Source organism: Musa acuminata, chromosome BXJ2-11, assembly GCF_036884655.1.
Source record: "Musa acuminata AAA Group cultivar baxijiao chromosome BXJ2-11, Cavendish_Baxijiao_AAA, whole genome shotgun sequence".
NCBI lineage: Eukaryota > Viridiplantae > Streptophyta > Magnoliopsida > Zingiberales > Musaceae > Musa > Musa acuminata.
In genome coordinates this window covers 6,079,257-6,191,575 of record NC_088348.1, presented here as the reverse complement: position 1 = coordinate 6,191,575, position 112,319 = coordinate 6,079,257, and the positions used below count along the sequence as shown (strand labels likewise).

Below are 112,319 nucleotides of genomic sequence, written 5' to 3'. Positions count from 1 at the left end.
CCCCCCTAAACCATTAATAATAGTGGTACTGTAAAAAGATAGGAAGAGAGGAGGAGTATCTAGTTCTCTTTGCAAATCATCGTCATTGTGATATTCGGATATGGAGGACAGTACATTTGCATATCAGACAGAGATCTTTTTTCAAATGACATCGAACGATATGCATCATAAATCTGATCTAATATTATTTAATTTCAATCCTAGCATAAATTTTTTTTCGCATTATATGTAGCATATCATAGATTTTATACTTACAATTGGCATTAGAGCCTAGGTTCTTGAGATCAAATACATTAGATTTGTTTACGATGCTTCAATGATATATATATTTTGTCGATCTAAATTCCTATCTACTTTGTCTTGTCGTCTGCTTACAGTGATGTTAGATTCTTTGTAATGCGGTCTTCGATGATAGCGAGGTAGTGACGGTGGCTGTGCAGCACCGTTGTCGTTGGCAATTGCACTGACTGCAACAACATCATTGCATGCGGTCGCTATGACAGACTTGCTGCAGTAGGCAACTGCGTCGAGCAACACGAGGATCACAACTGTAATAATTGTCGTAGGCGAGACTGCCAACTGCGAGTCGCAATTGATCGCACATTGCGGTAGCCGTGTATAAGCGCGTAGGCAATCGTGCACAAGCGACAACGCGCACACATGACGACCACGTAGCAGCGACCGCGCGTGAGCAGAGGCCATGTCCAGGGGGTGATGGTGCGTGGGCAGTAGCCGCGTCTAAGCGACAACCTCGTATGGGTAGATGTCGCCCCCAAGTGGTGGTCAGACAAGCGATAACTGCCCGTCGGCAATGGTCGCACTAGCGACACTGCCCACGTGTAGAGGCGGTGGCCGCATGCAGGGCGACGAACCTTCGCGGGCAGACGCCCCTTAGGGTTATGATAAAATTACATATTGACCCCTATAATTTTTATTAATTCTGTTTTAATCCTTTTTTACAGTTCTACCCTTTATAAATCTCATAATTCTAGTTTCTGTCTATCAACAAATTTACTATTATACCCTTATGATATTAAGAATTTCTAATTTGTATCTTTAATTATAAAATTGATTAATATAATTTAATTAAATTTGATCATGATTATATTTTGACTAGATATTGATTGAATTTAGTTTCGATCAAATTTAAAAATGATTAAATTTTGATCAATTTTTAATTTTTATCGACCTCTTTAATTGGGTTGATATTTAGCTCAATTTTGGGCTTGCCCAAATTAAATAAAATAGATTAGATTAATTTAACATTTTATGTGGAAATAAAAAATGTAAATTACTATTTCTTTTATAGTTTTCTCATATGATTTATTGATTGCATGTGGTAAATAAAATCTAATTATTATTTTTAGATATTTATTTGGTTATTCACACACACACATATATATATATATATATATATATATATATGTTTGAAATTATAAAATAATATTTATCTTTCAGGCCCTTTATGATTTTATTTCATCATGATTACAGTTATCATATGAGTTTTTTCTTTTGCTAATTAATGTTCAATAATTATTACAGTTGTTATTTTATTATTAAACTATTTCAATATAAATTTGATTAAAAAATTTGATTAATATTATTTGTAACTCATCTCTCTAAGTTTTCTCTAGTAGCTACCAAAGTGGCATGAGATGATAAACTTATGGGATGTTATTATAATAAAAGTTTTATCATTTATAGGATATTTTAAACTATATATTACATTATTGTATTGGTCGTATAGTCACCAAATTAGCCTAGATCAATAGTTTATAAAATTACATTAACGAACTAGTCCTAAATGATATTAAGAAAATAATATTCACAATGACACACATAATTAGGGGATTTAGATAATCCCAATGGAGAATCTACTTCAAATAATTATGTGATAAGGTAGGATGATACTGTTTTGGATAGCCTTGTAGGTTAGGGTTGTATACCCCAAGGTAGCAGTATTATTCTACAATGATGGTATCAGTCCTCCGTATGTGATCTTAAGTGAACATTAGATATGTCAATATTTTATTTAAAGATGAAATATGGATGATATCAATAATTCATCATATTTTAAAAACTCAAAATATTAATGTTATTTTATATTTTGCAGTGGTACTTCCGTCTATATATTCTCATGCTTTCAATGTTCTTATACTATCTGGATTAAATTATTCAAAATGGTTAGAGCATATGCAATTCACACTAGGTATATTAGATCCTGACTTAGCATTACAAACTTGACTGATGAAAGTACTATGGAATAAGTTAATGAAATGAAGACTTGGGAAAGATATGATAGACTTAGTTTAATGTATATAAGAATGACGATCGTAAAAACATAAAGATTTTATTACTGATTGCAACTAGTACATGGGAATATTTAAATGTTGTTGAAGACAAATTTAAATCTATTGATATGTCATTAGTTGACACACTAATGAAAGAACAGACTACGATTCAGTATGATAGCACTCGAGGAATTCAGGATCACATCATCGATATGGTTGATAAAGTTACAAAATTTAAAACATTAGACATGAATGTTGATGAGTCTTTCCTCATGTAGTTTATTTTTAATTATTTTCCTTCTCAATTTGACTTATTCAAGATTCACTATAATATAAATAAAGATAAATGCGACTTTGAATGAGTTAACTAGTATGTATATTTAGAAAGAATTGAGATTAAGGCAGAAAAATTTATATAATATTATGACTACTACTCAAGGAGTTGGTAACAAGAAAAGAAAATTGAAGCATCATCCATCAAAGAAATTTATCGGGTCTAGAAATGTTAAACAAACTAATGAAAAGAAAACTATTATAGTAAAGTATTTATTTTATGGCAAGAAAGGATATGTGAAGGAGGATTGCATTAAACGTAAAACTTGGTTCAAAAAGAAATGTATAAACTCGATCTTTGTATATTTTGAATCAAACATTCTAGAAGTTCTTTCTAATATTTGGTGGATTGATTTTGGTGCTTTAACTCATGTTACCAATAATATAAAGAGATTTATTTCAATTCAAAAATCAAAAGAACATAAAGAATTCATCATTATAGAAAATCATCTCAAAGCGAAAATGATGTTAGTGGGGACTTATCGCCTATGCCTAGATACGGGCCATCTAATGGATCTTGTTGATATATGTTATGTTCCTACTATTTCTAAAAAATTAGTTTCTCTATTTAGAATTGATAAGTTAGGATATTGTCTTTCTTTTGGTAATAGTAAACTTAGTATATTTTATGATTCAATAAAAGTTGGTTCTAGAATTCTGTATGATAGTTTATATAGAATTAATTTAAATCTTAAGTTTGCAAAGACATTATTGACCTTGTAATCAAGTGTTGGATTGAAACGTAGTTTCAATAATGAAATATCTTCTATAGCATAGACTTAGACTTCACTGATTTTAATGTTTATATGAATTACATTAAAGGAAAGCAAACTAAACATACAAAGAAAAATGCCATAAGAAATAAAGAAGTCTAGATTATTCATATTGATATCTGCGAAACACTCAATATTCTCTATTTTAGTAGAGAAACATATTTCATTACATTTATATATGATCTGTCTAGATATGACTATGTTTATCTAGTATATGAAAAGTCTCAAGTCGTTGACACTCTTGAAATATACATAAATGAGGTCGAGAAATAATTAGATAGAAATGTTAAAATTATCAGATTTGATAGGGGTCAGAATATTGGTCATTTTATTATATTCCTAGAACAATGAGATATTTGTGCTCAATATGCCTTACCAAGTATGCTATAATAGAATGGTGTTGTTGAAAGGTGAAATCATATCTTTATAGATATAATTAGGAGTATGATGAGCTATTCCTCTGTACCTTAGTTAATGTGGGGTGAAGCTCCAAGGACAACCATGTATATTTTGAATAGGGTTCATGGTAAGTCAATTTCATCAACTCCGTTTGAGTTGTGGACTAGTAGAAAATCCAGTCTGAGATATTTATATATTTAGGAAGTGTCTTATAGAGATAAGAGTATTCAATCTGTATAAAAAAAAAATTGAATTCAAGAACTATTTTTAGATATTTTATTGATTATTTAGATAAATCAAAGGGATATAAATTTTATTGCCCTATTCATAGTATAGAGATAGTAGAATATGGTAATATAATATTCTTAAAAAATGACAAAATCAATAGGAGTGAAAAATCTCAAATGATCAATTTTGATATTGAGGAGATTTAGGTTAATTCTCTCGTATCATCTCCTATTCGAGAAATTATTGTTTCTCAAATTAATGAGAGAATTGATGAGCGTGAACAACAAAATAATATCGATGAACCCTCATATGATGTTGATGTCGTCGTTGATGATATTATAAAAAAATCACAATTGATAGCTTTGAGAAAATCACAAAGAAAAATGAAATATATCATTTCTAATGATTATGTGGTATATCTACAATAGTCAGATTATGATATAGGAATAAAAAGACTTCTTATCGTTTTCACAAGTTAACAATTCTGAAAAAGAAAAAAAGGTATGATGCAATAAAAGAATAGTTAAAATCAATAGACTAAAATAGTATTTAGAAACTTATTGAGTTGTCCAATAATTATAAGAGTAGTTGTAAATGAGTTTTTAAGACAAAATGTGACACAACAAGTAATATCGAACGATATAAAGTCAAACTTGTGACCAAAGGTTTTTCTCAGAAATAAAGCATCGATTACAACAAAACTTTTTTTCCAGTTTATAAAAAGGACTTGTTGAGAATCATCATGGCATTAATAGCTCATTATGATCTTGAGTTATACCAGATAGATGTAAAAATAATATTTCTAAACAAGAATCTGTATGAGAAAATCTATATGGAATAATTTAAAGGATTCATAGAAAGGGGAAAAGAAAGTTGGACTTGTAAACTTAAGAAATCTATTTATGACCTTAAATAAGCTTATAAACAATGGTATATAAAAGTTTCATGATACTATTATTTTCTTCGGATTTAAGGAAAACACTATTGATCAGTGCATATATATATGAAGGTAAATGGGAGAAAGTTTATTATATTGGTTTTATATATGGATGATATTTTGTTTATTAGTAGTGATATTGGTTTATTATATAAAACCAAGATATTTCTCGACAAAAAATTTAAGATGATTGATATAAACGAGTCAGTATAGGTTATTGGCATTGAGATATTTATGGATAGATCTTAAAGGTTATTAGGACTGTCTCAGAAATGATATATTAATTATATCTCGGAGAGATTTAATATGCAGCTTTGCTTAGCCAATAATACACTTATTAGTATAGGTGAAAAATTCAACCAAATTTCGAGCTCGAAAAATGACTTAGAAAGAAATCAAATGAAGAATATTCTTTATGGATGCACAGTTAAAAGTCTATTATATGCTCAAATATGTACAAGAGCATATATTAGTTTTGTAGTTGCAATGCTAGGTAGATACCAAAGCAGCCTATAAATGAAATATTGAAAATTTGTAAAGAAAGCAAGGAGATATCTGCAGGGGATGAAAGATTATATGCTCATATATAGGAGATCAGATCAGCTTTAAGTGATGGGATATTCATATTCTAATTTTGTAAATTGCATTGATAGTAGAAAGTCCACTTCAGAATTTGTATTCATGTTAGTTGGTGGGATAATTTCTTGGAAAAATGTAAAATAATCACCTATTGCATCATCAACAATAAAAGCTGAATTTGTGACATGCTTTAAGGCCACAAATCAAGTTTTATGGCTACGAAATTTTATCTCAGGATTTGGTGTGCTCGACTCAATTGCTATGCTGCTGAAGATATTTTATAATAATATCATAGTAGTTTTCTTCTCTAAGAATAATAAGTATTCTAGTGGTTCCAAGCACATCGAGATAAAATACTTGATAGTTAGAAAAAGAGTTCAGAAATAAAAAGTGTCAATTGAGAACCTAAGCACCACTATGATAATTGTTGATGAAAGTTTTATAATATAAATTATTTAAAGAATATATTCTTAGAATGGGGCTTGTGAGTAATATATAAAAGATATAGTGATGTATGTTTACGTGGATGCTGTTATTGATATTTCTTTTGCATAATTAAAGTTATTTATTTTTGTTATCCTGTTTATATATATGTTTATGTATATTATAGTTGAATGTAATAATAGGATTATCTTGACCAAATAAATTATATGGTTAATATGGACTATATAATGAAAGACTAATAATATTATAGTATATAGAAGAAAGTGTGGAATTGATGACATACAATCGTTTTGACTCGTATTGATAGTTGAACTGAATATAGTATTATTATATTTATTGATCATATTAGTTTATTTTTAAAAATTTATGAGTATGTATAAAATACTTTTCAAAATTTTTTCATGATCCAATTAGGTAAAATTATTTTCAAACAAATTTTATTTTATCTGTTTTGATTTTGAATACTTTTTAATATGTGGACCAAGTGGTTGCATGGTGCAGAAAAATGGCTGAGAGAGAAAGGTGCTACAGTGACAGTTCATGTACATCCCTATGTGCCCAATCCATTCTGGTGGTGATGATGCTGCATGCTAGCATTCATGTGTCACCTTTGGATGTTGATGTTGGAGGTATTCTAGTTCCAGGTTTTGGTTGGGATGTGGCCATGAACAGGGTTGGCAGCGTGCACTCGCATGGCCTTATCTCACACAAGGGCTTGAGAGAGAGAGAGAGAGAGAGAGAGAGAGAGAGGGATAGCCAAATTGCCCTAAACGCTATCTTCCTTTGACACGAAAAGGTTAGGGATCCATGCACATGCCTCTCCACTCTCAAACGAGTTGAGAGTGGGGCTCAATCATCACTCCCTTTCATCTTCCGAAGCAAATGAGGGATCATCGAGTAGTTTGTGTTGTGGATCTTTAGTCCATCTTCGCATTCACAAAGAAAGAAGAGGTCAAGTAGAAGAAGCTTGAAAATTAATGTAGTGTGAGCATGCATGCCTCCCTCCCACATGAAATCTCATATAAAGTTAATTAACGATGAAGTGTAAACGTAGTTCCAAGAATTTTCTTCAATTGATTAATTCGCTCATGCATCATTAAACTATGTGATGAGGAAAAGAAAGAGTACTAAGCAATCCTATGACCCCCAACATTGTTCTTGATCCAAATTTGGCTCCATTATAGGCCATGGGGGAGAGGCAACCACAATGGCACCTCCTGGGTCCAACGTGGAAGCATGGCAGCCATCTGATGTGGCACGAACCACATTTACCTATATTTGATGTGGGCCCATGACAAAAATAATAATTAATCTAAATTTTTTTTAATATGTTTATCTCTTCTAAGAGTATTCAATATTTTACTAACGATACAAAAACGAGTCAATTTTTGACGATCGTTCTATTATCCGCACTCGAAATATAAATAAACTAAGATGACTAACGACTATATATAAACATGTAAAGCTAGAGATTTGATTTTGTAGAAAACTTGTATATGAATCCCCTATTACAAATGTATTCTATATATAATCCTTTAAATGTGATATTAACTTCAGACAAAAAAAAAAAAAGTTTAATTCCCAATCTTTTTTGGTTCAAGTTTAGATGTCAACTTCTTATGTCGACTATAGAAGAAAAGAAGAAGGGATGAGATAAAGGATTTTGTAATAAACATGTCATTCATCTCATTAGATGATATGACAAACGATGCAAAGGAAAGACTTTGTTTTACATCTCTCCCTGTTTCCCTCCTCTCCTACATCTCCACCTCTCCCTTTCAGCTTCCTTTTCCCGCATTTCCTTCTCTTATTTTGCTAGCCTCATTCATCACCCTTTGTCGTGTTTCCTCAGCCCTCCACATGGTTTAGGAGATTTCCAACTAGGAAATCATCTATGAGCTTCACTTCATTATGTGGATTTTAATGAGTCTAACACTTCAAAATGGATTTAAATGTTGAATTAGAATATTATGATATGATCGAATGAGATAACTAATATGTTACTGACCAAAATGTTCAAAGCTAAAATTAATAGTAAGATGCTTATCAAACCCTTATGTAAATCGTAGTCTACTTTTGATGTGGGACTAAGTCAGAGTATTACAGATCGACTCATTTAGAATAGATTATGAGTTTTAATCATTCGATATTATTTTCTGTTTGTGCCCTATAATTGGATTCAATTTCATTATAAAAAAAAATATTCAAGTTTAATATAGGTCGGATTGTTTCGTTATATCCTAAATTTTTTATATTGGTGGTCATCCAATTCAAGATCGATATATGGATAAGGTAGGATTTAAAAAATGAATGAAGTTTCAACAAATTTGGAGGATGGACATTCTTCCATGAATAGAGAAGGTTATGCAAAATAGAAATGAAGTGTGTGCTATTGATTCCATAGATTGCTTCACTGTCTTCTTGGTAAGAGCTAGTAGTATCACAAATCACAGTAATGGTCAAAGCCACAATAAAGCTGTGAGATCAGAACCTTGTTTGATGGTGCAAAGGATTTGGACAACCTTATGAGTTTGACCACTTTATTGAAAGCTTCAATCAACCCAAATGATTTGTAATCTCTCTTGACCTTTCTGAACAGTGCCTTGAAGAGGCTTTGGCTTATCCAAGTTCTTCATGTAGGCATTGGCTTTATTTCTGACATACTCTTGTTCTACAAAGCTACCAAATGCATAATTTTCAGCATGCGTATGCATTGCTGATACAACAAGAACTGATTGGTTGATGGATCAGAATCATGCAGAAGCTCAAAGGGTTTCAGATTTGTGGTTTGAGACTGAGACGTGAATCGGAGATCAAGACATCTGACAGTGACTGATGAAACAGAGAGATGATGGAAGACGAATCAATGTCGGATGCTGATAAATTCCATCTGTTCTTCCATGCATTTATGGCAGATTTGTTTCTGCACATGAAGAACAACTTTTCTCCTCGTATTAAACCAATCAAATGGTGTTGATGGGAAGGCTTATCGTCTGCAAAGGCACTCATCACATGCAGATCCCATGGCGAGCCCAGCTATTTATACACCTCCCCGTCCTCTGCTCCTTCCCTCACTTGACTGTGACCAGCTGCATCTCTCTCCTCTGCTGCTTTCTCGTTCTACTTCTCTTCTTCGTTCATGGCTCATTTTGCTGATCGTGGCAAGAGAAGATGCAGATGGGTGAATGGCCCACTCATAGTAGGAGCAGGTCCTTCGGGGCTGGCCGTGGGCGCGTGCTTGAAGGAGCACGGCGTCCCCTCCGTCATTCTCGAGAGGTCCAACTGCATTGCCTCACTTTGGCAAAGCCGAGCCTACGACCGCTTGAAGCTCCACCTCCCCAAGCAGTTCTGCCAGCTTCCTAAGCTCCCCTTTCCTGAGGACTTCCCCGAGTACCCATCCAAGAACCAGTTCGTGGATTACTTGGAGTCCTACGCCGCGCAATTCCAGCTAAATCCACGGTTCGACGAGACGGTGGTGTCGGCGAAGCATGACAACACATGCGGCATGTGGCGGGTGAGGACTTGCGTCGGCCGCCATGGGAGCAGGGGCAGAAGAACCGAGGTGGAGTACATTTGCCAGTGGTTAGTGGTGGCCACAGGGGAGAACGCAGAGTGTGTAGTACCAGAGATGGAAGGAAGTGAGGAGTTCGGCCGGCAGGTGATGCATGCTAGCGACTACAGATCCGGCGAGGCGTACCGGGGAAGACAGGTCCTCGTCGTAGGCTGCGGGAACTCTGCCATGGAAGTCTGCCTTGATCTCTGCCACCACAATGCCTTCCCAACCATGGTGGTGCGCGATGCAGTGAGTGGTGCTTCTCTAAGGATTCATATCGATGACTTCTTCCTATCTACATTGTTTACTGATTAGCTCAATCGTGCAACAGGTTCATGTGCTGCCAAGGGAGACATTTGGGAGATCGACCTTTGAGCTGGCTGTTTCCTTGATGAAATGGCTGCCAGTGAAGGTGGTGGACAAGGTGCTCTTGATCTCATCATGGATGATACTTGGAAACATCGAGAAATATGGACTACGGCGGCCTTCTCTCGGTCCCTTGGAGCTGAAGAACACGCAGGGGAAGACCCCAGTTCTGGACATTGGTGCCTTGCAAAATATCAAGACAGGTGAGATAAGGGTGGTTCCTGGAATAAAGAGGCTGTTGCATGGTCGAGCAGAGCTCGTCGACGGGCGAATTCTCGATGTAGATTCGATCATCCTCGCGACCGGTTATCACAGCAATGTTCATTCATGGCTGCAGGTCAACACTCTGTTCTTCCTCACATGTAATCTTTATTGTTCTTCTTGAACTCACTGAGTTCTATGTTGGATTCTGCATGTTGTTGTTGTTTGCAGGGCACAGAGTTCTTCAACAAGAATGGATTTCCAAGCCAAGCATTCCCAGATGGGTGGAAGGGGGGTTCAGGGCTTTATGCTGTTGGATTCACAAGGAGAGGGCTCTCTGGTGCATCCGTGGATGCTGTGAAGATAGCAGAAGACATCGGCAGGGTGTGGAAAGAGGAGACCAGACAGGCCAAGCACATCACTGCTTGTCACAGAAGATGCACTTCACAGAACTGAGGAAGAACTTCACAGCTATTGCTAATTTACTTTCCTCTCTCTCTCTCTCTCTCTCTCTCTCTCTCTCTCTTTCTTCATGTAACAACGACTGTAGCATGCAAAATAACACAGGTGAGATAGCCCACACTCCATTTTGCATAAGAAATGGGCTTCTTTGTATGTAACATAATTGTTGGAGTTCCTTTTCAGCAAGTCAAAATGTTTCTTCTTTTCTCTCATGAGAAAGCTTTAAATTGGATCGATCTATCGGCAAGTAGAAACTTCTACATAGAGTTATCTCTGCTTAGCTTCTTTTATGTTAGTACAATATCTCTAGATTCTGAGTTCTTAATCTCCTATAGCTAAAGGAAGCTATAAATGAATCAAAAGAACTTATGGTTGCTGGAAGAAGTGCTACAAATCTTCTGGTTTTTCTGGCACATAAAGGCAGTGACCTTTTCTTGCACTTGGAAGGTGCAGTTGATTGGTAGTTCTCATGGCCTGTGAGCATCCATCACAATCAAAGATGAGATCAGTGATTGTATGCATGCAAGTTTAGTTATTTCAGGTACATGCACCTCCTAAAAGAACACTAAGATGCTGCCCTAACTCTCTCCCGGGTGGGCACAGAAAGATACTGCAGTCTGCAGGTAGTCTCAGCTTCCCTCGATGCAAAGGCGTGATGGAAGGCTAACATCCTCTTGGCGTTGGATCACTGTCATCACCATGGTTCTTTCCTTCATGGAGAGTCCATGAACAGGAAGAAGGCTCTCGAGCAGTGGCTGCACCACCATATTGTAACGGACAAACTTCTAAACAAGATGTTGGATGTAATGCTTATGTCTGTCCGTTGTCTTTTGGCATGTTCATGCCTTGTATAGCAGGTAGAGGGGCGGCCGAAGGCTTATAAGTCTCATTTTAGTTGGGTTGGTGGCCTCTTTAGGCTTGTAAATAAAGGTTGTGTCATGTGGACACGTTCGAGAGCTTTTCGGTCTGTAATGGACCATTTTACCCTTTGTTGTGCAACTATTCAGAGCTTGTAAAGTCTGTTTGTAATTTGCATTGTCTATGAAGTGTTTTTCGGACATGTTTGCTTGTGGATCCCGATTGAGGCGTTCTTTTAACCCGTTCTCTCTTTTGTTGGTCCTAAGGGACAATGGGAGGCTTCGGGGAGGCTGACCTTTGCGGACGGACGCGCGAGGGTGCCGCACGCCTTAGGCAAAACCAGCTAAGGTCGTGACATTATGGTATCAGAGCGGGACAAGCACTCATAGAAACACTTGACATGCAAACGTGGGGGACCTAGCGGGGCTGCGTTGAGGGCAGTCAGCGCACGCGCGACCGTTTGAGGGAAAACGGGCATGGAGATGTAGGGAAAAGAGTCGCTCAGAGGTGCGAGCATCTAACATTGGCATTCAGTGGAATGGCCAACCCTTCGCGCAAGAGGCACCACGAGAACAGGCAAGCTTGGAAGAATTTGGAGCGCACAAAGGTTGGGATGGTTGAGTTTGAGCTACGGCTCAACGTTGACAACTATACTTGATGGTGCTCTAGGCAGGCGAGGCGCTTGGCAAGAATGAGACCATCCAAGGTGGAATGAGTTGCTCAACGACCAAAAGAGTAATGCAAAGCTCACAGAGGTGAGGGGAATTGCTAACTCGAAGAATTTGGTACTCATGCATGGGCTTGTATGCGGACAATGGAATGTTCGTGGCCATCCCAAGGCGGCCGAGACTCGGCGCCATGGAGCATTGAAACTTTCTCTTCGGCAGGCGAAGGATACGTCCGGAGGAGGCTGATATGTGCAACGAGTTCAGCATGTTGCTAGGCCTTGAGGGGTGCAGCGGTGGTTGTATTGACGTGAAGGCGCAACCTAGCAAGTGCGTCTGCAGGAGGCAGAACAATGCACAGTTTGTTCAGCAGATCGGAGTAGTCCAAGGGGATGGTGGTCTCCGAAACGAAGAGAGATGTTGCTCCAACGGGACAGTTATCCAGGAGGGATAAGTCTCGACACTCCAGAGGGAGACTCATGTGAGACGGACTTCACATGTTGAAGAGGAGTACCTCACAAACAACAACTTCACGAAGCTCGATGGACCGAGCAAGCGGCGAGGAGTTGTCGCTTGATCTCGCTCGAGAGAATGCATTGGTGGATGCATTGCGAGATCAAGTGGGGGAGCAACCTGAAGCAACTTAAATGAAGGCACACTTAGAGTCGATATGAAGATCGGACTCAAGGGAGGGCTGACCCGTGGAATGGAGGGCGCGAGGGCCACCATCGACTCAATGCAAAAACGAGGAGCGGAGCAACTTGGGTGTAACTTGGCGAAGTACCCAAGCCGCATGAAGGGAGCCAGCAGAGAAGTTGGAACATGGAGCAGAAGCACAGTGCTTTCCTTAGACAGAGGTCAAAGACATGAACTCTTGCAGAGGCAAGGGTAGGATCATGTTGTTCCATGGGTCCTTCATTCTGACGGAGCGGACTCATCTTGCATGGTGCCAAAGACGAAGGGAGCTTCTGGGCACATGCACCTTATCTCGGAGGAGCATTTGATGGAGGAACTAAGGCGACTCAATTTGCGGAGGCGAAGTTGGGTTCAGGAGGCCTTAGCACGGGGCAAGAGGACGCAGAGACGGCTACTCTTGAAGAATATGCCACAGTGTTGCCATTCAAGTTGCCATGAAGGAAGCAGTGCACAGCGGAGATTGTGCTGGTAGGGGCAGAGGCCCAGGATCCAGACAATGGTGCACAAACTATAGTGAAGTCGGTGGACTTCGGGAGCTACTAGGCGACGGACTGTCCTAGAGCGGTGCTTCATCTAGGTGTGACCCAAGAGTGGGTGGATGAAGGTCGATTGCCAAAGGAGCGAACAAATTCGAAAAGGGAGGAGACCCTGCGATGTATTGGCAGAGGCCACACATGGAGGGTTCACAATTCGAGTTTATTCCACAAGGATCAGAATGCAATGGAGATGTCACCAGGAGGCGACATGGTGCAGCGGATCGTGGTGGAACAGTTCGTGGCAATGCGATACACACAATCTGTCCCGTGAGGGATGAGATCATATGGAGGTATGATCGGGAGCTACTGGGAGCTCCGCTTTGGTGAACAACACGACGGCAAGAAGGGCTATGGATTCAAGGAGTGAAGGCCATGGTACCGCAGAGGCGGGTCTTCCGGGCGTGCACCGAATTTTGCATCGGATGAAAACCTTGGTCATCAGCATATGGGGGCTGGGTTCCACCAAGGGAAAAGTTCGAATGCAAGTACCAGTGAGTTCCATGGGAGGGACTTGATCATGCAGAGGTATGATCGAAGCAACTGGAGAGTTGGACTGCTCCAGAGCTTATATTCGCTTAAGGGAGCCCGACAAGTCAGAGGACAAGGTCGAGGAAGCGAACGTTGCTACCAAGGAAGCTAAGGAGAACAGAATCAGTGCAAACTCTACAACGTGATGGCAGAGGCCATGCATGGGAGTTGCAGTCTGTCTTTCCATCGACCAAACAGACTGCTTGGAGAACACAGAGGTGTTGAAGCAGGGGGTCGAAAGGAGCGAGGAAGCGACGACGAGTCCAGAGGGACTTAGCTACCCAAAATCAAGCATCAGTTAGAATGGAGGTGGACTCAGAGGAGTGCCACGGAGACATCTCTACTGATTGTGAAGAAAAGGGATACAGAGGCGAGGCGACGGATAGTAGGGCCATGGGCATGCCAGCGCCATGGTACCGCAGAGGCGGGACTTCCGTGCAAGTCATTGATCCCTTGCTCTCATGGAGGGAGAGCGCTTGGTCGTAAAAGGGGCCGAGGAGGTGGAGCATGCAGAGGCAATCTCCAAGTACCGAGACAAGGCTGAAGGGCAGAGGCCAAGAAACTTCGTAAGACCGGTGTCAACAAGTTTCTCATCAAGATAGCCGTAAGTGAAGGACTTCGGGTCATGCAAGAGTGCACGACCAAGGAACGAAGCAGGCAGTACGCGGTGCTGTACCTTTGCTACTCGGTGGAGTAGGCGGCAGGGTTGATGGAGAAGACGGTACAATCCCAAAGGCGACCTCATCTATCAGAGAATTACTCCACGTTGGGGTGAAAACTTCCCGCATTCCAGAAGTTCGATGGCATTGAGAAGGTGAATCACAGTAGCCAACTCAACGCAAGGAGTGCAAACACTTCAAGTGCTTCAGAAGTGTGAGCAAAGAGCAGGCGAAGACTAGTAACCAGCTCGATGCATGAAGTACAACCTCGAGGAGGCGGGCGAAGTCAAAGTAACCTTTGCCTTCTCAACTCTTAAGAGAATGGGCGAAACCGAGTACCCCAGTTCTCTTATCTATCCAGCAGAGGAGCTCTGCACAAGTTCAAAGACCCTTCGAAGATAATGGAAGACAATAGTTGTCAAATCCTCACCAACGGTGATCAGTGCTACTGAGAGTAGATCGTCCGCTTCATTTCCCAACGAAATGCCAATCGAAAGCGGAATTGATGCGAACCTACTTGGATGTGACAACTAACTGAAAGAAGAGTCAATGAGCAAATTTTGTGGAGGAAGGACCCAAAACTTCAGAAGTTTGCGAGGTGATGCTCGTTAAAGCTCCAACAAGCATCCACCCAGTTCAAGCAGCATGTGGAAATTTTGAGAAACTGGCGCAGAAAAGATGGTCTTTTCCTTCATTTGGTGGATCCGCAAGAATCAACAAGGATCAACACAACTCAGCCAACCCCCCCAACAGAGTCAGAGTCATTGGTGAGTTGTAGCAGCATGGCGGATTAAAGGGTCGACTACTCAAAAACAGCAGCGTAGAGCAGCTGGGAGCCAGGAGGCGCATTGCAGCTGGAGCGGAAGATTGAAGACTCAGCAAAGGCGAAGAGTTGCAGTGTTCACAAAGGCTTCGACGAGGACGTCGAAGGGATAAGTGGGGGAGAATGTAACGGACAAACTTCTAAACAAGATGTTGGATGTAATGCTTATGTCTGTCCGTTGTCTTTTGGCATGTTCATGCCTTGTATAGCAGGTAGAGGGGCGGCCGAAGGCTTATAAGTCCGATTTTAGTTGGGTTGGTGGCCTCTTTAGGCTTGTAAATAAAGGTTGTGTCATGTGGACACGTTCGAGAGCTTTTCGGTCTGTAATGGACCATTTTACCCTTTGTTGTGCAACTATTCAGAGCTTGTAAAGTTTGTTTGTAATTTGCATTGTCTATGAAGTGTTTTTCGGACATGTTTGCTTGTGGATCCCGATTGAGGCGTTCTTTTAACCCGTTCTCTCTTTTGTTGGTCCTAAGGGACAATGGGAGGCTTCGGGGAGGCTGACCTTTGCGGACGGACGCGCGAGGGTGCCGCACGCCTTAGGCAAAACCAGCTAAGGTCGTGACAATATGGTGCAGAAGGCCATGAAGACATGGTGAGGCCACCACCTCTTTCCCTGTGATGCTGCCCCATGTTGCGGTGTGGTTGGTGTTTGCAGCACAACCACGGTGATGGAGTGAGGGTGGCATCTGCTTGCACCCGTACAGCCAAACACTCAAGAGAGGCATGCATGGAACGATCTTACTGGTGAAATGTTGGGAGTCCATATGACTGGAATTAATGCAGGTGAGGGTGGCTCGGATGCTTGCTGTCTTCATGACCAATGGATTTCCACAGGGATTCAAATTATTACAGGCATTGAAGAGCGGAATCCCGGAACAGTAGCTGCTGCAAGCAATTAAAGCAGTACGAAATGATCATCTTGGGACTGAAATAATAACATCAATTAAGTAATATTCATAATAAAAAAGAGACAAAAATCATACTCTATCTATCTACTCATGTGAATAAGAATGAAAGATAAATAATTATAAGTTATCGACTCTTATCGTCCGAATAGATAAGAAGTCAGAAGAGTTTAGAGACTCCGTAGAATATTTTATAAAATATTTTATGATTTTATGATCAAGTATAAAAATTTATTTTTAATACAATAAAAAGGGAAAATCATTTTTTGACTACTCGCATCCATATTCACCTATTTCAGGTTACTATCTTGGGTGTCAAAGGGATCAGGTTGAAAAATCTCTCTCAACCTTGATCTTCATGTAGGTGGTATCTTAGGAGCTTAACGCTTCCACCTCGGATGCACCTCAAACAATGCTACGCATATAGGTTTGGATCACATCGGGCTAACTAGGATGTCAACAACTTTTTCTTGTAATATTTTTAACGTCAGAAGGAGGGCTCGATGTCAGGGGAATACCCACCTACTTACCATCTTATTGAACACTCGAGCAAGGAGGCTTTGCCCCAACCTATAATACTTTTGTCTAAGGGGAGTAACAACTATCATTTATGCACATGAGTGTTGAGAAAATTGGGATGACATCATATGCAGAGCGAAAAGATAGAAAACATAAATCCCATATTTACACTTTTTTTTTTTTATCGTCGTGCGAAGATTAGTGCATAAAAACCTGCAAAATTAAAAAACCGCATGTGTTAAGGGATGTGTGTTACCTAGGAAGATCGTATATCCCTGAAATCCTATAGATTTATGGGAGAGGATGAAGAAGGTCAATTGTCCTCCTCTCTAATAATGATCCACACTACAAGGGCTGAGAAGACGCTCCTCAAATCATTGTACAAATTTTCTCTTCACGCGCACCATGGGATCGAGAAGGGGCCAGCCCTTCTTGCTGTCCACATGCCCCAAACAGGGGCTATTGGTTGAGGAGGAGAGGGTGACATCCAAAAGAGGTCTAGTCTATGGTCATTTGGTCCCCTCCTATTTATAGAGGTCCCTATAAACTTACCATAATTGATCGTGCCCTATTAGGTAATGGATCTTCATCCAACTACTCAAACCACTTAGATTAGTAGATCTCTACCCAATAATCTCTCATTAGCTCTTATTGGATCTCATCCATAGGATCTAATAATTTAGGGGTTTATTGGATATCCAATAAGAAAGGGGCTTTGACGGATATCTCATATCTAAATATCTACCCATTGTAACACCTACCAGATATGTGTGACCCTCTAGGCTTAATATCGAGATGGTCATAACATACTTATCAGAACTCTTTCTGATTCAATGAATTATTATCTTCATAATAATTCACTCGACTCATTGACTACGGACGTACTAGGCTACTATGTCTTAGTCCCCAAATGATACAGGAGAATATAATCTATTAGACATGTCTGTCCTCAATTACTGTGTATCTATAGTCCCTTATCCATCTAATATCCTAAAGACTGTATTCCGAGCATGGTATTGTCATGCCCATATGGTTTCTACTTAAGTCTTGCTCTAATCAGAATCTTCTAGACAACTCTTTCTCTCTCTCAATCTGAATGACCATGGTCAGGGATTTGCTTGAGCAAGAACACATAAGATATTCTTCTCATGACACCAAGATCGAATGATCCTCTATTGACACTCAATAGACCTCGTAAGGTTGGCTGTTACTCCCAACGATCAGTTGTGCTAGATCTAGAACTTCCAAATATATAAGTCTGATATCAAAAAGTGGAATACTCATACAGGACATCTTTAGTGTCTCGAGTATAAGGACTAGATATACTATTAAGATGACGAAATTGTTGTTTGACAATGAGGTATCATCAACTATCTAACATTTTATGAACAGATTGATCAATGAACTCATTCTCCAATGAGCACCTACACTATATCTCTAGTGTCCGAACATGAGCAACTATGAGACCAACTGCCTCTATCGTATTAACGGGTATAAAACACATAAGTCTATCCGGTTATCTTGATATCCCTCTCGAGTAACCTATGATCGGGATTATTTAGAGTTTGTGTTTAAAGGCAAATCCGTTAGTCGCAACACAGTAAAGGCAAGGAAGATAGGGTTTTTGGGCAAAAAGATAATTTTGCCCTTGTGAATTTTAGAAATTTCATAGTTTATGCTTTCTGTCCAAATTACCTAAATAACTTTAATAATTCAAAAAAATTCTCGTATGTCCTGAATTTTAGAAAAATATTAGTTAATTAAATTATTTAATTAACTATTATTATTTATCTAGTAGTCCTATTATTGTACATATAATGTATAATATAGATAGATGATCATGAACTATGTGATATGATGTATGTATGTGATGTGATTATTATTATTATTATTAAGACTTGCGAGTCTCTATTTTTTCTTGTTTATTGTCGGACCTGCGTGCTTGTAATTAAGTTATAATTATACGTGGAGGCATAGTGGGAGTGTAGAGGCGATAGCGGAACCCACGAGATTGAGACGGACGATCGCGACGCACAAAGATACATCTAGATGCCAACGGAACCGACGATAATGAGATGGATAATCACAGGGCATGGAGATGCGCCGCTGCACACATAGATATTGATGTGAGTGATTAAGCTCATTAGCTCGAGCTTTATCACATTATAATGTGGTCCACGATCATAGTATGATTGCTCATGTGATGTGTGATTATTAATACACCTACTAGATATGTATATATATATATATATATATATATATATATATATATATATATATATATATATATATTTGCATGCGATGTAGATATATATTAAATATGTGTGACACATCATAGGAGACCAAATCAAAATCCTCTCTCTCGATAATATTAAGTCAGTAAACATGAGGCAATTAGATTGCCCCATGTGGCCTTCCATCGTTATAGGTAAAAATCGGTTCCCAACGTAGGTTGAGTTGGTCGAGTCCCTCAAGGCTCACCTATATCGCGATTCGATATCTTGCCTAAGACATAGAGATGTCACTAGTGACCTGAGGATATGGTATGTTTAGTCGAGTCCCTTGAGGGCATATCATTAAATCAAACTTATCCTGTAACGATGGTGATGACTTAATCGAACATCTTGGTTAGTCGAGTCCCTCGAGGCAATGGTGGTTCGAAGGTCAAACAGGACGGGAATCACAAGGAGTTGTGATCGACAAAAGTTGCATACCTTTTTGGGCTTAATGTGATTGGTCGAGTCCTTTGATGTTACCTAAGATATCGATTGGATCCCGATCCCCACTAGAAGTCTGCCGGAGACTTCCGTTTCACATGGTGAGGGTGTTGCGTGATTCGCTAGAAAAATAGAGGGAGCACGTCAAGATAGAAGACCATATTGATTATTTATTTTATAAAATATGTATGTTATTTATTTATGCTACATCTCTTGTTTATTAGAAATATGTCGCTTTCAAATCCCTTATATGACATACTTGATGTCAACCGTCTCACTAGTCCAAATTACATAAATTGGCTCCCCAACCTAAGAATTATTCTCACGGCAAAGAAAATCACGTACGTCCTTGATACAATGATGCCTACGCCTAAGGAAAGAGCAAGCGAGGATGAGATTACTTACTACATGAAGTATATAGATGACTCTACTCTTACTCAATGTTACATGTTGGGCTCCATGACTCCTAAGTTACAAAGACAGTATGAAAAAATAGGTGCCAAATTCATTCTCCTATATCTCCGCAAATTGTTTGAGGGACAAAGAAGGACTCAACGATATGAGATATCCAATAGTCTCTTCCATGATAGGATGATTGAGGGGACATAGATTCAGAACCATGTCCTGAAAATGATTAGGTGAATAGAGAAACTCATAAGTCTAGGAATGGTCATAGAGGATGACTTGTGTATGGACCTTGTGCTTCAGTCTCTACTAGATTCATTTTCTAAGTTCATAACGAATTTTAATATGAACAAGTATGAGGTGCCTCTCTTTGATCTCCTCAATATGTTGAGGGAGGCAGAGAGCACTATCAAGAAAAAAAACTAGTTCTCTATGCTGGTGAGACAAGAAAGAAAAGAAAGACAGAAAAATCCCTTAAGAAGAGCAAAGGCAAGGGCAAACCGAGTAAAGCAAATGTTGCTAAGAAAGACCCGACAAAGGACAAAGGTCAGTACTTCCACTATGACAAAGATGAGCACTGAAAGAGGAACTACAAAGAGTACCTTGTAGAGAGAGCGAAACAAAAGCTTGGAGAAGCTTCAGGTACATTTATAATCTGTCTTCAGTTATCGTGTACCTATATTCCCCCATCCATATAATATCCTAGATATCGTATATTGGACATGGTGCTGTTAGACCTATATAGTTTCTCCTTGAGTCTCGCTCTAATCGGATTCTCCCGGAGAACTCTTTCTCTCTCAATCCGAATGAGATTATGAATGGAGACTGATCATGAATGTACCTGAAGCTTCTCCAAGCTTCTATTTCGTCTTCTCTGCAAGGTACTCTTTGTAGTTCATCTTCTAGTGCTCGTATTTTCTGCATTGGAAGCATTGGCCTTTGTCCTTTGCCCGATCATTCTAATTAACTTTTTCTTTACCTAGTTTGCCCTTGCTCTTCTTAATAGACTTTTCTGCATTTCTTTTCTTTCTGGTCTCACTATCATAGAGAACTAGCTTCTCTTTCTTGATCATGCTCTCAACCTCCCTCAACATATTGAGGAGCTCAAGGAGAGTCACTACAAGCTTGTTTATATTAAAATTTATAATAAACTAAAAAAAGGAATCTGGTAGAGACTGAAGCACAAGATCCACACACATATTATCTTCTAGGACCATTCTTAGATCTGTGAGCTTCTCTATCCACTCAATCATCATGAGGATATGGTTTTGAACATGTGTCCCCTCAATCATCCTAGCACGGAAGACTCTTAGATATCTAATATCGTTGAGTTCTTTCCTATTCCTCAAACAATTTATAGAGATGCTGACTCGACCAATCACGCTAAGCTCGTAAAGGTAGGCAACTCTTGTCGATCATAACTCCTTATGATTCCTGTCATGTTCGGCCTCTGAACTATCATGGCCTTAAGAGACTCGACCAACCATGATATTCGGTTAAGTCATCACCATCATTATAAGATGAGTCTGATTCGATGATATGCTCTCGAGGGACTCAACCAAGCATACCACATCCTCAAGTCACTGATGATATCTCTATATCATAGGTAAGATCTCGAATCGTAATATAGGTAAGCCTCGAGGGACTCGACCAACTCAACCTACATCGGGAATCGATTTCTCCCTATAACGAGGAAATTGCCTCACGTCTACCGACTTAATATTATCAAGAGAGGATTTTGATTTAGTCTCCTAATATGTCATGTCACACATATACATATTTAATATATATCTATATCGTATGCAAATATATATATATATATATATATATATATATATATATATATATATATATATATATATCTAGTAGATGTATAGTCAATCATACATCATATGAGCAATTGGATCAGTTGATCATGAACCACAACCAAATTTGATCAAGCTTGAGCTAGTATGCCTAATCACTCACATCACGATCTATGTGTGCATCGGCGCACCTCCATGCCCCGTGATCGTCCATCTTATCTTTATTGGTTTCATTGGCATCTTGGCGCATCTTCATGCGTCACGATCGTCCGTCTTGATGTCATGGATCCCGTTGTCACCTTCATGCTCCCGTCGTGCCTATTAGAAATCTTGGGGGGGGAGGGAGGGTGAAGGAGGTCAAGCGTCCTCCTCTCTAGCGGTGATCCACATAACAGAGCTGCGACGACACTCCTCAAAACTTTAGGCCTGTTCTGAGGAGGAGAAGGGGAGCAGAATAGGAGAGGCAAACCAAAAAAGGCTCTGACCTATGAACCACTAATTTCCTCCTATTTATAGAGGTCCCTTGTCAACTTAACCATAATGGATCCTGCCCTATTAGGTATTGGATTTACATCCAACTACCCAAGCCTCTTAGATTAGTAGATCTCTATCCAATAATCTCTCATGGACTCTTATTGGATCGCATCCATATGATCCAATAATTTAGGGGCTTATTGGATATCCAATAAGATAGGGGCTCCGGCGGATATCTCAGATATGAACCTTTACTCATCGCAATGCCTACAATATGTGTGATCCTCTATGCCCAATATCGAGCTAACTGTGAGTCTTACCTATTAGAACTCCTTCTGGCTCAATGAATTATTACCTTCATAATAATTCACTCGATTCATCGACTATGGACGTACTAGGCTACTACGCCGTAGTCCCCAGACGATACAGTGGAATCTAATCCATTGGACTTATCTGTCCTCAGTTATTATGTTCATATAGTCCTTCATCCATCTAATATCCCAAAGACTATATACCAAGCATGATGCTGTCAGACCCATACGGTTTCTACTCGAGTCTCACTCTAATCGGATTCTCCCGGAGAACTCTTTCTCTCTCAATCCAAATGACCTTAGCTAGGGATTTGTCAAAGCAAGAACACATGAGATATTCTTCTCATGACACCAAGAGTGGATGATCCTCTATCGATACTCAATAGCCCTCGTAAGGTTGACTACCACTCCCGATGATCGGCTGTGTTAGATCTGGAACATCCAAACCTATAAGTCCAATATCAAAGATGAGAATAATACATCCACCTAAGGGAGGACGAAATACTTGCAGACTTTATTGCTCGATTCACTATTGAGATCCAAGGCGTGATATATGCTCATTTGTCACTCATATTAACACAAGTCTTCATGATAGGGCTCAAGCCCTCTAACCTCTTCTGATCATTGATAGAAAGACCACCGACAATTATACTAAAGACACTTCAAAGAGTCAATTAATATATCATCATCAAGGTAATGGTCTCGGGCAAGTATGAGGAGTCATGCAAGAGGCCAAAGCAAGAATAGCCACAATCAGCCCCGACCTCAAGGTCACCGTGGCTAAGGAGAAATGAATGACCCTAGTTACCTTACTCAAGGTCCAAGTTGACCTCCCTAAATATGACTAGAATTGAAGTTTTTCTATAGATAAAAAAGAAGGGGCTCTTAAATGATCCTCACCAGATGAAGACTCCATTGGTGAAAAGAGATATGTTCAAATATTATTAGTTCCATCAGATTACGGTCACAACATGAAGGATTATTGCTACTTGAAAGAAAAAATTGAGAAGCTTATAGGTCGGAGATACTTCAAGTAATTCATTCAAAAGCACCGGGATCCCTCACCCCAACCTTAGGGGGCGATGAAGAGATAAATTAATGTAATCATTAGTGGACCTTCCTCGAGGGGGATAGCTCCTCTAATCGTAAGTCTTATACATGAACTATCATTAAAAAGTACCCAAGGACAGAGGACAACCTAAAGATAACCTTCAAAAAGGAAGAGACGGAATACCTCGGTCTAAATGATGATGATGCCTTGGTGGTTTCTGTGAGAATTATCAATGCTCAGGAAGAGGATCATGATTGACATGGGTAACTTTGCTAATATCCTCTACTTTGATTCTTTCTAAAAACTTGGGATGTGAACTAATGACTTTAACCCTATGACTTCTTCGCTGACTGGATTCATTGGCGATTCTATCTCATCTCTCGAGATAATGAATCTGAACGTTACATTTGGAGACAAAAATTGGTCTAATGCAATATTAGCTAAGTTCATGGTGGTGGATATCCTCTCAGCATATAACATGATCATAGGTCGACTCACACTAAACAGATTGGAGGTAGTGGTATTGGCCTATCACATGGTGATAGAATTTTCGATGAAGAAGAGGTCGAAACCTATTGCCTCGAAACAACAGAAGGGGTGGTGTTGCCAAGAATATGGCATATTGTGAACTTAAAGAAGTTTTACCCTTGAGGCATCCTTCAGGGTCAAGTCAAGGTGATAATGTCCTGAGCGTCAAGCTCAACGACTTAATAAAGACTAACACCTTACAAGACAACGGTTAAGACATCAGGGTGAAGTGGCGAGATGAAATCATCATTAAAAGGCACTTTGATAGCCATTGGAACATTTCGATCTTGTGGGTACTCGGTGAACATATCTTCTTCAATCTTCACATCGAGGTACCTCTCCTTGAAATGAGCTAAGGCAACATAGTACTCACACTAGCACAAGGCAAACTCCTTATCTCTCTGAGCCCTTCTTAAACCCAATGAAAGCCTTGTAGTTGACAATCGCCTCCTTTGAAACCTTGGTATAATACTTCTTTTAGCCTCCAACGCCTTCTTTAGACTTTGAATTTGCTCCAACATACTCATGACCCGCTCGTTAGCCTAGCAACTTGCTCGATAAGTTCCGAGTTATATGCCCTCATCGAACCCGGCTCTCGGGTAAGTTATCATAGCTTATCCTCCATATTCTGGTTGTTGCTTCGGACCACCCTCAACTGTTCGGCATGATTAGCAAGGTGTTGCTCAGCCTCTTCTAGTTACCTCACCAACTCAACTCTTTAAGCCACTACCTCAACGACAAGCACTAGGTCTCCCCTCTTCCTCTTCAGCCCTCCACCTCCTTGTGGAGATTGTTTATCATGAGGTACCGCTAATGAATGATGGAGTCGATGTCCAGTACACGGTCAAGAAGGGTCATGATGTAATGGTGATACTATAAGTCAAAGACAAAGGGGCACATAGGAAAGTGAAAAAATAATCAATATATAAAGACCACCTCAAAAAGCATAAAAAAATCTCATCACGAGGGGAGATGCAAGACAAAATGTGCTTAAGGCGCGTGAGTTGAGAAAACGTAAGAAGAGACCTACCACAATATGAGACACAAGGTAAAATGTGTCTGAGATATGAGTCAAGAAAACTTGACCCACATAATAGGAAACCCGCCACGGTGGGATGCACAAAACAAAATGTACTCGATGCACGTGAGTTGGGAAAACTCAACCCGCTTAATAAGAAACCCATCATAGTGGGAGGCACAAGATAAAATATGCTTGAGGCGCGTGAGTTAGGAAAACCTGATCCGTACAATAAGAAATCTGTCACGATAAGAGGCACAAGATAAAATATATCCGAGGCGTGTGAATCAAGAAAACCTGACCTACATAAGAAGAAACTTGTCACAACGAGAGGCATAAGATAAAATGTGCCTGAGGCATGTGAGTCGAGAAAACCCAACCCATATATGAAGAAACATGTTATGATAGGAGGCACAAGACAAAATGTGCCCGAGACACATGAGTCTAAAAAACACAACCCGCGAAAAAAGAAACTCACCATGGCGAGAGGCACAAAACAAAATGTACCCGAGATGCATGAGTCAGAAAAACTCAACCCGCATAAGAAGAAACCGATTATAACGGGAGGCATAAGGCAAAATGTGCTAAAGGTGCATGAATTGAGAAAACCCGTCCCGCTTAATAAGAAACCTATCATGGCAGGAGGCACAAGACAAAAAAAATAAGCCCAAGATGCATGAATTGGAAAAACCTAAATCGCGTAAGAAGAAACCCTCCATAACAAGAGGCACAAAACAAAGTATGCTCGAGACACATGAGTCGAGAAAACCTGATACAAATAAGAAGAAACCAGTCATGATGAGATGCATAAAACAAAATATGCCCGAGACACGTGAGTCGGGAAAACTCAACCCGCGTAAGAAGAAACCCGCTATAACGAGAGGCACAAGACAAAATGTACCCGAGGTGCATGAGTCAAAAAAATTGGAGTCGCATAAGAAGAAATTCACCACAGCAAGAGGCACAAGACAAAATGTGCCCAAGGAGCATGAGTCAGAAAAACCCGACTTGCGTAATAAAAACCAATCATGGTGAGAGGCTCAATACAAAATATACTCAAGATGCGTGAGTCAGGAAAACCTGACATGCGTAATAAGAAACATATCATGGCGGGAGACACAAGATCAAATATGCTTGAGACGTATGAGACAGGAAAAGTCGACCCACGTAAGAAATATACTACAGCGGGAGACACAAGATGAGATGTGTCCAAGACACATGAGTTGGGAAAACCCAACCCGCATGATAGTAAATCTACCATGGTGGGAGACACAAGGGAAAGAATGCCTGAAGCATGGAGGTAGAACAACCACTACCCAATATAGTCGATCAACTTGGTGGCACTTGAAAAAAAAAATGGAGATGCGGGCACCTCGGACAAAGATGAACCCCCTCCGCTCGAGGTGGGTCCCACGGAGATGGGAGGGGCAGGTCAACAATGAGGGACTTCGTTGCATCTCCACTATGGACTTGTTGCTCAATGTGGGTCCCTCAAGGACTAGTAGAGGAGGAGCCCACCTTTGCACCACCTACAGCCCGCCTCGGCTCCTCTCACAGCCCGCCTCGTGGCAAGCGGAAGAAGAGGGGTAGGTAGGCAATTGGGGGGCTTCGTAGCATTCCCATTGTGGATCCACTATATGATGTGGTTCCCTCGGCGATGAGTAGAGGAGGAGCCCACCTCAACATCACCTACAACTTGCCTTGACTCCTCTCGCGATCCGCCTCGATAGTGAGCAGAAGAAGAGAGGTATGTTAGTGATAAGGGGCTTCATAGCATCCTTGATGTGGACCTATTGCCTAGCATGGGTCTCTTCGGGACAAGTAGTGGAGGAGCCCACCTCCACAACGAGCAAAAGAAGAGAGGGCAAGTTTGCAATGGACCATCGCCAGCAATGCTTGCAACCCTTGCTTGTGGTCCACACTGGGGCATGGAGGTCAGGAAACTAGACTAGGTTGAGAAGAAACAGACTCCCTCTGCCTAAGGTGGGTCCCTTGATGATGGGAGGGCTAGGTTAGGTATGGATCATCGCTAATAGTGCTCATAACCCTCAACTATAGTCCTCACCAAACTAGGGAGGTTAGGAAACCTGACCCTCTCCTTCACTTGAGCTAGGGTGGTTGGGAAATCTAATCCCCTCCCCTGCTTGAGGCGTAGAAGTAAAAAAACTCAACCAGGTCAGGAAGAAATAGACACCCACCATTCGAGGTGGGACCCTCGACGATGGGAGGGGCAAGTCAACGATGGACCATCGTTAACAGCACTTACACCCCTCAGTTGTGGTCTTCACCGAGCCATGGAGGTTGGAAAACATGATCCTCTCTTTTGCCCAAGGCATGACAATTGGGAATCTCGACCAAGTCGAGAAGAAATGGGGCCCCTCCACTCGAGGAAGTTCCCTCGACGATTCGACGGGCAAATCGGTGATGAATCACCACTAGTAGCACTCACAGGAGGTCAAAAATCCAACCCTATCCTCCACGCCCGAAGGAGGGTCGAGTTCATGTCGATAAGGATTGATCTGTGACCGAGGAGGGCTTGTCGGTGATAAGTGATCCCATGCCGAGGGACAAAGGTCATCGATTCAAGGCGCTAGTCAAGCGCCCCCCTTATCCTGTCAGCGTCCGCCTAATATGCAGAGTCGGAGAACTAATCGAAGAGGCATAAGCTTAACATGTCAAATGAACTAGATACCACATTTCATATCCCTCTTGTGAGAGTCCTCGAAGCATAAAGGAGTGGGGACAAATGATAGAAAGAATATCATCAGTAAGTTATCATTCGACACATGACCTCCACATGATGTTCAAGGTAGAAGGAGAAGACAAAAGCCACCCTCTGCTTGTCTACCCACGTGGACAAGGGTTTAAGGCAAGCAATTATAGATTATCCCCCCCTTATCGCCCACTTGGAAAAAAGATCGAGAGAAGTTTGTTGGAGGCAGTTAGAAGTTACCTCTTCAAAAATATTTCATAAAATATTTCAAAAAATCACATTTTAACCACTCACGTCCCACATACCTCAAATTACTAACTTAAGTATCAAAGGAACTTGATCGAGATACTTCTCATGATTTTCGTGTAGGTGACACTTCAAGAATTCAATGTTTTCACCTTAGAGACATCTCGATCCAGACCACATCAAGCTAAGAATAACTGCATTCCTGAACGCAACAAACTATATGGCGTAAACAAAAACAGCAAATGTGTGTGAATTATAAACGAAGAATCAATTATATATATATATATATATATATATATATATATATATATATATATATATATATATATATATATAGAAAGAGAGAGAGAGAGAGAGCAATGGTTAACTAGTGACAATCTCAAAACTTAAATGGGCACAGAATATTAAATCAGTGATGATAATCTCACACAAAACATTTTCTGTAAATTTCAGCATGGAATACCAAATGAATTCTCTCAGTTCTTAAAATATATCTAATAAATCATGATACATAACAAAGCAGTATAGATCAAGCATTGTAGGCATGAGAAGATAACCTCTGCGTCCACCGCATTTAAATTTGAGAATACACTCGATATGATGTGAAACTGATTGGATCAGTATAAAAAAGGCAAACCCACTTGGCCGATAACAACCATTTTGATCTACACAGCCTGCTAAATGGACATACTTGCAGACCAAATCTATATCTGATCAGCTGAATATACACTACGTCAGAAAAATTCTTCCATGATAGGCTTCCAAGCCAGATTTGGCTCTGGAATCAATCTGAACTTGCTATTATGGATTCTGGAGATGTGCAACAAAAAATTTCAACTGGTGTATTATTACACAATCTTTGTATCAATGATGACCATCTTGGAGTTATTGGGGAATATTTATATGCTGACCATCCAACTGGTGTATTATTACACAATCTTTGTATCAATGATGACCATCCAACTCCCAGATCACCACTTTCCCATCCAACCCTGCAAGAAATAAAATTCTGAATTCTGACACAAGTGACCAACAAACTTTAAAAAATAAACCTAAATTTTCTAACCTGATGTACTGAAGCGTCTCACGATGGTATCACCAGCTTTTCTCAAAGGAATGATACAGCTGAAATCACAATGAATATGTTTGAGCATAACCTTCTTCAAAAGAAGGCTGGAGAGGTGCAGCAAAGGATATCTCAATGGCATGATATATAAAACTACCTTATGCAGTTTTCATGAGCCCCGCCCCGCGGCCGTGATGATTCAACTGTGTCAGAATTGATTGCTGGTTTTGACTGACCATACAACTTGCCAAAGGCTTCAGAGAACTGGGAAAAGTAAACAATTTATTATTATTAGCTAGGTAAACGAGAAGCTAGTTAATTTCAAGAATTCTACCTGACATGTATTGCCCATTATATCTAATTTAGATCAGGAAAATAAATGGTGGAGCTTAAGTTATATATTAGATGGTACTATATTGACTATGAGCTTAACTATACATGGTCTATTTTTGAAAGCATATGTAGCTTAGCCAGAGGCTTTGTTAGCACTTCAAAAGTTTACTTTCTCTCCTCTTTCTTCTAAAACACATAATTACATATAAATCAAAGGTAAAGGTCAACAAAGAGTTACAAAATAGGAAAACAGGCAACTAACCGGATTTCATTCTTATGATAGATTCTTAACAATTACAGTTCATAGGTTCTCTAAAAGATTGCAGTCATGAATGACTACAGGATTTAAAGGTCATCAGGTATACAAGTACAAACATGGGATCAAAGAATTCAAAACATTCAATTCTCAGTATAGCTGTACTGTAAGTCAAAGGAACACATACCTATCAACTGTGGACATTAAATTTGAAACAAAAATACCATTTTTCACATAGATTACAGAGAAAAGAAAGAAACATACAGATTTGGCTGCATTCGTAAGACCATGAGAAAGAGTGATGGTAAACTAAGTCTTTATGGAGATCAATTGATGAGAGTGTAACAGAGTATTTGTATATCTTAGTACAAGAGAATTAAACTCATTACTTAGTTTGTAGGAATAGGATCTTCCCCAATACCTGTGAACCATATTTAGAGCTTGATGGTGCTATTTTCTTCTCATCTAAGAATTTTACAAAGCTCCTGTTACAACAAAAAAAATCACACAAAACAATAATGAGGAATCTCAAGTGCACCATAGAGCACAGTGTACAAGCAATGCATATTATATCAAATACAATAACTTTTATTGTTTTGCTGCAATAATCCCATTTACATTAGCAATAAGGTTACTTAGCTTTGGCTAATATTATGAAACAAGTTTATGGCAAATTTGTGAAACAAGCATACCATAGTCCTGTTTCATCTGCAGTGAAAACCATAGGGTTGCAGTCGAATCCAACACCAATAACCAATTTCTCAGAGACAAAGAGGATCTGAAAATTGTCAGCCATTGGTACATAAGTTCAGCTTATGCTTGAGAAGAACATAGATACTGTAAAACAAAGTAAAGGGAAAATGCTGACCCACATCACGTAGCGGCAAATCACGCAAGGCTACATTTTGTGCTGAAGGAGACGAACCCACATCTTCAATGAAGTATATCATAGAGTTGTGACCTACAAGTAAAAAACCAAATGGCAAAGGTTGGGTCGTAAAAGAAAATTAAAATAGATGCAAGAGAAGAAAGTGGTGAATTACAAACTGTAACAGCAACTTATTTGATATATGCTGTATCATGGTTAGTGAAATTAGGTATTCAAGTGATTTAACATGTTTTGCAGGGATGTTAAAATTGAACAAAGCTATTATTCATTTGGTGAAATAAATTTGTAAGACCTGAATGGAACAAAAGGAGTGTAGACCAACCATAAGTTTCTGGAGAAAAAAGTCATGCAGTCGAACAGTGTCTTTCTTTCTTGAAGAAAAATATCAGGGCCCCAGTGAACTTGTAAATTGTGGTAGAATTTTAAATTTTACCTTACTGGCTAATAACTGTTCTCAATGACAAATAAAAAAAAGGAAATAGATGCAACCTTAAGAGAGAGCACAGCATAGAACACATACAGAGCAATGAAGAGTTTTATCCTAGGGAAAACATAGTGTAAACAGGAGCCATTATGACCCCAGCATAAGAAAAAATATCTAATGTGTTTTCCAAATGTATTTAAGGATAATATTAGTCAATTAAAATTCACAAACAACTTTGATAAACAACTAAATGAATACAATCACCCATTACCAACACATAAAGATGTTAAAAACACTTAAAAGATGCAAATTTATTCTATCAAAAATCATAAAAGAGACGAATAATGTAAAATAGACATATTTGAGGGAGAGTGCATCCTATGTAACAATGTGTGCAGAACAATGAAGAGATTTGTCCTTGAATAAAGAAAATAACTATTGCCATCAATAAAAGAAGACTTCAGTTAAGACCATGAGTCCATGACCATAGAAAGATTAAACTCTAGAACCTGTTACAAATTTATCCGGGGATCACACTGATCAACAGTCACATTAATCAACAAGATCCAGGAACAAATAAAAAACTATCTCCCACTGGTGTAGTATGAATATGCAAAGAAGACCTAGCAACTCTAACCTGCATAAGCCAAGGTATTGCCACTTGGAGACCACCTCACACCAAATGCCCATGTAAACGAAAGATCAAGTTGTGCAATTTGCTGCTTTCAGGAATACAACAAAAATATCAAGTAAACATCAAGTTCCCAGAAAAATCTAAAACAATAAACTCTACAGCAAAAATAAAGTTCTAAAAGACATGAATAATTATTCACAAAAAACGGACAACTTAATAAAGTATATTTCAAGATAACCACTAAATGATATTCTGAGAACTCAGAACAAAGCTTAAATCAACAAAAATGTACGTTAAATTGGAGAAATACAATGATGCTTTCTTGAGTTTCAACTTTTATTTGATAAGACTTAGAAGCTTGGAAGAGAGACAAAGAACAAATGAGAGAGATTGAGAAAGTTTCGAGACATTGAGTGAAAGAGAGGAGAGAATGGTTGTTTTCAGGTGGGAAATCGAAAAATGGGAGAGTGCAGCACAATACTACCTGGCATAGGTGGTGGTACCAGATCTAACCGGGTGAAATTGACTGGTCCATGTCTGCATCATAGTCGAAGTGGTACAGTTGGCATTTTTATTTCTGCTTCCTAGTAATTTTGTATACCGACCTCAACAGTTTCATGTCAACTACACAATTTTTTGATACTTACATATCAAATGTCCAACACCTTGATTCATATAGCATAGTTTACATGACAATCATCCTATAAAATTTTATTTTTACAGACCACATGACGATCACACTAATGTCTCAATCTCCCTCTAAAATTTTATCATCCATGATCCAACTTGTATTTTATGAAAAATATCCTTATCAACTTTCTCCATTTTTGTTCAATAGTGGATCCAACATAACTCAAACTATATTTATTGGAATTTCACAATCCATGCTAAGTACATCATTCTCCTTTCAGTGCCAGTTAAACTATATTCTGTGCAGTTAATCTTAGTCTTAATCTAAATTTTTCAATCTCCAATGTTTGCCTTTATTGCTGAAGTTTATAATTAATATCATTCAAATTCTTATCGTTGAATACAATATCATCAGCAAATAAAATACTATGAAACTCTATCATATAAGAGACTCGTAAGTTTGCCCATTATCAATATAAATACATAAAGACTTCAAGCTAATCCTTGAGATAACCCTTATAGTTAAATGAAACTCACTAGATTTATTCTCTCCAATTCTAACACCAGTGACTACAATATCATATATATAGTTTATGAAATCATTAAAAAAAAGTTGAAGCAAATATCAAATAAGATAATTTAAGGCATACACTTAATTTCAGGACATGCCATGTGACAAGTGAATGTTAGGCAGGTTAGGCAGGCACTTATAGTCTGGCATTGTATGGCAATACATCATTCCATGCTGGTCAAGAGCCTAGCTTCATGCCAAGAAAAAAGGATTATCCATGCCAATCCTTTGTAATCTTTAGTTATGATGTCTGCATGCAGCAGCACAAACAGGCATGACCGAGCACACCTAAGCTGCAGAGGTGCATGCACACACATCCTTGTTGCCCATGTTTTCTTAACAAGGTCAGCACAAACATCCATGAGGAAGGCGTAATCAAACAAACAATATAAAAGAACATTTACAAGATTTGTTCAACTAAAAAGAATAAATTGGAGGATACAAACCTCCCCAAACTTTAAATTGCTAGAAGAACTTGCTCCTGATTCCCTGTCACAAGTCAAACAAAAATAAGCTATCTGTATCTTCTTTAAAGTATCATTTAGACTATCACTAAGTATCCACACCAACCTTGAGTCGACACCTTTGATGAAAGTGGAAAAAACCCGACACTTGCCATCAGTAGATGTTGTTGCAAGAAGAATCTACAATCACAAAGCCAAAGATGAAGTCAAACAAGCACTGGAAATTGTTCTGTTCTTACAGTGACAAGAACCATCATTCTTTTAGTTCTGAGAATAGATGTAAATAACAAATAAGCATGCTGTAAATTCCCTAAGTTTCATGAGTGCAGTTGGAAATCAGTAAACCAACTGTTCTAACTGCAGCTTTCCTTCTTTTACATGTTATCAATCGTCACATTGCAACCCAAGCAAAAACAAGAAGAGGAATGTGTTAAATCATGCTTGTGCCATTTCAGTGACATAAAACCAGATTCTAGTTCACATAAATAGCAATTAGGAAGAAGGTATGTATATTTTAACAAGATGCAGTCACAATATAACAAAATAGTCTGAAGTACTATGTCTATTCAGCTAATTTGATCTGTAGGTACTCGAAGTCAATAACACCAACATGCGGGAATGCAGAGTACTGGAAGTCCATGTTTTCCTGATATACATTTATAAAGGCCCTAAATATGAACAAGCTAATGATCCAATATCATTGTTCTACATGTATTACAAGAATAGAAACCCAGAAGAAAGAAGGATAAGCTTTTATTGGACTATTAAATTAAAGTTTCAAGTTTAATGTTTCACAACAATGATGACTATGTAGTTGTTCTATTCTGATTCTAAAAGTCATACAGACAAGATAGTCCATCTTTACGCACTGTAATTTCTCATTTACATTGACTCTCAAGTTAGCCCAATTGTTCTACTTAAATAGATGTATGCCTCAAGGATCGTGCATGATAAATTGACTTTTGTGGTGTATATAAATTATTTGTGAAATCTGCTGTATATGTCAAACATCTCACCTTTTGCTCTTGTTCTTCCACATGCACACTCACAATTCAAAATTATAAGTATCTATATATAAGCTGGAGAACATTCTAAGGATTATATATTAATTTGACAGGAAAGTAAACAGAGATATCACATTTTAAAAATGTCTAGAAGTTGAACTAAAGTGACCAATTTAAACAACTCCAAACTACAACTTTTCAGCATTTTAGCTTGGATAGAAAAAAGTTGCAACACGTGATAAAACAAATAAATAGGGTCACGAACTTACATTGTTAGGATGCCATGCAACGCTTGTAACTGAAGAATTATGTTTTTTCCTGATAAGTTTACTAACCCACCTAAATGAAATAGCATGCAGTGTAAGAAACTAAATTCAGCTTACAGGATCAAAACTAGTTAGATAATACAATGAGTTGTATGGCTAACCAAAGTAACAATTTTCAGTAAACATTAAATAACAAATATAAAATAGTTGACACTGTCTGAGAAGATGGCACGTTCTGTATGTTGACATGACTAAACACCAAGGAAGAAATATAATCATTCTAAATCACTTTGAAAGTTTGAATTGTGAAACTAAACACTAAAACAAGATACTGAAATTGAATGTTTTAATGAAACAATTTGTTGGCACTTTATGTACATATCCTTGTGCCAAAGTGTATTGGCTACATTTAGTTTGTGGTTAAGTAGGGTTGAGTTGGAGATTATTGGTCTGTTCCACCAAACGCTACAAAGTTAAGAAAGAATGAACTAACTATTCAAGGGGGTTATCCAGATAATCTAGGATATAATAGCTCAGCGATTGTGGGGTAAAATAGCTCTCTTGCTTTCCGTTTTTCCTTTTAACTTAGATACTCCAATCTTTAGCAACCAAACAAAAATTGAGAGATGGACTGAGTTAACAGGAACGGGACAGGATGACCCAATTCAAATGCAGCCACCGAGTCATGTGAGCAATGGGACATAAACTAACCTACTAAGTCCTCCCATTCTAAACAAGCTGCTATGTCGACCAGAGAAACTAATAAAGCATACAGTGCAATGATGCCAACAAAAGGCATGACAAACCTTTTGTTTTTCATGTTTTTACCATAATCAAGTAAATCAAGTAGCTACCTAGTTAGCACTCAGAACAAACAACGTAAAAGAATTTCAGCTCAGCCTTATTTTCAAAATTGAAGCAATCATGACACCGGAACTGTACTAACTCAACCACCAATTGGTATCAAAACCAGATTCCTTGCATTTGATAACCATTCTTAGCTAGGTATCAAGATTTAACCATGAACTAGAAAACAAAGTTACATTTTCATTCACACTTTTTGTCCATGTGGAGGCTAAGCCATTTTACCTAATCCAGCATTGTTCATGTTGAAATCTTCGGAAAATAAGTTGTACTAAGTAAAACAACTTCAACATGGATTCTTTCCTCCAAAGTGCCAAATGTGCCTATGGCTTACCCCATATTCCTAGCAAACTGGCTTTGAGATTGATTTAGCAGTGATACTGGGTCAAGAAGGTTCTGATGCTACATCAACTCCACATGAGACATTCTGATCAAATGTTATATGTAATCTATAGAATTTCACTTATAAGTTATAAATTAACAACCTTCTCTGGACTACATTGAAAACTAATGCAGCTTAAGACAAAGATATGCTTGATGAGACAATACCATCTTAAAAAAAATTAATAGAACACTCAACCAGGACTGTTAACAAGACTAGAGACAGATGGTACACTCTCCATCAGAGGTGCAATCACCCCACTTAGAAATCATTTTTGTACTTTTTAATTTATAACAATTATCTAGGAGATGCAGACTCGTAGATCCTCTATAAGTTGATGGATATGATACTTTCTCGTCAACAATAAATAAACATGTGAAGATAGTAAACACCAAATAAAACAAAGATTATTAACCAGACACTGGACAATTTCCCAAAAAACTAAAGCAAATGTATTCATGTGTACAAGTTCACAAGCCACAAATAAGAAACTACATGAAACCAGGGATAGTAATTTTGGGTACTAGATCCATGCCGGTCATTAGCTAGACCAGAAGGGGAAGGAGGAGAAAAGAAAAGGAGGAGAAGGCGAAGAACATGAGGGGAGGATGAGGCAAAGAAGAGGGGAGGAGGAGGCAGTTAGAGGAGGATGAGGAGGAGGCAGCAGTTGAGGATGATGAGAAAGTGGAGATGGCGGAGGATGAGGAGGAAGTGACAATGGAGTAAGAGTCGGAGGTGCCAACAGGCCAAGGGCAATGTAGGGGGAGAGATAGAGGTTGATAAAGGGTCTTTACGGTTAAAAAAATAAGCTTACCGATCCGATCCAGGCCTGTTGACACCTGAACCAGTTAGCAGATACTTGACATGCAATCGACATTTAGCACAGTAGTTGTACCAGAATATACAGCAAACATATTTGACATGCAAATGTTCCAGTTAGCATGGTAGTTGATTACTGCATATAGGTGATGCAACAAACAGAATGAACGAACATGAAAGCCCATTACCAGTTATTCTCTTTCTCGTAGTAACATATGCATACAGTTTTAGCACCACTTCCGACAGCAAACTTGTTCTCTGAGAAGTGCATCAATGAGTTAATAAAAGCTAGAGAGACAGTACATTACATTATACTATGAAATCAATACCTTTATCTCTTCAGAAAAAGAAATAATATAAAAAGCTGTTGCCTTTTACTAAATCGGATCTACAGTAATTTTATACCCAAGTTTCATGTTAGTTTTGAGCAAAAGATTCCACTATGTATAAATTACAATTTCATAGATTGCAATGGTTATCAAACTATTGGCAATTCAATTTGGATGAGGCTTTGTAATCTTGTGGTAATTGGTAAACTGAATGGTAAAACAGTAGTCTCACTTCTTTCATTCAAGTCTCCATTTGTCACTCTTATCTACATCGACCATTCAACTTGAGTAGCAGTTAGTGGATAGAGTGAATATGACAATAAATACAAGTCTTTCTCCCTCATTTTTCCATTCAGTTGAATATACATCAAACAACCATGCAATGGAAATTGCGCTAAAGACTTGGACAAGGCTCATCTTAACACAATCACAAGGATAATAAGTCTATCTGATGTGTAGCAAATCACGAACAAGATCACTAATCATTAACAGACAGCAAAATAAAAAGCAGAACGTGCATCTGCCACCTTGTTCTACTACCTTTAGGACTCCATTGAACACAGAGGGCAGCACGATTAAGCCTGAGAATAACAAGGGTGGGCACCCACTCAGATGCTTCTTGATTCCAAACATATCTGAGATTAGAAACATCAAAAGTAAGCAAACCTGGATTCATTAGTAACATCACCACATACATGCTTAACATGACAGAATAAAATCTTTACAGGAAAATACTCACGAATTTCGATCATGTGAGACAGTGACAATTTTGTTAGATCTTACGCTCCAATCTATTCCAGATACAATTTGATCATGCTGTAAAACATAAAAACATGGCAACAAGTAAGTGGCTATGAGCATGAGCAGTGCCCTAAATGAGATGATATACTACAGAACTCAAAATTTTAAATAGACAAAATTCTCTATTTTTATTCTTGCTAATTATTAGTCCATCCTTTTAGCATTTTCCTAAGTATGTGGCATAATCTCATCATTTCATGCTTGATGAGTAACACTCTGCTATGCAGAGAATAGGTTTTGAAATCAGAATAGTAATGGAGATATCCATCCATCAGTAGGGCATTTACATATATAAAACTTACAGCCATACACAAACTAGTAGGACTAACTATATATGCCAACTATGAATAAAATCCTGAATCCCAGCTTGGTTAATCTAGGCTTCTTAAATTTAACACGGTTGGTAAAGGCCTTCCTCATTCTATAATGGCTTATGCTGCTCCAAATGCATACTTTTGCATGTCTAAGTGTTGCATGATTATTAAGTTCATTGTAACGATTTGCAATATGTTGAAATGCATCATTTAAATGCAACATGGGTACTGTAATCCTCTCGTACAACAAAGAAGCTTCGTGACAACTCAAAGTATATTCTTGTAATCAGAAAACATCATCATAATGTTAAATAATTTAAATCCTAGTTAACTACATGAAAGTCCCAGGTCTTAAAAAGAAAAGATGATCATAAGCTTCAAAGATCACGATACCTTTTGAAGTACATGTACCCTTTCCCACTTTTCACCAAAAAGTTTGTAGATATGCACCTCATGATTATTTGGACAAAATGCAACCACTGCAAGAGAAAATGGTGTTAGGTCATAATCTTGGACACATAAGGCACACGATTTTACTTATCAATACTTCATGACAGTGCGTTATTAATCAAAATAACTAAAAAAGACAGATGACTGAATCCAGAACCATCAAGATGGATGGAAAACAAAGAAAAATCATGATGTAGGAGGCTCTTTGTAGACCTATCAATGGAAGGAAAATTTTAAGCATGTTCAACATGGCATCCTATTTTCACTATATCAAGCCTCTCCAACACCATCCAAGTCAGTCCTAAACCTTATATCACAGGTAGAAATTGATTAAAAGTCCAAACTTAATCAATCATCAGAAATCTGAAATTTCTTTTTTCAATCATACATCTAGATCAGTGTGAGAAATTTCACAATTATTTATTTGTTATTCAGATGGGATGAAACTAATATAGAAGGCAATCGAAGGCCTACTCATGTTTTCTTCTTTGAATGAACATGGTGAAGATGAGACCAACAATCATCAGTTTACCAAAAACATACAGCAGAGTTTATTAAATAAAAGAGGTGGGAAAGGATGGTTCTAACAGATGGAAAGAACAGTTATATTCTTTTAGAATGGTAAAAACCAGAGCAGTACAACAATAATTCTTTCCTTCAGTATAATATATCTAGATCTATTTAAAGTTTCAACTCTTTGAGCAGTCAAGCACTCCAAGTTATCATGACCATACTGACCATTAAAATTTTATATTTCACTGTTGTTTTATTATTTAATTCTCTCAACAAATCACTCCTTGGTTCACAATAATCCATATTTTCGGATGCCCATCAAGCAACTCACGTCATACCATGCCACTGAATGCAAATAAACACTTGGCAAAGTAGTTCTGAACTATAATCAAGAACCTTGACGAGGCATGTTATGAATAATCTAAAGCCTCTAAATACTTTTATGGAAATTACAGTTGAAAAATGGAGCATCAAGTTTATACCCATCACTCAGAATGGAAATTTCTGGTAAGAAATCAATCAGCCAGAAGAAGACACCAATTACCAGAGATTGGCTTCCCTCTGCCAGTCTCCTTATTTCTCTAATAGATGTAGCAGAAATGAATCTCACACGATTTGTCCATGAATCTCAGAAATGTATTAGGCATATATACATTCAACTTAAGTCTAGGAACAAAGGGTCAAATGGACACATCTGGCATGCGGATGACAAAAGGAAGTGATATTCTTTTGAAAGCAAAATCATGATAGAACTTAGTTCTAAGACAGATCCAACAATCTTCAGTAGAAAGAGAGGACAAACTTTTTTATTTCATTTTATTTTCTTTTCCTTTTCTTTTGGCAAAAATGCTCGAATAAATGAATTTTGTTTATCAGAGACCAAAATTAGCGTCACCAGAAAGGATCACATGGATCAGAACCAATAAAAAAATTTCCCATGTCCCAATTAAAGGTGTACAAAACATAAAATAAGCTAAGCAAAACAACCGCAATCGCAAGATCATCTGATGAAGCCTAACAGGATAAATCTGGAATGCTGGGAGTTCCTGATCCAGCGCACGAACGGAAGGAAAAACATAATAGTACTAGGATTTACCTTACGCGAAACAAGCACTGATCCTACAGCAACCGCGTTCCCAGTTCAAGAACCCAATCGTAGATCCGGAAGAACAGGATAACAGGAAATGATAGAAGAGAGAGGACAAACGAGGAATTACTAGATTGATCGGGGCTCCAAGCATGGCAGGTGATGCACTGCGCGAACTGATGGATGGCCACCGCCGCCATACCCTAAATCACCACCTCCTACGCCTCCTCCCCGCACCTACTTCTTCCCCTTTATTTTCCCGTCCGAGAGAGGGATGTCTACAAAGGAAATCGTGATAGGGATGGATGCATCCAATCCTTGGAGGATTCGTCGTCGGGAGGTGAGGAAGGGGCGAGGAAGAGAAAGCTGGAGAAGCAAACACCCCCCGAAACCAAAAGCGATCTCAATTAGGAAAGCGAAAGCCGAGACTTGGATGTCTCACGCTTCTCCGACCCGTTTACTCGTGACCATCTCTCACTTACCCTTGTCGTCCTCGTAAGAGCGGAGGGGGGGTGGGCCATGGTGGGTCCCGCCGCCATGCTTTTCTTTTTCCTTTTTTTTCTTTTTATTTATCGTTGTTAACTTCGTCATTACTCGAATGATTGATTATTCTCACTTTTATTGAAGTTTTAAGTTAGAATATTTGCATTTGGAATATTTTCTCCCTACTTATAGTGACCTTTCATATATGATTCTCCCGTTAATAATGTTGTTCATTCAAACTAGTAGGTAAATCTACTAGTACCTAACTAGAATAAAAAATTATGCACAAATCTAAAATATTCAAAACATCCTTGAAATTTTTTGACATCATAATTTGGTTTTTTTTTTAATTTTAACATGTTTATTCTAATAATCAAATGGCCTGTTGGTGTGATTTGATTACCCAGAAGGCTTATGTGTGTCTATTTTTGGATTTATGAGGAGGATACATGTTATGAGCTTAAACTTGGAGGGATAAATATGAAGATATATATATATATATATATATATATATTTAATGGAATACAATTTGAGTTTAGAGGAACACATGGTTGATGAATGATGGGCTTTGTCCTGGATAAACTTTGTCCCAAGCCACCACATAAACCTTGCACTGGAAAGGTGATCAAGCTGATAAAAATTTTAATTGGATCCTCATTAATCCAAAAAAACTTAAATTGTTATAAAAAGATCTGATATATATATTTAACTCTTAACTTACAAGACATTGCACATTATATTTAACAAAACACAGGATGAATAAAAAAACGGAAGGAGACAAATACAAGATTCAAACTGAAGAACTGTTTTGATTGGATTACCCAGCAATATGAAGAACTTGAGTTGTCAAGGAAAAACCCAGCATATATTTAACCACCACATGTAGGGAAAACAATGGATTCATATTTTCAGCCATGAAACTGTGTGAAACAGCAGGAAATATCCAAAACCATGTATTGTATTCAGTAGAAACTGTGAAACAGTTGCAGCATTGAAGCAGCAAGCATGCCGGGAGTGGTCAGCCATGAATGACCACAGAGAAATCATGAACCTAATCAACCACCAAAAACAAGGGCAAATATGTTTTTTGCCCAAATTGATCTAGGCTCCTCTAATTGTTTCATCTCTTCTTCTGTGTAATACATACTCCAGAGTCCCCATCTTCTTCTCTCCTCTAAGGGTACCTCATTCAGTTTCCAGCTGTTATGCCGGGACTGCTTCCGATTGCTTCACTGGCCTTGCTGAGGGACTGAAATCCTGGTGCTGCATTCAAGTCCAACTCAATTAAGTCAGGATGTCCAGGGAGTCAAATTGTGCAAATACGAGTTCAGATCAGAATTCAACTTCAGAACCAAGCAACATAACTATCGTGTGTAGGTTTTTCCTTCAATCAGATTGGACGGTTAACCTAACCACAATTAATTTGCTCAAAACTGTACGAGAGCAAGGTATTTGCAATCTGATAGATGAGAGCATCAGAAGACCATGAGTGTAATGTCATACATTGTCATGATCAGGATATATTTTATTGGAACATTTTCATACAACTTATGTCACTATAGCTCAAGGTTTGCAACTTACCTCTCCAAAATGAACAGACTGACAGCCCATTTGCTTCCTCATAATTCTAAGTCTCTTCACTGTTTCCAAAACCATTCTGTAAGTTAGACTGAATCAGCAAACTACAAAACAGAACAAGTCTTTGACAATGAGAAAAAACTAAGGACAAGATCACCAGAAAAACCATAAGATTGCAACAAAATTGAATGCATGCACTATAACCAGAGTGCAATTGATCTATGGTTATAAATGTATTCTAATGATGATCGAAACACCATGATATCGTTCTCCAGGAGAAATAGGTTCCCTGACCAAAGTAGTCATCCATGAATGATTTCTTCCGTTTAGGTATACTGATAAACAGGTATCAATATCAGTCTGTACTGTGAAGAAGGCATACCGTTCGAGACACATCTCCAACCAGCATCCAGTCCCCATCCTTGTCTTCATAAGTAAGAGAAAACTCAGAAGAACCATCTAACAACTTTGAAACCTTTGCTCCATCTGCCATCATTTACACCAATATAATAAGTAACTCCACCACATCCCAACATACCACAAAAAATACAGATAACTGCTGATTTTATTTCAATTCCTATGCTGCACAATAGGCAGACATCTATAAATTGATTTCCACTATGACATAGAATCTCCCTAATGGAGAACAAGAAATTATCGCTTAGATCTTAAGCTCTGCACTTGCATACATCAGGAAGATTAACTTTATAATGATATAATTACAGATAATGAACTCACGGATAGATGCCAAAGGGCAGGGCCCATAGTAGGCTTCTGAAACATGAGCTCAAGTGCAACTTCAAGAGATAAATGAGAATGATGGGCAATGAGATCCACCTTCCAACATATAGGATCACCATCCTTTTCAATTTACCAAATAATGAATTCCTTGTTTCTTTTCCTTTATTCTCCTGATCATTGCTGCCAATGATGAGGTTGGTCTTCTTGAGGGAATTGGAGGTACTATCTTTGGAATGGTTGAACAATCTGTTCATCCTGAAGGCCCTGATAGGTGGCCATCCCACTGCCACCTGACTGTTCGCTCACTTGAATTTTTTTTTTGAGACATAAAACCCAAAAATATTCAGCAACAAATTTAAAAGTTTATAAACAGCATAAGCTCAGGGATGAGAAAATAAAAGGAATTGCTTTTTCACTCTTGATTCTTTTTATATGTTAATATTTACATCAAGCATCTGAATACATTTCATCACTATTATTTTGCTTTGAGAACATATCACTGTCATGACAATACACGGAAACAAATTAAATGCAGCATTCAAGCAACTTAGCAGACTAACTCAGTACCAAAACCTTTACATCAAAAGCACCGAATAATTTTCGTCACTAATGTTTTCCTTTGAGCTCATATCGTTGTCAAACTAATACAGTAAGACTAAACAAGTCAAATAGGATGTTTCACTTTCTGAGAGAGAAAGGTGTTGATTACAGAAGAAAGCAAAGAAGCAAAAGCGAATAGTGTTCTGTTTCTTTCATCTTTCTTTGATGGAAGCAAATTCTGGTGATCTTATTAGTCAACAAAAAAGTCAGAAACATAAGAGGAGAACAAAAAGGAATCTTCCTATTGCCGACTCCTTTGGCAGTAAAGAAAGCAAAAGGTTAGTAATATGGGAGAACAAGAACCCCATGGTCAAGAGAAAGCAAGAAAGATAGAGAGAATGTAAGGCTCACCTGAGACGGGGAGGAGGGGAGTCAGGGGAGACGGATTCTGCCGCCCGCTTAGTCCCGGCGACACCCAGGTTGGTGCCGGAGGACGAGGAGACCAAGGAAGCGGTTGGGGACATCGGAGAGGCGCGCGACGCCAGCGAGGGGAAGTTCTTGGCGATCAAGATGCGCCAGCACGGCCCCACGGCGCCGGCAGCGGCTTCCCCTTCCTCGCCGCCCCAAGGTCAGCCCTAGCCCCAGCTCCTCCTCATTTCTGACTTCCTCCTCCGTCTCCCCCGCCGCTCCAGCGCTGACTTCCTCCACCATCAAATCCTCCTCCTCCACCGTCGCCGCTGCCGCTTTCCACACCGATTCAGTCGACGCCACGCCTCCGTCGAAGCCGCAAACCCCTCGCGTCGTCCTCTCTCTCTCTCTCTCCGGCGACGGGACACCCTTTCTTGCGTCCGAGTTAAGAGGAGACGGACACAGTTCTGGCTCGCGTCAAGACAACCACCAATCCCCTTCTTTCTATTAGTGGGTCCAGGAGAGTTTATTAGAAGAGCGATTGTGATGAGGAGAAGGGTATTATCTGGACCTGATGTTGGTTTCTGGGCCGGAGTTCGAAATCTCGGGTCTAAGCCCTTTTCTTGGGCCCAAAGATGACCGCTTAGAGCCTTTGATGACCCCAATAACGACATGAAACATATCATTAAGCCCAAAAAAAACAGTTAAACCATCTGAACCACGCGCGGCTCGGTTCGGTTCGGCTCGCCTCATCTGTGGACGATCGCCGAGCAACTTTCTTCTGACTATCGCACGCGAGATTGCTGCATTACCGCCGTCTTTTCTCACGCGATCAGTTGCGAAATGGCCGCGCCGCCATCGTCGCCCGGCCACTCTACGGTGGCGACACGGTCCCAAAGCTCCTCTGGTTCCTTCCACCATCGCCCTGTGCGCGCTTGGCGACACGAGGCGGCACGTGACGCTGCCGCCGCTTCAGCGACGACGCCCCCACACGTCTGCCAAGTGCACCGCAACGGGACGCGCACGACGGATGCCCGCCACCTCATGGATCAAGTTGTTGGAAATCCCACCGCAAGACGATCTACATATCCGAGGACGAGGAGCTATTCACCACTGTCATCAACAGAAGCAGAAGCGAAGTGACATCAAGAAGAAGAGGAAGAAGAGCAGCAGCGACAACAGCAGCGATGGCGAGCACTGCCGGAAGTATCATTCCTTGCAAGGGTACATTAATCAACCTTTCCTAATGCATCTCGATTTCCTTTTTGTCGTTCTTCTTCTTGCTCCAAGGAATTTTGGGGGCACGTGCAGCTGCGGTGGCTTGGGAGGCGGGGAAGCCGCTGGTGATCGAGCAGGTGGAGGTGGCGCCACCCAAGGCCATGGAGGTCAGGGTCAAGATCAAGTACACCTCCCTCTGTCACACCGATGTCTACTTCTGGGAAGCCAAGGCATGCCTTCTCCCTCTCCCCCGCTATCTCATCATCCTGTGCACCGACTCTGCTGTGATCCCATTAGATTCTTGCTAACGATGACAGAATCATGTTCCTCACTTGTTTACTATATGATCGAATAAGATTGTATGATTCTCTTCCTTCATTTTTACCCATCAAAATTTCTTTGAATCAGGGTCAGGCACCACTTTTTCCTCGAATTTTTGGCCACGAGGCATCAGGGTATGTTCATGTTGTGTTTCTTCTTCGCGTGGATTCTAATTTTCCTGCAACAACACCGTGCTTTACGCTATGTTCTTCCACAAATAGGATCGTCGAGAGTGTCGGTGAAGGTGTGACGGATCTGGAAGTCGGAGACCATGTCCTCCCGGTGTTCACAGGAGAATGCAAGGAGTGTGCACACTGCAAGTCTCAAGAAAGCAACATGTGTGACATGCTAAGGATTAACACAGACAGAGGTGTGATGATTGGCGATGGAAACGCCCGGTTCTCTAAGAACGGCAATCCCATTTACCACTTCCTGGGAACCTCCACCTTCAGCGAGTACACAGTCGTCCATGTTGGCTGCCTTACTAAGATCGACAAATCTGCACCTCTTGACAAAGTTTGTGTCCTCAGCTGTGGCATATCGACAGGTATAATCAACACTCTCTTCACCACCACCACCACCCTCTTTGAGATTAGAAATAGAATGTTCCATCCCTTTTCCCCTCAGGGCTCGGAGCCACACTCAATGTTGCCAAGCCTAAAAAAGGTTCAACAGTTGCGATATTTGGATTGGGAGCTGTAGGTCTTGCTGTAAGTCTTACATATATAGAACACTGATGAATCGATTACCATAGATCTACTACTTCTAGAACATTTACTCTGATCTCTGGTTTGTAGGCTGCAGAAGGCGCAAGAATCGCCGGCGCATCCCGAATCATCGGTGTCGACTTAAATCCCAGCAGATTTGAAGTGGGTAAGTTTTAAGTTTTCTTGCCAACATTTGCTTTCTCAACCACTGGATCACCATTTTGGCTTCTTTATGAGCAGCGAAGAAGTTTGGCATCACCGAGTTCGTGAACCCTAAAGATCATGACAGACCAGTGCAGGAGGTTGCATGTTTCTCGAATGTTTGGCCACAAAACCTACAAGATCTGCAGGACTAAACCCAGTTCTTGTTGTCTCGCTTAGGTGATTGCTGAAATGACCAACGGTGGAGTCGACAGGAGCGTGGAGTGCACCGGCAACGTCAAGGCTATGATGTCCGCGTTTGAATGCGTTCATGATGTGCGTGATAGGACTGCGACATGGTTAATTACTACTCTCGAAGGACGAACAGCCATTCTCATTGTCTTCTGGTTGATTCATGCTTGTCAGGGATGGGGTGTTGCTGTGTTGGTGGGGGTTCCCAACAAGGACGACATGTTCATGACGAAGCCGATGAACTTGCTCAACGAGAGGACACTGAGAGGAACCTTCTTCGGGAACTACAAGCCTAGGACAGATCTGCCCTCGGTGGTCGACATGTACATGAAGAAGGTGAGCTCTTTCCTGTCGAATTCTGAAGACGGTCTCATCAGAACGGAGATGAGCTGACGTGTTTCTTTCTTTCCACCTGCAGCAACTGGAAGTGGAGAAGTTCATAACGCACAGAGTTCCATTCTCGGACATCAACAAGGCGTTCGACTACATGTTGAAGGGCGAAAGCCTTCGCTGCCTTATAAGCATGGATGAGTAGATCGAGAACGGAGCAGTGGTTCTACTTAGAACGCCTTGTTACGTACGTGCATGGCGAATAATAAAGCGTACGTGATGTTGTTAGCTACCGAACTGCTGGTTTCTACTGCGCTAATGTTTTTGGTGAGCTTTGCTTGTATTCCGATCAGACTGTTTAAAGATTATATTTCAAATAAAATAATCATTATTAGTATACGATTTGGGATCCTTTTACGTGTCATGTCACGATCGTTAGACTTGGATGTTAGTCAATCAAGATTTTTAAGATTCTAACTCGTGTCTTTGACCACGATACAGAGTCAATCATCGAGAAAAGGACTAAATCTCAAATCCTTAAATTCTTTTTGATCTCTTAATTATTGTTCTTATCTTGTTGGCATCATTGTTCTTTCTCGTTCATTCTTGGAATAGGGGAACTCAAGAACACTGGAAAGCTCCCCACAAAGCTGATCTGTGTTCGCGCTAAACTCCAAAATGTGCAGCATTTATGTGTGGCATCTGAAACATACAGAAATGTGTATCTGTTCTTTTGTTCTTTTGGCGGATGGCAATCACCACAGCAAAGTTCTGATGGAGATAAAGGAAGGCATTCACAGCTTTAAAGCCTCTTCCTACTTTCTTTTCTTAGGGATCTCTACAGCAATGGCACAGGGAGGAAGCTAACTCGATGAAGAAGACTAACGAGTGGTGAAGGTCAATGTTCCCTACTTTGTTTCGATTGTCGATGGTGTCCTTGGAAGACTTGAAGTCACTGACACACTGATGGCAGTCAAGCACGTTAGATTCAGCTCTTGGATGATGAGCCAAGGGGATCTTGTCAGGACCAGACTCACATACAACAATAGGGAAGTGAATCCAAGGAAACCCAACACCATTTTCCAAGCTCCTCTACTGTCAAAGTGATCTTCTCACACCACAAGGGAAGTGTTTCATGTCAATAGCCCCTTCTTGCACCGTCTTTGCCATCCAGATAGACACTACTTGGACAAACAATAGCCTTGATCTCCTCAGAGTTGCATCCTGGTGATCGTTCACCGAGTAGCAGCTTCTCAATCTCCAAGCCTCCATAGAGGGAGTTGTCGAGCACTAGATGCTCTCTTCCTCCGTTACAGATCTGCGTGCTGATTCCATCATCCGAACTGCAGCTCTGCTGGGGACCTCCAAGCATGATACGACCACCACTTTGATGCGCTGGGATTTGAGGAAGAGGGAAGGCAGATGCGGGTGTGGAGTAACTCAAGAGATATGGGGAGATTGGGATGCCTTCTAGGCCTGGTGCTGATGATGAGAATGAAGCCGTGGTCTCCAAGGTCGATGGAAAGAACAATGGCTGCTGCTGATGATGATGAGGCTTTCTGTGTGATGGTGGTAAGCCCAGGAGCTTTTTCTTCAATTTGGTGTTCCAGTAGTTCTTGATGTCATTGTCAGTCCTCCCTGGGAGCTGGGCTGCTATGATGGACCATCTGCACTTGTGATCTTGGCATATGAGAGACAGATTACTTCATGCATGCATACAGAAGATCTTGCTTGGTGTTTTATAGAAGAGATGATGTTCTCTTTTAAGGAGAAGAGAGAGAAGATGGACTACATGTGCTAATATCAAATGGATACATGGGGTTGAACAAGCACAGATATATGTGCAAGAATGGATCAGATCACCTGCTTCCAATGGCAGCAAACAGGCTGCAGATGACCCTATCTTCATCATCAGAGAAATCCCCAAGCTTTAAGTTAGGCCTCAAATAGTTGAGCCATCTCAACCTGCAACTCTTTCCACACCTTCTCAGACCTGTCCTCGTTACCCATGCAACAACCATCACTCCGAGAAGGCAACACAAAAGAGCAACGGATGAGTATAATACAAGTCATCAACCATGATCACTCCTTCCCTTACCAGCTTTCCGAGGGAGAGTGATCCAGTTTCCACCAGTTCCATGCTTCTCTATGTACTCCTTCAGCTGCTTGTCTTCCTCTGGAGACCAAGGACCTTTCTTGACATTTGCCTTGTCACAACATGGAGCCCTCCCCATTTCTCAGACTCTCAACATTGAGCTAGAATGGCCTTAGACCATTGTAACAAGGTAAGGAGACAGATGGATAGATGACACACAAGTATATAAGAGGATGGGAATGATAAACGAGTCAGAATATATGCTTGTCTAGTTTCAATCAAGTCTTCCAGCCTCTTGGCTGCATGCATGTTTTGTGTCAGGAACTCATGGGCTACCATCAATCACCATCTACAAAGAAACTATTCCTGTACTTTTGGAGACCATGCATCTGATCTACCTCTAGCTTGTTTTGGCTCCCTCCCCTTCATCGTATTTCTTCTACAGATTACAAAATATGCAGGTAAATACAGCAATGTTTCAGTTGGATCTCTGGATATGTCTAGTCGAAGAAGTGTCACATCAATCCACTCGATGCAAGTCCCAGCCATAGGGCTGTGTGCAAGATTTGTCACCCCCGGGCATAGATACAACTTAAGAATCGATCGAAGCAGTGGCTGCCATATCCTGTAAGGTGACAAAATCATACACTTCTCACAACACTGGTTGCTTGGTGGCTTCTCTTCAGTGTTAGGTGATGACTCATGCAACAGGAAGTAGAGAGAAGGGACTTATCACTGCTGGCTGCAGAAGGCAGAAAGACTCTTTGTCCAATCTTTGCACTAAAAATTGTGAGTGGTGTACAACATTAGTTAGCAGAAGTACTTGTGCTTCTTAGGATGGTTAAGCACCAAACATGATAGTTTACCTACCAAATGACTGTCACAATAGGAAATGGTGTCTTTTTCCCCATGACAAAAAGAGAAAAGACATGGAACAGATACATGATGACAACATTATGGACACAGACACACAGTGGCCCTGTCGCTCTTGGCTCTGAGGTTTTCATTGTTAGAATCCAAGAAAAAGACAAATTAATATTAGACATGTTGGAAAAATAAAGAAAAAAGAAACACATCATTTCAATTCTAAACCATGTCTCTCTCTATCAATGGCTTATAAGGAGCTGTATGTAGAGTTAATCAACCCACTAATTCGTTTCTGTTGTGAGAGGAAAAATGGCATTTGTAAGGTTCGATGTGTCTTCTGGGTAATGACAAGTACTGTAGACTGCCAACATTTTGCTAAACAGCGCACTCTGCTTGCACTGTTCATGTACGAACATGATCAGTGGTGAGATATGGTGCAGCTACTGCAGGATGGGCAAGGAAAGATTCAAAGAACAGAAGGCTTCATATGTTAGCCTGTGTAGCATAGAAAGACGGCAATCCTTCAAGTTGTCAGGGATGCAGAGGTGGAGGGCTCTGTGATAGATTCTTCAGTGAAACAAAATCCCAAGTGTCTGATAACCATGCAGAAATCATGGAGTACTCTATTTCTTTCTGTTTGTATTCTTTTATCTTGGTTCCCTTTGAGGAAGCACATGCTCAGCCAAGCTAGATCAGTGATACAGTTGATAATTTGGTGGTGGCAGGTGGGAGAATTTTTATTGACTGCAGACTTGCTTGTGAGTTCAGATACAAGCTTGAGATAATAATGAATCAAGCATGCTTCTAAGACTCACTGTTCCTTCTCTTTGATAATAAGCCCTAAAATATAATGTTAAGTAGCTTTCAGTGATGTGATTGCTGAGAGAAGAGCAGCAGTGATCCTGAATTCCAAGAGTCCATAAAAAAACATTCATTTTCTTCTGAACGACACTGAGGACAGTACTTCCATCGGTTCCGGGAAACCAAAGCAGGGAAAGAGCTGCCAGCGAACATAGAAAATAACAAATGGAGACTAAAACCTTAGCAGGACAGAGAGAGAAAGAGATGCAGCAGCAGCAGCAGCAGAATGGTGTTGGGTTCTGCTCCTCATTTCCCTAGAAAGATTGGAGGAGGCAAAGAGTGTCTTGTCAATCTCAGTTGTACATCGATTTGAGCATCTTTGTGTCTCAATGGCTGGGGTGCAACTCCAACAGATTGGAGAGCTTGTGTTTTGTCCGCTTCAAGGAGCAAAAAATCTGGTGTGTTAGATACGACCCCAATGCCAATGCATATGACAGTCTCGATCCAACCTCGTGGATCTACAAACCATGCACCACATCAATTTTGGATAGAGAGAAGATGACAATGGTTCCTAGCAATTGGACTGTTAATCCCAAATGAGCTGCCTGCTTTGGCATTTTTGGTGCATGCCCAATTGGACTGTTATTATCTTTTTGATTAGAAAAGAATCAGTCAACCAATTTTATTTGAATTTTATGCTTAGTAGGCGAAGAGCAAGAACCTTAACACCCATCAGCAATGGAGAAGACGGCCAGCTAAACCTCGAAAGGAGGACGAACTACAAACACATGGGCTGTCCGTGTTCTTCCTGTAACATTATGCTCGGGTGCCAAAGTGTCTGCTGCAGCCACCTGAGAGAAGGAAGCAAATGGTGCATTAGTCTGGCCAAATTCCACAGACAGATGCTGGAAATATACCTAACAATTCGAGCACAGGACCGGTTCTTAAGGATGAATCATTCATAGTATATAGACGAAGAAGAAGAAGAAGTCATACTGAATGTATTTGGCTTTCCTGTGAGCAACCTTTTACTACTAAAACGCCTTGCGAATAATAACAAGGGGTAAAGCGTCACGGAACGTGTTCGGCGCGGCACCCTCGACACATGCCTTTTCCCTCGTCGCGATCACCACTTCTCCGTCGCCGTTACCAAAACTCCCCATCTCCGCGAGTTTTATGATCTAGCTCAATGTGCAAGTCCAGAGCCGCCACCATGGCCTCCCAACCTAGATCCAGGTCCCATTCCAAGTTCTCCGCCGCCACCGCCGCTTCCTCCGGCGAGGTCAGCGCGGGAACCGGTAGCCGTCCCGGCCGCCTGCCCCCTACATCAAACCACTCCGATTCGTCGTCCGGACCTAAACCCTCCTCCTCTGCCTCTTCCTTCGCTGCCTCCTCCTCCTCCTCCGCCCTCAGCCTCGCCTCCCTTCGCGGCGCCCTCCCGGAGGCCCCCGCTGTCTACCACTTCCCGGAGCTCTGCGCCGCCACCAACAACTTCCTCGCCAAGCGCCTCCCCGGCGCCTCCTCCTCCGCCTGGCGCTGCGTTCTCCGTGGTCGGGACGTCGTCGTTATCCAGCGCCCCCTCCGCCGCCACCCCCGCGAGCTCCCCGCCCGCCTCGCCGCCCTTGGCAGGTCCCACCACAGCAGCCTCGTCCGCCTCCTCGGCGCATCCCCCTCCGGTGACCACGTTTACCTGGTCTACGAGTTCGTCCCCGGCGCCAGCCTCGCCGAGTGTCTCCGCAACCCGCGGAACCCCGCGTTCACCCCGCTCTCCTCTTGGGTCTCCCGCGTGCAGGTCGCCACCGACGTCGCCCAGGCCCTGGAATACATCCATCGCCACTCCTCCACCGCCACCGGCGTCCACAACCGGCTCAAGAGCTCAGCCGTCATCATCACCGAGCCGGACCTCCGCGCCAAAATCTGCCACTTCGGCGCCGTGGATCTCGAGGGGGAGGTCCCCGATACCGTGGCCGATGAGGCAGAGGCTATCTCGATCTCCTCGCCGTCAACGAGGAAGGGATCCAGCGAGAAGCAGAAACAGAAAGAGGGAGCGCGGGATTACATGGCCCCGGAGCTTCTGGCCGAGGGGGTCGTCTCGCGGCGGTCGGACGTGTTCGCTTTCGGGGTGGTGCTCCTCGAGCTCTTCTCAGGCGAGGAGCCGCTCAAGTACCGATACGACAAGGACCGGAAATTCTTCGAAGTGGTCTCCCTCATCGAAACGGCGCGGGAGGCGGTGGCGGGGGAGGGGGAGGAGCGGCTGGGGAGGGTGAGACGGTGGGTGGACGGCAGGCTGCGGGACTCGTTCCCGGTGGGGGCGGCGGAGAAGCTGATCCGGGTGGCGCTGCGGTGCGTGGAGGCCGATGCGGCGGCGCGGCCGGACATGACGTGGGCTGCCGGCAAGGTCTCCAAGATTTACCTTGAATCCAAGGTATGGGCGGGGAAGGTCAGCGTTCCGACCGGCTTTTCCGTATCCACGGCTCCGCGGTAAACCTCCGCACCCGCCGCGGCGCGAGCGATGTGACGGAACTGCCCCCTCGAAGAATTACTTCACACCACTGTATCCTTTTTGTCTTTTGTGCATATGGAGACAACTGATTTGGCTTTTTCTACCGCAAACAAACAATAACACATCAATTAGAATCGATGTGATGCGATTTGTTGCCTAATAATGCCGGCGCGAAATTTAAAGACACGTGGACTACACGAGACACCGGTGAGGTCTACATTCTTCTTCTTGGGTCTCTCGCGTGGATCTTCCCATGTGACGTGGATCCATCTATGGGGGGGACAAATAAAGTGATGATGGTAACTAATGTGCATAAATTACGAAGGTGAGGGTACCAAAGTCAACCGTGATTTATCACGCAAGTTCTTTCTCTACGTACAGTCAAATCATAAACCACTTATTTGGACTTCCATCGTTTTGACCCAATCTCTCCTGGAAGTCAACCTTCAGCTTCCGAGTTTTAATTGAACTCTATTTGGAGGGTGATGGCCTAATCTTAATTAGCCATAAAATATGCGAAACATTTGTCATGGTTGGGCCATCTAACTCTATCATGGTGGCCCGATGTATCTAAGCCCAAGTCAAGGTGAGATCTTTGACCCATAGGATTACGTTTGACTTCCCATAGACAGCCTGCAGAAGGCAAAGTAAACAAAAAAAGTCCTTCTCTAATATCTTGAAATTAGCAATGTTCTTGATTTCTCTTCTTCTGTGCATTTTCATTCAGCAGCTGAGGATAAGAGGTCTGTTGAATCCCGACTGCAACCTTAAATTAAACCTTGCGGAGAGAAGAAGAAGAAGGGCTTCTTGTTAATCTGAAGATGGCCACAGTGGTAAGACGAAGGATACATGCATGCATGTCGTCTCCTTCCAAAGCCACCGATGACTGAACCCCGGTGGAGCAGCCATCATCAGTCAGTCCTCTCCCAGAATCTTGTTACTCCATTGTAATCAGCCGATCCAGAGAGAGACTATATATGCGCAGGGCGGCACTGCCTGCGTTATAGCTTCGCAATGCAGGTGCATATCTTATTGGAGTAGCCTCGACATTAAGCTTAGACGTAATCCATGTAGAAGAAGAAACAACAGGACTGCGAAGACTATTCAACCGAGCTGCCCGCAAGTATCTGTGCATCGCCCTCATGAACGATGCAGTCCTTCACATAGAAGCAGCATGCATGAGGACAAAGCCACACACGTCCTTCGCGGTACTCGGAGCAATAAGATGACACTTGAACTGTAGCAAAAGGACACGCTGATGAACTGTGGAACAAGCAAAATTTGCTCGACATCTGCATGCATACATGCACGCATGCATGCATGCAAGCATGCAAATCCATGCAAGAGATGGGGTGCGGTGGAATGCATCTGCAGGAGACAAATAAGCTGTCCTCAAACATCCAGTGCCATCAATCACCAAGGAAAAGATGCTGGAACTCCTCCAACCCAAGGCCTCAGAATACATAGGCACAAACTTTTGAGTCCCCCTAACCTCTGCAAACCTAGGCCAAGAATATATGTTGTTCATAGGATACTGATCCATCTTCTCAGCCCCAGAAACAGGGAAGTGTCTTTTAGATGGGAAGTATGCACATACATAAGTATGATGGTGCTCACCTTGATATCTTATGCTTCTGTGAGCTTTGATAGCTCAACCGAGAAGCCTATGGTGTCAAAGGAACAGAAGATATTACAGCTGAACATTCTTTTCTTTCACTGCTACAGCATAGTTTTGGTGATTTAGGAAGTACTCGTATATCAATTATGTGTTTGTTTGGTAGTTAAATGATAGAAGGACGCATTGGGAACCCATCATCCATGGAACCCTAGAAGATGAGGAACATGCATGGGATGATAAGCGTCTAAAACAATGGCAGAAACAGTAGGATTCAAGTGTAAAGTGAAAGAAGGGAACATATACAGAGAGAGAGAGAGAGAGATGGTGGTGGGTTGTTCACGTGTCTACTACTTTCTTCGAGATTCTCGGCCAAGTTACCCTGGCAGAATAGAATCTTTGCTTTGGTTAGAGCACAGAAAGAGGCCATTGTTGAATGAGGGCAATGCAGTATGATTGTCTGAAAAAGAAGGTACGGCCCTGCAGAAGCTTGCCCACTCAATAACCCATCATCCAAGAACCCACCTCAATGTGTGGCCTCTGTGCCATTGCCGCACCTCTCTCTCGCTTTCTTTTCCTTCCGTCTTTTTAATGGCCACAGAGAGAGAGAAAGAGAGAGAGAGAGAGAGAGAGAGAGATGCAAATGCATCTTGCTGGGACACAGCATCACAGTGAATATATTACACGCGGGCTTGTCTTCGTCGTCCTCCATCCGTGTCTCCATATGGGTAACATCTAATTCCATATGGCCTAATCACGAGGATGAATCACCATCACCTATTTGCGATGCTAATAATCTTACGAGACCAAATAGCATGTCTATCTTTTTGCCTTCGCTCGTCTCGAATATGGATGGATGGATGTGTGTGGATGACAAATGGCACTTGAAATAGAATCAACAAAGGGATTTTTTTCCACCTTCTTTTTCTCCTTTCTCTCTGCTAGTTTAGTGAGTGAGTCCCATCACTCATTTCAAGTACCGGAGCTTGACTTCATCCGCATGGCTACATGCGTAGGTCTTCGGAGCGGAATCCAAATCAAGTTGCCATACCCCTCATAATTTCCTTCAACCTAAGGTTTGACACCTACACAACATCTCTACATATCTCATCTTAAATTGCACAAGGAATCGAGATTTCAGAGCTAAATTAATTAGCAACCAAGGTGAAGTCCGACGTCTCACACTAACGTTCATACCCGGGGGCCCCCACAGCGGGGCGCCGTCAGCATAAGATCTCGGCCGTCCAATCGTTGGGTGGGGAGATGGAAATAAAAGCCGAAACAAGTACACAGCAAACAGGCCACTTCCATCCCAGCCGTCCAATCAAGATGTGGCCTGTGGGCCCACATTAATTGGATGGTCAGGACGATAGCGTTCCCCCTTCTGCCAACCTATCTTTTCCCCCATCCCTTCTCCGCTCATTTAATACCCACTCCTTAACGCATGGTGACTGCTCGGACATGGATCCTCCAGCCGGTGCAGTGCGTAACAGGAAGTTAACTGGGTTCATCGAGCCTCCTCGGGCCGCGAGTCTGCGACCGGCGACGCAGCGGACGAGGCATGGAAGTCACTGTAGCAGGTCTCGGAGTCGGTGCGGACCTGGAGGGCTCGAATACAGATCATTGAACCTCTTCCTAATCTGTACGGGCCTGTGGTTCATCCTCAGCCTGCGCGCTAAACGCCACCGAAACAGATGATGTGGGTGGAGCTTTGCCGCGAGGGAGAGGGGGAGGGACGAGTTGATGGCGAGTCCGGCAGGCAGAAAGTGAAACCTCTTGTAAAAAGGCTTCTTCTTGATTACCCATAAGAACCCATATATAATGATGGAGAGAGGAGGGAAGAGAACGAGGGAGTCCGTACCAGGACGCAGCGGTTCTGACGGTGGGGGGAGGGGGGGCATCGGGAATCGGGAAGTGGGGGGGCGAGGCGGGGGGTTGGGAGATCAAAAGGGAAAGATGGAGAGAAAGGGGTGGCGAAGGAAGCAAGCCCGCCCGCGAAGCAAAAGATATGGGGCAGATCGGAAACGCCCCCCTCATTTCCCGGGTAATCCTGGGGCCCTCCTACTGTGACGTCACCCGAGGCCACGCGACCCCGCTTCCTTTGGGACCCGTTCTCCCTCCGCCAATCGGAATCCTCCACGTCGTCTCCGACCTTGGTGTCTCTTTCTCGATACCCGCTGCGCGATTGGATGAGCTGCGGGGCCCACGGGTGAATTAGGCAGGTGCGTGTTCGGGTGCTGGTCCGAATCGTATCTGTGGGGACGGCGTTACGCGCGACGGCGGCATCGGGAGTCGGACTGGGACAGGGAGGCGGGACTCGCCTGCGTCGCAATCGCGGCCGTCGGTTCGGCGGACCACCGCATGCTGGCGAGCGTGTGCGAGTAGGGCGGGGGGGAATATTTGCCTCCCGCACTCACTGCGGCGTAATCTTTTGCTGCCTGCTTTCGTCCCGTCTTCTTTTCCTTTTCCCCCTCCCTCCCTTTTCCCTCGCTCCCAAAAGAAAAGAGAGAGCAGTCTTATTCCCTGCCGTTTTGTTCTCTGCCCCCTGTTTTTTACCTCTTTCGTGGCATTCCGCCAGAGTAGCGAAGCGCTGCTGCTAACCACGCCCCCTTTCTGCTAATGAAATGATGAGAAGACGGGGAGAGAGAGAGAGAGAGAGTAAACTGTTGGCATGAATGAGAGTCATATCTGCACACATGGGCGGTCTTCACATGTCGAGCGGGGGTGTGGTTGTCGTGAAGTGGGTTTCAGCAAGTCATAACTTTCACGCTTCCTCCGCACCCTCTGGCCTTTGCTGCTGCTGCTGCAGTGAATCCATGTGGAGTGTTTTGCTTGCTCGGATTCCTGAAACCCACCACCACCTCCATCTCTTTGTTTGCTTCCCATCCCCATCTCTCTCCTCTTTCTAATCTTTGCCATCTTGTGATCTCCCTTTGTACTTGCTCTGGATTCGTAGCAGATACATGGAGATGGCTGCCGCCCTGCGTCTCCGCTCCCGACGCTCCCAAATTATTGGCCTCTGAACCCATTCCTTCCCCGCCTTCCCTTCTTCCTCTCCCCCACCTCCCCGCATCCTCCCCTCTTTACACCGATCCATCCCTCGCCAACTCATGTCTCTCGACCCGGAATGCCCCCGGCTAGCCCCGCCGCCGCCACTGCCAGCTGCAGCAGCCAACGTGCCATGAACGGCTTAAGGTCGGATGCCCACGTCGCCCAGCAGAGCCGCCGCGACAAGCTCCGGGTCCAGTCTGACCTCCTCCAGGTCCGCGACGCCTCCGAACCGGCCATGTTCTCCTCCCCGGCCGCCTCAGCCGCCACGGACTTCACGGGCGGCAGCCAAGTCCCCCTCGTCGCTCCTTCCACGTCGTCGCTGATCTTAAGCGAGGGCGCCGCTGCTTTCCAGCCCCAGCCCGGTTGCGACTGGGCTCCGCCTCCTTCCTTTGTTCCGCACGGTCATCCCTACCACCACCAACCGAGGCCCGGCTTCGTCGGCTATCACGACGGATCGACGGACTTGCACTTCGTGTCGCCCTCATCGCCGCTCGCGTGCCAAGGCCGAGAATTCGCCTCCGCGATCGCGCAACAGCCGTGCCCGTGGGCCGTCGAGGGTGGCGGGAACGAGCTGCTGTTCCTGCCCACCTATGCCGGGGAATCGCCCGGTGCCATGCTGATGGCCAGGCAGCTGCCTCCGCAGTGGAGCGGAGATGGAAATATCATGGGCGCCAAGTGCGATGACGCTGCCGTCGGGGCTAGCGATCCGAGAGCGGCGAGAGGCCTGTCCCTGACGCTCGCGTCGAGCCCGGTGCCGGAGCTCGGCGCGGCGCAGTTGGCGGCCGGGCCTTCCTGCCCCTACCCCAAGTTCCTGATCGGGGACCGAGTGTACACCGGCGGGGGATCACTACAAGACGAGGTGAGCCTGCCCAGCGACGCCGCTGCCCGCCGTGGCTCCGGCCCTCTCGGCCCGTTCACCGGCTACGCCACCATACTGAAGAACTCCAGATTCCTGAGGCCAGCGCAGCAGCTGCTCGACGAGTTCTGCAGCGCCGTCACGGGCTTGAAGCTCGCCAAGCGGTGCCACATCGGAGAAGCGAGTCCAGGAGCTTCAAGCAGCGGCCGCGACGTCGGCGAGAAGGACAACAGCTCCAAGGGAGTGAATTCCGGCGCGTCATCTTCGATGGAAGCCGGAGCCGAGGCCGGGGGCGCAGCCAAAGTCCACCGACCGGAATTCCAGCAGAAGAAGGCAAAGCTCCTCCACATGCAGGAAGAGGTTGGTGGCTTCGTCTTGGCTCCATTCAGTTCATGTCCTCTTAGTCTCTTACCACGAGCCGACCTCTCATCACCCTCGCATCAAGCATTCATTATGCCTCTAATTTCTTGCCACCATAACCAGTCCGTAGGGATCGAAACAAATCGATATCCGATAACCATGTCATTTGATGATCTAAATCTCTTCCTTCTCCGTCCTCCGTTGTCCTCATGGCGATCGTGGATCGAGGCATCTCTTTCTTCCCCCGCATCTCTTAATTCTCCAATAAATTCACAGCTAACGCCGTACGATCAGAAATAAATTACCAGTTGATGTAATCGACAGTCTTCTTACTTTCTTGTTCTCATATCATGTTTTCTATTAGGACAGGCTTTCTCGGTAATGTTGTTCTACAATTAGGCTTCACATATCTTATTAGATCGCATAACTAATGAATGAACCAATGATAGTGTGCTCAATTTTCCTATCTACATATCAAATGCCTTGTATCGTTGCTATCCTAATAGCGATCCTCATTTTTCTTGTCTATATTCGCAGAGGTTTCTTCACTATTGTCACTCATGGGGTCCTCAGCTCAGCACATATTGCGAATCCATTGACTGCTGTGTACCCTTCTTCTTCTTCTTCTTATACCGTTCTCACAATACCTCGTCATCGGTTTGGTTCCAAACAAAGGAACGAGTTTTGCATCACTTTTTATGCTTTTCCCATCACCAAAGAATTGAAGATGCAGTAATTTCGGCCCTATTCTTGAATCCATTTACCGACCCGACCCACTCACTCTCTCTCTCTCTGCCTGTTCTTTCATCCTTTTTTCTGCTGGGTTGATGAACAGTGTGAGAGGATGGCATTACTGGTGGTTTTGGATTCTTCATGTTGGATCATGCATGCCATTCTTAGTCTGCCATAGATCATGATTGTTTCATCCTCAGAAGAATGAATTAATAATCAGAAACACCTTTTGTTTTCTGATAATTAAATGTAGAAATTAGGCTAATTGGTTGTGAACATATGCAATGCAAGAATTATGTTTGACTATTGGTCAGTCATTCTACTGCTTTGGATTTGTTGATGTGGTGGTGGTACATTAGGTAGGGTTATAAAGAGTTGTACTACTGCAACACCCAATAACTGTGATAATGGAAATTGTTCTTTGCGTAACAAAGGTTTGTGGATGTTATCTCTTGTGTTTGTTGATCTCAAGTTTCATCTAGAATTGAGCATTATGGTCCTTCTTTGGCTAAAACATTTCATTTTTGTTAACTAATGTGCATAGCTTATGCAAGTTATTAGAAGCAAGATTTAAACCAACATAGGTCGTAGGTTCGAATTCGTGTCATTATTTGATGTTGTGAAAGTTTCCTTCGATTTTTTTCTTTTTTTTGGATAGCAACCTTAGATTCATAGATAAAATATTATTTCCAAGTTGGGAGAAACATCATGTTCTATGTCTGTCAGCATTATCGTCTAAGCTGCTAAGTTAGGCTGTTTTTTGGGATATGCATCACCCATGCAACTTCTGTACATGTGCTAAGTGTTGGTGCCTCAAATGTGAAGGTTTGCAGAAGATACAAGCAGTACCACCAACAAATGCAAATGGTGGTCTCCTCCTTCGAGTCCGTGGCCGGCCTCAATTCCGCCACGCCCTACACGTCGTTGGCGCTGAAGGCCATCTCGAAGCACTTCAGGAGCTTAAAGAACGCGATCTCAGATCAGATCCGGCACGTGAGCAAAGTTCTCGGGGAGGAACTCATGTCATCACCCAGTTCCGGTGGTCGAGGGGAATCGACGCCAACCCCCCTGCGGCTCAAGTACCTCGATCAAAGCCTCATTCGGAAACACAAGGCTGGTGGCGAAAGCACACTGAGCTTCGTCGATCACAACCAGCCGGTTTGGCGGCCGCAGAGAGGTCTACCGGAGCGTGCCGTATCCGTTCTCCGTGCATGGCTGTTCGAGCATTTCCTTCACCCGTAAGCGTCTCCCTATTTCGTTTATCCGCAGCTTCATCTTCACCGGGAGAACTAAATGTAGTTTAAGCTCGGTCTCGTTCAGGTATCCGACCGACACCGATAAGCACATGTTAGCAACTCAGACGGGCTTGTCCAGGAATCAGGTATGGATTCCGTCATGCACGAGTTAGAATATGTGATTGGCGTTTGATTCGTGGTCCGATGATCGTGATGATCCGGATGCAGGTGTCGAACTGGTTCATCAATGCCAGAGTGAGGCTGTGGAAGCCCATGATAGAGGAGATCCACATGCTGGAGACCAAGGGGATGAGCGGAATGGATCTCAATTCCGCCACCAACGGGAAGGAGACGATGGTCGCCGTGACGGAAGACGGAGCGCACTCGTCGACGTATCACGACCCGCCGGATTGCGCCCCCATGGATGCGGTACTGTTGAACGAGGAGGGGTCGCAGCAGCAGGCTTGGCAGGGCGGCGACAAGAGGTCGAGGGTGGAAGAGTGCGAGATGCTGACGGGCATGGACGGGGGGCTGATGAGCTTCGCCACCTACCAGCACGCCATGGACATGGGCGGGATCGAGGCGGTGTCGTTGACGCTGGGGCTGAGGCACGAGGGCGGCCAGCAGACGCCGCCGCAGATGAGGCACTTGGGGGCACAGATGTTCCATGACTTCGTGGGCTGAGAGCCTTGGCGTCACCGCAGGTTTTGATGCATCCCAATCCCGGTGGGGATGCGGCCGCTGCCAGTAATCTGCCCTTTCTAGTATAGCGTATGCCTTTCTCGTCACAGAGGACTCTCAAACTTCGATGAACGTTCCACATTGCCTATGAAGAGGTTTTGCTATTTATTTATAGGCACACATATCATCGAAATCCACATATTATAACCATCATATATTGATCATGTTTCAAGAAAGCTCGAGGCCACAAGGAAAGCACGAGCGAACTCATCTATGTCTTTCTCTGGGAGCACCAAACCCATCTCGATCCCTCCTCCTCCATCCCTGCTCTCCGCGAGGGACACGGTGCCCGGCGTCTTCTCGATCGAGGTCATCTCCACCTTTATTGGCCTTCCCCACCCCAAGTCTGCATCGTAAACGCGGTACCTCGGTGAACCGGCGATCGACATGGGCCGCTCGGCTGTCAGAGAAACGATCTTCTCAAGCCATCCCTCTGCGCCTTTGAGAATGCCGTGTTCCAACCCCTTGATCGCTCTGCCGATGGCCTCCGCCGCCGCGAAGACGCCGTCGTCTTTGATGAGGTCGCTCATCGACACCTCCACGAAGCACGGCCTCAGGCAGTTGCCGAAGTAGCCCGCTGGAACCGGCGGCTCCAGGCGCCCCCTGCACTCGACCGAGAACAGTAAATGGGCGCTCTTCTTGCCGGCGTAGAAGCCGGCTTGAGCTCTCACCAGGCACGCCCAAGCGAAGGCACATGCCACCACGAAGGTCGAGACGTGGGTCGCGCCGGCTCTAGCCATGGCGCCTTGTTTGAGCCGGTCGATCTGCTCGCGCCCGATCAGGAACGAGGCAATGACCGCGTCGCCCTGCTCCGCGCCGACGGGAGGCAGGTCGAGCGGCGCCGGAGGTGGTCCGGCTGACTTCAGATTTTGCATTTCCGTGAGAATTTTGTAGTACAAACCATCCGGATCTGCGATCACGGTCGGGTCGCAGAGAGGAGGGGGCGAAAGCGGAGACTCGGATGGATCTTCTACGCTACAAGCAGCAGCAGCAGCCCATGACTTCACGAAGTGGATGGAGCTGGAATCGTCGCAGGCCACGTGATGAACCGCGACGCCGATGCTGACGCCTTGATCCGGGAACACCGTGATCTGCAAGGCTAATAGGGGGATAGAACCGTCGCCGGTGGGCGGCAACTGAGGGATCAAGCCGTACACCCTGCCAAATCCACGCGGCTGGTCGCCAGACAGTTGTCGGAAGTCATCAGAGCTCTCCGCCAGAGTGAGAGACACGGAGTCGCCGTCCGAGCACCGGATCTGGAACTTGGCTTCGGGAGAGGGGCCGCAAGGCGGCACGACGCGGCCGGCCAAGGGGTAGAAGTGGCGGAGGGCGCGGGAGAGGGAGGACTTGAGGGAGGGGAGGTGGTGGGAGACGAAGTGGGAGGTGGGGTGGGGGAAGGGGTAGAAGAAGATGCGCTCGACGGGGCCGGTGGGGAGCCATACGACGTCGAAGAAGGTGAGAGGGAGGGAGGCGTTCGGAGCGGAGCCAGGGGGCGGGGACACTTGGAACCGGTCGAGCACCGTGACGGACGACGGCAACGACGCCATGGCTGGTGGAAGAGGAGAACCTGCTCGATGAAATGCGAATGCGACAGAGATCACCCATCACCGACTTTAAAGGTGGGCAGCAAAACCATCATGTTTCGTTTTCCTAGTCAATGGGCAAGAAGACCATTTGTTGTGGGCAGCAGATCCATCATGCCATGGCACCTAACTCCGCTATAGCAAATGACATTTTTTAGAGAAAGCTTCGAGTAAACCCCAATTGACCGGATGAACAAGAAAGTTACGAATGGTCCAACCAAGACTAACCCCACAACGAAACCCCAAGCACGTCATCAAGAACAACTACGAGCAGAAGTCGAGATGAAAGGCACGACCAAATTAACGATATAGGCTACCACGAACAATAGAGAGAAAGGCAGCACAAAGAAATCAGTATCTATCAAGCAGACCTTTGCGCAGCTTCTTCGTGAGAAGCCCACGGGCCGCCGCCATTGATCGAGCGGCAGAACACGGGATGCTCACGTTGATAGCTAATAGGATCTTGGATATCATCCGTTAAGAACACAGATCCGAATGCCCCATATATATATACATATATACAAGCGGGCTTCGTGGGAGCTACTGTTGCAGGCTTTTACATGGAGAGACCATGCCTCCATAGCGCGTCGATCCCGCGTTGCCCGAGCTCGCAACAATATAACAATAACAATGACGGTGCAGAAAGTAATAATAATAATAGCGGTGCAGAATATTCGCCCATGTTGTTCTCCTCTTCCTATATACTGGAAAGAGGAACCGTAAGAGTCACGCCCAAAAACGGCCGGCCCCACACTCTCGCGTCTTCCAGGAACTTATCCCCACCCGCTCCCGGTCCACGGACCCAACGCGACACGAATCGATGCCCCACCTTTCTCTCGTGTTGAGATCGCCAACTCGAGGGACGACTTCGTCCACCGACCGGTACTTCTATGGGATTTCACCGTCCCACATACACCTACCCCGGTTTCACCCGGTGGCGATCACTCCCCCAATAGCCCACTTCCCTATAAACGACGCTCCTCTCCCACCCAACCTAACCTTCTCAACTGACTTTTCCCGTTCCCCGCTTCCCTTCGCTTCTACTCTTCCGTTGCGACTGCCGAGAAGGCCTGCCATGGCCGCGCGCTACGAGGTGGAGCTCAACATTGCCTCCGCCCGCAACCTCAAGAACGTCAACTGGCGCCACGGTGACCTCAAGCCCTACGTCGTCGCCTGGGTCGATCCCGCCGCCAAGAGCTCCACCAAGGTCGCCGTCGGCGGCGACGACGATGATCCCATCTGGGATGAGAAGCTCGTCCTCCCCGTCCCCTATGGCCTCCCCCTCGAGGACGCCACCCTCTCCCTCGACGTCGTCCACGCCGGCTCCGGCGAGGGTGTCAAGCCCCTCGTCGGCTCCGTTCGCCTCCCTCTCCGCGACGTCCTCGACGAGGTCGGTCTCGGCAGCAAGCTCAACCGTACCCTCAAGCTCAAACGCCCGTCCGGCCGCCCCCATGGCAAGCTCGAGGTCACGGTCGCCGTCAAGGAGCCAGCCCGATACTACGATGCCTACGCCCCACCCTACGGCCAGGCCTCCTCGAGGGACTACGGCTACGCGCCGCCCCCCTACACGCCGACCCCCTACGCCACGGCGCCGACGGGGTACCCCTACGCGCAGCCGCCGACGGGGTACCCCTATGGGGGTCCGCCGGCGGGGGTGTACGACTACGGGGCTCAGCAGCCGCCGGTGGCGTACGGGCAGCAGGAGAAGAGTAAGTCCAAGTTCGGGATGGGGACGGGGCTGGCGGTGGGGGCGGCGGCGGGGCTTCTTGGGGGTCTGGCGCTGGCGGAGGGAGTCGACTACGTTGAGGACAAGATCGCCGACGATGTGACGGAGAGGGTGGAGGACGATCTGGCCGAGGATGGGGATTACGATGGAGATGACTTCTAAGGGCGCCGCGATCCCGATCTCAATAAATCCAACCACTTGGTTTTCTCTTCGACCTTATTCCCATGCTTTTCCGTTCTCACATGTTGATGATGGTATTTACATGTATAAGGTAAGATCTGGTGGTGTGTTATCTACAGTCTCATGATATGCCCATGCTGTGTTTTCTCTCTATTCCTCGCGTTGTCTTGAAGCTTTTGTCTACTTTCTTTCTTTTTTTAATGGAGGAATGAATAATTTGAGTGATCGGCATTGACAGGGAATGGGTAGTACTTAGAACTTGGGCTACACTCGACCTCATTCATGGGATTTAGTCAAGAAATATGGGCATTTTTTCTGAAGTAATTTTTTTTAAAAAATAAATCATTGGCGACATACATCTATCCATGTATCAAAATTTTCTATTGTGAAAAGAGACCTACTTTGTCGTGTATTTATCACCATAGTGGTGACATACATCATAATGTTGACATACATATAAGAACAGAACTGGAAGAAGAATGTCGCATTGACTTCATATGGTTCAGGGAGATCTAAGATTAATTAAAGATTAACGGAGAAGAAGGATATGGACCAAAGAATTGATGAACATAAGCTAACTTGAGAGACAAGGAGAGAAAGATAAAAGGAGAAGTAAATGTACCTGATTTTGACAATCTGAAGAAAATAGATTGCAAGGAAACATGATATAAATTATCTCATGACCCACAATTAGGGTCGGGGGAGATGCATCATGAAAAATATATGCTTTTGGTACTGGGAAAAGGAGTCTTCAAAAGCATTCTTTACAGAGAAATCAATGAGGAGGAGCATCTGCTTAACTCTGACCCGAGGGCATCTCCTGCAAAGAGGTCCAGTTTTGTACAAGTTTTCTTGATGATGAGATCACAGGCCCCCTCCAAATTACACTGATCATCAACCTAACCTGTTACAGAGAAGGATCTCTCAACTTGGCCCACCTCCCTCATTCTCTGTTCTGTAGCAAGGGAGGGCCATGCAGATTTACCAAAGTCTCAGTAATGATAAACTTAAGTGAGACAGTATATATATTGAAGCTCCTAGGAGTATATTCTGGCATAAGAACAATGATTTTACAGCTTGAGACTTTTGACTGCTGTTTCTGATATGTTAGTCAGCAATAAGACGAGTAGTATGAAGTATAAAACAGTTCGATCGAGAGACATAAAAATCATCTCTTTATTACCTGATGCAGATGACAGAAGGCCTCATGTATCAAGTCTGGCAGTCAAATTCATGCACCTGAGGAAAGATACTCACAGATGGTTCTCATCCGGACATGGCTGTCGGTAAAGCAGGAAACAAGAACCCTTAAGACAGATGACAGATACGAGGAAACGAGTGAAAGGGCCAATTAGCTTACACCTGGCTGTATAATTGAGATAACAGCCCAACCCTTCGAATGCTCGGTCACCATCTGAACCCATCCAAATTATCAAAGTTGAATTCTTTAACTGAGGGGAACAATAGCAGCGTAGACATCATCAACACCAATTCTCCTACCGTTATCTGCAACACTAGAATGTAGGGCTCCATCAGTTCTTGCTGTCGATGCATCTGAGGAACCTTCACCTGAGGTTGCCAACCAGCGTGCAAGTTCAAATGAGACTCTCTGATCCACTGTGTGTTCATTGTTTCTAGGCACAATAGCAGAGTCCACTAGTGATGCAGCTGGGGGTATAATTTTTTGTGCAGCAATTTCCTCAGCGCTCAAGATTTTTGGCGGTTCACGGATAGGAAATGATTGGAAGGAGCCACCAGCACGGGAATGGAATTCAGGATCAGTGAAAGGCGACGATGTGCCTGAATACGTTGAACTTGGTGAAATGAGACGACCCATTGGGCTTCCAGGACAAAGCTGGTAGGACAGAAATCCCATAGGCCTCACTTTTCTTGCAGCTTGCATCGAGGGAAGAGGTCAACAATTTGGCAAAAGATGGAAGATGGACCAGTTGGAGAATAGGAACTCGGTGAAAGAGCAGATGGAGATAGAGGTCCTGTAGGTGATTGCACCGAATATGGTAGAAAGGAAGGTGGTGCAACAAATGGAAGCCTCACTTCTGGTGGATGGTTTGGATTTTCGGTTGCAGCAGCAGCAGCAGCAGCATCTGGCATAGGAAATGCAGGTTCAGGAACAAGGATTGCATGGCCGATAAGCTTACCATTTCTGTGTGATCTGAAGCACCGGTACATGCCAAGCTAGGTAGCCCACCTTCTTCCCTGGTAATTAAAACAACAAATAAACGATAATGATATCCGAAACTGAAGCTATTTCTCTAACACTATCATCACATTAACTTTCACAAGCAGAAATCAGAGTTCCCTACACTATGTAGATATCAGTGCCTTGCTGCTTCCATAGAAAAACCATCTAGTTTAAGATATCTTACCCAAGTACCACATTTACACGAAGTATTTTTACGCAATGAATTTTCATGGTGTGGGATCTACCCATCCATTATCCTTCCCAAAAAAAGTTTTGACATTCTAAATATCATACTTTCTGGCTGATAGGGGTGAATATTGAGGTCAATGATCGTCCAACATGTGTTTTCATATGTGACAATCTCCTTTGTTTATCCACAGGGACATGAGTCTAAAGCAAACAACTATGGGTTGCCTCTGTCTCTTCCTTTGTCGTCTACGTGGACAAAAGAATAAAGATAGACTATTAGGGGTGGTTAAGAGTTGTTTCTCCATAGAATATTTTGTCTATCTATCGTAAGTGTAAAAATTCATTTTCAACACAATTACCAAGGAGATTAGTTTTTATTGCTCACCACCACACTCATCTTCCTCCGGTTATTAACTTGAGCGTCAGAAGGATTAAGTCGGAAAATCTCTCTTCACTTCGATCTTCTTGCATGTGATACTTCGAAAACTTGATATTTTCACCTTCAAGACACCTTGGATAACACTGCACATATAAGTCAAAACCACTTCGGGTTAACTATGACATCAACGACATCTTCCCCTAACATCAACCATGTTCTTTCATACCTGGTTTACTAATAGTTTCAATCCAAAAATCAAACAAAAAACTTATGTTACTTAAAAAAAAGTAAATGAGAAAAGAAGAAAAATGTGGTACACTATAAAAATTTTATAATTGTACTTTTTGACAATTATATATCTGGGAACTATTTATCTTTTTACAAAATAGTTTTAATTACATGAACGCACCAGACATATTATCCAAATAATATGTAACTATCTCTTGTGGTTGTTCATTTAAAACCTTGTTTCGTATCCACAAAACCCCCATTCCCTCTAAAGATAAGCAGAGACATGGCTTATCATCTCCCCCAACTGTTCCATTTAATTTATTTATGAAATAAGTTCCAATATCCTCGAGCAGCATAGCATCAGAAAAATCAAACATTAGAAATGAGTCAATCAGCATTGCATAATCATTACAGAAACTAAACAGTTAGCTCAAATCACTTCTAATAAACAAGACACTGTCGAAACAGTCCTCACTGGAGATACTACGTGCTCAGAACAGAAGTAGTTGTGTGACTAATAGATACTACCTGATCAGAACGGAAGCACTTTTAGACCAAGTACATCATTCAAATTACTAAACTACAAAAAAATGTTACTGTAGTATTCTACACCTATCACAGATCTGAATTAATTAAACTTTAAGAACATAACATCAATAACCATATCAAAACCCTAAAACGCAAAGAGCAATATGCAACAAGAAGATGATAACAAACCGGAACGCTGACTTGCTGGACTCGGCTCCCAGCGAACGCAATCGCCGCCGCGGCTGCATTCACCGTCTCCACGCTGTTACTAACTACGCTCATCGCTTCCTCTTCCTCAATCCGAAAGAGGACAGACTTCCCAAAACCTTCCCCGACTCCCCGAAATTCCACCAAATCACGAACCGGTTTCGGCAAGAACAGCTCATATCCGGTCGAAGAACGGGAATTTATGACTACGGGAACCAAAATCCCCAGCAAAAATCACCGAAACACCGAGCGAAATCCCCACGATTCGCGCCCCCATTCGCGCACAGATGGGATCGGACTTATATAGAGTGGGAGGAGGAAGAGGAGGTGAGGAGAATAGACGGATTAAAGATGAGAAACATTTGAAGAGGAATCTTAAAAGCCGATTGGAAGAACGGGACAAGAGAGGCTATATATCGGACGCTGGCATCTAATTGACGCGCCAATTTACCACTTTACCGGTAACCTTGCCCCGATTCCATCATCACCACATCTTAAGCTCATCAAGACCGTCGAAAAGCCCAAGCCCAAGAGCACGCAATCAACGGACCAGATGATAAAATATATGGATGATGGATAGATTCGAGTAAGGGGCTATTTAGGTAAATATACACGTAGCGTCACAACGTGTGAGTCAGAGTGGGGTCCTCAGGAGTTGGAGATGGAGATTGGCTACCATACGCACACACACATCAATCTTTGAAATAAATTCTTGAGAGAAGTCTTTCTGTGTCGATTTTTCTTAATCTCTCATGTATAAGATTCATATGATTAATTATAATATTTTTAAATAAATTTATAGTATTTCAAACACATCTATTAAAACACTGAAAGATTATTCGAAAACATTATAACTAAAGCGAATTGACTCAAAAGTTAATAGATTCCAACTTATATAAAAATAATAATAATTTAACTAATTATCATTATTTGTTTAAGAACTAGAACAATCAAATATGGAGACTTTTACGTCAGCTACAGTATTTTTTTTTGAATTGGATGGGTTCACTCGATGGATTAGTCCGTAAAAATTGACGAGAGTTGCTACCATCTCTTTATTAAAGGTATTCTAGAAAATATGGTAAAAAGAACATCAATTGAGAAATATGAAAAACGGATATATGTTGAGAAAAACTCAAAAAAAAAAAAAAAGTTCTTTTCTTGGAATTGGTCCTATAATATAAAGATAAAGGAAGATTATGTATAGATGGCAATTGGAGAATAGGTATGTCATTACCCACAAACCTATATATGCCTATTTTACAACCATTTATATGTACTTCTCTAAATTTAAGTTTAGTATATATTATTCTGAATCTCAAATACCTGTGTATATGTAATTATGTATATTAATTTTAAAATTTAAATTTATATCATACCCTTTTAAAGTTATTAAAAAATATAAAGGCAGGCATTCAGACTAATTGGCATCTAACATGATGAAGTAATATTGTTGGCTTTGTGTTTGCAGTTTCCTCTCTCTAGTCGACATCAAATCTGATGAATTTTCTTACTTTATGATGTACAAATCAATTTAGATTTATCTTTCTTCTACTTCTCTCCCTTCATGATTAAGTTTAAACTCGAGAGGAGATCCAAAGCTAGAAAAGGAGTACAAAGGCACCTCTGTAAACTTTACCTCATTGGAAGACATGATAGTGCTGCACACTTTCTCAAAAGCACCTGTAAAGCTCACACTTTGTGCTTTATTCTCTGTTTCACACACACTGCAGCCTCTCTCTCCAGTGTCCATTGGTGCATAGCATAGCCAAGCCTGCAAAGTGAAACAAAGAGGGTTTCAGAGGGTCACAGCTCACCCACATCCAAAGTGAGAGTGGTTCCACAGGAAGAGAGCATCCACTTTTGAGAAGAAGAAGAAACCAGTGAGAAGTCCTTGAGATCTTGTCCCACCACCATAGAGGGCATGCAGCTGCCGCAAATATGAAGCTGTGAATAGAAGGATAAACATCAACTCTTAATTCTCTCTTTAACAAATGAGATTGACAAGAGAAAAAGTTGGCACAATACCTGCTGGACTGCTAATGGTGTTGAACTATATATACCTCTCTCAACTTAAAATCCATAAAAAAGGATACAATTTTCCAGATTCTGTTCTTAGTCTTAGTAACATCTGCCAATAACAAGCAAACCCTGTTCACAAGCTTCTTCCCAGTCCATAAACTCCCCATCTTGAAAACCAGGACGAGCAATCTAAAGCAAGCGCATCTACACTAGATACAACAAAACAGAGACCTAGTTGTCTGGTTGAAGTGCAACGTGGTGTAACGCCATGTCGTCTTCCTCCTCCTGTTCATGATGGCCACTTTGGGCCCTCGAGCCGCACGGAATTCCCTGCCGCCCCTAGTCACTCCACTAAATGCCGACAGACCCCGACGCATGATGATGAGAAGCAGCAGCCGCCGCACTGGTTAACCAAGAAGGAGACAAGAATGGACGCGAGGATGAGAAGACACGCGGCGCAAGGCAGACCGGAGAGAACCAGAGTGTGGACAGAGCCGCCACCGAAGCACCAATCGCAGCAGCTGGAGGGGAGAAAGGTTTCGGTGGTGTATTACCTCTCCAGGAGTCACCACCTCGAGCAACCGCACTTCATGGAGGTCCCGCTCTCCTCCCCTGCGGGGCTCTACCTCAGAGGTAAAAAGGATCGATCTTGGTTGGATAAAAAGGAGAGCTTTCATCTGTGTTCTGTTTCTTGATTTCTTGGTTGGGTTGTTTGTAGATGTGGTCGACAGGCTCGATGTGCTGCGAGGGAAGGGGATGGCGGCCATGTACTCCTGGTCTTGCAAGAGGTAACAGAGCATGCAGAATTAGGAACTGCAGAGACCCTAGATTTAGGTTTTTGATTGACCGATGATACACCAAACTGGCGCAGGAGCTACAAGAACGGATTCGTGTGGCAGGACCTTTCCGAGGGCGATCTGATCCTGCCGGAGCAGGGCGATGAGTATGTACTCAAGGGTTCGGAGCTCTTGGATCGAACCCCTCCAGGTACATTGTCCGTCTACATCTCTCTTTGTTTGGTAGAGGCTATGATCGGATTGAATGATGCATTGCTCGATTTAGATCGGAACCATCACGGAATGAGCAATGTCAAGATCCAGAACCTGAAACACCCTCTACAACAGCCACCTCACAAAGGCGAAGAAGCTTCCCCTTCTTCATCCACAACAGCCGTTGTTCTTAAGGAGGCAAAGCATCCCATGAGGCAACAACCACCACCACCTCCTCCTCCTCCAGCGCCTGGTTTTATAACCGCCCCATCGGCGGAAACCAGGATCCGCAAGCCCGATGGAGCACAGGAAGCTACAACTCAAATCGACAACGGAGAAGGAAGGAGAAATCGTGGATTGATGTGTTCGAAGGAGGACCCAAATATCGTTAAAGTAGGGAGTTCACAGCCACCAACATCTTCAGGTCCTTCCTCTCCTTCATGTGCAAAGATGAGTACACTGCAATCCCTGATAAGAGCAGAACTAAGCAGAAGGAACGGCTATAGGAATTTGGAAGGAGAGGATGTTTACCTCCCAACCGGATCAAAATTGAAAGCCGGAAACATGATCATGCACCTGATTACTTGTGGATCAATCTCTGTGAAAGGCCACTACCGCTTTGGATCTGTTTGCCAACTCAAGGTTTCTAGGGGACACCAACTGTTTGCTAGAGAGCCAAAGAGAAATGTGCTAGGGGATGAAAAAGAAGGAACATCTCAGCGGGAGCTTCACTGAAACAAACAAAGAGCACAGGTGGCATCTGTCGCATGCAAAAATAAGTCAATCTACAAAACATCAATATTATGCTGATATGATAATCATAAAATGCATAATGTCTCTCATTTCACTATTCGGATCTGAACATTTTTTAAGTGCTGATAAGTGACATTTGTTCATTTATTGACTATTTCACGGTGGTATTTAAGCTTTTCATGGCTATTTGTAGCAGAATACGAATCGTTCCAATATCCAGTGGGCCGTTGGTTGCCTAAGTTTGGGTTTGTTCACGGACCAATCCATGCGCCATATTTGTACCGCCACACCTCGGATTCCCTTGCAAATTGACGTCAGGAAACGCGTCGCCTCTCCATTGCAATTCCAAAACGCCGTGGGGCCCGGTCGCAACGATCCACGTGTCACCCCCAGGATTGACAATGCTACTGCTGTCTCCTGTTAGACCACATCGTGCAGCTCCACCGTCAAAGAGCCGTATCCAAGACGCCAAACTCCGAGACTCGAACCTTATCTCACACTCGTCAACCTGACTGCTACCGCACCACACGCGGCGTCGTCCGCACGCAGACAAAGCCATCCCCGCCTTCCCCGGCACCTCTTCACCCCTCTCCATCGAACTCTCAAAACCTTATCGAGATCGTCATACATAGGTTGGGTTGCAATCAAGAAAATAAAGGGGAAAAAGAAAGAACACGTCGCTGTAGATTAAGCGTAATTTACAAGGAGACCAAATGAGTACATATATGTATCAGTTATCATCAGGCTGTTGACACCTTCTCTTCTTTGCGCATCCGAACAGCTGCTCCATCTCCTCATCTCGCACCGTGATGAACTCCGGCGCTGGCCATAGCTTTCGCTTACACCGCAATGCCCTCCTCGGCTTCATCGGCGCAGGCGGCGGGCAGCTCTGCGCCAACGACGACGGAAGCTTGCTCTCTTCGGAGGTCGGCGTGTGACACTCTTCACCACCATCGTCTACCTCTCCGATCGACCGAACCGTCACCACAGGCCTCAGCGCCAACTCCGGCCCCAAGGCTGACATCTTCTCTGATCTACCTTTTGCCTCGTCACGCCGCGCTCCAACCCTAATCATAGCTTACTCTCTTATAGCGTGACCGAGAGACTCTACCTTCTCCTCTCCCCTCTCGCTCTCCTTCCTTTCCCTCTCTTCCACTCGTAAAGTATGAAGAAGACCCCGATGGTGGGCTACATCACTATCCAATATGGCTCGCCCTCGGCTGACGCAGTTAGATGTACCCAAACCACTTTGTGCTTTCCGACAGGAGCTCATAGGATACCATATCGCAGCAGTCTGACGGTAAATGACGCGGTGGCGCCGCCCCAAGACAAAAGGATCGGCATAGGATGCCGTTCGAGGACTTCAAAATTCCCACCATAAACATCGGTGCACGTGGGTGATGGGAATTCGAGCCGTGGATCTCTCCCTGCTCCCTCGACGAGGAGATTCTTGGAGCCAGCGAGCTGAGTCTACTGCAGCAGTACACACACCCAAACAAGACAATTCTGCTGCGACTCGCTGTAACAGAGACCTCCTTGCACATACTTTGAATCACAAGCACAAATCTTTGTCATCTAATCTCATCCATTTGTACGTGGAGAGTGGACTGAATGAATTGATTATATTTAGAGTTTGTATTGTTCTCAAACTTTGGGTCAATAGATCTGATGACACTGTTACTATAGTGCCGGTTTTATTTATAGAGAATGTTAGTGTCTCTTTACGGTCGAGGAGTAAGCACCGTTATGTTCGACTCCAGATGTACAAGATTGCTCGATTTGGCACCTAGGTCTCAGGAGCTTGCGTCGACCATCCCGTGTCCGATACAGCCCTCTGTCTTAGAATCCTTGATACGTATGGTCTCTTGCATTGACGCTCGAGCGTCAGATCAGACCGGGTTCGAGTCTCGTCTCCCAAGGGTGATCTTCTCCCTTGGCGGGTGGCTTGCTTTTTTGTCGTTGGGCTCTTGCACATAAGTCAAGGTCGGGAGGAGGATTTCCCAACTCGACCCGTTCGAAGTTTAAGTTAGCTTTTAGATGAGTAAGAGTATAGTGCTTGAGCGAAAAAAAAACACCCCCATGTGTTGATCAGGCGATGGGTTTTTATGTCTGTCCATGGGGGTTGGTTGTACCCAGCCTCTTAATGGTCGTCGACCCCTTAAGCGGTGAACCCATACCCTTAGTGCTGATATCGATTGTCCTGCGTGGATTGGCACCGAGTGACGTCGTACTTGAGCGATGCTGCGGTCCTTGTCTTTGCGGGGCAGCATCACACTCGAGCGGTGTTGTCCCTATCTTCGCGAGACGACGTTATACTCGAGTAGCGTCATACCTAAGTGACGTCGTTCCACTCTTTGTGGAGTGGCGTCACATCGGAGTAACGTTGTCCCAACCTTTGCATGTTAACGTTGTACCCGAACGATGTGGTCCGTCGTATCAACTTCAAAGCTCTTTGTTGGCACTAATGTGGCTGTGGACGGTTGCTTGTGGACGTGTTACCAAATTGTGCCGACAAATAAATTACTTCAACTCTCCTCCAATAAAAAAAATTATTTTATTAATTAATAAAATTGTTGGCCACCTGATTTTTTTAATTATTTTTTCTTCCATTAATAGTTGCGAGGCGTGCATCTCGTGAGTGGGTCCGCTCACCTCCCCTCGTCCTCTCATCGGTCCGCCGCGGCACGCAATCGACTCCGGTAAGTGGGAGTCACCTTAGTACCGGTGACGGGACTCATCCATCTTGGCTAGAATGGGATGGTTTAACTACTCAGCCCTCATCCATCTTCGTGGTCTCTCATGGCGGCAGCGGGCGGTGGCGGTCGAGAGGATCCGACGTCGGAGGTCGGAAAGCAGGGTCGGCTGGCGATGATGGAGCTCGCCAACATGATCTCCGTTCCCATGGCGCTAAACGCCGTCGTCCGCCTCAACGTCCCCGACGCCATCTGGCAGTCCGGATCTAACTCGCCCCTCACCGCAGCCGAGATCCTCGCCCTCCTCCGCCCCCCGCCGCCCTCTTCCTCCGACCCGTCCGTCCTCCAGCGCCTCCTCCGCCTCCTCGCCAGCCACGGCGTCTTCGCCGAGAACCGCTGCGCCACCTCCGGCGCTCGCCGCTACTCCCTCACCGACGTCGGCCGCACCCTCGTCCCCTCCGGCGACGGCGCCTCCTACGCCGCCTACGTGCTGCAGCACCACCAGGACGCGCTGGTCCGCGCGTGGCCGCGGCTCCACGAGGCCGTCCTCGACCCGGCCGGGCCGGAGCCCTTCGCCCGCGCCAACGGCGGGGTGCCCGCCTACGCCTACTACGGCGGCGACCGCGAGGCCAACGCCCTGATGCAGCGAGCCATGTGGGGGGTGTCGGAACCCTTCATGGAGGCGCTCCTCGACGGGTACGGCTCCGCCGGGTTCGGGAGCGTGGAAACCCTCGTCGACGTCGGCGGCAGCTCCGGCGCCTGCCTCGACATGATCATGCGACGCTTCCCCTCCGTCAAGCGCGGCATCAACTTCGATCTGCCAGAGGTGGTCGCCGAGGCGCCGCCGTTGGCCGGTAGTCCTCTAACACACAACCCCCACGCTCTCCCGGCACATCTTAGCCGCCTCATCCACCCCACGCTAAAGTGGGTGGGTGGTGGTTATCGTCCTGTTTCACGCCTACTCTCCGCTTTTACTTGCTATGAGATCCCTTCTTCACACTATAGCTATGTCCATATACCAAGGTGCGTAATTGGGAGAACTTCGGGGGCACATAAGACGGGCCACGTGTTGTGTTGGGCCATGGTAAGTGGGTTCTGTCGTCTTTGTCGAAGCGTGGGATGTTGAGGCATTTCGTCGAACAACATCAGGGCCAGTGAGATGCAACGAATCTTGATTTTGCCCTAGTTACTTACGGTCATCCGTTGTCCTCGTCGAAGCTTCGCCGGCGTCTCCGGCGAGATGGACGAAGACACGTCCCCCATGGTGGGTGGTGGATGTGACACCGCCAAGCACAAGACGTTCATATGATACAAGATTTCCCTTATGCACATCAATTGATTGTTGGAATGCAAGTGGAGGGATAGAGATTAAAATTATATCTGTCGCTTTTTTAATTTCAATTACGTCTGAGCAAGAAAAATAGTTTGGTTCCAATGACTCACTTCTTGTTTTGTCTGTGTGGAGTTGCAGGGGTGACGCATGTGGGTGGGAACATGTTCGAATCCATTCCCACCGGTGATGCCATCTTCATGAAGGTACGAATACAGTGCTAAATTTGGGCTTGGGTTTCTCGTAGCCGTATGTCGTCCATTACTAAACTAAAACATAAATTTTGATTGTAGCTTATCCCATTTAATTTATAGGTAAAAACCATGATGCATTTTCTTCAACAAAAAAATATTTTAAGACGTTTTATTATTTATTTAGTGGCATCAACATTATCTTGATTTTTTTTTACATCTACGTTTCATTTTCGGAAAACATGTATTTTGTGTTGTCCAAATTTATGTGCTAGCTTTAACCAATTGCAGGCAGACTTGTTAAGGTTTTGTCATCTCTCTCCTCTGATGCCAACTTGTCATCCCTTCTTGCGAACTGCGTGCAGTGGGTGCTGACGACATGGACGGACGAGGAGTGCACGGCGATACTGAGGAACTGTTACAACGCGCTGCCAGAGGGCGGGAAGGTGATCGCTTGTGAGCCGGTGCTACCGGTGGAGACCGACAACAGCCGGAGGACGCGGGCGCTGCTGGAGGGCGACATCTTTGTGATGGCGATCTACCGGACGCTGGGAAGAGAACGCACCGAGGAGGAGTTCCGGCAGCTCGGCGGCGTCGTCGGATTCACCGCCTTCAGGGCCATCTACTTGGACCCGTTCTACGCCGTGGTTGAGTACCAAAAGTGAACCCGAGTTGGTTCCACTTCGTTCCATGAACACTCTTAGTAACTCAGATTGTTCCGGGATTAGCTTTAATAATAATAATAATTTATCTGAAAAATATTATTGATGTCTTAGTTAACCCGATGTGATTCAGACTAGTATGTGCATGATTGTCCGAGGTGAAAACGTTAAGTTTTCAAGGTGTTACCTGTACAAAAATCGAAGTCGAAAGAGGTTTTCAAACTCGGTCCTTTTGATGTCCATATTAGTAATCCGAAATATATGAGTGCGGATGTGAATAGTAAAAAAAAAAAGTAAGTTTTCTCTCATCGTAGTAAAGATGAGTTTTTATATCTAATAAAAAAATATTTTATAGAATATTTTACGAAAAGGGAGCCTCTAATCGCCCCAACAATCCCCTCTTGACCGTTTGTCCAAGTGGACAACAAGGGGGAACAATTCCGAACTATTTGCTATAGACTTGTATTGGACTCGTGTCCATGCGAACAAACAGGTGAATAGTGATCTGGATCTTTTCCTCCGAACGAGAACTCCATGTGATAGTTACGTGTCAGATAATGATTAGTCAATAGTGTATTCCCTTTCATTTGTACCCTCTCCCCTAATCATGCTTTGGGGCTTTTGCGAGAGGAGTTTGAAGTACGACATTTTATTCATCGAACACGAGTGCATTCAGGACCTCACACGGGTCAAGTTTTTCCGACTCATATGTCTCGAGTACTAGTCATAGGTGTCTTGCAAGCCAATCACGTGAGTGATGACACGTGTGATATGATACACACTCTTTTTACTTATTATATATTAACATTTTATCACTTTATATTGTTTGTTGTATGAATATATTGTGATGTTCATAGATATGTGCAATTAGAATCAGATCTTGATGAGATCACGATAATGTGATTGATTCACCTTTAAACACATACCCTAAATAATCTCAGTCATAGGTTACTCGAGAGAGATATTGAGATAACTAGACAAAAATGGTGTAATGTATACACGTACATATGATGGAGGCGACTGGTCGCATAACTGCTTGTGTGGGGATACTAGGGATACGGTGCTCATTGGAGAATGAGTTCACTGATTGATCTGCTCACAGAATGCTGAATGACTGATGATACCTTATTGTCAGACAATAATTTCATAGTCTTAATGGTATATTTAATCCTTATACTTGAGATACCAAGGATGTCCTATATGAGTACTCCACTATTTGATACCAGATTTATAGGTCTAAAAATTTCAAATCTAGCATAACCGATCGGGAGTGGTAGCCAACTTTACGAGGACTCTTAAGTGTCGATAGAGAATCATCCACTCTCAGTGTCATGAGAGGAATATCACATATATTTTTGCTCAAACAAATCCCTGGTTAGGGTCATTCAGATTGAGAGAGAAAATATTCTCTGAGAGAATCCGATTAGAGTGAAACTAGAATAGAAACCGTATAGGTCTGACAACACCATGTCTGGTATACAGTCTTTGAGATATTAGATGAATAAGGGACTATAGGTACACAGTAACTGAGGACAGTCAGGTCTAATAGATTGAATTCCCCTGTATCGTCTGGGGACTACGACGTAGTGACATAGTACGTCCGCAGTCGATAAGTCGAGTGAATTATTATGGAGATATTAATTCAGTAAGCCAAAAGAAGTTCTAACAGGTATGACTCACGGCTAACTCGATATTGGGCCTAGAGGGTCACACACATATGGTAGACATTATGACTAGTAGAGGTTCAAATATGAGATATCCGTCAAAGCTCATATCTTATTGGATATCCAATAAGCCAATGAATTATTGGATCATATGAATGTGATCCAATAAGAGCCAATGAGAGATTATTGGATAGAGATCTACTAATCTAAGAGGCTTGGGTAGTTGGATGGAGATCCAATACCCAATAGAGCAGAATCCATCAGGATTTAGTTGATAGGGGGCCTCTATAAATAGGAGGGAATTAAAGGTTCATGGGCTAGAGTTTCTCTTAATTGTCACTTCCTATTCTCCTCTTCCCTTCTCCTCCTCTGATAGCAGGCTTGGAGATTTGAGAAGCGTTATCGCAACATTGCTATGTGGATCACCGCTATAGAGAAGGACGCTTGACCTCTTTCACCCTCTCCTATAGATCTATAGGGATTCAGGGATATACGATCTCCTTATGTAACACAATCTTTCATATACGCAGTTTTTCAGTTTTATGGATTTTGCGCATCAATCTTCACATGATGATGAATACAATTTATGGGAAATTTGAGATTTTTGTTTTTTGTTCTTCCACTGCGCATGTGATGTCATCCCCAAGATTCCCTACGGTGGTATCAGAGACAAGTTGTTCATGTGAAAGATTGGTTTTGAATTATGTTATGTTTTAGGAAGACTTTTGACGTCAAAATCATTGACGCAAAAGGCGAGAAAGGGCAGCAATTGTTGATGCCCTTGCTGCCCTCGTAGAAGTGGCCAAACACTGCTTGTAACGTTGGCAATCTGCTTGTAGGCGGTCGGTTGTTGGTGGACAACTATAGGCAGCTCGCCTGCAATGGTGCCTGCAAGGGTAGGTGGCGCCTGTAGTCGGCCTGCCCACAAGGGCGGTCAACGCCTACGGGCGCGCCCGCAGCGACGCTCACCCACAGGGGCACTCGCCCGTAGGGGTAGCGTCGACCTCGTGCATAGGCTACGACCCCGCCCCACCCCAACCCTACAACGGCCATTGCCGGCAAGGTGGTGGTAGCTGCATCATAGCAAAGGAGAAGGCATAGTAGGGTTCTTGGCAAAAGATAGTTTTGCCCCAAGAAATTTTAGAAATTTTGAATTCCATCCTTTGTTTAAATCACCAAAATACCCCTCATAATTTAAAAAATTCCCTACATATATTCTTGATTTCAAAAATATTAATTAATTAAACTATTTATTATTATTATTATTATTATTATTATTATTATTATTATTATTATTATTATTATTATCTAGTAGTCTTACATAATGATATTTACCTGTGATATATGATGTGGACAGATAATCATTGACCATATGATATGTGTGTACTTGTGATTATTATTATTATTGGGGCCTGTGAGCCATCACTTTATTTTTTATTTATTATTAGGCATGTGTGCCTATGATTAAGTTGTAATCACATGAGAAGGCACAACGAGAGTGTGAAAACAATAGTGGGACCCATGAGGCCGAGACAGACGATCACGATGCATGGAGATGCGTCGGGATGACGACGAGAACGAGATGGGTGATCACAGGGCATAAGGATACACCGTTGTACACATAGATCTTGATGTGAGTGATTAGGCCCACTGGCTCGGGCTTAATCACATTAGGTTGTGGTCCCGATCATCTGGTGCGATTGCTCATGTGATATGTGGATTGCTTGTACACATACCAAATGTGTATATATATTTGCATGTGATATAGATATACATTAAATATGTATGTGTGTGACATGTCATATTAGAAGACTAAATCAAAATCTCCTCTCTCGATAATATTAAGTCGGTAAATGTGAGAAAATTAGATTGACCCACGTGACCTTCCATGGTTATAGGTAGGAACCGATTCTCGATATAGGTTGAGTTGGTCGAGTCCCTCGAGGCTCACCTGTATCGTGATTCACTATCTTGCCTATGACAGAGAAAAGTCACCGATGACCTGTGGACATGGTGTACTTGGTCGAATCCCTTGAGGGTATATCATCGAATCAGACTCATTTTGTAACGATAGTGTTGATTTAACCGAACATCATAGTTGGTCGAGTCCCTCGAGACCATGGTGGTTCGGAGGCTGAACAAGACAAGAATCATAAGGAGTTGTGATCGGTAAGAGTTGCCTACCTTTTGAGCTTAGTGTGACTCGCTAGAAAAATAGCGGGAGTAAAATAGAAGTTCATATCTTATTTGTTTATTTTTATATAAAATATGCATGTTATTTATTTCTACTACATCTTTATTTTTAGAAAATATCGCTTTCAAATCTCTTACGTGGTATACTTGATGTCAACTGCTTCATTGGTTCGAATTATACAGATTGACTCTATAACTTGAGAATTGTTCTCATGGCGAAAAAAATCGCGTACATCCTTGATACAGTTATGCCTACGCCCGAGGAAGGGCAAGCGAGGATGAGATCGCTTGCTATGTGAAGTATATAGATAACTCTACTGTTGCTCAATGTTACATATTGGGCTCCATGACTCTTGAGTTACAAAGACATCATGAAAGATGGATACCAGATCCATTCTCCTACATATCTGTAAACTGTTTAAGGAACAAGGAATGACTCAATGATATGAGATATCCAAGAGTTTCTTCCGCGCTAGGATGATTAAGAGGACACCGGTTCAGAACCATGTCCTAAAGATGATTGAGTAGATAGAGAAACTCACGGGTCTAGGAATGATCATAGAGGATAACCTGTGTGGATCTTATGCTTCAATCCCTACCAAATTCCTTTTCATAGTTCATAATAAATTTTAATACGAAGAGGGAAGAGCCTTCTTGCTCGAGTGTTCATTGAGAGGGTTGGTGGACAAGCGTTTCCGAGCCCTCCTTCTAATGCTAAAATTATGAGGAAAAATATCGTTGACGTCTTGGTCACTGGAGTGGTCCAGACCCATGAGATGACTTCGAGGTGAAAACTTTAGCTCCCGAGATGCCACATGTACAAAGATCAAAGTTGAAAAACGAATGATGATTACATGTCTAACGAATAATGATTAACTAATAATATATTTCCTTTCACTTTTACATTTTGATTAAAATTAATTTATAAAATTTTGATTGTTATATTATTATTAATTTATGTATCCTACTCAATGATACTAATAGTTTAATTAGTCCATAGCACCGGATGATGACATACGTTGTGACAAATAATACAATTGGCTTTCGGAAACAAATAAATTATATATATGAGAACTATCAGAAAAGGATGGAAAAGCTTGAAAAGGATAACCAGGCAGACAATATCGGAGATGGAAAAAAAAACGGTTATATACAGGGGAAAAGAAAAAAGGAGGCACAAAGCGAGGGTTTTATTAGATCTCCAAAAAAAAAAAGGATGATTCAAACACCATCGTGGTAATCCAAATGCGTTACAGATGGAGCGTTCAATATACAGCTAAACACAATTACAACCAAAGAATCACATTGATAAATTTCAATTTCACCATCAAAAGTGCATCCACGGTGCCAATCAATCAGTCCACTCGATACCTTTTCCTTTTCTTTTTTGTTTTTTTCTTTTCTTTTTGCTGCTCCAAGACACCACCACCCAAGAAAAAAGAAAAATATTTTGAAGAAACAAAGGTTAACAACACAAAACTCGACACTTATTAACAATTACCACTCAAAATGTGACACCCAGCAGCCTTTGCTTCCCCCCGTTTTAGTCATGTCAAGATTCCGAGACCTTACAGCACTGAATAGGCCCGGACCACCTCAACGATTGGTGCGCGGCACAATGGACACTTGCCTCCACTTCGAACCAACTCACTGGCACACTTGGAACAAGTACACATGTGCCCACATCTGAGGCCGCAGGGGAAAAAGAAATATGAGTATCACATGTATTTGTGCATTAATTCTAGCTGAATTTTAAGAGGGAGGAGGAAGGGACCTGTAGAGGAGAGAATCAATATGATTATCGCAACAAACGCAACATGTCCCTTTCCTTACTTGATCCCACTTGCTACCATCCTCCGATGATTCCCCGGTGAGCCCTGAAACATGAAGCAGCCTGATGTCAGAGAGACACCTAATGACTCCAAATCAAGCAGTAGTATTCAGACTTGAGCCAGATACGAGTCTATCCAGACTATGCAGCAGTCCCTTTTTTTCTTGATCCAAAGTTTCCCAGAAGACTTGGTATGTCTTCATGATACTAGACATATACCAACAAATATTTAACAAGACCTGGCTATCTTACATATTTCTATTTCTATCCAGTTTTTATCAAAAGGGAATGCAGTTACTAGAGAAAAGATAAAGGATCTGTTGTTTTTAATGAATTTGTATTTCCAAAAACGTATATATTTCTAACCTTTGTGCTTCTTCACTCTTGATCTCTAAACTGATATGCATATATAACAATTTTGTATTATTTTCTGCTCCATGATGCTGCCCACTACATCTATCAGTCATGCTCAACAAACAACACAAGCTTCAGCATGGCCTGAATTTGGAATTTAACTATTTATGTAACATAGAAATCTGAACTCAAACACCTTAGTAATTGACTTGGATGATGCTCATTTGCATCGACAGGCTTACTGCCTCCTTGGAAGTGGCAGCTTTCAAGTTCACCGAACATGTTTCAAACTTTCAAAGTGAACCAAAGAAATACGACAACAAAATGTAAGGAACAAAATTGAGGATTGCCTAAAATTTTAAATTCAAGCACTTATAATAACTGGATCAATGCCAAACAGGCTTTTGTACTAAACACAGGTACATGGTCAAAAGAGCACTAGGAAGTACAACATATTCATGTGATAAGAATAATATAGGTCATTAGTCACCAATGCATATCAAAAGATGAAAAGAGAATCACTAATGGAATCGTTGCATCAGTGCATGGGTGAAGAACTTAAAGGTCAACAGAAGAAAGCTGAAGATTAATAATATGTGATTGGTTCAACATAAACATGTGGATCATTAAGGGAATATCACAGTGACCAAGAAAATAAAAGCATGTTAATACTTAATATACCAAAAACAAACATCACACTCCCAACAACTCATTTTGGTATGGCTTTATAGAGCATAAGCCTTTTGTTCATATAAAATGCAGATGATAATATACAACAAGAAGTATATATACACAACAAGAAGTGATACTGACCTCCATCAGTTCGATTCAAAGCTGCAGATACTTCTTGTCTAATTGCACGTTGTAACTCGACTTGCATATCCAAGCAAGCCTCGAGCATTCTCTGCATATTACTCATCCCCTGTTGCAGCCTAGCCATTTCTGTCCTAAGGTCATTAATAGCATCCCACTCCTGCATCAAAATAGGAGCTGTTTAGTTCCAGGGCCAAAGCTACACATAAGCATATGATACATGTAGTAGTATCAGCTTCAGCTAGAGATGGAATTCCTATAGCCATGACCAAGCCAGTAATAAAAAGTTAAAAGAGCTATGATCATTAGAATAGTCATAAATTGGACAAAAGATGTTAAGTACATGCATCATGGTGAAACCAACAAGTCCACCCCCCCCACCAAAAAAAAAGAAGAAAAAAGCTGATGTCCATCATTCGGTTTAGAAAAAAGCGCACCACTATCAAAGCATAAGTCAGTTTCGACTTTCGAGCAGCATCTTTTACTGGCTTTAAAATATCTATTTTTTGTGGCCAAAGTGAAAAAAAAAACTATATATATGAGAAAGATGACACACAATTTCTGAACGATGCATATTTTGCCTGGCCCAATTGTTGTGATGCAGGTCTGAGTGCCACAGTGGTGGTCGAGGCGGCAAGGGTGGAGGTGGGAACACATTATTCCGCCTAGCAACAGGATCCTGAATGTTCTGATTTGGATCATACCCTCGTTGGTCTTGATTGTCCCCTGGATTAGGGGTAGGCAGTGGTCTCTGCAGATCCCAATCAAATGGGGTCCTACCTTGTCGTTGAACATAGGATTGTATCAATTGATCTAAACTTTCACGAAACCCACTATGAAGAAGGTTAGAAACACTTCTCCTGCAAATGTCACAAAGATTCAATAACTAAACAACGAATAAATATAATAACCACTGATGTTAAGAATCAGTCTTACCTGCTAAGGAGTTCCCTGAGCTCCATGCTGTATACATTTTCATCATCAGGTGGAATAAATCTATTACCTCTTCTAATTGGACTGGACCTTCGATCTATCGGAGGATCTGACTGAAGTTCATCCTGCCAAGTTTCTGCAGCATCAGGAGGTTCATCCTCATGCCATTCTTCGTGAACTTCTGGCATACGACTATCTTCTCCAACATCATACCCTGCCGTCGTTTGATAGGGCCAATCCTGATCCATGTTTTCCTGGAGGTTCCCATTAAATCCTTCCTCAGTTTCTTCATGCCAATCACCAAAACCACCATCTGCATTTGGTTCCCAGCCTCCCCTCTCACGTTCTCTATTCTCTTCTTGCTGTCCTATTACCTCAGTAGCATATTCTTGCATGTCGAGAGTATCATTAGGACTACCACTGTCTAACTCAGGTGTTTCCCGTGACTCTATTGTTTGCAGAACATTAATATCCTCACTTCTAGTTTGGGCCTCTTCATGGTTGTCATTCAGTAACTCTGCTACAGTGCTTGCTTCAGATTGATCAGTCACAAAAACACTTTGATTTGCTGAAGTATCAGGATGGCTGATTGCTTGACCACGAACAATATTCTCTAGTCGGAACCGAAACCCCTCCCTAGTTACAACAAAAAGAATCACTTGGTATTTTCAGAAAGAAAGAAGAAACCAGAAGAAAATATAATCTTTAAACAAATCAACAATACAATGCACATGAATAAAATTTTCATAAAACACTTTGTGGACCTCACCTTTATCCTTCTCAAGCAGCAGAAACTGAATAGAGGGGCCGTGACTTATTGTCCACACTTTTTGATATAAAAGAATCAAAACAATATGAATGCATCCCTATTAACAATAATCAGCCTAATAACATGGGAAAGCAGAAAAGCACTATTTTATTAAAAAAAATTTGTCGCCATACAATATCGATCGTTGATACTTGTCCTGCATAAGAAAGAGAAGCTGAAGCAAAGCCACTTAATTTCTTCAATGCTATGTGAGCTAGAATAAGTAGCAAACCATTTAACTGCAACCACATTTAAAGCTTCGACCCTAATAAATGATTATCCATGAGGGATCAAAAAAATGGCTTTTGTAGATATTGGTGGTCAATACTCATCTAAACATACTAAGTAACATGTTTGAAAATATATCCCCTGAAGTACCTACACTTATATATATATATATATATATATATATGCCCTCTAGAGTTGGCCTTTCCATCAATACCCTCCAAAACTGACCAATATTTGCATTGTGTGCCTCTTCATACAGCTGTCATTAATGATTTTCACTGACCTATGAAACCCTTAGTTACTTGATCTCAGGAAGGAAGAGATAAAAAGTGTACCTGTTTTAGAACAAAAGATATTGCTAAGCAATATTTGGCAATTTTATGACAATTTCTTTTTTTAGAAAAAGGGTACAAAATTCTAACTGGGACTTTATGAATAAGATTTCATGGTTATAATTGCAATTTTGCTAATAATCATTAACTTCTAACATTTGAAGAAGGAAAGTTGATAGAAGCATTATCCATGCAAATTAAAATTATTCTGAAGAGCACTAACAAAAATACCCCAACTTGAGGGTAGAATGTGAGGCAAAATCACTGCCTGTCAGACTAGTGCCTATGACATTTAGGACTTGTCACTATGTTTGTCAAGGACAGACATCTAAAATGTGAGACTTGTCATATCCATTTAATTTATTTTTGCACAATCACTTGACAGCACTATCTTTCTTGTACTAAAGTTCATTTAAGGTATGCTTATCAAGAACAGAGCGGTAGTACTTTGGATGAAGAAAAATTTTAAATGAGATGAAAATTTTCAAAAGAAAAGAGGCAAAAAGAATCGCAAAGTCTAAACCTCATCAAACATAGCCCCAACATAACTATAAAGTTCACAATACATGTCATCCAAAAAAGAAACTAGCACAACCAGAAACATTAAATTATATGCTTTTGTTACCATAAAAAAATAATAAAGGCAAAACTAAGCTCAAGGGTAAGGTACAATAGTGACCTTTTCTTTCTTTTAGTGAAATGATAGGCTGAAAAAAACAGAATCTGACTAAGATTGTGTGAAGATCAGGAGAGGAAAGTCAAAGAGATGAATGACAGGTCTTGTGTACAGTGTACACCGTTCTTTTAGTGACCAATAAGAGGGGAAAAGATTGAATTGGGTGAAAAGGATCAGAGCTGATTACTCAAAGTGATGGAAAACATACTTTGTCTGATAATATAGATTCTAAAAATGTTGAAACCCAAATCAATCAATCAAATTGGCTAACCTGCTAGATGAGAAAATACTGCGATTGGATGTTTTGGAGAGGATCAACCCATTCCAACAAACACACAATCCTAGCCAACCCCAATCATTTTCCCAACAAGGACAATTTTCCAAAGTCACCTTGACAAATCAGACATATCAGGGTGACAAATCCTGCGAATAACACATAATGTAGAGAACCAACATAGCAAATATGCTGCCATATATATAGTTTTTATTTTTCCAATCCACAAGATCAAAGATTCAACTTTTTCCAACATGGTATTTTCTTCTAAGATCTTCACTTGCTTGTTTTACACTGACACTTAAGTCAAGAGCTCAGATCAGTTCCATTCAAATTCACCTATGAAGACCTAAGAAGTTCATATCTTATTGCTGTCCTTTCTTCCTCTCATCATTGACAAAGTTAGGCATCGGAGGATCACTACCAGAGCCAATTCTGACACCCTTTAGATTCTTTATCTTGCAGAAGTAATCAACTAGGATCAGAACCTTGTCCTCAACATGGCTGCTACATCACTGTCAGCTTGTCTATCGACCTTGGGAACAACAATCCTTGACTCAACTATGGCATATAACACAATATGGACAACACCTTAACTTACACATACATATATTCCACCTAAAATACAATAGGAAAATGCAACCCCATGCTTCTAAAGGCAATATTTAATGCACAAGGTCAAATCGTGATGAATAGCTAAAATCAAAAGGCAAACATTAAACTAGATCCATAAAAAATTCCAATCTTATAAGATATTGATCGATATCGAGTGGATAACTTATTAGTAACAGAAAAAGGAAATGAAGTTACCGTAGACCAGAGACACGGTGATGTTGTCTTAGCTGACCTAACTCCCTTTCTGCTGCTGAAGGTGGCCTCTCCTGATCATCTTGTGCTGGTAAGCCATTTCTTAAAAATCTTCCTCTCAGTAGTGACTGAGAAATCAAAATAGTTAGGCTTCCAACAGGCAAAAAAATGTCCCCATGATTCATCAGATAGAAGCAAAAATGTAATTTTTGTTAAAGGGTAAACAGTTTAAATCAGTAAATTAAAGAGCATAATTAAGGGGAAAAAATGCTTACAGTGTACCATTATTTAGGAAATTCAGAAACAGGTAATCAGCTCAACTAGGTTAATGGATTGATCATAATAATTTGGCTTATTAACATCAATCGTGAACCTGAGGAAGTGATATAGTGCTTCTTGTTCAAAAGAAAATGAGATTTCTCATGTCTGCAATAACATCAATATCCAATGGATGACATAACTTAAAGAAAAATATTATTTCCCATTATGAGTTTTTGTTAGAACAAAGAGCTTTCAAATTTATGCATCATATAATCAATCATGGTTTACCATACCGGTCTCGTAGATTATCCAACAGTAACAAACCAAGATTTAAATCCTTGTAATCAACATTCTTATGCCTATACCTTCAATACTGTCTTCTCACTTCATATTGCATCCTCCTATTCATTCATCAAATGGTATGCTTGTATACTTTCCCTTTGTCTTGCCTCTAACATTAGTGAAACTAGAGAACTTAGATATTTAGTAAAGACAACGCATTGCATTCAACTGTGATAGAAATAAAGGTACCCTTAACATCCCAACATCCCAGTCCTAGTAACTTATTCAGACTTGAAAGATGAAGGAAACAAAAACCAGCTTATATTCTTCAAATAAAAAATAAACTCATTAAATGTTTATTTTCAATAAAAAATAAACCAGCCCAATGGATGAATGAAAAATGTGACATTAGATCTAGATTGTAATTTTTGACCACATTAAATCAACAAAAAAAAGGTCTTCGAGAGTTGTATATAGTAGTAACATAAATTTATTAGTTTCTTAGGTATAAGTGGTGATTATAGTCACACAACTGCTCCTTGTCTTCCACACAAATGATTATCATTAAGAGTATGGACTGAGATTTCCAAATTGCAATAGAAGCTAAGGAGGATTACAAACATGTTTATAGAAGAGATAAAGTCAGGTAATTTTGGAAAATACACATCAATCATTTTAAGATTCTTATATTTCTAAGTGGTCATTAATGAATTCAAAATTATCAAACCACTCACTTGAATGCGATTACGGTGAGTGAACTCTGAAACTGCCCGATGTTCTGACAATGTCTGGATCTCCCTCTGCCTCTCAGCTGCCATCCTCATGATAAGCTCAAGCCTAGCCTGCCTGCCTCTTAGCCTCAACAACTCTCGTCTGACATGCTCTGGCTGGCCATCCTCATGATCTGTAGCAGACTCATCCCTTTCCCTCCCCCTCTCCCTCTCCTCCCTCCTGCGAGCACGGGCATCTCTCTGCTGCTGGCTGGTCATCTGCATCCACTCTCTCACCAATCTCACCCTCTCCCTTTCTACCTCCCCAAGCCATTCTGCTCTCTGGGTCTCGGTCCGAGGTGACATTCTGGATTCATTGTCTCCAATCCCACTCTCCGTCATCCATCCACGAACAATCTGCCGCACCCTCTCCCTAGCATCTTCGCCAAGGTCAGGAGACTGCTCCCGACTTGACCTGTGATCATCCTCCTCAACCTCCCCTGGTCTTTGTGAAGAGTCCATATTTCCATGAGACCAATTGTCATAACCGTTATACTCGCTCTCGCTCGCAGTAACAGAGCCGCCACCAAGCTCCTGCCCTTCAGAGCGGTTCCGGCCGCCTAGTGTAGAAGCTGCTGCGTTGCTCCTCTGCTCTGCCCTTGCGGCAGCGGTCATGTCCTCGAGCTCCCGCCACATCTGCAGGATCGATGACGCGTGGGCAGCCACCGGCCTCTCCGCCATTGCCGACGGCGACCTGGGCGACTCCCTAAGGAAAGAAGGATCGAGCATGGACACCGTGTGGAGGCCGGCGAGGGCCATGAGCTCCGACTCGCGGTTCCGCCGCTCGATGGTGTTGATCATGTCCTCCGCCTGGCGCGCGACCCAGCGGCTAAAAACCCGCGAATGCCGACGCGCCGCGGCGGACGACTCAGCAAGGTCGTCGCCCTCGAGGTCAGACCTACGGCGCCTGCGGGCGAGCTGGTCGGCCGCCGCTTCGGAGGCCGCACCTCCTTCGTCGTCCTCCTCTCCACCGCCACCGCCAGCGCAGGACGAGGACGAAAGCGCGGCTGCGGCGGTCATGCACCCGTCGAGGTGGCCACGAACGAGCTCCTCCAGGCCACGCCGGAATTCCAGATCGGCGTCGTTCTCCCGGAAATCCGCCATTGCCGATGCCCCTCCGAACACCCCCCTACGCTGAGATCCGACCCTTAATCGATGGTTCTTAGGGTCGCAATCTCTCCGACACGACCGCAATCAAAGAGAGAAGAAACCCTAATAATAACAATTTGGAGACCAAAATGAGATCAAAAAGAGGAGACGACGAAAAGGTTCGCGGAGAGAGAGAGAGAGAAGCGGTAATTTACGAAAACCAATAAAGAAATGGAGAAGAAATCGGAGGGTGACTTGATATTGTTCATCACATTCTGTAAATTGCACTCCTCTCATGAGGAACAGCGCTTGTCGGCAATTCTGACAACGGGAGTACGTCTTCTCGGTACGGAGGGTGGTAATATCACACAGACGCAATGGCAGGATCAGCGACCTCGGTGCGCGGGATGGTCGCCACGTGGATTTGACTCTTCCTCGTTGCAAACTATTCTCAAATTAATTGTATTTATGTATTTGTATTCTTTGCAAATCCAAATGTTCATTTCAAGTCTAATATTTTATGATATTTATGTAAGCATTATATAAAAACTGTTACATAAAAACGGTTAGATTGAAAATTAATAAAAAAAACTATAATCTCTAAACTATATACTCTATGAGATGCGTTGTTTAGTATTTAGAAGTGCTATCTATTTATATAGACGTGAACAGAAAAGTTTCTCCTATCAAAAACATCCCTTAAGAAATCATATTATAATATGAACTTCTTTTTTACTAGATAATATCTATTATCAGAATCCAATTAGTTCTATTATATATCTTATCCAATTATAAAGGACCATATAAATCTAATAATTTAAAAATTATAATTTGAGTAAAATTAACTTAAATATATTCATGTCCATTTCACTCAGTTATGTTCAGTTGATTGATTGAGTTGTAAATAGATAATGATTGGAGATTGGGATGATTTGATATATTTCTATATTATTTATGGATTTATTATTTACTTTTTGAATCCTCATTAGTATTAAAATCATCCATATCTATTATTCTTGTTAAAAATTCATCCCAAAAAATGATTGAATTTAATAATTTTCATCTTAATTCTTTTAAAACCCAAAAGGTAAACTAATATTAACGATAATTAGATTACTGAATGAATGATAATGTTAGTATTGACATGTGTAGCAGTTGTTAATGTAAAAAGGAATATGTATCTATGAATATTATGTTATATCAAAATTTGTAATCATAATATGCTATTTTCAAATTATAGGTAAAAGAATCTCAAAATATAAAAATAAATATTTTATCTAAAATATTATTAATATTATTCGTATATAACAATGTTTTTAAAGGTTATTGATCCAAAGAACATTGCCGACCATCAGTAATTGGACATATGTCTTTCATATGGTATGGAGGGTGAAAGGATAAGATGACGACTATCATTTACTTATCTATTCACGTGGATAAGGATTCAAGGTAAATTGTTATAAGCTATCTTTCCTTTGCTTACATAATTAAAATATATTGTTGAACATGATTAGATGTTATCTTTTCATACAATATTTCTTATATAAAAGTTTATATTTAACATAATAAAAAAAATTATTTTTTAACCATTTACACTCACCTATCTCAAGTTATTAACTTAAACATTAAATGAATTGAATTGAAAAACCTCTTTCGACTTTGATGTTCGTGCAAATGATAAATAAAGAGTTTAATTTTCATCTTAAAGATGAAAATATACGTCTACACCATAGGCTAACTAGGATGTTAATGATTTTTTTATATAATAATTATTATCATTAATTAGAACATAAAGGTTGACTATAAGAGCATATATATATATTTTCTCATTTTGCATGAATATATGTATGACAAACTTAAATTTATAATGATAAATATGATAATCATAGACTTATTGTATATAAAATAATGATTACAATACCAACATAAAATAAACAATCAAATAGATAGGAGGGATTATATATATATATATATATATATATATATATATATATATATATATATATATATATATATAAAAGATATGTAATATTATATCGTATCAGTGTTTCGAGGTTGGCTTGGTACAGTATAATACCGACGTACCAAGCAGTACATCAGGGTTTACTAAACGAGTTTAAATTTTTTTTTTCTTACAGTAGTACTGTGGCATTGCTACAGTGTAGCATTGTAGCATGATCCATCCGATAACGGGCGATCCGCGTACCAATATATCGTCCGACTGGTATATACCGTCCAAGATGATATATATATATATATATATATATATATATATATATATATATATATATATATATATATATATATATATATATATATATATATCCTAAGAAAGTTACGTTGCAAAAAGTTTGGTGTGGAGATTCTTCTTCTTTAGATGGACACCACCAAACAAAAGTTCTTCCCACAATCAATTACGTTTGACTTCATAATTAACTTTTTTTTTATATTAAGCCAAGGAAATTGTAACAATTGGATTTGAACCTAATCTTCCTCCCATTTGCTTTCCCTACTTTTATCTCTCACCTTTCTTGATCTTTTGATCTTTCGGCTACAGTACTCTCAATTGCTGCATGGCCTCATCATGAGCTGTGGAGCCATGTAGGGTGTGCCAATCTATGGCCTTTGGCATCATTTAGTATGGAATTTGACTTTTTTTTTCTTTTTTGTGGAACATAAAAAAGCCCTTATCAACACTCTGACTAATAAAACAGGACTGAAAAATAAAAAAATCTTCTCTTTGTGCATGTATTTTCCATCTTCATACAGAAGGAAAGATATAACCCCTTTTTTCTTCCCATTTGGTTAGGGAGTTAAAAACAATTATATATATATATATATATATATATGTAAATTAGTTAACTCCAACAATGTCTTTGACCAAATGATCATACAATACAATATGATAACTGTGCATATTTCACAAAAATAATAATAATAATAAAGGTGTGGGACAACATTCGGTCCTCAAATCATTATAATGAAAGCTCACCACACCAACAAGGTGCATTCCATGTGCCATTTTCTTGAGGTCATCATCCCAGGTTTCTGCTAAGCAGGATGAAGTTGATTGATACCAGCTTCTCAGGTTGTCATTGGTGAAAGATATCTTACCATAAAATTTTGGATTCTGTGCATGACATTTCCATCAATGCATACATACTCTGAAAATAAACAAAATGCAGCTTCTGACTGGAATTGTGATTGTCCATATGTTAGATGAGCAAATGTTGTTGTAGGGTTCTCTTGGACAGTATCATACAGTGGAGAAGGTGAGGTAATATGGTGGTAGGTGATGAGTGGTGTCCATGGAAAGGTCTCCTTCCCACCCACTAGAAACAAAAATTAGATATATGGGTTGAGGGTTGGACTGATTGATGTGCTATTGGAGTAAGTAGGATAAGTCATTGCTTGCCTTCTCTTAAGGTAAGTAAAGAAGCTGTACTCTCTGAATATTATCCAACACCAACAAAATTTGGACTTGAGTTGCAATAATTATTATTTAAAACTATATATATATATATATATATAATTTGTATCGGGTTAGAAAATACATCTCCAACACTTTGTTAAAGAATTTTAGGTAATGTGATATCTAATATATAATGATATCGTAGTCATTAGTATTTATAAGATATTCGATTTAGCAAGACGATAAAATCTTTTTCCGGGGGATTTTATTTGAAAAAAAAATCCCTATTTTGATTTATTTTTATTGCTCCAAATGCCTCTTTCATAGAAAAAAATAATCTCATGTGAGTTTCAACCACATCAAGCATGAACTCCTTCTTTGACCTAACCATCATAACACTGCTAGATAAGCTTAGGAAATATCAACCAATCTCACAATCAATCACATTCCCATGTCGGTGTTGAATACAAACTCCAAAGCTTTCCGTTCCATCTCACTGTCGATTTCACTATCATTGTCTCTCACCATTTGATACCTCATATAAGAGTTTCTTTTTCTAGTTAGACAAATGTATTATGTCAATTTATAATAAGTGAGGTTCCTATCAATATTTTAATGATTCAAATTCCACTCATTAAAATTCAAAATAATTAAATCTTTCGTCACGATCTCTCAAAATTGTAATATAAAGTTACATATTATAAAATTAGAGATAATATGCTGTTGGAAATTAAAAAGATAGAGGAGAGCTTCACCTTGCTAAGAGGTGCTATGCTCTCTCAATCCTTCTTCTCTTTTTCTCTCCATGACTAAAGTTATATTTGGAAATATATTTATATTTTTAATATGTATTTGAAGAAAGGTATTTGAGTGAATATCCAATTGTAGAATACTTTGAGTGCTTGATATATAATATATGAAAATTATATTTTAAATTTGTATTGACGTAAGTGTCACTTTGGTAAAATTATATCTCAAAAGTTCACCGTATATTATGTGATAAATTTATCATTCTCATATTTTTAGTATTTACTCAAAAATAACACACACGTAATATTATAAAAAAATTTGTATGGCTAGATATATAATAAATAAATAAATAGAAACATATGTATGAATATAAAATAATCTTTAAAAATAAATAAATAAAATTTCAGACTTGTGAGAGAATAGATGACAACAAAAATCCAGAGAATGAAAGAGAAAACAAAGGTTAGAGTTTCTATTATGCAGTGACAATCTTATGATTTTAAATAATATCATACGATATTTTAGAAATTTGAAAAACTATATTAGCATCATGTAAATAATGTCCAAATGCATTAGACATTCTCACTACAACATTGAACAAATACTTAAATACTACCCTAAGGTAGTGTTAAATGTGATTTTTAAAAAATTATCATTAATCATTTCTTATTTATAATGTACATCAGCCCTCCATACACATTTCAAATATATTTTGAAATGTACCCTAAGATAGCTCTGCTTTATTCTTCACAAGTAGTAGGAGGTTTGAATTAGGGATTGCTTAATCCTGTGTCTTCTACTCTAGTTATCCACTAACCCATCAGCCATATCTTCCAGTTAGTAGGTGAGAACAGTGAATTCATATCATCGTCATATGATTCATCTTCTCTCATGCACCCTGTTGTTTTCTGACTGAATCATATGAGACAGAAGGCAGCAATACATTATTTTATCTGCCTTCTCCAGATTAGGTTGGCCATGGCTCAATTGTCTTCTCACTGTCTTATGCAGATATTGTTTGTAATGCATGAAATGACATGCATTATTCATCAACCATAGGATATTCTTAATACTTTACACCCTGAAGATTGAATGTCATGACATGCCCCCTAAAGCCAAAAGCAAGCACTCCACTTGGTAAAAGGGGTGTGGAGGAGGACAAGTCACAGAGTTGTTGGCACTGCTGCTAAAGAAACTTGGAGGAGGTACCATCTTTGTTCTTCCACTGTTATCATTTTAACTGCTACAATTCTTCTTACACCTTATCTAATGTGTGCAATAATTTTTGTTTTTGATTCATTTCGTTCTTTACTTTTTCTTCCACTACCTAATCTTCTACATTATAATGCTGAAGCAGGTGGATATGCTAATGAATTCAAGTGATGAAGATAAAAGAAACCAAGTTAAAAGACAGCAATAGCAACATGACAACATCCAGCTGCAATCCATGGATGGATAAGAGAGACATGGCAGGAGGCGCAACATCTTTTCTGGAACCTCAGGGCCTGCTCTTGAATGGGATTGCCCTGATCACAACCTGGTGGTACATGGCAGCAAGAGCAGCTCCGATGAATGGTCCAACCCAGAAGATCCACTGAGAACAAAGACGACAGACAGTTTGATAGATGTCCACAGCTTACTTGGTCAAAGAACAGAGAGAATTCGATCACTTCCCTCGAGACTTACGTGGTCATCCCAAGCATGGTCTTTATTGTAGATGACGGCAGCTCCAAGGCTTCTTGCGGGATTGATGCCAGTGCCGGTAATGGGGATGGTGGCCAAGTGAACCAGGAAAACTGCAAAACCAATGGGCAAGGGAGCGAGTATCTGCACCAATTCGTAGGATTACTTAGCTCCACACCACAAAACACTAAGAAGCCATGGAAAATTATGGACGTTGATCGAAGAAACAAGGTTGCAGAGTATCTGTATCTGTCAGTGTCAAACCTCTAAAGGCTGTAGGTTCAGCAAAAGAGAAGGAGAATGGTGTAATCGTAAGTAAATAGAGGAAAAGGAAGGTGGAAGTTGAGGGACTGCTTACGGGCACATGAGAGTCCCTAGCGTTCCTCTTGGCATCGGTGGCAGAGAAGACGGTGTAGACAAGAATGAAGGTGCCCACGATCTCAGCACCCAAGCCATCACCCTTGGTGTAGCCAGCGGCCACCACGTTTGCTCCACCGCCGTTGCTCTCGTAGAGCCCCTTCCGAAACCCCTTCACCACACCAGCACCGCAGATGGCACCCAGGCACTGCATCACCATGTAGAACAGCGCCCTGGTGAGGGAGAGCTTCCTTGCCAGGAACAGCCCGAAGGTCACCGCCGGGTTGATATGTCCACCTGAAGAGTCAGCGAAGTCAAGATCTGTTCAGAGACGAACACAAGAGCAGGAACCGGCTTCATCTTCACCTGAGATCCCAGCGGTACAGTAGACCAAGGCGAAGATCATGCCACCGAAGGCCCAGGCGATGCCTTGGATGCCCACCGTGGAGCACTTGGTGTCGGACTTGACCACGCCCATGACGGTGAGGATGGTGATGTAGAGGAAAAGGAAGGTGGCCACGAACTCGGCTATGCCAGCCCTGTAGAAGGACCATGAGCTGAGCTCCCCTGGCTCGAACAGCGGAGCTGGTGGTGGCTCCTTGTAGTCCTTGTCCTGGCTCTGTGCAGCTGTCCCTATAGGCTGCCTCTCCGAGAACCTGTTTGCTCCCAGTCTCACATCCTCCTCCTTCCCCTCCATCTCTCACAGGGACACTGATCTCCAAGGTCTTGATCCTGTGCAGAGGGTAAGGTGGGGCTCTATATAGATGTACACAGAGAGAGAGAAGGAGAAAGAAGAAAAGGTGTTCTGGGTTAATGGTGGCTTCACATGACATATTATTCTCTTGATATAGGGTTAGGCACTAAAGACAAGATAATGCTGGATTATTTAGGACTGTAGCTTCTATCCAATTCTCTTTCTTCTTAGAATGAACATAGAGACTATGCATAGTTTCTCACCTTGTGAACTGCTGGTAACCCTACTTGACCTAATAATCTTCATGCTTTCTTCTGCTTTACTCTCCATCCTTTTCCACTGCAGCAGACTTCTTTAGGCAATTGCTGCTGCAACATTGCAGCTTTCCACCGTATGGGGTGGGCTGGCTGCCACCAGTGGGTGGTTCTGAGATGCAGAGGAGAGCAGAGAGCAACTATAGAGGACCTCACACTGCACTGCCATTGGCCTGTTGGTGGCTGCATCAGTAAGGTTCATCCTCTTTGCCTTTGGCCTTTTGGTTGTGGCACTGTCATTTCTTCAGTAGATTTTGCACTCACCTGTGATTATGAACCTCTAATACATAAAATGCTGATTAAGGTAAGATATGGTGTAATTTTGTATTTCCTAATTGTTCTTTGATGAGAAATTATTTGGAGGATAAGAAATTCAAGTTTTATGATTTTTTTTTTGAAATTTAAAGATTAATTGCTCCATGAATACTTTTATGTATATTGAGATCTTAGTGTGAGATATGAAAGAAAAGTTGGAGGTTAGCTTAACTCGAGAAAATTTTACTTTATTTTCTCTCTTACAAGAAAAAAATTAGGGGTAAAAGGACAGTGAGCTAAAGTATATGACTCATAATTACTGGTAGTAAATCCACATAGAATCCATTAATTATGGAACTCATCATTTGACCGCATGCATACCTCAGACTTGCATCACCACCACTTGCGCTCGTCTCGTCGAGCCAACCACTCCCGGCAGGATGCAGTGGCCTGTGAGTGATGTCTGTGCGCATCCATCGGAGGATGGTGGAGGTGAATACAGATTCTCCATTTGTGTCTTTCTTCACCGACCATGAGTTGGAGTAATATATTTGGTATGACTTCAGATGAGACACTTCTTCCCAAGAACCCTACATGCCTCTCTCTCTCTCTCTCTGGAAAATATCTTCATTTTGAGTATTTTTCAATCAATACCTATATTTTATTTGTTTCTAAATGGTGCGTCTTAATTTTAAAATATTCAAATTACTTCTTAAAAAAAATTATAGTGTTCTTGGCCTATTATAGTATTTTGGTTATCACAATAAAAGAACCTAGAAAACCTATTTGAAAATATTATAAATGATCTAAATAGACTCATAAAATCAACCAAGCTAATGATAAGCGTAAAAATATGATATTATAATAATATATAAGTAATGATAACCAAAGAGGCACGATATGATATCGTTCATAGTATTTTTTTAATAATATTTATAATATTTGTAGTATATCAATAAAATACTATTAATGCTATTGAAAAATACTGTGAACAAATCAGATGAAAATACTATAGTAATTAAAAATTGAAAAAAAAAATGAGTGAAAATTTTTAACGAAAAGACTTTTGATGATGTGATCTCTTGAGCCACTATGATCACCAAACCTTGTATTTTTAAGTGTTTTGGTAGTATGATTCAGCATTGTTAAACACTATCATGTGTTTCTATCCTCTTAGGAAAAAAAAATTATGAATTAGTAATTACTTTAATTCAACATATACAATTTGATTTTCTTTCAAAAAATATGTGATGAAGAATTTAATTTTTCTCTATTTATATGTGCCAAAACTAAAGCAAAATAGTCAAAAACTGTTATCTTTGGTAAGCAATAATTATTTTCATGAATCTAAGATATAATCGATGTCTATACGTAAATTCGTCATAGGATGTCCTGTACAAGAAAAATCATAAATGATTTCTTAAAAATCATCATGATCGATCATTCATACGATTCAGTCATATAATTTTATTATTTTTATTTTTATAAATCAAAATGAATCATCGAGGATGATAGGAGTGAGTGAATGGAATGCATGATTTTGGAGGAACCTTTATGACTTTGCTATACATCTACATTGATATGATACATATTTGGCAATATCCCGAAGAAAAAGATAGATTGTATAGCTTTTATGTGTATCATCATGCAGTGGATCCGTAATCTCTCTAGATCACCTTAGACATTATTTTTCTTGGAAGGGAATTTATGTCTAATATCATAGAAAATTTCCCTACCTTATTTCATGATCATAACGTACACATCCTCCTTTCCTATGAATGCACCTACTGACACTATAAATGCAACACCAAATCTCTGCCGCAAACCACAACACACCATTCCTCTTTTTTTCTCTCTCTCTCTCTCTCTCTCTCTCTTCCTATCTATCTATCTATGGATGCAGTATGTTAAGCTCATTGGAAGATAGAAGATCATTTTTTTCTGATGGGAGATCTGGGATCTGAACCTCGTGCTAATATAAAATAAAGGAAGCATGAGGTTGAAGTCCAATCCCAGACTTCCCACACACAAAAAAATTAAAAATGAAGAAAGAAGATATATATATATATATATATATATATATATATATATATATATATATATATATGAAAATATTTAGAGAGATAAATTTTCTATTTTCATATTTTGAAAGGATAGATATGTAAAGAATAAGTTTATATAGGCTAATTCCATTCCCATATAAAGATTACTGCGGACGCGAACTCTCTCTCGGTCTCTCGCTCTCCTCCAGAAGAGTAGATAGAATGTGGGGGCGTAAGAGCTTTCGGTACCGCTAATCTCTCCCCATCTCTGTCTGAGATATATAGGTGGCAGCTTAATCGGTGGCTTCTTAATCCAGGGAAGGGAGAAGCGCAAAGGATCCGAGATGGGAGAGCGACACTCGACGTTGTCGAAGCTGGAGAACGTGCGGGAGGCGGCCGACGAGAATGAGGCCCTCTCACCGACCGTGTTGAAGAGGCCGAAGGAGTTCAAAGCTCTGATGGGGAGTACGGCTTCTGCTCTCTGTCTCTTCTTCGTCCCTCTTCCTGCATCACCTTTTCTGCTTTGCTTGCAGATTCTTCTTCAGAGAAGGGCATGGGAGGATCAGCTGACAGAGGTTGGAATCTGACAGCTTCTGAAACGTAGCAGCTAAAGCTTGTGGTCTCTTGGTGGATTCTCTTATGCATTTGCTAGTTATGGTGGGTGTGCAGATGCTCTACTGGCGCAGGTGGAGAATGACAAGAGGATTTCTTTGATCAGAGCATGGAGCGCAGGTGAAAAGACCAAAGCTGACAACAAGTAAGAGATCAGTGATTAGCATTTGACGATCATGATTCTGGATCGGAGATGATCATTGGTGCTATATCTTTTCCGTTTGATCATTATCGTTGAAGTGCCAAACAGGGCTCAGAGGAAGATGTCATCCATTCTTTCATGGGAGAACACGAAGATGGCAACCATCGAGGCTGAGATAAAAAAGAACGAGGTAAATGGCCTTTTAAATGAATGTTTGCATCTATTCAACCGAAAAGAAACGAGAAAGAAAGCCAGCATGAGCTTCTGAGCATTCACCCGAGGCGCATAGCAGACTAATGTTTTGTGTGTTAATCGAACTTGGAATCGTCACTCCGTTAAATTATAATCGTGGCTCGTGAGAGAAATGAATGAATGAATGAATGAATGAATGAATGAATGAGCAGGAGAGGCTGAAGAAGAAGAAGGCGGATTCCGAAGAGAAGGCAAAGAACAAGATCGCCATGATACACAAGGAAGCAGAGGGGAGGAGGGCGATGGTGGAGTCGAAGCACGGGGAGGAGCTCCTCAGAGCGGAGGAGGCTGTTGCCAAGTATCATTCCACCGGACACACCCCGAAGAAGGGAGCTGGCTGCTTTAGCTCCTTTAGCCTCTAACGAGAGAGAGAGAGAGAGAGAGAGAGAGAGAGTCAAAATGTAATCCGTTGCCCAAACGTGGCGAGATCTGCCAGTGTTGCTGTCGTAGTAAGCAATAGATTCGGGTTTTGACATGTTAAGCCTACATAATCCATACTCACAGAATCAATTCTGCTTCATGTTAAAACTCAGCAATATTTTCCTATAAATTCTATTGCTGCAACTCATCGAGCAATCTCAGAAGAAGAAGAAGAAGAAGAAGGACAACGATAACTGGAACATGAACAAGACCACAGAACAAGAAACAAGAACAAGAAGAACAATAACATTAGGATGGGGGAATATAAGAGAGAGGTTAAACAAAAAGGATACACTGAGACAATAACTAATGCAAATGGACAAATTGCAAAGGCGACAGTACGTAGGAGCAATGTGCAATTTCCCTGAATAATGAACCATGAAATAGAGATCTAACTTGATCAGATTGAAGACTCACTGAATAGAACCATGAGAACATTAAAAGGATATTAGTACAACAAGCAATAACAATAATAATTACTGCCAGTCTTTCCAAGAAATTAATCGTTTCGATTCATGCACTACTTTCTATGGTTAAGCAATGGAGTTTTCCTTCCTTTAACATGTACAAGAATGTTGAAAGAAATTAACAAAGAATAAATGATCCAAAAGAAATCCAGCAAGCTTCAGCTTTTTTTAACGATGTCCAGGTTAGGCTGATCTCTGCAAGAAGATTATAAAACCTGACACTTGAGCTTTTACCGCATGAAGAGTTCTGTATATGTGGCTCTTCATAGAATTTGCCATTCATCTTCGTGGACCTGACCACCAATGTCACTTAAGTTTTCCACAGAGGTATCATCTATTCCTCTGTTCTGATCTGTACCTACATGGCAGGGAATTGGTTTCGCAGGCTGAAGATTTCGGACAACAGTAAATAATGGTGCTCCATTTGAGCTGTCTGCAAGCTGAGAAGCACGGGAACAGAAGTCTTCAAAATCACCTGCATTATTTAACAAATCAAGTGTATGAAACCTGCTAAATGATACTTGGAGGAACCCTCTAATAGAAGATCAACTAACCTTTATCCCTGCAGTAAAATCCAATGGCCAATGATGGGTCTATCATGTCAAATGGCAGGTGTCGCACAGTGCTGGAACCAATTAGCAACAGTAAGCAAAGGAAAAAAAGATAACTAATGAAAAAGCAAGAAGCAACTATGTATCAACGTCAGCAGCCTAAATTTCTTTATGTAGGTGAAACAGCAAACCTGCAGTGATATGAAGTACAATCAGCTTCTGAATCATCCCTCCTGATATCAACAGCCTATTCCATTCATAGTTAATTATTCAGTGAGCCCCAGAGGCTTGAGTGAACATATAGTTTACAATTGCAAAATTGAGTACAAGAAGGCAAAAGGGTGAAAACTATATCACTAACTGCATTATACTCCCAAAGGAAAAATAAGGATAACATAACACAGAGTTCGGAGACTTAAGTCACATGCTCATCTGATGCAATGGAGAAAACCATTTCCATAAAAATCTGAGCATAGAAAAATGCCTACCAGAAGCAAGAAATGCAATGGGTTTAGAGACTCTTGTTTAGAACAGTTATCAACTAGGTTTGGAGTTTTAGCCAAAGGAACTGGAAAGACAGAAGGATCACATACAATTAAGAAGTTGTAAGCAAATCAGAGATACAAATTATGACATGTTTAAGTGTTACAGATTTATGCTCGTAGTTCTAGGCATGGTTATGTGATTTGCAAAAATCTTTTAGGCATGGTTCAAGCTGTTGTAAGTTCATACCTCCATGCTGGGCCACCTTCACATAGAACAATTAAGGGGAAGAAAAATATAATCTTGATAAGTATATGTTGTCAGCTACAAGATTACATAATTTTTTCATGTCACATCCCAGAAGAAACATATCAGGATCGCATCCAAACAACAATTTCAAGAACAAGGGTTTTTGCGCTTTTACTGATGATGTGGAAACTTAATCATATATTACTACCTAACAGGGTTGTTTTACATCACAACTACACATCTGATGAGAATGATGATGGAAACTTCTTTACCGGTTGAACTTCGTGAGGATCCAAGTACAATGCCTTGTCATCTTGCACGCCAACAATATAAGTTGAGGCCCCAGGTTTTCCACCTAAAATGCCCACACTTTGTGGAAATGTAAATGTTTCCCAAAGCAAAGGAATGTACCTGCAAGAAGTATGGCTTACTAAGTAGCATATATTGGACTTCCAATAAATTTAACTTCAACAGATCATGCATTGTAGGAAAATTGAAAAAAATTCAACTATGTACAGAGTGCTATTTCTTATAGAAGAGCCCCCCGCACCGAAAAAGAGAAAAGAATCAGTTCTCTGCAATTAGTAATAACATGTCTAACAATCAAGAAAATCACATCATTTTATATGATTTGGTTTTTTAGCAGAAGCAAAGTATTACTATAGGTAAAAAGACTAGGGGGAAGAGAGAGAGAGAGAGAGAGAGAGAGAGAGAGAGAGAGAGAGATTTTGCCAATATCTCATTACCTGAGGCCAGACTTGTTTTGAAATGGTTTCTTTCATAGATTAATGCTGTATAATTCAATGTTATAAAAAAGCTCACTGGTGAATGCCCTAGCTCTTACGACAATAGATATCAAAGTAAGATCCATAAGATAAATAAGAGCACCTAAAAGAAAAGATACTGCTGCATCACTATGCTATCCAAGGAAGATTAATTTCTTCTAGTTTACCTAGGGTTGATTTTTTCTAGTCCAAGAACCAAAGGAACCAACAAAAGAATAGGTGCCCATTCTAGTTGTCCCTTGCTAAAATGCGAACCGAGTTTTGCAGCAACTTCAATACAGACAACTGGAGCTCCACCTTGTTCCCCATCTTCATCACCTGAAACAATATATAGAACCATGGGCAAGCTTTCTTTACATTTGTCATGTTCAGCTTGCTCTTTGTTAGCACGAGCAAGGGTTTCCCAGGTTCGGCATATGGCGTAAGGACCCAACCATGATCCAGCAGCTAAACCATAACCCCTCCCAGCTTGAAGCAGATTGTGGATTGAAAAGGCACATGTGCTTGAGTCACCAAAAAGATGCAGAAGTTCGACATACTGAAGATCATATGGCTGCAAAATCAGCAGAAAATAGAAGCATTCATATATAATAAATATACAAGATTCATCACTACAGATAAGAAATTTCTTTTTTCTTTAAATCTTTCCGTAAGCACTAAAAGAACTCATGGATAAATCAACTCACCTTCTGCAAGGGTTTCCTCCAGGATCTCCCCAAATGATGAAGAATCAAAGCCTGTTGGCAATTTTTAACTAACAACATAAGCACACATCACTAGTTTTATTAGATGGAAAATGTTAATAAATGGAATTTATACCTGAGCAACAAGCATCTGGCTACTTCTGATCATACATCCCCAGTTGACATCACATGTGAACTTTGATTCACCAATGGGTTCAAAACCTACAGAAAATTCACAATGGAAGAGCTTAGATTGTCTTTTACAAGTAGAATCACTAGAAAGCCTCTTGCCTGACAAATTTATAAGATAGCCACTTTGGTAAATTGACCTTTCCGGTATGTGATCCAAATTCTCGATGAGAAATCTTCTAAAAAAGCAGCATAACTATTGCCAGGATCAGAACATTGTGATGATTCCTCAAGTGATAGTTTGTAACACTTGCCAAGAAACCATATTTGACTGGTCATGCTCAAATTGTCAAATCTGCTTGTCCCCAGTATACGCTCTTGAAGCCTCCTCATTGAGCCACTGGTCACAACCTTCCTCACAGCTGTAGTCCAGCCATAGCTTCTGGATTTGGTGGGCTTCTTTTCAACTGAAAATGAATCAGAGTGTCTTTCGAAGATTGACAAAGTGGATGTGAAGAAGCTTGTCAAGAAAGAAGCCTTTAAAGACTTATTTTCAATAGCCTTTTGTTCTGAATTTGTAGCGACAGGTTCTCTATCTGCTGAATCATCTGAGTCTCCTGCAGGAAATTTGGAATCCACAGTTCTCTCAGGCAAGGCCGTCATTACCTAGACACCAACCACACACCACATTTTTCATACCAACAAAAGCTTGGCATAAAGGGAGGCATCTACATCAAAATGACGTAAAAAAGGAGAAAGAATGAACAAAAGAAGATCAAGTTAATGGCATCGATGGAATTAGAAACTTGTCTGTCAAGTTAACTACAATATAATAAACAAATAATGCATTATATCAAGAAGAATGGCTTCCGAATATTTGTATTTTGTGGGCGTTGAATCATTGGACAGAAAAAAAGGAACTCTATTCCATACAAACCCAAGTGACAGGAGAAAAAGACCCATCAAATAAGCACCAAAATTTAGCAACAATTCACAAAGAAAATCAACTAGTTTGATTACATATAGGTAATGGATAGGGACTATCAAATGACGTAGCACAAAGAATAAACTCTTTTGGCAAGAAAAAGAAAAATAGAAATGGGGTAAACAGGATGAGGCATTGTTACAGAACATTAGGCTGTACAATGAAATAATAGAAATTAATCCAAAAGGTGAATACAAATGAGGTAAACTCTTTTTGCAAGTTGTGATGCAACAACATGAACAAATTAATCCAAAAGGTGAATACACATAAGATCATTAGGCTGTATAATGAAATAATAGAAATGACAGAGAACAGAAATCCGGTATATCAAAATTATTATGGGCTCAAGCTGGTTTGTTCAATTCATAGATGCCGGCTGATCAAATGAGAGAAATGAAGTCCGGATACCTTGAACAGAATCCACAAACCATGCCAGGCAACAAGGTTTGAAATATCGTACCGTACCGATATTTTGACACTCGCTCGGTATGGTACGATACAATATACCGTTCGGTATATATATATATATATATATATATATATATATATATATATATATATATATATATATACCGTCCGATAACGAGCGTTCCGTGTACCGGACAGCTGACAGACCGATACATACCGCTCGGTACGGGCGGTATTATTCGAAACTATATACCTTGCCAGGCAGGTAATAAACACTCCGACAATAAAGTTTCTGGTCACTTGGTGATAGGACATATTCTGGTACCACCCCCGCGACAACAATCAGCAGCCACGTCAGCGCCATCGCGGAGACTCAGGGTTGATATGGTGCACTACATCGACGTGATACCTCGGACTCCGATGGGACGACCACCTACTCTCGCGTTGTCCGAGGCCGTACAAGATGGCGCCGCATAGTACAAAGCCGCTACGGAAAGCTCGAAACAACGTCGCGTGGTGTCAATCCGTACAGATCGATCGCCACCCACACGGAAGGTATGAGCCGACCGCTTGAGGAATCGATAGCCATTAACAGACCATGTACGATCGACCTTTGTTCGCATGTATAAAAGCCAACCTCCTGACCAGCGTTAGGGGTCGGACTTCGAACACCTCAACTCCCCTTAACTCCACTTAACACTAACTTAAGCTTCGAAGGGGTCGAGTTGGGAAATCCCCCTCCCGACCTCGGCCTTTGTGTAGGAACTTGACGACAAAGAAGCAACCTGGCAGGGGAGGAAGAGAAACTCCTTGCTCTACCTTGGATCGATTCTGGAGATGAAGCTTGGACCCGACATGACACTGACCACCCAAGTTCGAGTAGCCACATGGGTGGCTCTGCGCACTCAGGATCAGACCAAGCCATGATGATTCATCGGCCACGACATAAGGTTCCTCAACATTTTTGGTGCTAAAAAGAGGGCCTGATGTCGCAAGAGCGTCTACCACCGAACAACCCCAGCAAACGCCTTGACAAGAAGGCACCTGCCACCATATCCACCTTCGACCTCGGAGGGCAGCTCCCCACTCTCCCGCATATGGATGGAAGCGCCTCAGCTCAGACTCCGGAGCGCTATTGGCATTTATTCAACGACCCCGGGCTCTTGCCTCCCAGGGCTGGCGCGAGGCAGCTAGTCGTCTCCGCCGAGGCATTCCTCAACCTCACCCACCAAGTGCATGCGTTAGCTAGAATGATGCAGACTATCACACCCCTCATACCCCAGCTAGCTCAGTAGACGGTTCTCCCATTACGACCATCGCCCGTGATCCAACCTACGCTCATCCCTACACCTCATGATGCCACCCCGGTCGATAAGCCACCTCTGGCTCCAGATGCCCACCCCACAATCGGGGAGCAATCGGGACACCCAAGGCCAACGACAGAGCACAGCATCCCCGTGCCCAAACACGTTGCCTCGACCTTCCCCGAAGCCAACACCTTGTCGTTTGACTCGACAGACGACTCGTTCCGAGCCCAGTTGCGGTTGGTAAATCGACACCTAGACGAGGTTCAAGGAGAATTCCATAAATCCAAGGAGGAGCTCGGGGAAAGTACCTCGGTTAGATCCCCCTTTGCTTAAGAAATTCAGGACAAGCCTATCCCCCACAACTTCTACCTCCCAACGTTGGAGGCCTATGATGGTGGCTCTGATCCAACGGAGCACGTTGCCACCTTCCAGGCGCGTATGGCCTATATGGCACTTCCGACGCCCTAATGTGTCGGGCATTTCCTGCCACCCTCCGAGGCCTGGCTCGGATGAGGTATAGTCGATTGAGGTTGTCCTCGGTCTCGTCTTTTGATCAGCTTACAAGGGAACTCGAGCTTCACTGCCTAGCTAACGCGCGACCTAAACCGTCCACGGCCATGCTCCTCGGGATAAGGCAAAAGGAGGACGAATCCCTCTCCCTCTTCGTCGTCTGCTTCGCTACTGAGATTCGAGGGGTTCCAGATGCCCACCCCTCTTTGGTTATGCAGGTGTTCTTGACGGGCCTACGACTTTCAAGGTTCTTTTGGTCGATGGTCGAGAGGCCACCAGTGACCGTCCCCGAGATGCTCCAGTAGGCCAACCAGTATGTTGCTGCTGAGGCACTAGTGGCAAGAAAGCATAAGAGGGCCCGCCATGGCGAGACCAGAAGTAGATGAGCCAAAGGTGTGCAGATGAAAAAAAAAAAAAAAAAAAGAAAGGGGGGGGAGGGGGCGACAACCATCTCGGCCAAACAATGCCCAAGTCATGCACCTCGGCCAAACAATGCCCGAGTCGTGCACCTCAGCCAAACAGTGCCTGAGTGGTGCACCTCGACCAAACAATGCCCGAGCCATGCATCTCGACCAAACAGTGTCTAAGTCATGCACCTCGACCAAACAGTGTTCAAGTCATGCACCTCGGCCAAATAGTGCTCGAGTCATGCATCTCGACCAAACATTGCTCGAGTTGTGCACCTTGATTGACCTCGACCAAATAGTGCCCGGATGGTGCACCTCGGCTAAACAGTGCCCGAGTCATGCACCTCAACCAAATAATGTCTGAGTCGTGCACCTCGACCAGACAGTGCCCGAGTAGTGCACCTCGGCCAAACAGTGTCCGAGTTGTGCATCTCGACCAAACAATGTCAGAGTTGTGCATCTCGACCAAACAGTGTCCGAGCCATACACCACGGTCAAAGAGTGCCTGAGTCGTGCACCTCGGCCAAACAGTGCCCGAGTCGTGCACCTCGGCTAAACAGTATCAGAGTCGTGCACCTCGACCAAATAGTGTCTGAGTAGTGTACCTCGGCTAAACAGTGTTCGAGTCGTGCACCTCGGCCAAATAGTGCCTGAGTCTTGCCCGAGTTGTGCACCTCAGCCAAATAGTGTCCAAGTTGTGCACTTCGACCAAACAGTGTCCGAGTCGTGCACCTTGACCAAACAGTGTTTGATTCGTGCACTTCAGTCAAACAATGCCCGAGTTGTGCACCTCGCCCAAACAGTGTCCAAGTCGTGCACCTCGGCCAAACAGTATCCGAGTTGTGCACCTCAGCCAAACAGTGTCTGAGTCATGTCTCGGCCAGTCCAATGCCCGAGCTACGCCTCGCGGCCAGTCCAATGTCCGAGTTGCATCTCAGCCAGTCCAATGCCCCAGCCACGCCTCGCAGCCAGCCCAATGTCTAAGTCACATCTCGGCCAGCCCAATGCTCGAACCACGCCTCGTGACTAATCTGATGCCCGAGCCACGCCTCGTGACCAGTCCAATGTTCGAGTCACGTATCGACCAATCCATTGTCCGAGTTCGCATCTTAACTAGTACAATGCCCGAACCACGCCTCACGGCCAATCCAATGCCCGAGCTACACCTCATGACCAGTCCAATATCCGAGTCACGTCTCGACCAGTTCGATGCTCGAGTAATGTTGCTCGGCCAAACCTGTGCCCAAGCAACGTTGTTCGGCTAGTCCTATGCCCGAGTAATGTCGCTCGGCTAGCCCAGTGCCCGAGTAATGTGCTCAACCAAATCAATGCCCGAGCAGTGTTGCTCACCCAATCCTGCGCCCAAGTAGTATTGCTCGACCAGTCCTGCGCCCAAGTAGTGTTGCTCGACCAATCCAACTCCCGAATAGAAGCTCCCAGTTAACCTACGACCAAACCACCAATCCCAGCACAACAGTCGACCCAGCCAGCAAGAGGAACCAAGCCATGCCCCGAGCCCCTCCATGAGGAACCTGGGGCACGCCTCTTTGGGGAGGGGAGAGAATGATAGAGCATATTCTGGTACAACCCCCACGGCAACAGTCAGCAACCATGTCAGCGCCAACGCAGAGCCTCAGGGCTGATGTGGTGCATTGCGTCGACGCGACACCTCGAACTCCGATGGGACGGCCACCTGCTCCCATGCTATCCGAGGCCATACAAGACGGTGTCGCATAGTACAGAGCCACTCCGAAAAGCTTGGAACGACACCGCACAGTGCTGATCCGTGTAGATCGATTAGTGCTTGTACGGAAGGTACGAGCCAACCGCCCGAGGAGTCAACGACCATTAACAAACCATGTACGATCAACCTTCATTCGCAGGTATAAAAGCCAACCTCCTGACCAACGTTAGGGGTCGAACTTCGAACCTCAACTCCCCCTAACTCCACTCAAAATTGACTTGAGCTTTGGAGGGGTCGAGTCGGAAAATCCCCCTCCTGACCTCGGCCTGTGTGCAGGAACTCAACAACGAAGCAACAATCCGGCACAGGAGGAAGAGAAACTCCTTGCTCTACCTTGGATCGATTCTGGAGATGAAGCCTGGACCCGACCTAACGCCGACCACCTCAGTTCAAGCAGCCACGTGGGCGGCTCTGCGCACTCAGGATTGGACCAAGCCGTGCTGATCCATCAGCCACGGCATAAGGTTCCCCAACACTTGGGGATCATTAAACATTAACGAATATAGTTCCTAGTTGCCAAGATGGTATTATACCATAACCGTCATGTGAAAAATAGTTTAGCTCCATGGCTAATGCTCATATCCAACAACTGATGGCCGTTTCTTTCATCCCAAAAAAACACAAATCCCACTCCTTTTTCTCTAATCCAACTTCAACAAAAGAAAGAAAAGCAAAATTGGGGGACATGCTTTATTCAACGCAATCTTAACTGCAAGGAAAGCTTATATCCCAATCATGCATCGTAGAAACAACAAGAATTTATTCGAAGTCAATCACTCGAGTTCCAAACATTTGACAAAACATATTCAAGAAATATCAAAAGCATGAGTCATCAAGCTCAAGCGTCTAGACCAATCCACAAATTCTAGATCACAGGGCAATTCCAAGCTGATTACGCCTCGATTTATGAACAAACAAATCATATGCTCCGGCTCCCCTCGCAAATAAATCACTAATCAATATCAGATCCTACATTAGTACAAGAAAAACAGAAAAGGTAAAGAAGCCGATAAAAACGCGACTCCCCGCAAAACGAATTAATTCATCCATTCATTAAGCAAACCGAGAACTAGCGATCAAATCCTAGAGCGAAGGAGATGAGATCAGATCGTCTCCGATACGCCGGATGGCGAAGGTACCTGCAAGCAGGAGACCCAGCAGGATCACGGCAGCGCGACTTGGCATCGATCTCCAAGACGAACTCAGGAAAATCTCCTACTCAAAAGCCCCCCTTTTCTTGTTCTAGGGTTGGTTCGACCGCAATTTATAGTGTTTGGAGTCGGGAATCGATCGAGCCCGTCGGACCGGCTTTGGTTTTGTCGTACGTGTCATTGAACCGCGTTGACTTGACTTTATGCGTACGTGCGAGTCGCCGCTTCAACGTTATTGCCTAATCCATCGAGCCCAATGCGAGCCATATCTCAAATCGAGCTGAACCCGAGTTCAATTTCAGTGGATCGATTAGGTTCAATTCAACCCGAGTTTGAAGCTGGATTGTAAGACGCTTAATTGGGAGTGGCATAAAAGTGATGAAAATTTCGATTGGGTCTCCTCAAATCCTTCATATTACACAAATATTAATTAAATAATGGACAAAATTACTCTCTAATTATATTGTTCATCGCATTACACACACAAAAATGTAGGATCATACTGACATCCCAAAACAAGTGCATGCATTCATGGCGATCATCGCCGGAGCTCGTCATGGTAATCATAGTCGTCGTAGTCGTCAACCTGCTGTTCCTCAAAGACGGTGCTGTAGAAGGCATACTGGTGGTGCACCATCTCCTCCAG

At 42.3% G+C, this 112,319-nt stretch overlaps 15 protein-coding genes, 2 long non-coding RNA genes and 1 pseudogene across 21 annotated transcripts in view; 8 read left to right on the top strand and 10 right to left on the bottom strand.

Annotated features, from left to right (window-relative positions):
- The first annotated feature begins 9,123 nt into the window (after positions 1-9,123).
- On the top strand, positions 9,124-10,560 carry LOC135626367 (probable indole-3-pyruvate monooxygenase YUCCA5). Its single transcript, XM_065131601.1, has 3 exons — positions 9,124-9,786; positions 9,869-10,240; positions 10,336-10,560. The coding sequence occupies exons 1-3, from the start codon at positions 9,124-9,126 to the stop codon at positions 10,558-10,560; spliced, it is 1,260 nt and encodes a 419-aa protein (XP_064987673.1).
- Positions 10,561-28,415: 17,855 nt separating this feature from the next.
- On the bottom strand, positions 28,416-40,578 carry LOC135628018 (actin-related protein 2/3 complex subunit 1A-like). The gene is made up of 15 exons (XM_065134547.1): positions 40,256-40,578; positions 38,469-38,554; positions 37,700-37,776; positions 37,501-37,595; positions 36,820-36,889; positions 34,570-34,639; positions 33,403-33,476; positions 33,279-33,321; positions 31,635-31,716; positions 30,557-30,645; positions 30,377-30,462; positions 30,106-30,169; positions 29,253-29,359; positions 29,096-29,154; positions 28,416-29,021 (listed from the first exon to the last, which is right to left on the bottom strand). The coding sequence occupies exons 1-15, from the start codon at positions 40,323-40,325 to the stop codon at positions 28,975-28,977; spliced, it is 1,119 nt and encodes a 372-aa protein (XP_064990619.1). The 5' UTR covers positions 40,326-40,578; the 3' UTR covers positions 28,416-28,974.
- Positions 40,579-41,548: 970 nt separating this feature from the next.
- LOC135626378 (uncharacterized) lies at positions 41,549-44,370 on the bottom strand. 4 transcript variants are annotated; one of them, XR_010492322.1, is made up of 5 exons: positions 43,879-44,370; positions 42,925-43,232; positions 42,569-42,672; positions 42,190-42,265; positions 41,549-41,871 (listed from the first exon to the last, which is right to left on the bottom strand). It is a non-coding gene; the product is annotated as an uncharacterized LOC135626378 (long non-coding RNA). The 4 variants fall into 4 exon arrangements; XR_010492324.1 differs by having other exon boundaries at positions 42,190-42,248; XR_010492323.1 differs by having other exon boundaries at positions 43,024-43,232.
- Positions 44,371-44,945: 575 nt separating this feature from the next.
- LOC135626224 (alcohol dehydrogenase 1-like) lies at positions 44,946-47,170 on the top strand. The gene is made up of 10 exons (XM_065131386.1): positions 44,946-45,099; positions 45,187-45,323; positions 45,502-45,548; positions 45,636-45,961; positions 46,042-46,124; positions 46,212-46,287; positions 46,362-46,423; positions 46,503-46,598; positions 46,689-46,850; positions 46,933-47,170. Exons 1-10 carry the CDS (start codon positions 45,063-45,065, stop codon positions 47,047-47,049), a joined length of 1,143 nt encoding a protein of 380 aa, XP_064987458.1. The 5' UTR covers positions 44,946-45,062; the 3' UTR covers positions 47,050-47,170.
- Positions 47,171-47,982: 812 nt separating this feature from the next.
- Positions 47,983-49,106, bottom strand: LOC135626365 (transcription factor RAX2-like). The gene is made up of 3 exons (XM_065131597.1): positions 48,943-49,106; positions 48,708-48,837; positions 47,983-48,511 (listed from the first exon to the last, which is right to left on the bottom strand). The coding sequence occupies exons 1-3, from the start codon at positions 49,076-49,078 to the stop codon at positions 47,983-47,985; spliced, it is 795 nt and encodes a 264-aa protein (XP_064987669.1). The 5' UTR covers positions 49,079-49,106.
- A 2,387-nt stretch (positions 49,107-51,493) lies between these two features.
- LOC103970650 (lysM domain receptor-like kinase 3) lies at positions 51,494-53,248 on the top strand. The gene has a single exon (XM_009384514.3). It carries the CDS (start codon positions 51,797-51,799, stop codon positions 53,090-53,092), a length of 1,296 nt encoding a protein of 431 aa, XP_009382789.2. The 5' UTR covers positions 51,494-51,796; the 3' UTR covers positions 53,093-53,248.
- A 4,188-nt stretch (positions 53,249-57,436) lies between these two features.
- Positions 57,437-61,812, top strand: LOC103970648 (BEL1-like homeodomain protein 9). Its single transcript, XM_009384512.3, has 4 exons — positions 57,437-58,992; positions 60,550-60,962; positions 61,045-61,105; positions 61,188-61,812. The coding sequence occupies exons 1-4, from the start codon at positions 57,853-57,855 to the stop codon at positions 61,641-61,643; spliced, it is 2,070 nt and encodes a 689-aa protein (XP_009382787.2). The 5' UTR covers positions 57,437-57,852; the 3' UTR covers positions 61,644-61,812.
- Positions 61,813-61,824: 12 nt separating this feature from the next.
- Positions 61,825-63,696, bottom strand: LOC135627857 (anthocyanidin 3-O-glucoside 6''-O-acyltransferase-like). The gene has a single exon (XM_065134242.1). It carries the CDS (start codon positions 63,245-63,247, stop codon positions 61,862-61,864), a length of 1,386 nt encoding a protein of 461 aa, XP_064990314.1. The 5' UTR covers positions 63,248-63,696; the 3' UTR covers positions 61,825-61,861.
- A 575-nt stretch (positions 63,697-64,271) lies between these two features.
- LOC135627858 (protein SRC2-like) lies at positions 64,272-65,342 on the top strand. Its single transcript, XM_065134243.1, has one exon. It carries the CDS (start codon positions 64,359-64,361, stop codon positions 65,169-65,171), a length of 813 nt encoding a protein of 270 aa, XP_064990315.1. The 5' UTR covers positions 64,272-64,358; the 3' UTR covers positions 65,172-65,342.
- Positions 65,343-65,815: 473 nt separating this feature from the next.
- On the bottom strand, positions 65,816-69,468 carry LOC135627859 (uncharacterized; annotated as a pseudogene).
- Positions 69,469-70,707: 1,239 nt separating this feature from the next.
- On the bottom strand, positions 70,708-72,653 carry LOC135627860 (uncharacterized). Its single transcript, XR_010492720.1, has 3 exons — positions 72,514-72,653; positions 70,955-72,405; positions 70,708-70,873 (listed from the first exon to the last, which is right to left on the bottom strand). It is a non-coding gene; the product is annotated as an uncharacterized LOC135627860 (long non-coding RNA).
- LOC103970646 (protein SOSEKI 3) lies at positions 71,377-72,870 on the top strand. Its single transcript, XM_009384509.3, has 4 exons — positions 71,377-71,581; positions 71,667-71,736; positions 71,820-71,935; positions 72,011-72,870. The coding sequence occupies exons 1-4, from the start codon at positions 71,377-71,379 to the stop codon at positions 72,670-72,672; spliced, it is 1,053 nt and encodes a 350-aa protein (XP_009382784.2). The 3' UTR covers positions 72,673-72,870.
- A 2,629-nt stretch (positions 72,871-75,499) lies between these two features.
- On the top strand, positions 75,500-77,672 carry LOC135627856 (nicotinate N-methyltransferase 1-like). Its single transcript, XM_065134241.1, has 3 exons — positions 75,500-76,237; positions 76,855-76,919; positions 77,270-77,672. Exons 1-3 carry the CDS (start codon positions 75,559-75,561, stop codon positions 77,567-77,569), a joined length of 1,044 nt encoding a protein of 347 aa, XP_064990313.1. The 5' UTR covers positions 75,500-75,558; the 3' UTR covers positions 77,570-77,672.
- A 5,037-nt stretch (positions 77,673-82,709) lies between these two features.
- LOC103970641 (uncharacterized) lies at positions 82,710-91,084 on the bottom strand. Its single transcript, XM_009384506.3, has 7 exons — positions 89,757-91,084; positions 88,483-88,607; positions 85,358-85,990; positions 84,978-85,281; positions 84,422-84,581; positions 83,198-83,300; positions 82,710-83,109 (listed from the first exon to the last, which is right to left on the bottom strand). Exons 1-7 carry the CDS (start codon positions 90,894-90,896, stop codon positions 82,992-82,994), a joined length of 2,583 nt encoding a protein of 860 aa, XP_009382781.2. The 5' UTR covers positions 90,897-91,084; the 3' UTR covers positions 82,710-82,991.
- A 5,342-nt stretch (positions 91,085-96,426) lies between these two features.
- On the bottom strand, positions 96,427-97,893 carry LOC103970640 (aquaporin PIP1-2). Its single transcript, XM_009384505.3, has 4 exons — positions 97,450-97,893; positions 97,085-97,380; positions 96,730-96,870; positions 96,427-96,637 (listed from the first exon to the last, which is right to left on the bottom strand). The coding sequence occupies exons 1-4, from the start codon at positions 97,778-97,780 to the stop codon at positions 96,542-96,544; spliced, it is 864 nt and encodes a 287-aa protein (XP_009382780.2). The 5' UTR covers positions 97,781-97,893; the 3' UTR covers positions 96,427-96,541.
- Positions 97,894-100,628: 2,735 nt separating this feature from the next.
- On the top strand, positions 100,629-101,814 carry LOC135627366 (remorin-like). The gene is made up of 5 exons (XM_065133442.1): positions 100,629-100,853; positions 100,922-100,963; positions 101,058-101,145; positions 101,251-101,332; positions 101,547-101,814. Exons 1-5 carry the CDS (start codon positions 100,733-100,735, stop codon positions 101,754-101,756), a joined length of 543 nt encoding a protein of 180 aa, XP_064989514.1. The 5' UTR covers positions 100,629-100,732; the 3' UTR covers positions 101,757-101,814.
- Positions 101,815-102,231: 417 nt separating this feature from the next.
- Positions 102,232-111,783, bottom strand: LOC135582286 (cysteine protease ATG4B-like). 2 transcript variants are annotated; one of them, XM_065131380.1, is made up of 9 exons: positions 111,662-111,783; positions 105,362-105,778; positions 105,169-105,254; positions 105,036-105,086; positions 104,517-104,902; positions 103,837-103,975; positions 103,024-103,079; positions 102,836-102,906; positions 102,232-102,756 (listed from the first exon to the last, which is right to left on the bottom strand). In XM_065131380.1, exons 1-9 carry the CDS (start codon positions 111,705-111,707, stop codon positions 102,545-102,547), a joined length of 1,464 nt encoding a protein of 487 aa, XP_064987452.1. In that variant the 5' UTR covers positions 111,708-111,783; the 3' UTR covers positions 102,232-102,544. The 2 variants fall into 2 exon arrangements, with proteins under 2 accessions (XP_064987452.1, XP_064987451.1); XM_065131379.1 differs by having other exon boundaries at positions 105,362-105,827; positions 111,662-111,781.
- Positions 111,784-112,211: 428 nt separating this feature from the next.
- Positions 112,212-112,319, bottom strand: part of LOC135626362 (uncharacterized) — a 1,451-nt gene continuing 1,343 nt past the window's right edge. The window contains exon 6 of the mRNA XM_065131591.1: positions 112,212-112,319. This exon is cut by the window's right edge and continues 30 nt beyond it. Within this exon, the coding sequence (XP_064987663.1) occupies positions 112,212-112,319 (108 nt within the window).

Excerpts from the sequence above, each read along its gene's own strand:
- LOC135627366 (XM_065133442.1), top strand. The coding sequence starts at position 100,733 with ATGGGAGAGCGACACTCGACGTTGTCGAAGCTGGAGAACGTGCGGGAG. Across the intron at positions 100,854-100,921 it reads GTTCAAAGCTCTGATGGGGA|ATTCTTCTTCAGAGAAGGGC; the intron begins GTACGGCTTCTG and ends CTTTGCTTGCAG. Across the intron at positions 101,333-101,546 it reads CTGAGATAAAAAAGAACGAG|GAGAGGCTGAAGAAGAAGAA; the intron begins GTAAATGGCCTT and ends ATGAATGAGCAG.
- LOC135626224 (XM_065131386.1), top strand. The coding sequence starts at position 45,063 with ATGGCGAGCACTGCCGGAAGTATCATTCCTTGCAAGG. Across the intron at positions 45,100-45,186 it reads AAGTATCATTCCTTGCAAGG|CTGCGGTGGCTTGGGAGGCG; the intron begins GTACATTAATCA and ends GGGCACGTGCAG. Across the intron at positions 46,599-46,688 it reads CGTTTGAATGCGTTCATGAT|GGATGGGGTGTTGCTGTGTT; the intron begins GTGCGTGATAGG and ends CATGCTTGTCAG.
- LOC135628018 (XM_065134547.1), bottom strand. The coding sequence starts at position 40,325 with ATGGCGGCGGTGGCCATCCATCAGTTCGCGCAGTGCATCACCTGCCAT. Across the intron at positions 38,555-40,255 it reads TTGGAGCCCCGATCAATCTA|TGGTTGCATTTTGTCCAAAT; the intron begins GTAATTCCTCGT and ends TTTCTCTTGCAG. Across the intron at positions 29,022-29,095 it reads GAGACGCTTCAGTACATCAG|GGTTGGATGGGAAAGTGGTG; the intron begins GTTAGAAAATTT and ends TATTTCTTGCAG.
- LOC135626365 (XM_065131597.1), bottom strand. The coding sequence starts at position 49,078 with ATGGGGAGGGCTCCATGTTGTGACAAGGCAAATGTCAAGAAAGGTCCT. Across the intron at positions 48,838-48,942 it reads CACTCTCCCTCGGAAAGCTG|GTCTGAGAAGGTGTGGAAAG; the intron begins GTAAGGGAAGGA and ends TAACGAGGACAG. Across the intron at positions 48,512-48,707 it reads TTTGCTGCCATTGGAAGCAG|ATGGTCCATCATAGCAGCCC; the intron begins GTGATCTGATCC and ends TCACAAGTGCAG.
- LOC135627858 (XM_065134243.1), top strand. The coding sequence starts at position 64,359 with ATGGCCGCGCGCTACGAGGTGGAGCTCAACATTGCCTCCGCCCGCAAC.
- LOC135582286 (XM_065131380.1), bottom strand. The coding sequence starts at position 111,707 with ATGCCAAGTCGCGCTGCCGTGATCCTGCTGGGTCTCCTGCTTGCAG. Across the intron at positions 105,255-105,361 it reads TTGGATCACATACCGGAAAG|GTTTTGAACCCATTGGTGAA; the intron begins GTCAATTTACCA and ends AATTTTCTGTAG. Across the intron at positions 103,976-104,516 it reads CTAGAAAAAATCAACCCTAG|GTACATTCCTTTGCTTTGGG; the intron begins GTAAACTAGAAG and ends TACTTCTTGCAG.
- LOC103970641 (XM_009384506.3), bottom strand. The coding sequence starts at position 90,896 with ATGGCGGATTTCCGGGAGAACGACGCCGATCTGGAATTCCGGCGTGGC. Across the intron at positions 88,608-89,756 it reads CTCACCGTAATCGCATTCAA|TCACTACTGAGAGGAAGATT; the intron begins GTGAGTGGTTTG and ends TTGATTTCTCAG. Across the intron at positions 83,110-83,197 it reads ATTGATTCTCTCCTCTACAG|ATGTGGGCACATGTGTACTT; the intron begins GTCCCTTCCTCC and ends CTGCGGCCTCAG.
- LOC103970650 (XM_009384514.3), top strand. The coding sequence starts at position 51,797 with ATGTGCAAGTCCAGAGCCGCCACCATGGCCTCCCAACCTAGATCCAGG.
- LOC135627856 (XM_065134241.1), top strand. The coding sequence starts at position 75,559 with ATGATGGAGCTCGCCAACATGATCTCCGTTCCCATGGCGCTAAACGCC. Across the intron at positions 76,238-76,854 it reads CGAGGCGCCGCCGTTGGCCG|GGGTGACGCATGTGGGTGGG; the intron begins GTAGTCCTCTAA and ends GTGGAGTTGCAG. Across the intron at positions 76,920-77,269 it reads GTGATGCCATCTTCATGAAG|TGGGTGCTGACGACATGGAC; the intron begins GTACGAATACAG and ends AACTGCGTGCAG.
- LOC103970640 (XM_009384505.3), bottom strand. The coding sequence starts at position 97,780 with ATGGAGGGGAAGGAGGAGGATGTGAGACTGGGAGCAAACAGGTTCTCG. Across the intron at positions 97,381-97,449 it reads CTGTACCGCTGGGATCTCAG|GTGGACATATCAACCCGGCG; the intron begins GTGAAGATGAAG and ends CTGACTCTTCAG. Across the intron at positions 96,638-96,729 it reads ACCATGCTTGGGATGACCAC|TGGATCTTCTGGGTTGGACC; the intron begins GTAAGTCTCGAG and ends CTTTGTTCTCAG.
- LOC135626367 (XM_065131601.1), top strand. The coding sequence starts at position 9,124 with ATGGCTCATTTTGCTGATCGTGGCAAGAGAAGATGCAGATGGGTGAAT. Across the intron at positions 9,787-9,868 it reads CCATGGTGGTGCGCGATGCA|GTTCATGTGCTGCCAAGGGA; the intron begins GTGAGTGGTGCT and ends ATCGTGCAACAG. Across the intron at positions 10,241-10,335 it reads ATGTTCATTCATGGCTGCAG|GGCACAGAGTTCTTCAACAA; the intron begins GTCAACACTCTG and ends TGTTGTTTGCAG.
- LOC103970646 (XM_009384509.3), top strand. The coding sequence starts at position 71,377 with ATGGACGCGAGGATGAGAAGACACGCGGCGCAAGGCAGACCGGAGAGA. Across the intron at positions 71,582-71,666 it reads TGCGGGGCTCTACCTCAGAG|ATGTGGTCGACAGGCTCGAT; the intron begins GTAAAAAGGATC and ends GGTTGTTTGTAG. Across the intron at positions 71,737-71,819 it reads TACTCCTGGTCTTGCAAGAG|GAGCTACAAGAACGGATTCG; the intron begins GTAACAGAGCAT and ends AAACTGGCGCAG.
- LOC135627857 (XM_065134242.1), bottom strand. The coding sequence starts at position 63,247 with ATGGCGTCGTTGCCGTCGTCCGTCACGGTGCTCGACCGGTTCCAAGTG.
- LOC103970648 (XM_009384512.3), top strand. The coding sequence starts at position 57,853 with ATGCCCCCGGCTAGCCCCGCCGCCGCCACTGCCAGCTGCAGCAGCCAA. Across the intron at positions 58,993-60,549 it reads TCCTCCACATGCAGGAAGAG|GTTTGCAGAAGATACAAGCA; the intron begins GTTGGTGGCTTC and ends TCAAATGTGAAG. Across the intron at positions 60,963-61,044 it reads TTCGAGCATTTCCTTCACCC|GTATCCGACCGACACCGATA; the intron begins GTAAGCGTCTCC and ends GGTCTCGTTCAG.